Source organism: Momordica charantia (assembly GCF_013281855.1).
Source record: "Momordica charantia cultivar OHB3-1 chromosome 11 unlocalized genomic scaffold, Mcharantia_2.0 BLBB01000011.1, whole genome shotgun sequence".
Classification (NCBI taxonomy): Eukaryota; Viridiplantae; Streptophyta; class Magnoliopsida; order Cucurbitales; family Cucurbitaceae; genus Momordica; species Momordica charantia.
In genome coordinates, this window is record NW_028275159.1 from 22,749,842 (window position 1) to 22,883,234 (window position 133,393).

A 133,393-nucleotide genomic window follows, 5' to 3' on the forward strand; every position below is an offset into this window, starting at 1 on the left:
TCAGAAGTCCAGCCACTGCAACTGCATCACATATCTGGATTGAAAAGTTGGAGTTATAAAATCAATTATCAATTATTTAGACCAAAAATAAATGAATAAATTGATAAGTGTTAAATCACCATTGAACCCAAAAGCTTAAAGCGGTAAATTTAACCTTTTATAATACTTTAACAATAAGATATTCAGATCGTGGCACTAGCAACCTACATCCCCTAATCTCTTTCTCTGCCCACCTCTCTATGAACATAAAGGAAATCGTCTTATCCATAGGAGCCAACATTGAGAGTGAACCAATAACATGATATCACTGAGAATTACAGTATAAGTGATGCTATTAAATGAAAACAAGACCAGATTTCTTCCTATTCTTGAATCCACAATTCAATAATAGCACTTCAGACTTCATTTACATTGGAAAAAACTACATCGCTCATCTTAAAAACAGTTCATAAATTTTCCACAAATTAATTAAAAGTTTAGTACCATTTCCTGATAACCGGACATTTCAACCATTACATTAAGACAAATCAGATGTTATCAAAAAAATCAGAATTAGTTTGTACGATCAGGGGTGTGAGGCAAGAAACCTTGGGATTAGGAACTTGGATAGCAGCAACATTTCCTTTTTGTCCAAAGTTTTGAATCGTTCTCCGTATAATTGAACATTTGGAGCATTACATTAGGATAAATTAGATACTATCACAAAAATCAGAATTAGCTAGTATGGTCAGAGTGTGTGAGGCGAGAGACCTTGGAATTAGGAACTTGACTAGCAACAAAATTGCTTTTTTGTCCATTGTGATCATGCCTCATGGCATTTTTTTTAGAGCCTAATTCTTTGTCGCACTCAATCATTTTAAGTATAGGCGTCATTCCAATAGTTCGGATTTGAGGATAGCAATTGGTGATACTTGTCTCGTTTCCTCAATTTCATTCGTCCCAAGATTGGGGATGGTAGTCTTTTGTTTTGGGAGGACCATTGGTTAGGGGATGGTCCTTTTTGTTCCTGCTTTCTGCATCACCATGCTCTTATCCTTTGTTGAGAATATCCCAATTGCATCTTTGTTGTCCCCTTTCATTTCTATCTTTTATCTTCTTTTCTTCTTTCTTTTTTCTCGAGGGGAAGGGGGCATTTGTAAGAGTTCTTAGATAGCTAAGCCTATTAACTAGGTTTCTCAATAATTAGAGATGATCGAGTTTAGTCTCTTGAATTTTCTGGGTTTGCCATTGCAAGTCCTTTTTCTCTTGGTATTTTTCACAAATTAGCCCCCCACCCTTTACAACAAAGTTGTGGAAGGTTAGAATGCTGGAGAAAATGTAAGGTTTTTGCTTTGGTGATTGTTTTAAGGATGGATTAAAAAGAGTGGACTTCATTAAGGGGTCTCTTCTATATTGGCCTCTTTTCCATAAGTGCTTTTTTTGCACAGAGGGTTTGAAGGATTAGAACCACATCTTTGGATCTTTGTGGTCGTTTACAGTTGCTTTAGCCCCTAGCTGTGATCTATGCTTGACTTTTGAGGAAGGGGAAGAGGGTGCATCATCCAATCCAAAACCAATCCAGTGAAAAATGAAGAATATGCATCATCCTTTGTTAGTCCAAACCACAACAAAATCAGCTATCTTCCTATTGACAACTGTTGACAATTTGGCATAAACAGAACTACGGGTAAATTGAGACAGTTAAAGAACATTTCAATTTTCAACGCATCAAGAAATCATGAAAGATGTTTGTTAACTAAATGAAGTATGAACTTCAAAAAAAAAAAATTAAATTTGTCCTAGTTAAAGTAATGAATAAAGGGATTAATAAACTGGTCAAATAGAGAGCACCACATGCCATCCAGTCTTGGCACATATCATGGTACCATCATTTTTTTCCCTTCATAGTCTGTGCCACGTTGACATTACATAAAACCTTAATTTTTTAATCATGAACTTAAACTCACCGACAACCTTTGCTGATTTAACCCACCATTGGCTTCAATGATAAGAAAACCATTCGACTTTGGCAACTCTGCAAATTAAAAGGAAAAAAATGTTGACATTTTTGTAATGCCTTCACAGAGAAAAGAAGCTAATTAATGAAGAGGTAATTACAAGGAGTGAATAATAAAGGGGTTGTTTGGAAGTTGGGTTCAAAAAAAATTTAACTAAAAAAGAAAAACTAATGTAAACGTATTTGGGAACTGTTTTTCACAAGTTGTCTTGTGGCCTACTTTTAAGAACAGCTGAAGTTGACATTCCTTACAAAATCACATGTTTGAGATAAATGAATTTCATCGACCTTTACAAGTCACCATCCAATCCAAAACAAACTGTCACACAGCCCTCCTTACAAGTCTGGAGGAATTGGAGGAAGAAATCCAAAAGCATGAATATGGGGAGTGATGATAAAAATGCTTTGAATCTAATTGCTGAAACAATGCAAAAGCTAAGCTATTTGATGTAGTCTATAAACAATTAAAGCTGACATAGTTGTTCTTAGTTCAGCATGTCATATCAAGTTTTTTGAAGCGTGAGGTACACTAAAACAAAATAGCTCTCTGGGACTTGAAGTGTCTTTTCTTGTCAAGCATAGAATAGAAAATTAAATAATTTTTTTTATATATGAAATAGTAGTATTATGATAAGATAATGAAATGTTTTTAAGAGATTAGAAATTTTATAAGAGATCTATAAGAAAAATGAGAGTTCTTGTAACATGTATTGTAATTTTTTAATCAAAAAATTATTTTAAAAAGAACAGTAAGACAGCAGCGCATGACTCAGTAGAAGCAAGGCATCCTAGAAAGCTTTTCTCTTCAGCACACCTAGACATGATTTTAAAATACTAACGTCTTGCAATACCGCATATCATCAAGTATCACAGTTCACATACAGCAAGAGACCACATGCATCATATAATATATTGATATTGGATGTCAATATCTTAGGTATAATAAGAGTTCATTAGTCATTGTCCTTTATTGTAAATTTGTGATTTTATATTTCATTCATGTCCTCCACACACCCGCACATACCTTTGTCTGTCTATATATATATATTGTTAAATTATATTTATTATCTTTTAATTTCCTATTGTATTTAGGTTTTAATAGGTTAGGCTTTTCTTAGGTAAGTATTTCTTTATCATAATAGGCAACGGTTTCGTTTTCTTTTCTTCTTTGTAGCTACTATTTATAGCCTTGCATTAAATCTTTGAAAGTAGGATTTGGAGTTTGAATCACTAATTTGGAAGTGCCAACCGATTGAAACCGCAAGTACCAAGAGCAACGCCACACTAAGATAACCAATGTGCACTATCTGGCCACCAGAAGACTGGTGCATGAAGCTCACGTACTGCCATAAGCTACTGACTGCCATCTATTGCGGTTTGGATTGTTTGCTTGTCCTCTCAGATCTGTGTGCTTTCTTCGGCCAAAATTCTACTGGGTGTAGAACTGTCTCAAAGAGGATTAGTATTTTTTAATCCCGTTCAGACCTGAACTTAGCAGTTCTACAGCTCCATTCTAGTTCCATTTTGTGCATTCAAAACAGATTTAAAGTTCCATGAACCATTTTTTATATTATGATTGAGAAGAAGCCAGTTGCGATAGCCTGGCCTTCAAGCCAAAACTACAATGAATAAAAAGATAGAAGGTAGATTCATTCTTTCTCCCTGCACATGACACAAATTTGGGAGGAGAGTTGAATATTTGAATTCCTCTTTTGAACCTTATCTAAGATGTTAATGCTGTTGGGGTAACAAATAACAATTGAGCTTTTTCAGACAATTGCCATGCCATATAGCTGACTCAAGGATTCTATTCTCTTCATGAAGAGCTAGAGTGGCAGAATCCTTGAGTCAGATTATCATATTCACGAAAAACAATACATGAGACGTGGAGAAGTGAATTTCAGGAACAGAACTAATTTAAACTATGTAACTTTAGAACTTATTACTAAGTAATAAGAAGTTTCATACCTTCCATAGTGCTTCTACTGATACATGGCTTCCAAACATGGTGCACTCTCGAAGTCCATGCAGTTGACAACTGCACAACCATTAATGAATTTTCATTCGCTCAACCTCTATAAGAATTCTAAACAGAAAATATCAACAAAGCAGAGCAGATGCACAGATGATGGATTCAAAAAAATTTCCATATTGCTAAAATGAAAATCAGAAAATACTTAATTTATATCTAGATAAAAGGATAATGCAAAATTTAACTTATTTTATTAATTGGTGATAAAATTTTTACATATATGTCATAAAGAGGAGTGAGTTGATACGAGTAGGAGGGGGGGACTAGGTGGTATTTAAAGTTTTGGGTTGGATAATTTCCTTTTCTTCTTGTCTTGATACTAGTAAAGTTGGCTGAAGAATTCTGATTTTGATTGTGGCTGTGGGTTCATCAGGGTTCTCTCCTTATTTCGGTTTCTGGTTTGAGGAATCTGGTTGTGGGCAGTTTGCCTTTGGTTTCACGGATAATTGCTCCTTGGTTTCTGGTAGGCCCCCGATTATAAAGAAATATGTTAGGAAGAAGGGTAAGAAGGGGGAATAGGGGAAGAGAGCATATTATCTTGTGGGCCCAAGTTAGTTAGAGGGCATTTTGGGAGTGAAATGAGTTTGTTATATATCCTGCTGCTAGATGGAGGATGGAGGGTGGAGTATATTTTTGGTAGGTTATTTCCTTGTTAAGGATTTGTAGGAGAGGTTAGGAAGCTCTCGAATTTCCCTCTACCTGTAAATTTCCCTCTATTCCATAAATAATAGAAGCAGATCCTATCAAGGCAGCTGGAAGGTGTTATCAAAAGTTATCTTGGACCCTCTATTCCATAAATAATAGAATCAGATCCTATCAAGGCAGCTGGAAGGTGTTATCAAAAGTTATCTTGGACCTTTCAATGGACATTTTTTTATCAGTTCTTGCCAGTTGCCAGTCAATCGGACTCTCTAGCCTCTTTCAACAATTTGTTACCATTAGTTTATATTGGAAAAATCAAGCACTTCTTCTAATGATGGGATCTTGAATAGGTTCAGGTCTGTCATTGTTGCAGACGTTCTTTAGATTGTTCAACTTGTTAGAAGGTTGTCAAGTTTTGCTTTCTTTGGGTCCTGTGGTAGAGATCATTGGCAGTTTTTAAGTTGGCTTCTTCCTTAACAAGATGGGTAACTTTGTTTTATTTATATGTTGCATTGTGGGTTGTCGTAATTTTTGTATTTTGGGAGTAGCTTTGTTTAGGTTGGTTCTCTTTTATATTAAGTGTTTTTTCTCAACCATCGTGCTTGTACTTTTCCTTTTTATCAATAAAAGTATTGCTTCCTTGTCCAAAAAAAAAGGACCTAAATTAGAAAGGCGAGGAAGCATTGCCAGTCCAATGATGCACCCAAAATCAGCTGCTGAGATTAATTGTTAAGGTGGAAGAAAGAAGAAAAGGGGCACACTTCTGCATTTACATTGGTAGGGAACAGATTTTCTGGTCAGAAAGGACTTTAGTGGATCTTCTCCAAAGGAAAACGATCCACCCAATATCAAATGAGTCTCACCTTACAACTTTACATGATGAAGAAGTGTAGTAGACAGACGCCTAGGGATAGCTTCACACAGGTTCTTGAGAGTGCCATTAACAACTAACCAAAGCATGCCAACCATTAGGGTGATAGTTCTTCTATCAAAATTATGGTTTGAAAGAAACCAAAGGATTTTTTATGAAAAAATAAGATTTACCATGGACTGTTTCAATATGACCAAGTCCAAATCTTAACAATGGTGTGCTTTTTCCAACTCTTTTTATGCTTACCATGATCTGTTATAATTGGGAAGCTTTCATTTGAAAGTTGCAATTGTTCTTTTGTTCTTTTATTTTTGCTGTCTTTTTACTTCTTTCTTTATTTACTTCTTTTTTCTTTTCCTTTCTATCTCCCTCCCTTGGGAGTTTGTATCTTTGAACAATTTTTGTTCCTTTTCATATTTTCAATGAAAAGTTCATATCTTGTTCGAAAAAACCATTAGGGTGATGCTTGTAATTCAATCAATAACCTTATGCCACGACATATAGGTTACAACAAGAAACATCACACCTACTTAGTCAAGAGAGCTTCATTTTTCAAGTCAAATTCCTAATTACAATCCTCCAACTTCAATTTAAGGGAGATTATTCCCTCTCTTTAACTTCTAGCTAAACAGTAACCTACATATTCTAGATCATCTCGTCTCCTAATAGTGCACCAAGCTTGATTTCCCTTAAAAAAAATGTCTCTAAATATCTACTTGATCCAAACATGGAGCTTCCTTTTTTCAATTGTCAGCTTTACCATAAATTAAAAACTTGGCCAACCTTCCAACATGACATGAGCCTCTTCCTACCACTCTTTGATGTTATGAGAAAAGGAAGGATGTCAAGTCCACATAATTTCAAGAAACACCATTCGTTTTACACAAAAATAAAAAATAAAAAGTTGTTGTTTTCTTTCCTAATTTAATATAGCACATAAAAGAATATCATAGTTGACATTCCACCCAAGATCAAATAAGGTATATCAGCATTCAGTATGCTCGTGAAGCCCTTCATCATCTCTTTATGTATTGTCCTCTTTTCAGTTGTGGAATTAACTTCTGAATTGTTGTAGGCTATCCTTTTCCTGTGACTTATTGTTGGATGGGACTTCTGGGGACCATGTTATTTAGGGAGAAAGGAAAACCTTGTGGAACTTTTTCTACAAATGGCATCAATTTGGGACATCCACCACACATTTTTTTCTGTACACAGTTTTTCAGTTTTGCACTCCAAAGCATTTAATCTTTTGCCTTCCCATCTATATCCTTCATGCAGACACCCTTTTAGAGATCATGAGCGTCTTACTATTTCTAAATTGTGTACTTGAGAAGCTTTCAGAAAAGATGAACTTTATATAGCTAAAAATTGACGCAAGCATATTCCATGACAGATTAAACCATCAACTAAAGTTTGTAGATGATGGAAACCAAAAGGCTCAAAACTGAGTTTTGGATTTCACACCAGAAGATAAAGTTTTTTTAAGTTTACAGATGTTTTTCACAGCCTCCAATACTAAATCATAATAGCAAGTTCTTAAGTTTATGGATGTGTTCCACAGCCTGTAATACTAAAGCATAAGAGCCAGATACCAGAAAACAAAAGAACAAGGAAATCAAGACCCAACAACTGGGAAAAAGAAATGAATAAAGTAGATCTAAGGAACAGTGATTTTGTTACCAATGAACACAAACAAAGGATTCGAACTTAATAAATCACAATGCAGAGGACTCCCAGGGTTGCTATTTGATAATAATTGGCAACAGAATCATTATAGTTAGTTAGATAGTCAACAAACAGCATCCAAACTACTGCTTATTAAGGTCAAGAGAGGTGAATAAGTGAAAACGATTGTTTGTCATGATTACATGGCAAGAATAAACAAAGATTGAAACATGAAGACATTGTTAAGGTCAAGTGGTATGATATGTTGATCCCAGGGAATCTTAAATCGTGGTTAAGTTGCCACTAGAAGATAGAACGTACTTGATACACATGATATAAAAGACCAAACTCCCCACTTTGAATCTATGGATTCTCTTATCATTACTATTCATAGAAACAAGATAATCACATCAAATACTGGAGGAAAGGAAAAAGGGAAAGAAGAAATTCACCACAAAGTAATTTTCAGTCAATTTTCTAACAAAAAAGTAGCAACAGAAGATGAGGAGAAAAATACCGCATGAGTGGTACCGTTTCGGCTCTCAGCTTTCATGTAAGGCCAGAGCTTCTCAAAAACCTGAGGACTCCTATACACAGAACCCGGCGGAGCGCGTTTGTTAACTGAAACTACCCTGCTTTTCAGACTGGAAATATCGAAATTTAACGAGCCCATATACAACAACATCCCCGATATGTACAACAAAGGGGCGAACAGAAGTAGCCCTTTTCTTCTAAACACCGCCGACAAAATCAGGTAAACCAATTTCTCCATAATGGTGCTCTGCTTCACGTCGCGAACACTAAAACCGCCGGCACCACCGCCACTCCTACTCCTTAGTTGGCGGTGCCGAGGCGAGGAGGGCGGCGACTGCGAGCCACTGGAACGCGAAGTGTAGGAGCGGTTGTAGCCATGCATTGTGGCAATGGACAAGGCTAGGGCTTAAACGTGGGACTCAATTCTCAAACATACAGAAGATCTGGCGTGAAGTCTGCTTCGCAGAGATCGGAGATTCAGCTCATGGAATCGAATCTTCATTCTTTTCCTCAAAATAGCTGGGAGTTCCTCAATTTTCACCCTCATATAATGCAATTTCCATATGACGCATCGTTGAATTGGGACTTGTGAGAAATTGAAGGGTCAGAGGTGAAGATCCAGAGAGTTGGTTCCCTGCATGGCGTAACTGGTTTCTATAATGGGAGAAAAATTTTCTCGAGAAACAAACAGGGGGACAGGAATCATAAATTGGAGTGGGAAGAGCAGGTCTAGAGCTGGGATTGTTGGGACTGTTGACAGTTAAATGCGAAGCCGAAGCCTTTTCCATTTTCTGTAATAAAAGATTTTAAAATTTTTGTTTTTATTTCAAACCTTTTCACTGTCAACTTTTTTTTTTCCTTTTTTTAAATGATGTCAACTTTTGAAAATTGCTTAAACATGCAAATAAAATAAAATAAAATAAAGAATTGGCTACTTAATAAGTGATGCCATCTCGTTGTCCTCACATTGATAATTAAACACGAAAAAATTTTAAATGTAGAATTTAAAAATTATTACTAATGAGCTGTTAATTTTTTAATGGTGGTTAAGATAAATATAAGTTTGAAAATAGAAATTTTAAAAAATGATGAGGAGTCAATTTTTCATTTGGGGTTAGAATATATATAGGTTCTGACAGATAAGGAACGAATTATTTTTCAAGGAAAAGGAAAATATTTAGCTTCTTACGAGTTTAGACCTATCTCATTGTGACCACTATTTGGAGTAATCCAACTTTTGTTGACCACCATTAAATTTTTTCAATTATAAATTTTGATATATTTTTATAACTTTTTAACTAAAAAACTATCAAATTTTTATTTTATGGTTAGTACGAAGATGAGTGTTATTCGATGAACACCTAAATATTGTTCATTAAAATATATAAAGTTGGTGTCTTTGTATTTTCACTTGTAATCACTTAGATGGGCCTAAAGTAATATCATTATGTTCGAGTGTAAGTAGTACTTATAACTTCAACTTCCTCGATTGACAGTTCGATTGTGTGTGTGTCAGTACTTATTATTGTAATAATCTTCCACACTGTATGGAGGAGCTCTTCTCGTTGAATTTAAAAGAAGGCTCAATACATATATATACAGTTTAGTCACATGACTTAATGAAAATAACAGAACTAAACAAACTCAATTAATACAACAATAAACAAATAAATGTATGACTAGTATTATCTAACATTCCCCCACAAACGAAGAGCTATTGAAGGCATGAGTTTGGTCTTCATAAACAAAAAACGATTACTAGTCAAGGGCTTAGTAAGCAGATCAGCCAGTTGCAGATGAGAAGAGACAAATAGTAAACTGATATCCTTTCAAACCACCCGTTCCCAAACATAATGAAAATCAATCTCAATATGTTTTGTTCGACCATGAAACACGATATTTTTTGCTAACTGAATAGCAAAAGCATTATCACAGTATAAAAGGGGTGGCCGAGAACTAATAATGCATAAGTCTTTGAGAAGTTGTCAAAGCCAAAAGAGTTCTGCAGTAGTAGTAGTCAATGTCTGATATTCAGCTTCAGTTGAGCTTCGAAAAACTGTTGATTGCTTCTTAGCAGCCCAAGAAATGGGATTACAACCCAGAAAAACCACAAAACCAGTGGTAGATCGACGATCAAGGCTATCACTTGCCCAATCCGGATCAGAATATGTTGTCAAACTGAGAAAGTGATGCACAGAAACGTTCTTGCAAAACAAAATACCAGAATCCAAGGTACCATTGATGTATCGCAACACCCTTTTTGCAGCAACAAGATGACAATACTTGGGAGCATGCATAAACTGAGATAGTTTCCCAACAAAAAAAAAAGCAATATCTAGGCGGGTAAAAGTAAGGTAATGCAACGCTCCAATAATCGCTCGATAGGCTTGAGAATCAACATCAGAACAAAAGACATCATCACCACCAGAAGAAGTAAAGGCCATAGGAGTTAAACATGCTTTAGATCCCAACATTCCATATCATGACAAAACATCACGTGCATATTTAGACTGAAGAACTGAGATACCAGTAGAAGAATAGCTAATTTCCAGACCAATAAAGTATTTTAAAACTCCCATGTCAGTCATTTCAAAACGAAGTCGAAGCTGAGAGACTAAATCCTCAATATAACTAGGATTACTTCCAGTAACTATTATATCATCAACATATAACAGTAAATGAGTAATATAATCATCAATATGCCGAACAAATAAAAAAGAATCAGCATGAGAAGCCTCAAAACCAAGAGTCAACAAATGAGATGTAAAGCACTCATTACAAGCACGGGGTGCTTGCTTTAAACCATAAAGAGACTTAAGGAGTTTCCAAACATAATTTGGGATGAGTGTTACTCACAAAACCTTGAGGCTGCTGCATGTAAACCTCTTCATGTAACTCACCATGAAGGAACACATTATTGACATCGAGCTGGCGAAGACACCAATTGAATTGGGCAGCAAGAGAGAAAATGATGCAAACAGTAGGCTTTTTCACCACAGGACTGAAGGTCTCTTCATAATCTATACCTGGTTCTTGATGAAATCCTTTAACAACCAATCTAGCCTTATACCGAGCCACACTACTATCAGGATTATGTTTAATTCAATATATCCACTTACACCCAATTGCTCTCTTTCCACTAGGTAAGATGTAAGGACTCAAGTGTTTTGTTTGATTAAGACAGCATACTCTTTAGACATAGCAGTTTGCCAACAAGTTAGCTTTCAGGCAGCAGTATAAGAGGTAGGCTCAATTGAGGTACTCAAATTTGAAGTGGCAACAAAAACCCTACGTTTTGAAATTCTTGACTTGCTACGGGTCTGCATAGAGTGATTATTTCGAGTACCAGCTTCAGGCATTGAAACACTAAGCATAGGCACTTGTGGAGGAATCAGATAGGATGCAGAAATAGGAGAAACATCCAAAGCATCAGTTGTATCCGAAATTTCAGATTCAGCAGTAGATACCTCATGAGAGACAGATGTACCATGAGAAGCACTAGAGGAATACACAGAATCACTAGCAGAAGTGGTAATCACAAGAGAACCAAAAGGTGAAGATGTTGAAGGAGCACCAGAGTGGTAGTTTGGAAAGAACAAGATATAGAGAAGTGAAAGAAAAGAATCAGTAGAGGGAGAGACAAGGGGTGAGGTAGTAGAAGTGTGGGGCAAGCTGTTAGCAAAAGGAAAGATAGATTCATCAAAATAACATGCCAAGATGTGTAGAGGCGGCCATTGTTGATGTTGTAGCACAAATACCCCTTGTAGTCTAGTGGATAGCCAAGGAAGACACATTAGGAAGTTTTTAGTTGAAGCTTATGGGAGGTATAAGGCTTTAACAAAGGATAGCAGGCACATCCGAAGATTTTAAGGATGGAATAGTAGGGGAGTGTCGAAACAGAATTTCAAAAGGAGACTTATAGTTTAAAGATGGAGAAGGAAGACGGTTGATACGGAAAATAGCAGTAAAGAACGCAAACGACCAGAATTTAAGAAGGAGGGAAGACTTAGAAATAATGGTGAGGGCGACCTCAACCACATGATGATGTTTATGTTCAGCCATGCATTTTGTTAGGGAGTATATGCACATGATTTTTTATGTAATATGCCATGAGTATGAAGAAACATGACAAGATTATGATTAACGAACTCACCGCCTCCATCACTTCTGAAGATTTTAATTTGGGAGGATAGAAGATTTTCAACAAGAGGTTTGAAGTGTTGAAAAATAGTACAGACATCAGACCTTTTAGCAATTGGAAATAACCAAGTGTATTTAGACATATCATCAACAAAAGAGACATAGTAATTGAAGTCATTTATTGAAGTTTAAGAAGTAGGGCCCCAAACATGGATACAGTAGTAGGCTTAGAAAAGGACAACTTATGCATTTTACCATGAAGACAACACACACAAACACATTTAGAGGCAGTATAGGGAGGTAAATGCATAGTATGAAGAACAGAGGAAAAAACAGAGTCACTTGGATGGCCTAACCTATCATGCTAGATAGAAGAGGAAGTTCGAGCACCAACATAAGCAACATTAGGTCGAGAGGATGAAGGAACATGAGCTGTAGAAACAACAGAGCGAATGGGATAAAGCCCATTAACACTGGGACCTTGAAAAGAATCCGACCCGAAGATTTGTCCTGAATGAGAAATTGATCAGCATAAAAAATTATGATACAATTGTTGTCAAGACATAATCGGTGAATCGAAAGTAAATTGGAAGAGATATCAGGGACATATGAAAGATGTTTTAACGAAAAAGAAGTCAGAGAAGAATTTAAAGAGCCAAAGCTTGAATGTGTAATAGGTAACGATTGACCACTTCCCACAGTGACTTGCTCATCCCCAATATATTCAGAGGCACTATTTAGCTGTCCAGAGGTGATATGAGTGTTGCAACCTAAATCAGTAAGCCAAGTGCCAGAGGATGTAGGATAGGATGCAGTCATGGCAGCATAATTTTGAGCAGCTACCATTGTAGCCAGCTGCGTAGGAGGATGTCTACCCTAAAAATTGTGGTTCATCTTATTGTAACAAACAAGTGCGGAATGACCAGTACGCCCACAAATTTGACAAACTATCTTGTGAAGTTGAACATCAGAGGTAGATCTATTTGGTTGAATACTAAGAGGTAATGGAAAGACATGCCCTCAGCCATTACTAGAATTGACCTAAGGCACATATTTGTTTCGATTGTTAGGGGGAAATTGACCTATTCCACCACCATTGAAATCACGACCACGGGAAACATTAGGGTTCAAATTTTGCCCTTTAGTAGCAGTATTTGCAAGAAGAGTGGCTGACTGAACAAAAACTTCATCCCATTTGAGTTGCTTTTCAAGAGCGGCTTCTTCAGATACTAGAAGAACATTGAGTTCTTCAAAAGAAATCGATTGGAGTGGTTACACATGGAAGTACGAAAGGTATTATACTCAGGTGGTAAACCATTTAGTGTATATATAATCATATCTTCAACATCAACAATTATAGATACGTTCGCAAGCTTATCCTTTAACTCTTTGATGCGCTGATTGTACAAATCAATAGACTCATCATTCTTATTGGAAATAGATTGGAGATTAGACTTTGAGACTAACCACATTTGTGCGTGATGTGGAAGAGTAATGCTTCATCAAGGTCTCCCAAACTTCTTTAGATGAAGTGCATCCGACTACATATGCAAGGGCAGTTGGTGATAAGGTAGCATTGAGAAGAGTCATTAGGGCATGATTTTGGCAATCCAATCGCTATAGGCAGGATTGATTTACAGCGAAGTAGTGGTCGAACTTGATTGAGAATAATCAAGAAATTCATTAGGTTTCGGTAAGGATCCATCAACAAAGTCATACAGTTTATGAGCTATAAGAATCGACGTCAATTGGAACTTCCAGAGGACAAAATTCGTGGAATCGAGACGTAATGAAACCAAATTATAGATATTCGATAGTAGGAATATCGCAGAAGACAAATCTTTGGGCGTAGTCGTCGAAGATTCTGCCATTGACGAAGAGAAGAAGCAAGACGCGTATTAGAGAGAAACTGCAAGAAGCAGACGCATGGAATGGATTAAGACGCTAAGTCAGAGGCAATCTGATACCATGTAATAATCTCCCACATGGTATGAAAGAGCTCTTCACATTTAATTTAAAAGAATGCTTAATACATATATATACAGTTTAGTCACATGACTTAATGAAAATAACAAAACTAAACCAACTCAGTTAATACAACAATATACAAATAACCGTATGACTAGTATTAACTAACAATTATTTATACTTCCTCGATTGACGGTTCACCTACTTCCTCGATTGACGGTTCGATTGTGTTTGTGTGTCAGTAATTATTACTTCTACTTCCTCGATTGACGATTCGATTGTGTGTTTGTGTCAATACTTATTATCGATTATGTGTGTACTTATTACTTCTACTTCCTCGATTGACGGATCGATTGTGTGTCTGTGTCAGTACTTATTATCGATTGTGTGTATGAGTGTGTTTTCCAAGGGGTTCGAGATTGTCGAGCCAAGACCACAACTGACCAATCCAACAATGGATCTCAAACATTCATCCCGTCTAGGGAACGACCAACTACACTTAGCTAAAATCTAGGTACGGAGGTATCGACTCAGCACAAGCATCTCCGATAGGAATAACTGAAATTCGACATGCTCAGCCGCTGGTCGGAAGTTCTGTCAGATACCCAAACCTATAAATAGGGAGCCCCACCCTACAATCAGGTACCTCATTTTATCTCAATCTTAATATCAAGGTTGATCTCCTTACTAACTTTGAGTGTTGGAGTGTTTGATTCTTGTACAGGTCTCCTCCTCGTCGAGAGATCTCTCTACTCGCTTTAGTCTACCTTAGCTCACTCAAGTAGTTCTTCTCGACCTGATTGGTTGAGACCGTACACTTTGTTGCACAAACAAAATATGTATATATGAAACTTTAGATGAAAAAAAGATTGTATTAAATCTTTTAACTTTGTACCATACTTAAAATAAATGGTTTAGGTGAGTTTTTTTTTTTTAATTTGGGTTGAAGTTTTATGGTGGAGACCTATTCATTATTTTGATTTTACTAGTTTGTTGCATCGTAAGTTTATACTTTTCAATTATTTTATTTTATAATAAAATAATCTTGATTGTTGTATATATTGCAAATGACATATTTATTTTAGTATGCAATATTTTCTTTTACAATAATATAAATGATATCACGGGCAAAAGTACGAATCACATCAATATTAATTATTAATTAATATGATATCATTTATATTTTATTAAAAAGTTATATTACTTTATGTATTTTTAATTTGAAAAAGTGTCAAGATTAAATCTTTTATGTATTTTAAAATATGTTACTTATTTTTAAAATTTTTTAAATATAGTACAAATTTTCACTTATATTAGATAGTCATATCATTAGTATATCAGTTATCAGACGCTCATATGAGTTGTATATTAGTTATATATTACATACATGGTGCACGAACACTCATATCAGTAGTATATCAGATGTATATTACATACATATTGCAAGTATATCAGACACTCAAGATGTATATCACATACATATATCAGTAGTTATAGATATTACAGATATATTGCAGATGTACTATAGATGTATATCATTTGTATAAAGTTGTTATTTCAAAATTGGACCTCCCTTGAAAAAAAAAGTGCTATATTTGAAAAAAAAAATAAATATGGTTTCTATTGTACTAATTTTAATATTTTTATACTCCATATTTTAATTTATCAATCCTTTTAAGTATAATAGAAATAAAAAAGAAAATCATAAATTTAACTAAACGTAAAATATACATTTTTTAACCATGCATAAATATTCAAATAATTACAAAAAATAATTATCTTAGGATAACTACAAAGTAATACAAAAATAAAAATAGTGAAAGAGGAGGTTAATGTGTGTGTATTACACAACTTTATTAAACAGGATTTATAGTAATGTTTGAATGGTTAACAACATCTTACGTAACTTAAAAAAGAAAAAGAAAAAGAAACAGTAACTTCTAATGTTTTATAAATTTAGAAACCTTATAACTGATTAAAAAAAAAGAAGACCAAACGAAATAGCTAAGAAATTGAACTTAGTATAACCTTTTTCGAGATCCAAGTCGGCACCAGCAAAGATCTCTTTCTTCCTCATGGCTTCTTCAAGACCTTTTTCTGATCTTCTACGAGGCGTTTACTCTACCTCAAAAAGAAAGGTAGAACTACAAGAAGCAAGAGTGTATTTCGAGACTGAAACCTGTGCAGGGGTAGGGGCGGGCGGATGTAGCCAAGTGGATCAAGGTAGTTGATTGTCCTAAGTTTTGCATCGGTTTACCCGCTTGCTGAAACCTCTCTCCATAGCCGATTGAATGGAATTTGTCTCTACTAGCGTCATTCGAAGAACGAAAAAAAAGGGTGACGCTTTTTTCGTTCGCTATGTACTGACTGGATGTGTACTCGCGTGATCAATGTATCAAGTCAAGATGTTCTAGTTCAAGGATTAAAATATCTTATTCTTTTGCTTAAAGTCAAAGGATTGATATTCTTCTTTTCTTTGTAAGTACAACACTTGATATTCTATTATATAATCAAAAGTAATAATAGTTCTATTATCTATACTATGTTAAAAAGCGAGCATCTTTGAAAAATATTTTTAGTCCTTTTTGTTTTCATTAAATTACAAACATACTATTTACTTCAATAAAATAATACAATAATTACAAACCTTTTTTTCATAACAACTTGAAACTCGGAAATATTGCATTTAATATGTCTTAAAAAAAAAGGAAATACTGCATTTAATGCTTGACATTAGAATTTGAAATAATTTTTCTTCAAAGCAATGTTAAAATTATAAAAAATGATATTCTATCAAATTATTCAAACAAATAAAAGAAAATTCAATTAATTTGCAACCCACTACCGATTGAATTTCTTTGTGCATGGTTTCAAAATTGCTAATTAGTAGCAAACAGTTACAAATTTAGTTTTTATAATCATCATCAATAAAATAAAACACTTATCTATTCAAATTCCATCCGATTAAAAATATATATAAATATTACAATACAAATTTTTTTTTAACACGGATTTTTGATGAGCTACACTTCTCTTACGTTTTTCGGCTAATGGAACTCTAAGTGGGGACCAGAGAAATGAGGATTGCTAATTCTCCACCATGGGTACTTGCACGAAAGAGAATAATATGGTGAGTAAAAAAGTTATTCTTTTATTTAGTTTTCCTAAATTTATTTAGTGAAAAAGGAGAAGGAGATTAATTAAATGAGATCTTGAATATAATTGATGGAAAATGCCCACCATGGGAAGACAAGTATGAAGTTTTTTTTCCTTTCAATTTTCTTAATTGGTTTTGATTTTCTTTTGTACGAGACATACGCAACGAGAATATCTTTTGTTGAGTCCCATTGAAGTTGTAAAAAAACAATGTAAAAAAAGTTGTAAAATAAATCACCGACGAAAGATAATTTGATTAGTTAGTTTTCATTTGTGCTTTTATCTAGATTGAATACCTGTAGCGAAATGTAATATTAAAAAGATTTTATTTTCATGTTTTTGGGTTAAAAATAAAAACATTATTATTATCTTTTTTTATATCGATACCATAAATATATTTTTTAAAAATAAAAATAATAATACTTGAATATCCACGACTTTAAAAGTATTTTGTGAAAATTGTTGTTAGTATATAGGATACAATAATTATAGGGGAAGTTAGTAAATTACATAGACACAATAAGAGAAAAAACAATGGAAAATGAAAATCGAGGACAAATGCAAGAGTGACTTTTTTTCATTTGTTATGTTTATAAAAATTTTACCCAAATAGAAATTTGCACCAAATTTACTAAGCTTCCATTTAAGTTTTTTGAAAAATATTTTAATACCATATTTATTCTTTTTATTTTCGCATAATTATAAATATATTATTTTCATGCAGACCATCTTATATCTATAATTATGTTCAATAATTACAGTTACAAATTTACTCTTATAAATCATCATTATTATGAAAATAAAACATATAACTCTTCTAAGATTTTTATAAATACCACATCTTTGAGAAGCAAATCAAATTTAAACCTCCAATATCTCCAATATCCAATATGATTGGTAAGCGGTTTGCACTTTTTATTTTATGTGTGAGTGCCTTGCTCATGATATTTTTTTTAAAATTACAAATCATTAAGAATTTATTTTTAAATTCCTTAAATTAAATTAAGAATTAGAAAAAAAAAACTTAGTAAGTTTGTAACTGACTAATTAATTAGCTTGACATTAAAATCATTATATTAAATAATTATAGTTACAAATTTAACCCTATAATTGTCATTATTATTAAATATATACATATTACTCTTATGATTTTACATCATTATATATATCCCACACGCTTGCAAATCAAATATAAATCCTCTGTATTCAATATGATTTATAATCCTCTCTCTCTTTTTTGTCTTTTGCTTTTTAATTTTATTTATGAATGCTCATATCATAGTTTTTCTTTTCCTCTTTTGTGAATACACGATTCACATTTCTTAACAAAAAAAAAAACAATTTGATTTGGTGGCGAGGGAGACCAAACGAAGAGGTTTTGAACGATATACATGAACCCGCAACAATTGATATGATGAATGAAAAGAGAAACAAATTAAGGGGAGGAAGGTTAGAAGACAAAAGAAGTTCAGCATACGGTTTAAATGATGCAGATAGAGAGCATGTAGCAGATGGAGATTTTGGCAAATGAACAAGATGATGGAGACTCATAGAAGGAGTGGACATTTCTCCACTGTGGCAGCAAAGAGGGGTAAAAGTAAAAATGAACTTTGATAAGAAAAGAATATGAACAATTGGAGTTTTGAAAATTTGTGCAACAACATTTACAAAAATGCTATGGAAAGTAACTTGACTTTATATATATTTTTTTTCATTTCTTTTAAAAAAATAATATATACTTTTTTATATATGTATGTATTCAATAATTAAAGTAATAATAAATATTATATATGTTATCCACTTGAATTTGTATTTTAGTACTCTTAATAAAAATATATTAGGGTGTTTGCTTAGACCATATTGAAAAATATATATTATTTTTTTAAAAGAAATGAAAAAAAATTAAAATCTCATTTACAAAAGCCTCAAAATCCAAAGAATATTGTTATAAAAAAAATCCAAGAATGTATTAATCAAAATATATTTAGCTTATTTATAAAATAATTTAACATTTAAAAACCTATGATTTTAGTTCTAGATTTTTAAACTTCATGATTATTTCGATTAAATTAATTTACCTAACAAACTAATTTAAATTTGTTTAACAAAAACTACAAATTATTTTAAATTGTTAACCATATATATATAGAATATTTATATATAGAATAAATGATTAGGAGATAGTAAAATAAATTACCGCTATAAAGAAGGTTATTAATGTTTTAACCAAATAAACCGTATAATGATCTCATATTTACTTTAACTCATAAATTTAGTCATTTTGACAAAGTTAAAATTCAAAATGATCACATTTAAAATGTAAGATATTTTATAATTAAGAAATATTGATGCATCGCACCTGGTAAAATATTAGTATAATCAAAAGTAATAATGGTTGAATTTGTTTTTAGGTGAATAATTGTTGAATTAATTTATGTAAATAAAGGTAATAGTTTTTAGAGTAAAATACAGTTTTTATCTCTAAGTTTAGATCTGGTGTTTATTTAGTCTCTAGGTTCTAAATGATCTCTAAAATTAAGTGAACTGTTAGTTGACTAGTAGCAGTTGAATAACATGACATTTGCATAAATTTTAAATGAAGTGAATTATTTTAGATTATTTTAAGAAATATTTTTATGGACAGCAAAAATATTTATCATATTTGTAAATATAGCAACAACTTTTTAGTTTCACAAATATGTAAAAAAATTTATTTGTTATTTGTTTTCTTATTGTTATTCCAATTTTGTACTCGTTATTTCCATAAATTCATATACCTAATATAAAGTATATCAATTACACTAATATATGAATGATATACTTCACATTAGGTGCACTAACAAATACTTTTCAAGTTTTTTTTATTTAAGTAAGATTTTAGGTTTCTAAATAATATATCAAATATATCAATGATATTGCATTAAAAAAAAGGTTTATCAATCATATATTTACTTGTTTTAGTTCATCAACTTCTTATGAGGAGCCCATTTATTTTGGAACTCGATTTCTATTTTTATCTTTCGAACTTTTATCTTTTAAAGCCCCTGCTTGTACAATTTTTCTTCTTCTTCGTGCCCTATTCAAATAATCCAAATCTTGCATTCAACTCAAAATTGAATGTAACGTTCTTTATGCAATGTAAGGTCGATATGTTTCATAACAGCTAAGGATTAGTACGAGTGAAGCAAGTCAATACTAGGTCAAGTTTTAATATAGTTGGTAAGTCAATACGATATCGTCCTCTAGATCTGGGTTAAGTTTCTAGCTCACTCAAGTACCATAGATACAATCGCTCAATTATATTTAAAGAATCGAATTGACTGAGAGAGTATATATGAAGGTAAACAAACATGCAATAGAAAAGAGAAAATAAATACGGAGAAAAGTCCTAGGAAATTGATTTCACCTATTCAATCTATGAACTAATTACTTAATTACCCAAGAATGAATGATGGACTATTAATTCTATAGGCCAAGAACAAATCTCAACTACCTCTCCTGAGTGTTGGGTTTGTAAGAGAAATGCAAACAAAGTTTCACATTGGCTAGGGAAGAGATTGATCCGACAGTTATCTCTATTGGTGTGAAGCCTTTTGGGTGAAACTGTAAGCAAAGGTTATGCCCAAAGCCAATATCATAACATTGTGGAGATACTTGGAGTACACCGAGAGCAGTCTAATTTAGACTTTAATGGATAAGTTTTTTAACGGTTCGACGTGTCCATTGTTTGTCCCTAAAGCTACCTCCATAATCCCGAGTCTTGATAACTCTCTTCTAAGTTAAGACAAACTATCAACAAATCTCTCTAAATCTCATCTCTTAAGTGGCTTAAAAATCCTATTCTTATAATTAAAAAAAAACGTCGCAGCAGCATTTAGACACTAGGACGGATTTTTCAAGAACGCTTTAAGTTCGTAGCATTGAGACTGTTGGGTGTGTTGCCCTAAACTCGTAGTTTGTATTTTGTAAAAACAAATGTCTATTTAATAAAGTTTTATTCAATAAATTTGTTGTTGAATCATAGCTTTGCATTATCCAAAATCCAATAAACTAAACATCCAAGGTTATTTGTGATGTAATCGGGACAGTATATATACTGGGTATATAGTTGATATACGGGGTATATATTTGATATACCCCTGATATATGAATGGATAATGTCCCGTCAATAAACTAAAGGGTCTATAGTATATGGATAAGGCTGAATACCTTATCCTGGCAACACTATGGATACGGCCCGCTCTGTAAAGGTTACAGACGACTCGATCCAGGTCGTTCGTGTGAAGACATGCGAGTGGGGGTATCCTATACAATGAGTTTGTATAAGACCGGACCGCGAAATAGGCAATCTTTAGTTGTAACACCGTTAACTAATAGATTGTCATTTCTTAGGATGACCAGACAACTCATTCTCAATCCTGAGTGAGTTATGGACTCCTGCCCATGAGGGCTCGTTCTTTGATCTGTATGGGTGAGAGTGGCCTGAGTCGCCGATTCAACATTCCTACCATTTTGGGGACGAGACCGAGTGGGGAGCTGGGAACATAACTTCACAAGATGAAATTCACTCCTCCCCGACTTTAGGGGAGTAGATGAGTGTTCCCTTAAATGCTGACTCCGGGACTTGAACAAGGGGCCCCACCCTCTCATTGGCCGAGAGGGACTTCCAGTTATTGGTTGGACCATAACCAGGTTGTTCATTAGAGGAGCAGTGGTGTTTAAGGAGTAAGATGTAACTCAGGGGTAAAACGGTAATTTGACCCAACTTGAGTTATAACACTCGTGAAGGATTGACTCGTCATTAATGGTTGTATATCCATGGACACGAAAACATTCTGCAGTGAGAAGAGTACAACTGCGGGTCTTTAGTGGAATGACCCGTAGTTAACGAATCTAGATTAACTCGGTCAATGAGTTTAACCGATTAATCTTGCATCGTTGGAGCTTCGGATCTGTAGGTCCATTAGGTCCCCTTGCTAGCTCATAACGGGTAAAACGAGGATCAAGTTTTTGGAAGAATTTGAATTGTTCAAATTACTTAAGGGATTATATGTATATTGATACATTATAATATATAGTTAATTATAAATTAAAACTATATATTATGAGAGAAATTATTTGAATGAGATTCAAATAAAATTAATATGAATAAGATTCATATTAAAACTATAGGTTAAAAATAATGTGCATAAGATGTACATTAGAACTATAGGTTATACGAGAGAAATGTTTTAGAATATGATTCTAATTTTATAAATAATTAAGTGTTAATTATTTATATATATTTATATTTATTAATTATTAATTGGATTAATAATTAATTATATTAATTAATTTGATTAATCGTCACTCTTATTCTTCCTCTCCAAGTGTTGGAGAAGCAGAAGAAGAAGTAAGATACAGAACAAGAAAAAGAACTCCCATCCAATTTCTCTAAAAAAAAACTCTCTCAATCTCTCCCTCTCTTCGATCAAGGTGCTACCACAAGCACGATCCCGAGACCCAAGAGGATAGCGAGGAAGACATAGTGGTGGTGTTCGAGGGAAACTCGTTGAAGAAACGTTCTTGTTTCCTCTGTATTTTCCTACGTTGTAATTCGATTTTTTATCCCGAAAATCAGCAACGAAAATCCGTTTCCGCTCTGGGATTCACATCCCTTCAGAGACGCTATAGACAGTGTCTCAATGCTATCTCATCAGGTTTTAGGCTTCAATCTTTGTTGCGTACTCTTTCTTAGTCACTTTGACTCTGATTTTTCTCTCAATTTGATCAAATTATGTTTCGTTTCCTCGCGATACTTCATTCCTGCAACATATATCTTATGTGCTTAAATATGTTATGAAGAAACAAAAACTAACAAATAATTCTAATATAAATCTCATGAAACATAGTTCACACAGCGAGAACACTTGTATGGACATATACATCTCATATCTTTGTATTGTGTTAGAGACTTAATTTTTACACCAATTATGCTTAGTGGTTGGTTTTCGACTTATATATTTCATAAATGTCTATTTTTGTACAAACTTTTAGATTTAAATTTCCAAGTTTAATATTTTGATATTTCAATTCCTAAATTGCCCTCCGTTATTTTTTAACCATCTATATTCATTATTCCAATTTTCTATTTATCATTTAAGGTCGTTTGAATACATTTACGAAAGATCGAATTTCCCACGCCTTAAATGAACATTTAAGGTGGTTAATGAAGACATTAACGTCTACAAAGTCGACTCCGACCCAACGGTTTATCAAATTGAGTGGGTCGGTCGGATCTCGAAAACTTTTCTCACCCCTATATACTACATATTTTACATACTAATATATAACATAATATAACTATGGCTCATATATTCAATATAACACACATATCTTTACATCGTTCCTATCACTTAGAGGTGAGTTGTGCCTAAAAGTGAATCGGGTGAGTCACGTGGAAAGTCAATAAAATCGTAGGAGGAAATAAAAGAAATGGAAATATATGGATTTAGATTATCTATTTTAGATGTTGATAGAAATAAAGATGGAAAAAGAGGGAAAGTCAATGAAAGAGGGAAAATCAATGGATATAGATTTTGAAATAAAGATGTTACATGTGTGTCAAAGCTTAACGTGATTTTCTCCTTGCTGAAGACTACTCTCATTTTTTTTCTTAGGATTGGGCATGAATCATTTGGATTGATCTAACCAAGTATAATGAATATCCTCATGGGTGAGTAATTGAGCATAAGCTTGGATTACCCATGCAGCACCATGTGGAAGCAAGGACCAATCGGAGGTAGGTAGGCACACCGGAAAAGAAGTATGTGCTTGTCTGGTAGAGAGCCCTCAACACTCCTAACGATGATAGGACAATGGGAAAAATATTTTTCCGAAAGAAGATGATTCTTCAAATTTTTATACTTCAATTTTGTTATTAGCCCAATGAATCGACCTATGGCTAGTTTATGGGCTAGCTTAACCTAAAAAATGGATTGGGGTTACTAATAGTATAACTTTACTTCGCCTTTGGACTTATACACTTTGATGAAGCTGATCTAAATCAATAAAATCAATCAATGCACGTTGAATAATTTTTACCTCAAATTTCATGATCCCTTTACTAAAATGTAGGAATGAAATTAATTCGTAAAATTTACCACAAATTTGAAAATCAATCCAAAAAAAAAAAAAATTTATTCATCATGAACTATCAAAACAAATGAAAAAAAGCCAATAGCTCTAGTAGGCATGAGACCCATAGATTCAAGGTCTCCTTCTCCAATGCTAATCGTGCGAGCTCACGTGCAGCTCCGTTGCCATATCTTCCAACGTCTTAATCATGGACACTCCAGCTTCAATCGCAAGCTACTTGGCTTCCTCAATACCTCAACAGACTTCAATGAAATCTTCGTTTTCTCGGTTCAGACGTCGAAATAATCTTATTCATATAAAAAATCTAATCAATCTCATTTCATTAAGTCAAATTGTCTTTAGCTACTTCTTGCAATGATATTCATTGAGATGGTAATTGAGTTAGTTACTTCTTGCAATGGTATTCATTGAGATGGTAATTGAGTTATGTTTGGATTGACATAAAATAATAATAACAAGGTTAATGATTTTTTTTCGATAAATTGATTAAAAAAATGGTCGAAGTTGGAAGGTGAAAATTTTTCGTTTTTTAGCTCTTTCACGGGAGATATACATTAATTATCGCCAAGTGTGAAAATTTTCGTTAAAAAAATATTTTGAAGATTTAATTATGATTTTTTTAGATGATTAATTAATTAGAGTTTTAGAAATAGGAAAAAAAAGGGAAGAAAAGTGGAAAGGAAAGTACGAAACCTACCTCCACCCATTAGCCACCTTACGTTACTCTCGCTCCGACGGACTCACGAGCCAGACCGTCGATCCGCCGGCAGCAGCTTACCGGCGGCGAACCCACACCACGACCTCAGATCTGCAAAAGAAGACCAATTAGGGAGCTTTGAGGAGGGAGGGGAAGAGTATTTAGGGTTTCGTTGCCATTTCCATTTGTATTATTATGAATAAAGGCGTTGGCGGTGGGAATGGGCCCACGGCGGCTGCTGCGGCGGCGGCAGCTCAGAAGCAGAAAGTGCTTCTCCAGAGAGTTGAAACCGATATAGCCAACATTGTCGACAATTTTACTCACCTTGTCAACGTCTCTAGGGTACTCCTCTTTTCTTTTCTTTCTCTTCTCTTTGCTCTTAATTTAATTACTTGCTTTGCTTATGTTCATTATTTTCTCAATTACATCTAAATCTCATTCTACCAGTTGGAATATAAATTTTGATTCATGGAAATAACCAAGTTTGCCTTCTAATTCTTGATTGAACCGTCACATGCTTGGAATTCCAAATTAAACTTACCCATTCTTGTTTCCTCAGGTGAACGATCCACCTGTTAGAAATTCACAGGAATCCTTCATGATGGAAATGCGTGCCGCCAGAATGGTAAGAAGTTTTCCCTTATTTACTTCCGGCTTTTGTGAAGGTCCCTTTGACCTCTAGATACATCTCTTATTTGTTCTATAATTGAGTGATTATCATCTGAGGAGCATAAACACTTCATTTTGAGTAATCCAACACTTACTAGGTGTACAAAGTGAATATAGATTCGATATCAAACACTTGTTAAGCCTAAGAAATAGACATTTTCTTATGCATAAGAAATAGACATTTTCTTAATCCAACACTTTTTAGCTGTGTCGTACTAGTTGTACAAAGTGAATATAGATTCGATATCAACACTTGTTAAGCCTAAGAAATAGACATTTTCTTAAGCTTAAGAAATATACATTTTCTTCTGCATAAGAAATAGACATTTTTCTTATGTATAAGAAATATACATAAATAGTTATACTAAGACAAAATAATAAATTTTGAGAATAAAATACATCAAATTCATTTTTTTATATGCATTTTTTTAAACATAAAAATGCATAAGTTTATTGACTTTGGATTTCCTTCTAGTATGGAAATGATATATACCTAAAAAATTGTATATTTTAATAAACGTGTCTTTTCCGTGTCTTATCCGTGCTTCTTAGATTATCATCTTATCGAGGAATTTAGTGACCTTGCAACCTCTGCTTAGATAGATGAGGGCTTTGTCGTAATTTTAATTTCTAGTTTCAAATTTTCAAGGCTTCTGATATTCACACATAAGATCATACCCAATAAAAAATCGGGATTTTAAACTTTCTGTCCTTATCAGCTTCACATAGACGATAGCTCTCTGAATGGCAAGCAAGTTGTTTCCATTATGGCTACTATTTCAGTGTTTTTCTACTTGTCTCTAAATAGGTTCAGGCAGCTGATTCTCTGCTTAAGTTGGTGTCAGAACTTAAGCAGACAGCAATCTTTTCAGGATTTGCTTCACTAAACGATCATGTGGAGCAAAGAATTGTGGAATTCAACCAGCAGGCAGAGCAGACCGATCGTCTCTTATCTAGAATTGGTGAAGAAGCTGCTACCAGCCTGAAGGAGCTTGAATCCCATTATTATTCTTCAACACAGAGGACGAGTCAAAACATTCTGACATGATTAAAACCTAAGGTGTGAATTAAGTAGATTAGAGATATGATGTTGTTGGCTTCTAGACTCCCTTTGTAAATTATATGATAAGAATTATTTTGGGATAATTAAGGATATTAATAGAATAGTAAAGGATATATTAGTAATTAGTTAAAAGGTATTGGTCAGTATGGAATCGTTATAAATAAGAGTGAGGAGGAAGAAATGAAGGTAGGGGCCGGGCAATTGTTCAAGAGAGGGAACGCCCAAGTACCTTAAATTACTTAGAGTTATTGTTGTTCTTCTATCTTTCAATCTATTTAAGTATTTGGTTCCTAAATTCCTATCATTTTGCTAAATTGATATTTAAGTATTTGGTTCCTAAATTCCTATCATTATGCTAAATTACTTAGAGTTATTGTTGTTCTTCTGTCTTTTAAGTTTCAATATATTTAAGTATTTGGTTCCTAAACTCCTATCATTATGCTAACCTGGATGACGAAACATAATTGAACTCTTCTAATCTATTTGTAGCATTTTCCTTTGATTTTAGGTTAAATTACAGTTTTAGTGTTACTCATGGTTTGAGAGTAGTTTTGATTGGGTCTCTGTAGTTCTAAAAGTTCGAATTTAATCCCTAGATTTAGTTTCAATTTGGATATTTTATGGTCAATGAGATATTTTCTATTTAGCTAATTGTATTAGTTCACTATATTAGGAGTTTAAGGTTGAGTTAAAATAGAAGGAAACTAAGTTGGTTTTGGGGTGGGTAAAAGATAGTTTAGGGATGATTTGGCCAGTTGAATCAAATCGGAACTTTTAAAATTTTAGAGACTTAAAATTGTAGGGACTAAATTGAAACTTTTAGAATTATAGGTACTAAATTGACGCTATGCCCAACCCTTAAAAACCATATTTGTAATTTAACCTTGCTTTTATTGTTATGACAAGCTAGATATGCAGGAACTGGCAGAGAAGGCTTGTAGTCTTCTCCCAAGTCCCATTCAATGGAGGGACTTTTTTTGCAAGACATTATTAGAAAAAAATGAACAATCAGACTCTCTCGTCATGGTTGTGAATGGTTATTTTAATACCTAAACGCTTCTTAATCAATAAGGTTTGTTCCCTGCCTGTATTGTATTGAAGTTGAATATGCTTTCTTCATGAGTATATTAAACTAAATTAATAACGTAGAGGTGGAAATTTAGTGAAGTCGCTATTTTTTTTTTTAAGTTCTAACGCCATGGGGTGGGGATTTGAATCTTCAACCATTTGATATCTTTAAGTTGGGATATCGTGGGCACCTTATTTGCTCCGGCCTTTTGTTTTGTTTTGTTTTTTCTCATTTTTCTTTCGTATCTCTCCTAGTTGGAAATTTGAAATAATAAATTCAAATTCAAAATTCAACAATAGTTCGCCTAAATCTTTCGACATCTATTTTTTTCTTTCCTTCTCTCCCCCACTCAATCATTCTACCTCACCTTTTTCCTCTCTCCTAACGATTTCTCATTTTCTTGCTCTGAGTTCTCCCTTCTTACCGTCGATTTCTTTTCATGTCTCTCATCCTCTCATTCTTCCCCTGGAGTTTCCTCTCGTCAAGTTTCCTTTTCTCTGTATAAAGGAATTGATTTTTAGAATTGATTTTTCTTGAAAAGGGGAGGAGGGAACAGACAAAGACACATAAGAAAAGGTAGACTCACCCATCCTTTACAGCACTCTAAATTTCTGTTTAATGTAAATGCTTTTTTTTTTTTCTCATTTCCGAGTGAATCATATCATTAATTTTGCTGTACTCTATCGAGCTCAACATCCATAAGAAAGTTTGAAGTTGTATTTACTAATTTTCTCTCTCCTTTCAACATGGATTGCAATTTTCTTTACCAATTTTCTCTCGTTTCAACTGTGCTGAAATGCATAAGGTGGAATAATTAGGAATGATCAATTTTTTTTCTTTTTTTCTTTTTCGGAATCTATGTCATATGGCTTATATGAGTGAATTCCTATAAATGAGGCTTGGTGTAAGACCTTAATGTAGATAATACCCCAAAGTCCTAAGCGCTTGCCACTGTGCCATTTCCGACGACATGGAAGATTAATTTTCATATGAATTATGCTGTCACATTGCACACTAATTCATCTATCTGTGGATCTGTTTTGTTCTCTCTCTTTTTTAAATTATTCACCCTCATGTGATCTCATTTTGTTATTTTTCATATTTAAATTGCATGTTTAATTAATTTCACATATTAGTTTTGTTTGAAATTGGAATGTATTGATAAGATTTTTGTAGATAGATTTCAACTTGAATGAGATCAAATTAATTATTATTAAATTGATATTTTTGCCAAATTAGCTAAGTATTGATATGTGTAGATACATTTCAACTTGAAGGAGAGAAGAAATCCAGCCATAAAAAAATATTATTAAATTAATATTGTTGTCCAATCAACAAAGTATAGTCATCAATTTAATCACTACTAATTTTTCATTAGTCAATTATAGGCTTAGAGGAGATTATTTAGGCCATGTTTATTTCAAGGGAACGAGAATGAATGAAGGGATGAGTATCAATTTTTTCATTTTCTTTCATGGTTTTTACCAACGGGAGAATCCACTCAATTTTTCATTCTCATTTCTCAGATAGGAGCAATTTGATTTATCTTCTACACCCTAATCAATCTCATTATCATCCTTATTTCATGGGTCTCATACATTTATTGCAATTATTTTCTACTTTTACACTCTCTCAGTCTCATTATATTAATGAGACCTATAACTTTCTTAATTAATTATTATATACTTTTAATATTTCTTTTTTTATTTATACAACTAATCATTTTTATTTTAATAAAAATTTATACTTTCCCAAACCCCACATGTTGTACTAAAAAGAAAAAAATTTATATATATATATATATATGCCATTTTTATTAGTTGATGTGATTTTATTACAAAATATTATAAATTTATATTTAATTTTTAAAATTATGGTTGGATACATGTGCTTTAACCTGATGAGCTATGCTTTGATTGATATCTATCAGACACGCTTTGTTATGCCATCGATTGTTTTAGTTATAGTGCTCGATGTCCAAGCACAAATATATTTCTTGTGAGAGTGTTGCCCTGAACATGATTATATTATCATGAAACATACTTCATTTGTTTCATCTCTACTCTATTTGATTGAGTACCGCTACCATCTTAGTTGATGTTGGTTCTAGTTCTGGCACAAAACCAATCTAGCATAACATTAGTGATAGTCAAATTTCGAGATAGATTAACTGTTCTACTTGAACTGTGCAATTTCAATTCCATTAAAAAGTTTTAAAGATTTTAACGTTTTGTGATATCATAATCATGTTTTGTATGTTTATGCATTATTTATTTTTTAGTACAACATGTGGGATGAGGATTCAAACTCACAACTTTTAGTCAAGAGATAAGTGACATAACCAGGTGAACTCTGCTCAGGTTAGCATATGTTCCTACATTTTAATTTTGTTAAAGGTTACTAAAATGTTTTTAATACTCAACCCGACGTGAGTGGTGAGGTGATGATGCTTGACGTACAAGCATCATGTTATAAATATCTTGAGGGGGTGTGCTTGTGGTCGCACCCCTCCTTCCTTGAAGGGCCATGTTTGCATGTGAGCCAGGTAGCAGGTGCACCCCATTCTTTGACGGGTCGTGTTCGTGTGCAACCCACATGGTAGGCATGGCTGCAGCGATCGCACCCGTTGTCCACACCTTTCACTCTCTCTCCGTGAGGGTCCGCGCGAGTGCGGCCAACTTAAGCAATTGGGTGTGGTCACGCTTCAAACATGAGACTTTCATTGGATCGTATCTTAAATAATTGGAGGCAGTTTCTAGATATAAGATCTTTATCATATCTTTTATTAAAAGTTGTGCCATTATCCACTAATTTATTTTGTATTAAAAGTTGGCCCACTCTCTATTAAACACGTGCTCTAAAGTAGTTCACCCTTCATTTGTGCTTTGGCTTGGAATGCAACGTCCAAGCAACTGTTAAAAATCTTCCGTTAAATTACAAGTTTTTGTTTTTGAACTCTGAGGATTATGTTCAGTAGGTCACTGAAATTTTACTTTTGTATTAAAAAAGTTGCTGAGCTTTGTGTTAATTATCCAGACTTTTGACTTTTAATTTGGTGTTTAATAAATAGGTATATGAATTTAAAAAAATATTAATAGACTACGAGACCTATTAGACAAAAAATTAAAAGTTCAGAAATTTATTAAACGCTCTTGCGTTTAAGCACAACACTACATTCAATAGTTTTTTAAAATATAGTGGTAATGTTGTATCAAAGAATTTTCATTGTATATACTGGAGATAAAAATAAAACATAAGTAAAAGTATAGAAACTAAAATAGTATTTAAACCTATGAGAGAAAGAATGGTGGGACTATGAAATTATAATTAAGAGTGTGTTTGAGAGTGATGATAGAACTAGTGATTTTGAAAAAAGAAATTATCACCGTCCAAACGATCATTTAAAAATCAATTCAAAATTTCCTAAAATTAACTTTCTTTTTAATTTATCAAACATGATCGAATCGAAAGCGAAGTGATTTTGACAACGACAAAAGATATTTTGATGAGGACAAAATCACTTCCAAACACACCCTACAACGAACAATCATCGACGATTCAATCAACACGATCATCTTCTATAAATAGAGTCGTCCTAGCACCAAAGCTAAAAGCAAAAGCAAGCAATTTGAGGAGAAGGGTAAGAAATATAAGAAAGAGAGAGAGAATATGGAGGGGAAAAATGTGGTTTTGGTGGTGGCAATAGCGGTGATGCTCATGAGTTGTTCAGTCCAATCAGCCACTTCCGCCATTGAAACTGTGGCAATTCAAGAACTCATCTCCGATGGCAGAAATCAAGTTATAGAGTACTTCAATGGCGGGTCAAGAAAATTTTTAAAAGGCAAAGCAGCCAACAGTTACAGTGGACCATGCGACATCCCTTATTGTGGGCCTGAGTGCGTTTGCGTGCTCTTTCCTGGTCCTCCTCCTCGGGTAGAATGAATTTGTCACTAATACGAAAAATACTTGCCTGCACACTGGTCGGTGAGCAGAAATCTTACTAACTTTCTTATACGACGTATTTTTATTGGATTTACATTTATCCGTTAGATGCAATAGAAAAATAGACTTATAAAAATACGTCACATTAGAAAATCAGCAGTGGTTCGTACTGATTGGTGTGCAGGCAATCTCTCTCCCTGGCCTCCACAAGATTTGCAGTGAACTGTTTCCTTAAAGATGTGTTTTCTGCAAAATGATTGCTTTTTGAGTTGTGTGGTCTATTAAATAATGTGAAGGTCAATTTGGTGTGAATTGATCTTTTCTCTCACGTCTGTGTAATGTATTTAAAGTGTTTTTATTCATGAATAAAGTGGAGGTGAATTCAGTGTCCAATTTTCCAAGTGTGTATATAGATAGATTTTAGTTCTCTTTCTATCAATTTGATCAATTTACGAAATATGAAAAATACAAGTACCATGTCATCAGTACACTACAAGGATAATTGGCTTTGTCGAGGTTTTTTCTGCCTGATGAACAAAAAGGCGTTAGCCAAAGATACCTCTTCCAACGGAAACAAAATCATTGGGAGAAGTCGAGAGAGAACTACTTCTCCCGGTGAAAAAACAAGTGTCGGGAGAAGTAGGTATCTCCCGACACTTTTTTTGAGTAAGGCCGGCTTTCGAGCCCAAGCCCCTTGTATAGGTTGGGTGCTTGAGCGCATCTTTCTCATATCGAGAAAGGCTTTCCTTGAGTTTTCAATAAGGGGCGCGTTAGCGAGGCCGTTTTCTTGTAGGAGTGCTAACGCGCACCCTTACGTTTTCTTCGCTTGCTCTGCAGTACGAGCCTCATACAGAGCCGCGCCCCTTTAATATGATGAGAAGAAGAGGGGCCGCCCTCTTTTCTTTTCTGCATCAATCCTCATCCACCACCTATTTTACTTTTTTTGGGGTGTATAGCTCAGTTGGTAGAGCATTGAGCTTTTAACCTAATGGTTGTAGGTTCAAGTCTTGCTATACCCAAACCTACCTTACACGAGACTATTTTGAAGGATGCGTAGTAGCGTTCAAAGATCACTCTTTGGCCTTTAGATTCACTTCTCTATTTGGGCGATGGATAGAAAAAAGAAAATGTTCATCCTATCTCTTTTCTTCGTCCTCGAGCTCGAACGCGAGAGAATTTGGGTAGGGTACCTACTTCTCCTGACGCTTTTGTTTTTTTGTCGGGAGAAGTAGCTCTCTTCCGACAATTTTGTTTCTCTTCCAATTTTCTCTCGACTCATATAAAAGAAGCATGGAGAGAAGTAGGTATCTTCTGACGCTTCTTCTATGCGTCCAGAGAAAATTTTATATGGTCTAGGACGCCAAAATGCAAATCTCTCCTAACACTTCTTTTATTCAAGCATACCATCTTATAGGTAGTTTAGTTATCATTTAAATTTAGTTATCATTTAAATTTCTATTAATAACTACCATGTCAAGTATATCATAGACCAATTTTAACATTCACAATATTATTAATAAGTATATTGTCTCCACCCAAAGTTGCATAGACAGAAGCAGAGATGGAGGAAAAATTCCTACCGGAGCGCGAATGTGGATTGTCTCCCAGCTTCATTGTCCATCTCTAAGTATAATGTCGCGTCGAAATTGTGATTTAAAAAATGAGATTAAAAAAAATGAAAGCAATCCGATTGTTCGAGTAAGTCCTATCGACTTGACCTCTTTTCGTTGCCTTCCTGCGCGTGAAGCGAATTGACAAAAAATATAGATGAAAAATAGATATTTTAAAAATATAAAAACTAAAATAAATCAAAATTAAAAGTATAAATTAAAATATTGAAACCAAATCAATGAACGTAGTGTTTAATATATTTTTTTAGTACAATACATCAGGTTGAGAACAAAATCATCGGAAAAAAAGTATAATGTATGCTCGGTTTGGCATTTAATAATTTTATTTATTAATATAAACAAAAGAATTATTGATTTAATATTTCCACACTCTCTCTCACTCCTCCCTCCCCGTCGATTCCCGTCGATTCTCGTCACTTGAGAAAATTCCCATAACTCCAATAGCTCTCTCCGGCGAGGGGTTGCTGACCGGAGTTCCGGCGAACATGTCGGAGCCCGCCGGACATCCTCCACTGCCTCCGCCGTATCGGAAGTACCAACCCACACTATCGCGGTCTTCCCCATAGTATGCGGTGGCTCCGTTTGTGTCAAAGAAACAAAGAAAAAACCTCCCTCTTATCGCTGTACAGAATTCCACAAGTTTTTTCCAAATTCTGGTATTTTTACTCTACTCAAGAAATGCAATAACATTTCAAGTATGTTGGTTTTCTTGTTTGTATTTCCGTTTTGTTTAATACTTGAATTTTGAGTTTGAAAACTATGATTGTACTCATCTATTTCTCACATTTTGTTGCGTCAGGGTCTATAATTCCCAACATCATGAAACGTTTGTATTGCCTCCTGCTTCAATTTTCTTTAAGTGAACCGCTGGATTTTTCTACAACTGAAGCTTCGTTCATTGAGTTAAACAAAGAAATTAATCGGTTGGGATTCGAGGGAAGTTTTGGGGACTTTTGTGGTCTGGCAGATTTTTTGTTCAAAGAACTTGATTTGAGCTTCAAGCGAGTTTTCCATGATTTGAGAAGTATTTCGTTCAGCCGTTCTCCTGAACTTGCTCGTAGAGATAATGATTTGTGGGACACCATTAAAGAGTTTATCTTGCTCTTAAGAAGTTGTTTGGTTATCTTGACTCTGGTTGCTTTCGAACAAAATGTTCTACTGGAAAAGGGCGGTGTTCTTCTTTCAGTAGTCAGGAAATTGCTAGATTTGATTACAAGTGGAAAGGATGAGAAAGAGTCCATCAGTTTGGAGAAATCTTTTTTACACGAATGCAGAATCACTAAATCTGATTGTACTACCTTTGTCTCTGAGGATGTTGTTGCTTCCTTGTGTATTTTAGAACCCTCCGATCCATGCCATCCATTCATATGTGCAGTCCTTGAGGTTCTTACAGGATTTCCCTGCTCTTTTTGAACTTATTATTCTTTCCCTCCTTTTTACTGCATTTTCACCTTTTCTCCCTTGCATGAATTTGTTTTTGGATAAGTTGTCTATCGATTACCATGATCTGAAAAGATTTGATATTTTGTTATCTTTACCAATTGGATCTCAATGTTGTAGGCATTTTTTAAGTAACTCGTATGCACGTACTCACGTAAAGAAATGTTGTGTTTTGCCAAATTTTATCATTTAGTTCACAATTATTATTTATCAAGAATTTCTTTGGCTGGATAATCAACTTGTTGGCGTGCTTTAGAATTTTTATGTGAATGGAAAATTTCCTTGATCAAAAGATTGGGCTGCTATGACCAGTTAAGGGAATCATCACTTATGCTCTCTGAGCTCTGATGTTGTCTGTCTTCGCCCACCATTCATCTTGAAAATCTCTGTATGTTCACATCATATCATTTTGATTCTTAGTGGGTTTCAGCAGCTCATGATTGTCTGGCATACAATGTTCACCTTGTTGTGGTAAACTTCATGTGTTAATTTGTAGACTCAATTTTTTTTTTCATTTAGGGGTTGGTAATAAATAATAAAACTTAATTTGGACTAATAATTCTTAGGTATTTGTGGATGAGCTTCTAATGCATAGATCACTGAGAGAATACTTTATGCTGGTAGATTCTGCATCTTCTACTACTAAAATGGTATTTATGCACAACTTAGTTCATGGTGGAATCGGGACGGTGCTGGAGGTGATTTCTGCTCATTTCATCCTGTCAGTTTCTGATGAGCAGGCATTTCATAATTTCCTCAATAGACTATGTTGGGCACACTATGAGGATTTGAGAGTTCCTGAATTAAGCCTGACAACTGCTTTATCATTGCATATGAATCCTGTCATGCTATCTGCACCAAAATTGTTCCAAGCTCATTTTATTTCACTCGTTTCTGAAGTCATTGGCATCGGTGTATTCTTGAAATCCCCAAACCCAGATCATAGGCTTATGGACTGGTACCTTGTAGCATTTGAGACGGCAATCACGTTGTATAATAGACATATGTCTAATTCACATGCGGAAGATGCTCCATTTAATTCCAATGGCTGTTTTTCCAGTTCAGGTGTGCCTCGGAATAGTGGTCAGCAACCTTTTGAATCTTACATTCAAAAGGTTAGGAGAGAACAAATTGACAATCTTACTTCCAAGTATGAGAACACTTGTTTGCTTTTGAGGGAAAAATCAGAACTTCTAGCCTTATCGATTTCGTATGTAGTGGAGAACCAACATATTCTTGATGAATCACATAAAGATGATCTTTTGTCAATCTTACATTGTATAATTCTTGGAGCTTCTCAGGATGATGTTCATGACATCGAAATTTACAAGACTGGGTATACAAGTCACCATGACATATATCTTCTTGCTTCTATATTGAAGTTGATGAGTTCATCAATGTTGCCTGTTATTTGGTGTCTAAGGCACTGTAGAAACTCTGGTGGCCTTAAAATCTTACGAGATGTTTCATCTTGTAAGGAGTATGGTTTTATTTTGAGCATCATCAACTGTTTTCAAGAATTTGATATTTCCCTACCAAATCAGAATCTCATATCTAAAGTGATGAAATCTCACCCAAAGAGGCATAAGAATTCCAAGTGGATGTTCCTGCATTTTACAGGACTACTGGCGTTAAGCTTTACGAGAGGGTTTGACTTCTTAGTGAAAGACTGTGTACTTGCAATTATGACAACATTGAATTTGTTTGTTTTTGAAGAGGGAGATTTAGATGCATTATCATCATTAATTGGCTCTGAGACAGCTGAAGAGGTACGTTTTATTTTATTTTTAATGACTTTGTTTGCTGTGCTATTTAATTTTTCTTCTATTTTATTATTACTTTGAATTACTGCTTTTAATTATTGACATATCCTACAGGGCTTGCTACACCTAAAATATGGTGAAACAGTTGCAATGAAGTTTCAAAAGGTTCAGACAATTCACATGAGGTAGGAGGCACTTTTTAAAATATCTTTGCAAATTTTCACATATCAACAAAATGAAACTTTCTCATCTTTTGGGTTCATTTTACTTTGTTTTTCATATAATTCTGTCAATGGGTATCTGAATTCAGTCCCATCTCTTTATGAAAATGGGTTAAACTGTTTTGACCTTTAATTGCAAAGTCTATGAAGCTCTCTTTTACATACTTGTTTTTGCTTCCTTATCTCTCTTTCATTGTTGGTTTTCTTCAATAGAGAGTTTCCATGGCCTAAAGAATATTTCAAACTTTTATCTTCTTGACATTGCACAAGCATGAAATGAGAAAAACGTTAAATTGAAAACCTGAAGTCTGCAGCTGACTGGATTAAATTGTTCTCCTCTGTACCATTAGCTTTGTTGTAAGATGTTTAAGTTGTATTTCTTATTAGACAGCACTGGTTGCTGCTTGTATTTTTTCAGTTGGGAAATCCTTCATTTTTGTGACGTTACCATGTCAGGAAGATCTGGCTGGAATGGAATGTTTTGACCATATTTTACCATGATAAATTTTTTCAACCTTTATCTTGCAGCACGGATTCTCTCACAAGCTGCCATCAAAGAATACGCGATGATTTGGGGCAATCCGTGGAAACCCCTCCCATCCATAATAGTCTAAGGGAATGTACTGTTGGTGTAGAGGAGGCAGAAGAAACTTGCAGCGGGGAGATATTTCTAAAATGTTTGCTAGAAGACTCCAAGGACTCTTCATCTTATGACGATATAGCAGACTTTGTAGAGTGCAAGCGTGGGAAGGATTATTTGCAGTGGATGAAGAATAAACAAAGATATCGAAAATGGAAATCACAGAAATTGGCAGTATTGAGATGGAAGAAAAAGAAAAAGATTTGGAAATGTATCAAAACAAAAAATGACAACTGATTTGCTGTACATAACTTTTTTCAGTATAGTTTTCTTGACGAAACTCAATCTGCCAAATTCAATTGTTACTAGTCTAGAGAGTTGTCCAAACTGCGCGGTATTACCGAGTTAGTAGCACCGGGATAGCTCCTTGTTATGCAGGTTTTTTCGTCTGTTTTGCAGAGCATTTGGCTTGGGGAATTCATGGAATAGAAGAATTTCTATAGGTGCTGAGTGATCTTGGGGAGATTTGATCTTTAGTTAGGTTTAACTTTTGTTAATATCCTTTTATTCAGATATAAATTTGGGCAAAGTTTACTTGTAGTCCCTGAAATTTTGGATTATGATTCTATTTGGTTTTTAGGTTTCAAAGATAAATTACCGTTATGATGTTGGAGTTTTATGTAGATATGTGACAGTTTTTTAATTTGGAATTATATTTTCCATTGACATGGAAAAATTGGATTAAAATTCTCTCTTCTCACCTCCTCTCCATCCTTAGTCTCTCTATCTCTCACTTGCAATTATAGGTTTATCAGAGTCTACTTGAAATTCTGTATTGAATGATTATTGGACAATGTGAAGGTTCATATTCAGAACTTCAAACATATTTCAATCCAAACAAATGGCTACGGTTAAACTTAAGAAAACTTGGTCATTTGCTTCACGACATGACTTTAAAACTTGAACACAAGTAACAAGTTGAGACCAAATTATGAGAGCATTTTACACTTTCCTGCACCCATCACAAAAGCACCAGTACCATATGGCTTCAACTCCATCACCTTTTTCGCTGCTATTTTCCCAATTTCAATATCTCCATGTACTCTACAAGCTGCAAGAAAGAAGCCTTCAATTGCCATACTGTTAATAAGTTCTTCTCCCTCTTTCAGTTTCCCGCACCAGCAGATCGCGGAATAGCGAAAAAAGAGGTCTTTCTTCCCACCCTAATTAACTCCATACTCCATATTCAAATTACTTTTTTGTAATGTTTCACTCGAACATGTTCAATTAGTTAAAGCATATATTTTTGGGTTATGAATGGAAATAGCGAAAGGCAACTTGAATGCACTTGTGTTGAGCATATCCCAAAACCAATGAAGAGCAAGCAATTTGATCCTTCGGGGGAATGTTTCAAACACCCTCCGAACCGCCAATAGCTTCATCTTTGCCGAGTCCTGCACGAACTGAGTAGCCATGGATTTCTCTACCTATTTGAATAGAATGATGAACAGAACTACAGTTAGTACTGCACTTAAACTCATATGATTAGGTACATATTCTTCAAACAACATTTCTATAAATAATTGAATGACCTCTCTTGAATAGCCATGTTGAGAAACAAGAAAAATAAATGTTTGACAATTAAGAAAGAAAAATGCAAAACAGAAGTTTTTTTTTTTTTTTTTTTTAAATAATACTGAATTGTCAAATATTTAACGGTGAGAGGACCCCTCTCGTGTTTACCTTTCAAAAGCCTGAAAGAGCTTCCTCGAGGTGACCACATTTGGGATATATTGTGGAAAGAGAACTGTCATCAGAGACATCAAATATTAGTCCAGTTTTAATACTGATTCCTTTGATTGTCCATCTCTCAAAAAAACCATCGAAGAAATATGAACAGTTCCTATTTTTTTTTTTTAAACAGGTTAATTAAAGCAGCTATATAACCAAATACATTGTGTTGAAAAGAAAAGCTACCGAATTCTCCCAATTTCTTACAGCTTCAGAGACAATAGCATTCCAATCAAACCACATTCTCGCAATAGACGTCATGAAACACCCTTAGGCGCCAGTTTCAACAAAACTAGGGTTTGTATTGAGCGAGAAAGTTTAAATAAAATTTATAAATTTAAAGAATAATTTACATTTCACCGAGTCAAGATGGCCGAGTTGGTCTAAGGCGCCAGTTTCAGTTTCAGGTACTAGTCCGAAAGGGTATGGGTTCGAATCCCATTCTTGATATTTCATTTTACCTTTTTTTTTCTCCGTTTCTATAATTGTGGAGTTGTCACTTTTGGGTTGTTTTCCCTTATAAATTTTCATTCAGTTTTGGCTCGTTTGTAGTTGACTTTCCTTTCTTTTTCTAGGTTGATTCCTTTTCTTCATGAAACCTTGGTTTTTAATTAAAAGAACAAAAACTATTTTTGTTGAAGTACTTCAAATGGCTAACACTTCTCCGACAACTAGAAGCTCATCTCGTCCTGATTCCTGACGTAACAAGGGTCCACTATTTAGGCAGAAACTCAAAGTTTGTAGAGAAACAGGGAGATATAATCATAAAATTATTATTGATATGGTCTGTTAATCTGAACTTTAACTTAATTGGTCACGACATTATCTTCTACTAAAAGGTTGTGAGTTTAATCTCCACCCATTGTTGTATTACAAGAAAAAATGTTGATATGGTCTCAAATGAGACGACGAACAGTAACATTTTTACTTTCGTTTTTGTTTCCTCTTCTTTTAATAAATAAAAATAGAACATTTGATAACTATTTTTTATTCTTTTTTGTTCCTTGTTGAAGTAAGAAATAGAAACACGTTCAGTAAGTATTTCATATATGTTTCAGAGAACTGTTGTTCATTGGAGTGCGGAGGTTGTTCCCATCATTGAAGTCAAAGTGTGGGACTGAACCTTTCGAATGATAAAGACAAAATAGTGTTTCGTTTTGTTGGAAAAACCCAGAGATAGATAGAGAGTTAGGAATTCATATACGTCAAGAGTCCATTGATGAGAAGGAGCTGGGTAAAGCTTGAACCCATTCCTACCGTGATGAATATAATGTACCTATTTCTTATTTTTCATTTTCAAAAATTTTAAATTCAAACAAAGTTAAATATCCATATAAAAATTAAATTTTAAATTAAATATTAAGAATTTTATGTTATTTTATTTTTTTAATACTTATTATATAAGTCAAGAGGGATATAACAATACTTTAATTATGATTTGAAAAAAACTAATTAAGGGAAATAAAAATAAGAAGCTTAATTTAGTGGTTCTCAAAATTTCTACACAATTTTAGTTTCTAAAGAAACAACAAAGATTGTTATCAAACACTTGTATTTCTAAAAAATTGAAAACGAGAAACAAAAAAACAAAAAATAATAACGAGAGTATTACCTAATAAGTCTATAGATGCTGATTGATCAAGACTCATCTCTTACCGACCACCACTAAATTTTTGATAAAGAGAGTGTAGAGACTAAGGTTGGAGAGAATCCAATGTCCTGTATTCTCATTATTAAAGTCTATATATATATAGACAAATATACAAGGTTGACCTAATTCTATAAAAAGGTAAAAGACAAATTAATATTAATATAAGAATATAAAATATACTAATATATACTCTAACACTCCCCCTCAAGTTTTTTGAACTTTCATGTAAAAAGTTTATAGACGGAGTTAACCATTTGTCTAATATATCCAAATCAATTGCTTCTTGATTGAATTGAGTGAACGAAATTCCTATGACTCCAACAAACAAAGTAAATAGGGATAACACAAACATAGGAAATAACATAGTATTATCTGATTCATAGGGATACGCAAAAGTATTCTTAGTACCAAAATGGGGAATAGTAACAAAAGGGCGCATCATTTTTGTTACATTACTAAAAATTTGATATGTTGTTTTTTTCCAAAAAAAAGAGGACCTTTCATTATTATTCATTGTTAATAATGAGAAGAAACCAAAGTTTTTTTAATGATTTTTGATCCTTCTTTACCCCATAATGATATTGAATAGAGGGAGTTATTTGTTTTTCCGCTGTAATTTGGAAAATCAAGCAAGGTTTAAATGTCCCTCAAAAGTAAGTAAGTAGATGCGAAACATATAAAATACTGTTAGGTGCATATATGTTAATCATGCCCAACTTGTTAGACAAATAATCTATTCAACTTGTGTTCTGTGATTTTTGGATTGATCTCTTCTCAGCCATAATAAAGAAGCGAACTTATTTGAACAAAACGACAGAACCAGACCAAACCACCCGAACCAAACAAAACAGATGAATCAAACGATTGGAACCAAACCGAAGTAGGTGTTTTCTGAAACCAGAAACCCCAAGTGCTACCCCACGACAACCAGATGCGATTGGCGGTGACGGAAGCGCACGACGACGAAGATGCGAAGGACGGTGAGACGAAACCCACGAATAGCAGTTTTCCACGAATAGCAATTGGAAAACAGCTGGTAAATCAGCAAACGACTGCAGTGGTGGTTGGCGGCGGCGGCTGTTGTCGATGGCAGCGGCAGTTGTCGACGACAGCAGCGATGGTCGGCGGCGGTGATTTGTGTTGGATAGCAATGAAAAAATCCCTAAGGGACAAAACCCTAACGAGCACAAAACCCTAACGGGCATCAAAACCCGAATGGGCACAAAACCCTAATGGGCAAGAAACCTAAAGCTCTGATACCATGTAGAGACTAAGGTTGGAGAGAATCAAATGTCCTGTATTCTAACTATTAAAGTCTATATATATAGACAAATATACAAGGTTGACCTAATTCTATAAAAAGGTAAAAGACAAATTAATATTAATATAAGAATATAAAATATACTAATATATACTCTAACAGAGAGAAAAAATAATGAACTATCAAATTTGTAATAGCACGAAGATTGCTAACCACTCAGCACCTAAATATAGTTCATATATTATCCTCAAACAATCAAGTCTATTATGGCTTCCCTACAAAGTGATAATTAAGTAATTATCACAGAGAATTGGTGAAAAAAGCACCAGGATAACTATACTCCAAATACAGCTCAGCTCTTGAAAGCTTTTCATAATCTTTGTCCTGAAATCTAGGGAGGTACCACTTCATCTTCTATTCATAACACATGTACCTTTCAATGCATTTACTTGGGGATCTAAGGATGATCTTGATTTCTTCATTTTCTGCTGCCCAGAATTCCAACCAACCCACTAGTTGGCAGATTTTGAGTCATTATTTGTATCTATGAATACTTGGATTTTGACAGTCATCCTTGTACCATTTCTCAACAAAGGTACGATTGTTTCTCGAGTAGTCTTGGTTTGAAGAAAGCCTTGATTTGCCTGTTCTAGTGATTATCGACCTTTTAAGCTGATTTCGGGATGGGGGTGATTTTGCAGACTTCTGTTTTGAAGCCACATTCCATTAGAAGCAATAGCCATGCTCGCTGCTGTTCAGAGAGTCTGTCTCTGGGACCTTTTACTTCAACAAGCTTAGCTTCACCACTGTATTCACCATGAAAGCGCCACAGCAACAAATCTGGCATTCCACTTGACCAGCTTCGATAATCTTGTGCGAGATGCCGACAGAGTGAAGCCATACATGGGCCACCAATGCATGTTACAGCTGCCCGAAGCTCGGCTAGTGAGTGTTGGTCCCAGTTAACTCCAGTACATGCTGTTCCCTTGTGTGATTCCCAAGACGTAATAAGGATCTCTTCACCCATGCCATCTTGAATTTGCTGTAGTTGAGATTCTATACTATTCTGTCTCAATAAATAGAAGCTATCTGTCCTAAAATCCAGGGGAGCAATCTGCAAAAGAAAAGCTTTCCAATGTTAAAGATCCTCCAACTAAGAAGACGAATCTTGAACTTATAAAACCTTTTAAGTTACAACTGTAACAGTTAAATGGTCTTCCTCGGACTAACGTAAGAGTGGGGGGCTTTTCCATATTAAATGTTTAGTAAGTTGAATACATCATGTTCTTCATGCATATGTATCCAATCCATTATAGAATCAGAACCATTTGTCCTATGGTTTTGGAAATGGCACGTAAAGTGAGAATTTGAAGTACATGAGACTCGAGCTTTGTCGTCTTCCGTTGGAGCACATGGATACCAAGGCCCAAGGAAATCTTTGGTCTTATAGACTGCTACAAATATATCTGACCAACTCAGATGCATCTCTAAGAGAAATTGAACATCAGAGAAATGTTTGTTAACTTGAGAGACTAGTGCTAATGGCTTTACTAAAACATACCTGAAATTTTGTGCGAAAGACATTGGGGACATCGGAAAATATGACATCCCACATGAGAAGTCCAAAAATGGTTAACCAAATGCCACTTTCTGAATGAACACCTTGCCATCCACCTCCTTCCCCACTATAATACTCGAGTGCAAGCTGCTCCACTGAACATTGATCACCACTTTCTCCATAAAACCTGCTCTTCATACCCGTTTCACGGTTCAACGGTCGCCCTTGAATGTGTACCTACTTGTTTGCAATATAAGGCACAACGATTACTCACTAACATATACCAGAACCAACAACTTCTACATTAGCATCCAACAAGATATCAGAATCTCAGAGTAACAGAAGCCATTTATGATAAAATACCTCTGTGATTTTCCTCTTTATAGACTCAGCAAAACTAGGGATTTTCCACCGCCTCGGTGGTTTTCCTAAGCGAAGGACACGCCTTTGCAATGCCATTCTCGAACCAGCTCGAACCCATGGATCCAACAACCCATTCTCAGCTACTGAGAGACTCTCACTGGGATAGCCCATATGCTCCAAATCAATTGACAACCTTAACGTCCAGAATCCTCTTCTTCCATCACAAGTGTAACAATTTAGCAATCGCTTAAGTAGTAGCACTGCATCATTGTACCTACTCAGCAATACAAGTTCCTTTTTAGTCTCAATGATGATGTTACATGCAAGTATTAACAGAAATAATTATTTACCACGAACATATTTTTCTCAAAGTTATATAAGAAAAGCATGCTTTGACTATTTTTTCAACAATCAATCAATAAAGCTTTGTCTGCATCCTTTATCAAATTGAAAGTATAAAAAAGGTTATAAATTTACTCCAAGAATACAACATTAAATTGATTAAATAGAATAGCCTCATGACAATCAAACAAAAAGAAGCAAAGCTAAGTCTTATTGCTCGTATTACTGATCAGTGAGGAGCAAAATGAGTAGAGTCCAGGGATAAAAGAAGCTTGGATCACACGGATGGTTAAAAGAGTCAAAAGAAGGCAGAGTCCAGTGCTAATAATGCTCTTGTCAAAATTTTGGTGCTTAGGGTTGATGAAAAAGGGCAGAATCCTACTTTCCACTAATAAGAGTAATAAGTAGTAATACAATATAAAAGACCATACATGAATGTTGATTTTATGAGTACAAATATACCAGTAGAATAAAGAAGAAAAGGTTAGAGATATAATCAGATTATATGTAAATCTTAAAAGCCCACCACATTGTTGGATGCAAGGGGCATCTCAAATTCTCGCAAAACAAAGGAGGGACAGATAAGGGTCTTGTCAAGTGCAGATTTGTTCATATTCTAATTACATTAAGGAGTCTTGTCAAAATGAAAAGTTGTGTTTTTGAGGCAAGGATGTATGTCATTTTTTCTATTTCCTCTTTTCTCCTCTTAGGTGCATTAAGGATCATAGTCCATAAGCACTTATACTATCCATTCTCACAGCTTCTCAGAAACCAAATCACTTCAGGTCATGAATGGTGATATTACGTCCAGCCCTTTCTGATAATCTTTATGTAGTAATCAACCGATGTTCATTGTCAAAGTAAGTACACTGTACAACAAAGGGCAAGATGGTAGGCTGGAGCATGAATATATGTTTGTATATGTCTGCGTGCATGCATGTAGGTGTCTGTGTATGCATATATTCTTTTATATATGTGTATGCATATATAAAATGGGGTTGGAGCAGTAATGTATATTTACCTATTCTCACGCTCAAGAAAGGAAACTCCAAGAGAGACCACTTTTGAAAAAATCCATGATGCTGAAAAGCATGAACAAAGTGGAACTGATTCACGGGTAGTAAATTGATTTGGCTTCACATGAGAGTCAGCAATCGATACACATCTTATAACCATTTTGTTGTCCTTCTCATCAAGAGCTTGATCAATTAGTTGTGCAACTTCAATCGCCTATAACATATAAGCATTACACAGCAAAATATCACAAAGATAAAAGAAAATCAGCATAAGAACAAATTAGACCTCTTCATAAGCAAGCAAATCACTTCGATTCACGAAAATCTGATCTGAAATTATGCAGCTGTAAGTTGGATACTTGACTATTCCCATATCAACAAGCAGAAAGGCTGACAAATCCTGCTCTCCGTTGAGGAAGAAAAGCCTCTGCACAAGCAACAAAATTGACATTCTGCGTCAAAAAATAGATCAGCCTCAAACATTCTGATGAGAGTTATGCCAAAGATGAAAAATTGAAAAACATAAAGGTACCTCAGCACGCCAGATAAGCAACTCAGCTTTTGATGATATCCTAATGCAGATACCTGTTACTCCCAAAATTAGATCTGGAAGTAGTGGACTGCAGAAAGAATGTGAAAGAAAAATTTCAGATTTCTAATTACAACATGTAAATGATTTTGGTAAAATAAAAGCATATATACCATAGTCCATCTTTGTAAGAGCACAAAAGAGAGGCAACAATATCATCTTTTCTCACGCCAATACTGCAATTCTGAGGCCTCAACAGAAGTGGAAAAAGACGTAGGAGAAACATCAGAAAAACATGCAAAAATCCAAGTCCAGAGAGCAATAGAAGGATGGAAAATAGACAAGAAAGCATAATATACAGAAAACATAAGATGCTGATAGATACCAGAGAAATATATTGGTAATATAGAAAATTTAGAAATATCATTATCAAGTAATTTGAGATAATTGAACCCTCCCTCTCACTCAAGCCTAAACTAACTAAACTATTGCGTAGCTTCCTCCCCTCCACCCACTATATTTATAATCAACTCTTACCAACAAACTCCTTGAATAATTACTAATATGTCCTTAATACCTAAATAATATTTTTAGCTATCCTATTAGCAGTTTGCTCAAACAAGTGACGACTTTACTTGAACAAGATCTATTCTATAGCTTGTACAACTGTGTCCTTGAGTTTTAATTAGATGCTCAAACAAGCAAATGTCAATTTTATCAAACTTTTATGAGATACCGAGAATAGTTTTGGTTACGGCATGCTTGGTGACATTCAATCAGCTAAAAGCATGGTAAAAATCTAAGTCCTGTAAAAATTCTATGCATAGTTTTTCCAACTAATGGTTATTTAGAAAGAATCTAATAGCTTTCTGTCTAGCCAAAGAAACTTCTGGTAGGAAAGGGAGAGAGCTGGGCGGAAACTGTATGTTTAGCACTTGGCTGAAATAGCAGATAAAACATTGTTTAGGTTTACTGCCTTGACAAGATCAGATTTGAGAGCTTGGCAATAACTCTGTGGGAACACGAACATCCACGTGATAGTAGTTCTGAGCAAACCCAAACTTTACATTTACCACTTTAAAACTGAAGCGATCCAACTTCTTCCAATTAGTTCAATCACCTTTTCAAGTGTTTGATCTTAAACTTCTTATTGGTGGAAATAAGAATTGGCATTTATTATCTTCTTGGTGTACTGGGGATCTTGAAGTTGGCTCTTTCTTTGGTTTTGGAGTTTTTTGGCTTCGGAAAAATGTGTTAGGATCCCAAATATAAGAACCTAACTAGAACACTATATTGAAATCTCAAACAGAAACTACAATACCGATAGCCTTTCGAGAGGGCTATCTCTCTCCAAAGAACTCTCTCAAGTTCCTTACGAAAATACTATTCTCCAAGATATCCTTCTCCTCTCCCTACTACCCTTATTTATAACAACTCACCCTAACTAATTACCATACTAATTACCATACTACCCCTTCATACTAACAAACTAATATTCCCCTATACCCTTGACAGGACTCTCACAAAATGAAGGTTTAAGATTCTTCTTGGAGTATTATTAGCATGGTTTAGTTTTATATTCTAAAGTTCGGCTTCTTCTTGTTCTTGTAAATTCCAAAGATCACTCTTCTCTTTTTCTCTTTTCTCTTTTCTTCTTTGAGGTTTGGTGGACTGAGTTTCTCATGAGAAACATTTTTCTATTCTTTTTGAAGTTTTCTTGGTGTCAGCTGGGAGGAACCTGTAGTCTGGAGTGATTGGGGGTCCCTTTGTCCAAAAGGGGCATGTTTTTGTAATATTCTTTGAGGCTTTTCCTTTTTACTGGGGTGCTTTAATGTAATATGCTTAAATGGAGATTTTTATCTTCTTTTTTTTTTTGTAACTTTTCAACGATCAAACAAAGTTTTTGTTTCCTTTTTCAGAAAAAATATGGTTCCAATAACTCAACATTTGTAGATGATCACTTTGTGTGGCGGAGTTTGGATTACTCGAAAGATAACATTAACATAAATTCATAAAATGGAACAAGCAATAGATAACACACAAAACATCAATATTGTTGCTCTAATTAAGTCTAAAGATCTTAAACCCTCGAGTCCAGTTTCCCCTTGGCCTATGTAGACAACAAAATAACGTTTTGAATTTATGGTGCCACACATTCAACCATTTCTATGACTAGGATGCACCAATCAACGAGTTAGAGAGCAAAGGAACACTAATAATAACAAACCTTCTTCAGCATGCACATAACTTCACGTAGCTCAGGGACAGTGAGAAGATTCAAAGTCTGGATCATGTCACTGTTATCTGCTTCACTTATATCAAAGCAACATAGATAACCTGCATCTGGAGGGAGTGGCGGGCCCATGAGGGGGGAGGGGGGGATTCCAAAATCAATTTCAAAACTTACAAGGATAATTATGTATGTGGTGAAAAGATACCTGAGAGCTCTTTGACTGCCTGTTTAGGATCCGATATTTCTTTGTAAGAAGTACAAGACATCCGAAACCATGGTCCTAAGGACAAAACAGCAAAACACGAGAAATAAATATTTTGGACACAAAGGAAAGTAAAGGAAACAAAATAGTATTATAAGGGAAAGTTAAGATAGAAAAAATGTAAGATGATGTCATTGGAGGCAATTACACAGAGAAAAATGTGCCAATAGAACAAGGAAACAACAGCTTATCTACCTCTTTTTTGTGAATTAACATGCAAGAACCAGAAGAAAAATGTGAGCAGCTATCCTGTTTTATAATTGTACCTGTACCATTATACTACTGATATAATGCTGTTCCCGAATATGACAGCAGGTGAAATAGAACTATGAAAAAAGTATACTAATTTGCTTAAAGGTCCTTTACTCCATTTATCTTCATTGATCTTAGCAGAAAATCATTAATGAATGATTAAATTATCCACAAGCAAAATACTATAAGAGGCCGGAAATTCTTGTGTAACTTTTTTTACCAACACTAGCACTAGCACGGTACTATTGCAAAATAGAAGTCAGCCAATTGAAAAATGTACTTTTATTATTGGCAGAATAAGGGCCATCTTATTAGTACAAAAACCCAACTTGAGATTGTTAACCTTCTGTTTCATATGGATAAATGTGCAAGTTATTCAACCTGTTTTGGGTTTTTCGCCTTGATGTCCAGAGGAATATGAATTCACTGCTGTTTGGGGCATTCTTTGCCTCCAAAGCAAGTCTTCTTTGGCACAATGGGGTTAAAGTCGTTTTGTTCAAGCTTTTTGAAAGAAATCAAAGGATTTTTGAAGGAAAAAACAAATCTTCGTTTGAATGCCTCAGTATAGCTAAATTCAAAGTCTCTCAATGATGTGCTCTCTCCAACTTATTTGAGAATTATTCCCCTAATTTGATTTCTTCAAATTGGGAGGCTTTTGTACCTCCCCTTTTAGTCTTATGTCCTTGTATTTGTTATTGTTTTGTTTATTTTTCTCTTTCACAACCTTGGGAGTTTATATTTTTAAACATTTGTGTTTCTTTACATTGAAAAGTTTGTATCTTGTTCAAAAAGTCCAAGCTGCTCCCTGACATGTTATTTCTTATCACGTCTGAATCAGAAGGTTAACAGAGAGGATTAGAACATTCCATGCCAGACCTTCTAAGTCTATTTACTAGTAACAGTTCTTGTTATTCATAACCTTCTAAAAATTTAGCCATACTATCCTTGTGTACTACATTCAATCAAATGTAAATTGCAAACGATGGTAGAATATAAAGAAAACTAGAAAGAATTATAAACCAAACCTTTCCGCATATAAAGCCGAATAAAAAGCCTCTGACTATCATCTGATAGTGAACTGAATAAATCTGTCCAAAAAGGAATTCATAAAAGACAGGAAAACCCTTGAAAAAAACTGGATAACTAAAAATAAATGAATTTGATCAAATACCTAAAAAATGTTTTTCATCATCTGACAATAAATGGGTATAACACTGTAAAACTTCTTGTACTAACAGACAAAAGTTCTTCTGATATTTCAGTGCATTAGGTGTGAAATTCTTCATAGAATCAATTACTTGCTGAACACTTCTCCACAAAATTTTGAACTCCTCAACATCACAACTATTTTCATGAAATGATTTGATGTTGTCACACATGATCTCTATGGGCACAACGTCAACAGAACTTCTGGGAGTAGTAGTCACAAATCCCTGAAAGAAATCGAAGTCTGAAAAATTCATTTTCCCCTCCTTTTCCGGGCGGCAACTTATGATGTAAATTAAACTAGATAAGTTAAAGAATATAATTTCCAAAATTATAATAGCCAACAAATTACACTAGCTAAATGAAACATTTAATCCAAATTAACAGAGTCCGTTTAATATGTTCCACTCTACTCTTAAATTTCTGCCGGAAAAAGAAAAAAAAATGAAAACTCCACTCATAAATCTTATGGAAACATTACGATAGAATCCTATTTGGGCCCAAGCACATCATTGAAGTTTTTTAGGCTGGTACTACTTGTTAAAATACAACACTACCTATCTAGAAGTTCTTGGAGTCTCCACATATCTCTACATATCTCTACATATCTCTCTTTAATGTATTAGTCTTTCTATACTATTCTTGAAGGTTGTAAATACATATATAAAAGATGCTCCATAAGTATCTTAGCTTAGGCTCCAAGGAATTCCAGAGAGTTCCTTTGGATAAGAATAGATTAAGAAACATCTAGAATATGTAAGATTTGTAAGATTTAAGAAGAGCTTAGAAAGATCCTTTTGCTTGGGCTCCAAGGACCCTTCTCCTATAAATAGGAGAGATGTCCCCCAGGTGAGTGAATCAAGTGAAGTTAGTGAAGAAAGTGGAAAAGTGAGGAAAGTGAGTTAGAGAGTGACAGAGTCTTCTCTCAAGGAGTGTCCACTTGGACACTTTCCTCGAGAGATTGCCTCTTTTATTTTATGCTAATTTCTTCTACAATTGGTAAATGAGATGCACTAATTTATTGAACAAGTGGTATCAGAGTTGTGCTAATTTATTCTACAAGTGGCATCAGAGTTGTGCTAATTTATTTTTGGTGAGGTAGTGGTTTCAGTTTGAGCAGGTAAACTCTTTCATCTTCCCCAAGGTAGGTACCCTTCGTTGGGAATAAATAAAGGTGAATTTTATCAATCCACCCAACTGCAAAGGAACATGGAAGAAAAACCTCAATTCAATTTTCAAAATCATCCAACAAAGGTTCGTATTTAGAGCATTCTCCCTCATTACCATGTCATGAAGAAAAATGTGTTAGAATTAGGAAAGAATAATGAAGTAATTAATATTAAAATTCAAACTTGTATCTCAACTAAGAAATATTTGTTGTATTTCTTCGTCACCCTTGTCTCTCCCTTATTTGAATATTTTTTCCTTTGCACATTAGAGTATTATACCAGAAAATTATTTGGAAACATATCATAATACTGAATGCATGAAAATTATCATGTAGGCCAAAGAAATGAGGTACCTTGAAGCTTAGGCAACATTTCTCAATCAAAGGAGACAAAAACTTAGCTAATTCACGTGGGAGAAACCCAAGCATCTTACAACATCCAGAATCTGCAGAAATAACCTAAATCAAAAGGACAGCAATTACTATAATGAACAAATAAAATGCAGCAGGTATGTTGTTAGAAGTTAGAGTTCTTGTAGCTGTTAGGGTTTAGATTTTCTCTGTTTCCTAGTGCTTTAGGCTTCTGTGCTAGATTCTTTATTCAGAAAAAGATTTACAGATGACTTTCTCTTGGTACTAGGAGTTGCATGGTTATTGTCTCTTCCCTTATCTGCATGTTTTTACTTTTTAGTATTCTAAGTGATTAGGTTTCATGAGGAGTGTTCAGGCAGGTTCAGCAGTTCTCCTAGACCTGTTAGCAGTCAGTTTTCATTTGCTTTAATTATTATCAATAAATCTTTATTCAAGTAGCCAATCTCCTACCAAGAAAGTAATATGGAGGTCATATTTTCAGCAGGATATCATTGCAGTTGTAATTGTAATTGTAATAAACAGAGTTTGCTAGTGTTGCAGGTAGCCTTCCGTTCAAAGAATGACTCTAAGATAAATGACGAGACCTTCCTTTAGTGGGCCTAATCAGTAAGTTTTCATGAAGGGACATAGAAGATGGGCTTCTAGTACAAGGAACCTGCTCGAATTTGCATGCTTTTTGGGACACTCGGTAATAGATCATGGTGTGGCCAGTAAAGTATATGATAGACCCCCAATTACTAAAAGGTACAGTAGGAAAAAGGTTAGGAGTGATGAGTAGGGTAAAGAGGGAATTTTGTTTTGTGGGCCCCAGTTTGTTACGGGGTGTTTGGGCAGTGAAGAGAGTTAGTTATATATGTTCTGCTGTGGTAGAGGGAGGAGTATCTTTTTGGTAGTTTTTGCCTCATTGAAGGTTTGGATAGGAGAGATCAGGGAGCTCTCAAATCTCCCTCAACCCTGTAATTGCTCTAATACATAAATAATAGAAGCAGAGTTCTATCATTTTGGTATCAGAGCGATGAATTCTGGGATGGTTACTAGGATGGAAAGTAGGGTAGAAGCTGTGGAGCAGCAAATTTCAGGGATAGTTTCAACGGTGGAGGAAAATAAAGACTCGTGGAAAAAGGAAATGACCTCGTTCAAGGAGGAAATGAGGCTATGGATGACAGCTGTCGCTCAGAGAATGGGAATCGATGAAAAAGGGAAAGGGCCGGAGAAAGGTGTGGAGGCAGGGGAGAAAACACCAATGAGTGCAGTGGGGTCAAGTGAGGAGACGACTCAACTCTCCAATGCGTTGGCACTGGTATTCGATCTTCGTCTTCGTAAGTTGGATGTGCCGATTTTTGAAGGGGAAAATCCAGACGGATGGCTACACCGGGTCGCACGGTATTTTAAGATCAATCGGTTAGCGGACGATGAAAAATTGAAGGCGGCGATCCTTTGCCTTGAGGGTGAGGCTTTAGCTTGGCATTTGTGGGAAGAGAAACAAAGACCCATCCAAACCTGGGAAGAATTTAAGGCGTTGTTGCTTCAGCGTTTTCGACCCACCTTGGAAGGTACCCTCTCTGATCGATTTGTAGCGGTACGACAAGAAACCACCGTCCGGGATTATCGTCGGCGGTTTGAGGAGGCGGGTGGTGTGGTTGATGGAGTCCCTGCGTTTCTTCTTGAAAGCCTATTCATCAATGGGTTGAAGGAGGACTTGAGAAAGGAAGTAAGGGTGATGAAGCCCAATGGGCTCAAAGAGATGATGGTAATGGCCCAATTACTTGAAGATAAAAATTGTAAGGCATCAGAACCATTGACATTAGGGGGATTGAACAGCACAGTGAAGTCATCTGGGCCAACCCAAGGGTCAAGCCGAACGGTGTCCTTCAATTCGACCCGTTCTAATCCTCTGCGAACCCTAGAATCGGCGACCAAAAGTGGCGATCGCACAAACGCCGGGCAATTTCGGCGACTTTCTGATGCGGAACTCAAATCCAAACGGGAGAAGGGGCTATGCTATCGTTGTGATGAAAAATTCGCGCCGGGTCATCGTTGCAAGAAAAAAGAATTATAGATCCTCGTGGTACAAGAAATTGAAGCGGTGGGCCATGAATTTTAGGATGCTGTGGATACCATCGGGCCGGAAACCGAGTCGGACGGGGTGGGTTTGGTGATGCTATCCTTGAATTCGTTCGTGGGTTTAACTTCCCCAAATACAAAGACCCTCAAGGTACGTGGGCGATTGGGCGAGCGAGAGATTGTGGCTTTGGTGGATAGCGGGGCGACGCACAACTTCATTGCCCTAGACTTGGTTCGTGCTTGTCAACTCCCAATCTCGGACACGAAGGGGTATGGAATTGTCTTGGGTAATGGTGATGAAGTAACTAGTTACGGGGTGTGCAAGGCAGTTGAGCTTGTGTTTCCAGATTTTACTGTCATTCAGGATTTCTTACCTATTCCTTTGGGTAGTGCTGACATAATTTTGGGGGTCCAGTGGCTTTCTACGTTGAGGGACATCACTCTGAATTGGGCCAAATTATCAATGGCATTCACTTTAGGGAATCGCCGGGTCCAACTGTGTGGAGATACTCGGCTCCAACGAACCCAGGTAACTCTTAAGGCAATGCTACGAATTATAAGGGGGGAGAAGCATGGAGTTATTCTTGAACTAAACTCCCTCGCGAAGGGGACTACTAAGGACACTACGGGGGCCGGAGAGGTTCCACCTGAAGTGAGGAAGGTGTTGCTTGAATTTGAGAAGGTTTTTCAACCTCTTGAGGGACTTCCTCCTTCACGGCAACAAGACCATGCTATTGAGTTGCAACCGTCAGCTGGTCCCGTGAAATGTGCGCCCCTATCGTTATCCGCAGTATCAGAAGGATGAAATCGAAAAATTGGTCCAGGAAATGCTTGTGGCAGGTATCATCCAACCCAGTTCTAGTGCCTTCTCCAGCCCGGTTCTTCTCGTTAAAAAGAAAGACGGAAGTTGGCGTTTTTGCGTGGATTATCGAGCGCTCAACCGGGTTACGGTCCCCGATCAGTTTCCAATTCCAGTAGTGGAGGAACTCTTGGATGAATTGTTTGGCGCCACAATTTTTTCCAAGATTGACTTAAAGTCCGGGTACCATCAAATTCGGGTTCGATCCAACGATGTGCACAAAATCGCTTTTCGAACTCATGATGGGCACTACGAGTTCTTGGTGATGCCTTTCGGTTTACGCAACGCCCCTTCCACGTTCCAATCAGTGATGAACGATATCTTGCGGCCTTACCTACGTAAGTTTGTCCTAGTATTTTTTGACGACATTTTGGTTTACAGTTCTTCAGTGCAAGATCATGTGCACCATCTCAAATTGGTTTTCCACGCCCTCACGGCTCACAAATTGGTGGCTAATGAAAAGAAATGCTCTTTTGGGGTGCCACAAATTGAGTATTTGGGCCATATTGTCTCCGGGAAGGGGGTGGCAGCCGACCCTGCGAAGATAGCCGCCATGGTTCAATGGCCTCAACCGACAAACATTAAAGAACTCCGTGGATTTCTCGGCCTCACCAGGTATTACAGAAAGTTTGTCAAGCACTATGGCATCGTTGCTTTCCCGCTGACTCAATTACTCAAGAAAGACAATTTCTTCTGGACCGAGGAAGCCACAGTAGCCTTCAACACATTGAAGAAGCTTTTGAGTGAGGTCCCTGTTCTTGGCCTTCCTGACTTCTCCAAGTCTTTTGTGGTGGAAACCGACGCATCCGGTACGGGATTGGGGGCCGTATTGATGCAAGACCGAAAGCCACTCGCCTACTATAGCCATGCCCTGCCCATAACTCATCAACACAAGGCTGTCTACGAACGGGAACTGATGGCGATTGTGATGGCTGTTCAAAAATGGAGGCCTTATTTGCTGGGAAATCGATTCATCGTCCGAACAGATCAAAAGGCGTTGCGTTTCCTCCTTGACCAGCGCGTAATCCCAAATGAATATCAGAAATGGATCACCAAATTGATGGGCTATGATTTCGAGATAGAATATAAACCGGGATTGGAAAACAAAGCCGCTGATGCTTTGTCTCGTCGGCCGGAACCCATTCAACTCAACGCATTATCATTGCTTGGAGGACTCAACACTTCCATTTTTGCCCAAGAAATTCGGGACGATGCTGAATTATCCAAGGTCGTCACAGCTCTGCAGGCTGATCAACCAACAATGGCAGGATATTCCTTAAGGAATGGCAACCTGCTCTTCCATGGCCGGTTAGTAATTTCCTCATCTTCCCCGTCTATTCCACTTTTATTAAGGGAATTTCATAACTCTCCAGTGGGGGTCACATGGGTTTCCTCAAGACTATGGCCCGCATCAGTAGGGAGGTTTATTGGCCGGGTATGCGTCAAGCTGTTCAGCGTTTTTGTGCAGAATGTACAATCTGTCAGCAAGCCAAATACCTTTCCTTAGCCCCTGCTGGGTTACTGCAACCTCTACCCGTTCCGGACCGAATTTGGGAAGACATCTCGATGGATTTCGTGGAAGGCCTACCCAAATCCGATGGTTTTAATTCTATCCTGGTGGTTGTAGATTGGTTGACGAGATATGGCCATTTTATACCCTTGAAACACCCCTTCACAGCAGTTTCGGTGGCCCACCTTTTTGTGAAGGAGATTGTGCGTCTCCATGGGATACCTCGGAGCATCATTTCTGATCGAGATAAAATTTTTACGAGTCTTTTTTGGGAAGAGTTATTTTGTTGTGTAGGGACACAACTTCGTCGGAGCACGGCCTATCACCCACAAACCGACGGCCAAACGGAGGTGGTCAATCGATGCTTCGAGACATATCTACGTTGTTTCACCATGACCACACCCACCAAATGGGCACAGTGGCTTGCGTGGGCAGAATTTAGCTATAATATTGCTTTTCACACGGCTACAAAGACCACCCCTTTTGAGGCTGTCTATGGTCGCCCACCACCGCCAGTTTTGTCGTATGAGCCTAGTTCTTCCCCAGTTTCGGCGGTTGACCAGCAGTTACAGGATCGGGATACTATGTTACGTCAATTGAAAGTTCACTTGTTGGTGGCCCAACAACGCATGAGTGCTCAGTCGAATACAAAGCGTCGTGATGTCGTGCTCGCAGTGGGGGATTGGACTTATTTGAAACTAAGGCCTTATAGACAGCATAGCCTCCATTCCAATTCCAATGTCCAGCTAGCTCCAAGATTTGTGGGGCCTTTCCGCATACTGGAACGCATCGGTCCCGTTGCTTATAAGTTGGCATTACCAGTTTGGGCGACTATTCATCCGGTGTTCCATGTGTCCCAACTCCGAAAGGCGGTTGGTACTACTTTTCCGGTCATTCCATTGCCACGTAACACCCAGGAGGATGGCGTAGCGCCACCTCAACCGGTAGAAGTGCTGGGGATCCGTACTCGTTTGGAGCCACCTACGGGACACGACGTGCTGATTCGTTGGGAAGGCGGTACCGTTGAAGATGCTACATGGGAGTCCTCAGAGACTATTAAAAGGCAGTTTCCAACCTTTCACCTTGAGGACAAGGTGACTTTTTGGGCGGCGGGTAGTGATAGACCCCCGATTACTAAAAGGTACAGTAGGAAAAAGGTTAGGAGTGATGAGTAGGGTAAAGAGGGAATTTTGTTTTGTGGGCCCCAGTTTGTTATGGGGTGTTTGGGCAGTGAAGAGAGTTAGTTATATATGTTCTGCTGTGGTAGAGGGAGGGGTATCTTTTTGGTAGTTTTTGCCTCATTGAAGGTTTGGATAGGAGAGATCAGGGAGCTCTCAAATCTCCCTCAACCCTGTAATTGCTCTAATACATAAATAATAGAAGCAGAGTTCTATCAGTATATGGAGCCAGAAATCAGCCAAGGGTATATTTCTATATGACCCCTAAGGAAATTCTCTCGATCAAGAAAAACAGCTATACCAAGAATTGAGTTGGACTTCCCCAGCCTAATAGGGTTTAAAAAGACATTATCTTTGGTTTTTATCAAAGGATTATGGCCAGGGAATAAGTAAGAAGTATAATAATGAGAATGCATTATCTTAAACAACCCAGGGCATTATCCATAGACTATACAAACCCTAAGGTGCAACACTGACACACTTATAACACTGCAAAATAATTCCAACTACCATCAGAAAAGAACCTTATTCGTTCCATATCTCTTGCTCACATCATGGCATGTTACATGCTACCAGGAACTCATGTCATATTACATGCTAACAGGGAGGCTAATGCCATCCCCCTTACTACATTTTCAGACACTAGCACATCAAAAGAAATGAAGAGTCATTCCCCTTGTGGGGTGTAAACTTTCTTGGTCAAATGACTGAATTTGGCTCGTCATTGGCCCGTCATGTGTCATCTTTACACGTTCTCATACTCATGGCCTGCTCACAATATAATGTCACGATATATGTTTGAGGCTGAGGTTGTAATACCTTATGTTCAAACAGGGAACAACTAGCTGATATAATGACCAAAAGTTTTAACATGCATCGAGTCAGAAGTGGATGATATCTACATACCAAATGGACCCGAGTATTAATTCAGAAATTTTCCAGCAAGGAGTTTGAATCTCTCTTTTTTTTGGTTCCCCTGCTGGGTTTACTTTCCATTTGCAGATTTCAAAATTTCTTGCTAGGAGTTTTCATGGTTCATTCATTCATTATTTTCTAGTACAAGTGTGTTATAGTACGAAAATACTTGAAGTTTTAATAGGATGCACTTACAAGTTACAACAGTTTATACCCATTATATTGTATCTTGTTCAAAAAAATAGTTGATACTAGTAAAGGGTTACACTGTTAGTAAATAGAAATGCTTCTGTGTCTAAGTAGCCAATCTCCTGAAACCTTCTATTTAGCAAGTAAATTAGAGTTCAAACATTTCCATCATTAATGTAAGAGGAAAAAAAATCAGAAGAAATGAACCTTGATGGCATTGGGATCCTTTACATTGGTAGGATCTCTTTCAAGAGAGATGTTTGCCCCAAGATTTAACTCCTTTTCATCACTAAACTTACGACCAACAATATAAGTTTCAAGAATCACCCCAGATAAATCATCCTTGTCAGTAACGATCTCAGATGTAATTCCTTTATTCTTGGGAGAACAAATTTCTGTAGCACCATTAGTTCTTTCACTATTATCTGGGGTATCCAATAGACAGTCCCTCTGTCGCTGCTCTACACATTCTACTAATGATTCACACAGAATTTTGTCACTACTTTCATTATGAGAGGCATTTGTAGGCAGTCTGTGGACAACACTTTCCATTAGATCGTCATCAGGATCTGCAGAAGACTCATTTTTCTCTAATTTCAGAACACAAGATTGATGCTTAACTTTTGATCGAGGAGAGAAGTTTAATTGAAGAAGAGTGCTCTGTGTCAACTTCCGCTTCGTTCCCCTAGATAAGCATGCATCTGGAAACCACAAAGTCCAGACATTATAAAAATCAAAAGATAAATAATTAAATTAATATAGCAGTTAGAAAAGTTGATTCCATAGACGACTTGATGCACATTGAAATCCCTTAAAGCTTCCAATTCCTCTCTAATGGATCGCCAGGGATGAGATTGTATAATTGAATAATAGACAAAAGTTACTAGAATAGGGTTAATAGAATAATACCCAGATGGGAGTTGATAATGGAATCTTCCCCATTTACTCTGCTGCTGCAAACTGGGCAAGTAACATATTTCCCAGAATCACTGGTTCCAATGTCCCCATCTTTATGAGCGTCCAGAATCGTCTCAACCGGAAGGGGCTTGGAATCTTCATCAGCGCAGAGATTTAAAGAGCTCTATAAAATCCAAACAAAGAGACGTATAAGCCAACAGTGGAGAAAGAATTTAAAAGGCAATCAGAAGAAAAAGGGAGATGAGCGGTTGCCTCGACGGGAGAGGAGAGAAGAGCTAGGCGATTAGGAAGGAAGCGCCGCCGTTTTCCAATCAAGCGGACCAAACTTTCTCGTCCTCTCAACATAATTGATGAAGATGAAGATGAGGATCGGCTTAGGCAGGCATGAGAAATGAGTTATTTGTTGGTTCCAAATCGCAGATCTTCAAAGAGCTGCCACCTCCGGCGTTGATCGTATTCAAATTGCAGTCGAGGATTGATTCATACGAAGTAGAAGGGAGCGGGAAATGTGGTCAAATTCGCGCCAACTTGGTGATGATGAACACCCTATTTCTGCTACTTATTTGTTATATATATATTACAAATAATATATATATACTTCGGAGTACGACATTGTTTCATACTGAGATTTGAACTTAAGACCTCTGAAAAAAGAATGAGATATTAAAATTATTATGCTCATGTTGACATCGACTATGCTTCCGCTTCACTTTCATTTGGGGTCGGGGTGTTATTTTATTATTATTATTTAGTTAAGTTACAAACCTGGTCCCTCCTCTAAATAGTAAATGAGTCACTTTAAGTCTAAAAGTGACTTTCTTAATGTAGATCACAGTTAACAAAATACTTAGGTTTGGTAGAGCTATCTTCACAATTACTTACTGCTCCTTACTAATTTATTTAAATTATAGCCATGGTTTTGATTGACAAAATACTTTTAATTTGGTGGCATACTTATAATTTGGTCTCTATAATGCCAAAATGGATGGCAATGACAATTAATTTATAAGGTAGGTGGTCATCGTGGGGTTTAAACCAATTCCCTCCCAATTTAGCTTAAGTCCTTTTGAATGAATGAGCTATCCATGACGGTTGAAAACGCAGATTCATTCACTGAACATAAATTATGTAAATCCTAATTAAGTCTCGAAAATCCTTTTTATTGATGATATAGAAATATGAGACAATTACAACACCATATTTGGTTAATGACATGGTTCACGAGTAGGATTTTGCAATGCGGCCATGAGCTCCCTTTGGATAGAAACCCCCAGGAAAATGCTCATCACCCGTACCATACACAATTCTCAGAATCTCTTCAGGAGTTCTTCCATATGAGAGTGAGTACTGATCTCCAGCAAGCACATTGCCTGAAATCTTACCCTCAGCACCCTCTTCTTTTGGTACCACAATGCCTTCGTCTTTTACGCCTCCACAGCCTAGCTTATCCCGCAAATTTGAAATCAGCTGCGTGAACTCGCCCACTGTCACTCCATATGGTTCGACTTTCTTCGCTGCATGTTCGTAAAGTAGTGCTCGAATCATTGCGTCTTGACCCGACTCAACTCCCAGAAGACCTGCAACGAGCTAATACATTGGTTTGTAGAATTGTAGTTAGTTTAGGGACCTAATCTCCACTCTGACCACTCTGACCACCGTTGAAAAATTGATAGTTATATTTCTCTTTCTTAATTGTCAAATATTCAGTGGTGGTAGGACAAGATAGGTCTTGATGGGTAAGACCGTTCAGTTTTTTATATCATGTGATGATGTCTAAACTTAGATTTAAATTTAAGAGAATACCTCCTTGGGACGAGGAGATTCAAGATTTGGATTTGCTCCAACATAGCCCGTGAGTCCAACATAAGGAATCAAGTATGATGCGAGAAGGTAATTCAAGGTATTAGCGTAAGGGTCAAAAGGTGGGTCCAAGGGACGCCCAAAAGCAAGATCCATCACTTTGGCAAACGACTTTGAACTCAAGTCCATCAACGGTCTTGGAAACCCCTTCACCGTAGCTTTAATTGCCCTGCGTGAGTAACATATGACGAGAAATAAGTCGAAAAAGTACATGTCGTTGCATCTTAAAACCAAAACGTACCTCACGTGACCAACTTCCTGGTAGGCAAATTGGAGTATGATATCCCTGACGAAAGGGCTCAATTTGGCCCTTCTAGCACCAATAGGGGGAGGGCCTCCCATGGTTAGATTTGGATCTACTTTATCCAGGCCATATCCGAGAGAGGCATACAAGAAGAATTCAGCTTCCAAATACTCTAAGTTGAGTGGGAATTCTATGAGATCAACATCTGATTTCGGGATTGGAGGGTCTCCATTACCATTGCAATGAGTTGGCCGAAGGAGGAGGATGAGCAGGAAGCTGAGAGCCACGCCAGTAATGGCCGCCATGCCATGTTCTGCCATTGTTTGGTATTTTCACTTTGCTACAAAGTTTTGAACTGCACCTACGTCCATATATAGACGGATTAGGTGGTTGGTGTTGGAGTTTGGAGTTTTGAGTTGGTCAATATATGAGAAGTAAATATTGAATGTTTGACTACCCGGACAGAGAAATGTAGAAACGAAGACTTCTTTTTAAAAAATAACGAGTTGTCGTCGAACATTTAATGGTGGTTTGTAGCATAGAAAATACTTCGCTCCTGAACGGTGATGATCAAGTGCTCTCATCACCATTAAAAAATTGACAATCCGTTAATTTTTATAAAATGTCTCTGTTTTTTCATCCCTCCTTCAATTGTCGAAGACAATATTGCTTTTACTATTAAGGAGCTAAATATTTTCCAAAAGATATTTCGGTACTTACCTACAAGGATCTATCTTATACTAATCGCTGTTGAATGTTTGACAACTAAAACAGAAAATTGTAAAAACAAAATTTTTAAGAAAATAGCAAGTCGTCAAACATTTAATGATTCATAGATCAGATAGATTTTCCACAGATGGCGTGTAGAGGATGCGAGTTGAGTTTTGATTGCCACGTGGATCTGATGGGGACACGACAGCAGCTGATGCAAGGGAAAACAAGGGGAGTAGGTACATCTACGTCATAAATTAATTAACTTCCCCATGAATATGGATGTTGTCTTTGCATGCCTGTTCATATTTCTTTACACGTAAAAAGATCGAATAAAACGCATAATATCCAAAGATTACGCAACACACCAAGTTTGGAAAAAAGTTACCTATTATATAAATATATTTTTATCCAAACTCGTAACTCAGAAACAGCAGCACAAAACTCTGAGCTTGAACAAGAAATATATATGGGATTTGATTGGAGCTTACGGCGATAAATTTTGTTGTTTTTTCTAAGGAAACAAATTCTTCCATACGCCGTTCGGTGGTGTTGAAAAATAAAGTGAGACAGACTAAGAAGAAGAAAAAAGTAGCAGCCAGCAGGATCTAAAACATTTGAAATCATTTACCATGTTTTGATACTACTTTGCTTGGAATACACGTCATTTTTTAATGGTACTTACCGACGAAGAATCAAGTATTCTCCTTTTTTTTTTTTACGCCTTTCAAAATGTTCATTTTATTGTTGGAATACTTTTACAAGTGATATTTTAGTGTTTGTTTGTAGAATTTTAACAAAAAATGTATACACAATAGAAATTCAAACTATGACTATATTTCAAGAAATATAAATTCATTAAATGCAACATCTTGATGAAATCGCGATTGAAAAATAAGATCAAAATACAACGAATTGACGAAACTGTCACTTTTCAAAAGTAAAGAGACTAAAATTGACATTTCAAAATATAGAAATTAAAATCGACAAAAATTGAAAGTACAAGAACTAAAATTGACATTTTGAGAGCATACAGACCAAATAAAAAAAAAACTAAAAAACTGAAAACGAAATAGCATTTAAACCTTTTTTAAAATGAAAAAGGAAGCAAATAACATAAAATAAATATATGAACATTTAAAATTTTACAAAAATAGTATAATTCAAACTCAATATAATGCTAATTTCTTGAAAAGTGAAAAATTTAAACCCATTTCATTTTTCATTTTTGTTGTTTTCGAGAGGTGAAAATCGAACCAATTAAATTGTACAAAAATAAGCTTAATTTTCAAAATCAGCCTTTTTAACTTTTGAATTTTAGCAGCTCAGTGGTCATATTATCACTGTTTAGACAGCAAGCAAAGCAGTAAACCATCATTGTTTTATTTCTCTCACTAATCCCTTTACCCAATTGATTTGTTAACAAAACATGCTGCAATAGATGTGCATTTATAAGAATTTCATTGAACCTCTCATCCAAGTTTATAGTTCATATAAATTTCATACAAAGTATAGTACTGACTTTACAGGATTACAGGCCATACACAGAGAGAACCCAATTTCCTAAAGAAATGAAACACTAATGGGACCCCTATTAGACACAGTATTTTCAGGCACAGAACATAAAGGTCGTGACCAGGCAACTAGCACTTGGCCTTTTTACTGCTGTTAAGCACTCTGTGCAGTTGGAATGCCTCACCTTGATCCCCATTCAAAGACCTTCTTACCAAGCAGCAAGCAGTCAGCTGCCGGAGTAACCGTTCGAGATACGGATGCAAGCAACCTTGCAAATCTTTCACATTCGGATTAGTTGATAAGACCATGGCATTCACCGTGTCAGCTACAATTTCGCGCTGCGTATCCTCAAGAAGATAACCAACGGGGGACTCTTGAGGTCGTTCATAGGCCAGCAAAGCAACAGAGTCCTGGGAAAAGTGGTTCAATTGATTAGTTACAGGATCTTATAATCCATATGGACAGAATCACCAGAAGTACATACACATGTAACCTATCGCAATCGAAGAATATGAATCCTGAACAGATAGGTTATACTCTAGTGTATTATATTACAAGTGACTTCAAGGATTTAACATTATGGCATAATACTTCTTAATGAATTTGAATGAAAATAACATACGAAGTTATTTTACAAAACTCAGGTAGATCATTCTTCCGAAACATAAATTAAATACAAGGACATCGGAATCACTCCTAATACTTTTATCAACTAGAGTTGGTTCTACAATCTACCTTGTTTCTCCATTATGTTTGGACCCAACCCACCCACTCATTCCCTTATACATATATCTTGATGGGATACAACTATTTGTTAAAAACAGATAAAAATTTTAAGTCAATTTAAAGAGGGGAATCATTTCTGATCAGAACTTCTACTTAGAACTTCTGCAGTTTTTCCTTAATGAAAACTCTGGCACTTTTGTTTAAACCTCAATCCAAACAATATCATTATGATTCTGAATGTATTATCTAAATTCTAAATCACATCTTCCTAACCAGGAAAAAGCAATCTTGTTTACTTACTGACAGCACCTTTGCAATCAACATACAAACATTTTTATCCTAAAAAATCTTGGCATAAAAAAAGTAAGCATGTAAATGGCACTTGAACATGAATGATGCAAGAGGAATTGTGACATGTACTAAATGCTTCCATACTTCCTAAAATTAAGGAAGAGAAATCTAAATACCTGAACTAGGTCCTGAAACCCGGGCAGACCATAAAATTTTGCCAATTGATTTCTTCCATATTTAACAGCCTCCTCTAGGGCTCCAACCTACAATAATAACAGCACGAGACTCAAAAACAATCCAAATATTACACTACAATTTAAAAACACGTGACATTTATATACTTCTAGAACGAGAAAAGTACCCTGACTAATTCGATGAATTTTTGACAATGAAGGAGAAAGCAAGTAGCTGATTTTTCATCCTGCAAAAAGCAAACTTGTTACAAGGACTTCATAAATGATAGATTTATGCAAGATTATTATAGTCAACTTGATCAAACTAGGATACAAGGAAATGAAAAACCAAACTCATTCGATCCAAAATGCAAATTCTTGGATATATATTTGGCAATATGGAAGAGAAAAGAAACAGAAACCCCATAATCAAGTAAATAGAAATGACAGATCATATGATGCAACATTATAACACTAGAAAGAATATGAATTAACCTGCGGAATAACCACCAACACTGACAACCAAAATGATATGTCGACAAGGATCTATTCAAAGATGGTGTTGAATCACCAGGGGGGGTGTGGCCCAGGTTGTGACCATATGGGCTATGAGATTTCCATTGAATCAGTGGTTAAAGGTAGTCCTGGGAAGTTTTTTCATGAACCTTCATCTCTTTGGCAGCAGGTAGCTGCTAGTATTCATGGTCTTGAGGCATTTTAATGGCACAATATTGGTTAAAATCAGCTAGTTATCGTGGTCCTTGAAGGGATCAGTTGTTTTTTCAAAGGAGGGTTGTAGGGGCAGTTGCTGTAGTGCTACTGGAATCCATTTGTAAATCTTATCAGTTATGTATCTTTAGTTGCTCCAAATGCCACTATTCATCAACTTGTGGCTAGAGCTATAAAATTCTTCTTGAGTTTGGTCTTCGGCGAGCTCAGGGACCTGATGGTGGAATTAGCACATTATAGTTCAGCTATATTGAAGGGTTTGTTGCAACAAGCAATGTTGCAGCTGGGAGGTTATTTGGCATACCATTTCGTGGAACAGGTTCCCATGTATTTGTTAGCTCACTAATGCAGCTTTGCAGGGAGTTGTAGCAGCCACTCTTGCTGGAATTCTCATGTGGTTTCACTTTTGGGATAATTTTTCTATTTGTTTCTCCCTTGGATGCCTTGTTCATCAATGTTGTATTTTGCTTTTTTTTTTTTTTGGAACTTTTTCTGCATTGGTTTGGTTTCTTGTTCTTTTACTGGATGGTTTGTTTCTTGTTATAAAAAAAATCACTTTTACTAAAATCACTCCTAAACATGCCGTAAGCTTTTGGGGTAGATGGGACCTTAACAAGCCACTCAAGTGGCATTTCCTAGGTTTAATCATCAACCAATCCTCAATTAATTTGGCTCACAGCAAGCAAATTCGATCAAGCATTACCAACCTAATCAGACGAGAAACAATAGGGCAAACTACAGACTATCTCTGTTGTAGAGAAGGAGGAAGAGGTCACGGCTCAAGCCCAATCTGTCAGGCATGTAAAAGAATTGGCAGTTGATATTTATTATTATAGGTATGAAGATAATATGAAGGAAGCTATTCCTATCAGTCTTTTACTTCCGAGCAAAGAGACAACACTTCTACTGCTCTTCGTATCACTTGAGGCTCACAGGAATCCATTATGGTATTGACGGTGAGACTAATAACAGCATCATGGTTGATCTTTTTTTTTTCTCAACAAGAAATGAACTTTTCATGGATGAATAAAAAGGAACAAATTTTTTTTTTCTTTTTTCTTTTTTTGCGAAAGAAAACAATTTCATTGATGACATGAATTTACAAAAGCGCTGTTCAGGGGACTACATGAAGTACTTACAATTGGCTAAAAGGGGAGTGTAGCTATAGTGATGAAACAATGAAGAGCATTTACACCAAGTAATAACTACGACAATAGCATCTAAAAGTCTGTCATATGGGAGAGTTTCTTTCTCTCCATGTGATCCAAAAGAAAGCTTGAATGAAGTTCAGCCAGAGATGCTTCTTTTCCTTGTTAAATGGGTGGCTTGCAAAGGTAGCTTCTAGGAAAAGTGGTGGATCGATTGGCAAGACAGTGGACCATCCAAAGGTGCTTCGGATGAAATTCCAAAATTCGGCTGCATATTGACAATTGACAAAAAGGTGTTGTTGTGTCTCCAGGTTGGACTGCCAGATCACGCACCACTGGGGAGAGAGAGCCAGGTAGGGCAGCCTTCTTTGGAGTTTTTCACAAGTGTTGATAGCTTGGTGGTTGAGTTCCCAAAGAAAAATTTACACCTTTTCCGGATAGGAGTCTTTCCAAATAACTTCAAAGAGTCATGGGTGTGGGATCCAGACTATGTTGTGTGAGGTCTTTGATGAGAGAGCTGGTAGAAAAGATGCCATTTGTTTCTAATTTCCAGAAAGTAAATCAACCTCCTTTTTAAGGGAAAAAGGTGTATCTTTAGCTTCATTTTAAAGGGAAATCTATATCTAACCAAAACTCAAGAAAGAATTTTATATTTCGAGGAAGAGTAACCTTCTATGAGCACTAACTTGAATCTGAATTTCTGTACCTTCTGAGCATACTAGAAAACAACTGCTTCGAGTACAACTCTAGAATTTCTAAACTGGTGTTGGCTTTATAAGGTTACCCAACGTCCCCACAACACCAAAATAAAAGAAAAGACCCAATGGACGAGAAAACTGGAAAGGGTGAATAAATAGAAAGAGGAAGAAAAAATACAACCACTACGGCATAATGAACATAATAATTGATTCATCCATGACTGATCAGTGTTGATTAGGGTTTACAATACAAGACAAGATTACAAGCAAAAGAACCCTAAACTTGTAGCCAGAAAACTCATAATAATGATGCTAGAACACTAAAGCTTTTAAGAATCAGACATGGGCTATCCCCTTGACGAACAAGTTATGGATTTTAAATCTTAACCTACAGTTTTTGGAATCATACATAGTTGGTATTATGAGTTTAGCAGATGATAAAATAAATGTGAAAAAATGAATTAAACAATGGTTCACCTGAACAATCTGCGGATACCATTCACTGAGATTTCCAAGTGCAGCATCAATCTCCCCCTTCCTGATGAGCTTCATTGACAGAAAGAAACTGATCAAAAACAAAGTTTTATACCAGCTGATAGATTTACGTTATGAGCAGGCACACATTGTAGGCAAAGGAAAACAGATTTTTTTTTTTTTTTTTTACTAACAAGAATTTATTTGTTTCCAGTTTTAAGCGATACTTTGTCTTTTCTTTTTGCACCTTTTACAGTGGGCATCCAGGTCCGATAACAATGCTCAACTCCTTTATTTAATCATATGATCCTCAACTCTACCATCAACTCCTGTATTCACAATCCTTCTATGGTTTTTGAAGTAATTCTTGGAAAACGTGTTCACATCCTCATACATGTTGCTAATACTGTCTCAAACTCTCAGTTAAGTTAATTCTGGAGGTGAAGAAAAATTACAGAACTAATGGAAATCGCTCCACATCTTCATAAATATCGGTTTTGAACTTTTGACAATGAACTACCTTTAAATCTTATTTAATTCGATTGAATTCAGAAGGTGATGAGACAAACACACGGATAAAATATTCAACCAACGATGTTTCGAAAAGCAGAGCAAGAAAACATTAGAACACAAGGATATAGACACATTCTGACAATCTTACACAAATTTATGGAGAAAAAAAGGTAAATAAATGGAAAGCTCCACAAATGAAGAACAAATTCTAATTCACAAATCCTGAATCACAGCAATCTATGGTGAAATAAATCATACCTGTCTTAGAGTCTTTCTATGGTTCAGAGCATACATGATATCTTGCTCATCAAAGCCACTTTCCTGAGCTATATAGATAGGAGGAACGGTGCTTTTGCAAGCCATATCAAACGCATTGAGCGTGTCCTCATAACCATAATGTTGTAAGTATGAGCGCACTATTCTGGTAAAAAGAAAACAAAAGGTGTCTGCAATCAGATCATGTACACTCTTTTCTGACATGAAACAAAGTAATAACACAAGTGATTTATGAATATGTATGAGTAAAAGCCCATCCCTGATTCAAGATATATCCAGCTGCCTTTTCTGTACTATTGTCATTCACAATGAAATGTCTCTTCCTTACATTCATGCTTACATAAATCATATATATATGTATGTACGTATATCAACAGTACATGCTAGTTAGGTGGCTTCTGGATAATGGAAGCCGGAAGGTTATCATATATTGAATCAATCTCATAGCTTTTCACATGGAAACAACAATTATATACCGTCAATTATTTTATCAATAACAACATCAACTCAAAAATTTATAAAACAATTAGGAGTTGGTGAATTGGTGAGGCTCATGAAAAGCCTATAGGTGCCCTGATACTAGCAACAATTAACTGATATAACCTTCAATCAACTACTCATGAATCTCCCAAATATTAAACATATTCCACCAAATGTTGTATAGTCAAATGGTTACTCTACAATGTCAAACTTGGTAAATTATAGAAGGGTCAGGATTTTGGGATATTTGAAAGAATTTTATTTACCTATAACTAACATTTGATGGCAAAGATAACTTCTCAATTGTGGCTTGTTGCTTCATCCTCTCTTGTGCTTCAAATACCTAAGAACAACAAACCAACACAGGAAAAACATCACTTTGCATTTCGGTTGCCCATCACCACGTTTAGATACTACTGCCACATGCCCTTACAACACAACACAACAACAATTTGAACTCATAAAAATTTGTTGGGAGCATAATTCTTGTTTCTGTAACTTCTACAATTCAGCACATCCCAGAATTATAACTACAGGAGGAACTTCCACAAAGTGTTTATTAAAATGATATCTTGCCTAACAATATAATGTATATTTTTATGTTCATAAAGGTTGCCAAACTATAGTCCGGCTTCACTATGAGTGACATACAACCATTGAAGAAATGAAAAACTTCAAACCATTCTAGGGAAAAAAAAATTTTGAACACGATACAAACTTTTCAAGTAATGAATGAAAAGGAAAAAACTATTAAAGATACAAACTCCCGTAAGAGCGAAAATGCAAAAAAGAAATGAGAAAACTGATCAGCAATAAAGCTAGAGGGAAGTTATAAATGCCTCCTAATTGGAACAAATCATGCTAGGAGAGTAATTAACAAATAAATTTGAGAGTGAACACCAATGAGAAACTTCAAACTTAACAAGGCTAAGACACTCCTTCGGAACTCTTCGAGAATTCCTCCGAAAATCCTCTTGTTTCTTCCGAACCAAAACACATAAAGTAAGGCTTTAATGGAATTAATCCACAAAAGCCAAACTTCTGCGGAAAAAGATGGACCACCCAATTTCAGAGGAAAAAATTAAAATACATAAACATTTTAAATCTTAAGAAATTTGAATTTTTATAAACAGCAAGGTTTGTAACTCTAAGCAGATTGGATTTTCTTTTGTAAAAAAAGGTTAAGTATTTGCTATAATAGCAGGATGAGACAAGTCATAAAGAGGAAATATGAATTTTGGCAACTAAAGTAAAACCAGCAGTATAATGGACTATTAGGGTTAGCTTAATATCAAATATCTTTGATGTCTCCCGAGTTCGGGCCTTAGGGCGGGCGCAGTGCCCCCAGCTATAAGGAAGTATGGACTATTAGGATTAGTCCCTTACAAAGATCCACCCAAATACCCATGATTGGGAGAAAATAAAACTGAGACTATATGGATATTGTATTAATGGTTATAACGTACGTGGGTTCAGTGCTGGAAATGGAATTGTTTTAAGCAAGACATGGGAGAACTACTTGAGACATATTGTCTTCCTCTCAAGAATGGTCATGGATATAAGATCCACGGACTATCACTGAGGGAAACTGATAGTTGATAGGATGGAAGTCCAGAAACTGACCTTGAGATCAAAAGCAAATGGCTTCTGTCCAAAGTTGACTTGCACCCTGCCAGATTGTAATAAAATGTCTCTCTTAAAAATCAAGATATCCATTAAAATAATATAACAAAAACTTTCATAAAAATCAATTAACAAGTTAAATTCAATAGCACAAGGATCTCAAAGATATTAGTAACGCTACAATCACCTAGTTGTATTTTTAAGGCTGTGCAAAGTCATAAAGAAGCCAATATAGGAAGACATGCTTCAAAATTCCATCATCATTTACAAGCTAAAACTTGAAAAACTTTCATAGGCCTACAAAAGAGAAAAGGAGGGGGCCATTGAAGTTTGCCACCATTACAATAATCATTGAAGTTTTATGGACCTTGATCATCAGTGGAGTCAACATTTTTTTTTCTTTTTGATAAAACACTAAGCGAAATGTATTGATGAAGCAAATGAGTACAAGCAAAAGGAGCTTATAAGTACCCTCGCTAATTCATTAGAAGCATGATAAAAGGAAAAAGTGTTTTAGGAGCCCACAAAGCCGTTAAATAAGAGATGTTTTCCATAAGCTTGTCACTAGGGCACTCTATGTCACAGAAGATGTGCCTATTCCATTCGATCCATATTACCCAGCAAATAGCAGCACTGGAAAGAAGCCACAAAGTATGTTTCTGCTCCGAAAGAGGTGGATTGAGGAGATGTTTGAGAAGTGGTTTCCTAAAATGATGGTTAAAGCAGGCTGTGTTCTTTCTTTGTTATGCAAATGGGAAGACCCAACTTTACGTGTTTGTCCATTGCTGCCTCAATTTGTTTGGTTGGTTAGCTCTATTATGAGAAATTGGTAGGTAGCTAAGTTTTTTTCCAATCAGAATAGGTATCTAAGTTTATGGCATCCTCATGGAGTACTTTGCCCAAGCTCGTTTTATAGACTATACATCTTTTCAAATTAATTCCTCATAGAGCAGGTTTTTGAGAGTTCCTAAATTTCGGAGAGTGTTTTTTTGCTTCCCCCACCTTGTACTTTTCATACATTCTTTTTTTTAACAAGAAACAAAATTTTCATGTTTCTCATCAAAAATAAATAATAATTTCTTTGACTGACAAAAAACTTCTTAAATTTAGAAACAACACAACAACCCGAAGAGAATACTAGAAGCAGGGGAGAGCATATACAGAATTCCACCAAACCCAATAATAAATGTGCATAAAAATGCTTTCCAGTGTTGCAAGAACAAAGAATGACAATTTGCATGGAAAATCTCCACTTGCCATCCTTTCTTCACAGAGCTATGGAAATTTTGCATTTCAAAGAAGGTGAAGTTCTTTGCTTGGCTTGTTTCTAACAAGAGGATCGAGACCTACAGAGTCATCTAGACACTGTGTGTGTGCGTGTATGTTTTCCCCTTGAAATTTAATCAGCAATATTTTCTATATGAGACCTTCAAGATTTGGAAGCAAGTTAGCTGCGTCACACCAAATATTCTGAAGTTAAAAAGAAGGAACTTAATCAATGAAGTTTTAGATGAATCAAGCTTATTCTTGGATCTCTCTCTTATTAACGATCTCTCACGGCCTTGCACGAATACCCCACAGCGATTGTACGAGGGCATTTGGAGAGACACTTATCCTAAAAAAGTGAAAATTTTCCTTTGGGAGCTTAGCCATCGTGCTATCAACACCGGTGAAAAGCTTCAAAGGAGAATGCCCTACATGGCTCTCTCTCCCCACTGGTGTGTGATGTGTAAATCAAACAACGAGACCCAACAACACCTCTTTACAAATTGTCACTTTACAACAAACTTTTGGAACTGCATCCTAAGCACTTTTGGGTGGACCACTGCACTACCGAATGATTTTCCCCTCCTTCTCGAAGTTACCATTATAGGACACCCCTTCAAAAAGGAAAAGGCAATTCTTTGGCAAAACTTCATGAGAGCTTTTCTTTGGAACCTTTGGAGAGAACGGAATCAACGTATCTTCATAGACAAAACTCTCCCCTTTGATATCTTTTTTGAAGCTATAGTATTCACAGTCATTACTTGGTGTAAATCCTCCCCTATGTTTCACTACTATAGCTACACTTGTTTCACTACTATAGCTACACTTCCCTCTTAGCAAATTGGAAGTGCTTTATGTAATCCCTCAATTTGAGGCTTTTGTAATTTCATACATCAATGAAATTGTTTCTTACAAAAAAAAAAAAAAAAAAAAAACTTATTCTTGGAAAAATCACTATTCTTCCAATTGGTGAAACAAGAACATGGTTAGTAAAACTGCCAATGGGAATACCGAATACAGAAAGGAAAAAGGTTCATGTGAACTTTGCGTCACACAGAGCGGTACTCCTAAAAGAACTCAAAGGAGATGCCCAAATATGAAACTACAAACAAACTGGTTCTCTCTGTTAAAGGGCAGAAGAAAACATGGGACACATTTTTTTCATTATCTTTTACTTGGAGGCGTTGGACATCATTGCTACAACAATTTGATAACAGGCCTTCAATAATAAAATGAATTTTTCCCATGTTATGTGGTTAAAGGTTTAGAGGGAGGGAATCAGGGTTTCAAGAGAATGCTAAATTCTATTGTTCTTCCTGGTGTTCACTATCTAATTTGTCTTGTAATTATACTCTTTTCCTAAAGAAATTTAATTACTCCTTCTGTATGAAAAAGTGTGCATCCTTCTATAAAAAATGAGCAGGGAATTTTCTCCTCATTAGTTGAACAAAGAAGTTATTGTTATTTACAAACTAGAGGTGCAAAATTGAATAAGGTCTTGACTATTTCCAATCCCTCCTCCAAATTAAGCTCCATCCATCCTTCCATACAGCTACTTAAAACATTGACCACACGAACAAAGACAAACAGTATAGGATTCACTTGTCCAATAACCCTAGAGGTCCAGAATTTACTCCAAGGCCTACCATTCATCGTTATGGAGACCTCATAATTTAGACAATTATGAACGCCACCTAAACATTCGGCTTCCAATACTCAGTCAAGAAAATTATAATATACTCATTTCTCTATCTTGAATTTTTTGGGAAATCTAGTGATTCTTTAGCTATAATGATGCTATCCGTGATACCTTTGCCAAAGGTAGCTTAAGGCAAGAAATACTTTCATGCAAGACCTCCCTGAATTTTCTTTGGGACTTCCCTCTACAGATTTTAAAAAACGTTCCATTTCTTACTAGTGTTAACTGGGGGTGCCTTGTAAAGTCCCTGGAAACTGCGTATAGGCTGCAGCTTTTATTATCCAATTTTATTACCATCTGGAAACTAAAGAAATTTGCTATAGAAATGTCAAATACTTCATGGGTGACATTAGTAAAAGATTGCTTTGAAGGAAGGCTTACAAAAAGCAACAAAAGACTTTTGTTACGCTAAGGAAACACCAGATACTTCACAAGCCAGTTTTAACTGTATCTATCTAGTTTAAGACAGGACATACTGCATCACAAACAGAATTCCGTTGGAACCCTAATACATATACAATCTCAACTAAATTATTAGAATAGAGAACGTATACATTGACAAAGTATCAAAGGGATAAAGGTTCGACGACGAGCATACTCTTCATTTTGGCTGTGAACAGCAATTGTAGGGAACAAGGGACCCTTCATATCCTTCTCCACTGCTCCAACTATTATCCCATTTTTTCTGGAACATCAACAGAAAGAACCATAACGTATCATGATGATAACCTCTAAAAATAACCATACAACTAAACCAATTACAGTGAATGAATGCCTTACGTGAAAAAGAATTCTTGTGAGGTGTAATTAATTCCAGCACCAACCGTATCCCCAGACGTATATGTTGGACCAAAAGGTTCCTTCTTACCCAATCCACGATAAAGCAGTCCGTCATCTCCATGATATCCGCAGCTGTTAGGTTCCCACCTACTCGTCCAAATTAACAAGACATGGCATTTGAGTGCTTTTGAAACTTACAATCAGAAGGAGGAGGGGGGCCAATCGACAACAAGAAATCAAAGCAATACCAATTCCAAGAAACGATACAATGCTAGTGTCGACTATAAAGATAAGCACTAACTCCATGGTTGCAGATACTGTATTCAATTCCATTTACCAATTCCGAGATAAGATACATTCGTAACCTTTCCTTGTTACAGAGAAACAATATTCATAATCAAGGCAATCAAACAGAATTCCAAAAACGAATTAAGAAAGAAACAGAAATAGGAAGTATGTCCAACCCGGGCTGCCTTCGCATCTTGAAGCTGTCGGTAGTGAAGCCAATGGCAATCTGACCTTTGGCACCAGCGTCCTTTACGTGAATCTCGAAGTAGTAGACAAGTCGCTTAACTGGAGCTGGCTTATTGGCCTGGACGACCCCGACATCGTGGCCGTGAAGATTCACATTCGTGTACTTGACAGAAAGCTTATCGGTTGCAACCAACAAGAAACCTCCGGAACTGTTGATGGTGTTGAGCTCAGTGGGAGATTCCTCGTCCTCGTCCATGTCGCATATACCCCGAGGAAGCCCCAATCGAGCCATTTCCAAGAACTTCAATCCGAGATCTTGAGGAGTAGTGCCACTATTGACGTTGTTGCTGATGTTGGTGTGATTGTTCATCTTGAAGGAAATCCGTTCCCCTAGAATTCAAGAACCATTTCAGAATTCAAATGAATTCGAGGCGAACTCGGATACTTCGAATTTGAACTTACGGGCTGCACAACAATGGAAGTTTTTGGGGAATTGAGGACGAACGAAGAAAGAAGAGGAAGCGCAATGGAGCAAGAAAGAAAGAATCTGTAGTATTCTTCAGTTTCGTTTTTTCTTTTTCTTTTATTTTTTTTATTTTTTTTTATTTTTTTTTTTGAAGAAGTATTTTTATTTTTTCTTCTTACGTACGTGAGAGTTTTATTTCGTACAACGATCAAAGAGTTAGACAGCGAAGTAATTTTGGTGAGACTGAGGGTTTTTTGAGTAATTGACCATGAGAAAAATGAAATCTAACCTAAACTTTTTTAAAATAATTTCTCTTGCCTGATGTCATGTGCCTATAAAATTTCTATTTTTCCATCCTAAATAAAAAAAAAAAACGTAAATAAAAGCATCCAAAAGGCGTAATTATGCAAATTCAAAAGCTAGGAAGACATTGTAAAAAGTAACCCAAATGTTTTTGGGTTGGATAAAATTGACCCATTTTTAAAACCAATGAGCAAGACGTGAGATTTTCATTTTACTGCGATTCTCAATCTTTACAAATTTCTCCCTCTCGATTCTCGCCCTCTACTTTTATCTGATTTTATCTCTTTCTAAATACTACCTCTCCATCTTTACGATCTTTACAAATTATTTTAGAAAAGTGGAGTTTCTAAAAGTAGGATTTTTTTTTTAATACTGCTATTTTTTAAAGTAATTACGAAAATATGTCGCTTCCCAAACTATTTCCAAAAATAATGTTCAAGAGACAGACCCGTGAAGTGGCAAACGTTGGTCGTCTCTTGAAAGAGACCAGCTTAAGCGCCACGTTAATTTTTTTAAAAAAATAAGGCTTCGTTGACATGTTTGGCGGGATTATTTTTATTATTATTATAAAGGTTAGATTATTTTTATTTTTATTTTTTTATTTTAATCATTTAATAATAATAACAATTACCAAAACAAAAAAAAAATACACCTATATAACCATTCAAACCCATGCCCTTTGACTCAACCGACAGTCTCTTATCCACTGCGTCATAGTATTCATTTTGTTTTAAAGTGCTGTGTTATATATATATAATAGTTGCTTTTGTTTTGCTTAGAATAATATTGTAGTCTCTCGAAGAGAAAATCAAGCGAGATTTTTCGAAATCCCGCCAAACATGTCGTCTCTTGAAGAGACGATCAAGCCTTATTTTTTTAAAAAAATTAATGTGGCGCTTACAAGCTGGTCATCTCTTCAAGAGACGATCTGCTATTTCCAAAATATTATTTTTAGAAATAGTTTGGAAAGTTTCGAAAATAGCATTATTAAAAAAAAAATCCTCTAAAAGTAGGGAGGAAATAATTAAAAATTAAGGAGGGTGTCGTCGAGAAAGAAGGGGAGAGAATCGATAGAATCTGAGGAGATTTGAAAAGAGAGTGAGAAAGATGAATGATAAAAGTATCTTCAAGACAACGGATAAAATGATTAAAATTAAAAGACAAAATGAGGAGATGAAGTTTTATCTTACCAGTGACAAAGTTTATTTTTAACCTTTTTCATTTTTTGTGGTTGTGAAATTACCATAACACACCTATATCTAAAAAATGAGATTGGGATATTGACAAAAATGACCCCAAACTTTTTGGGTGAATTTTTCCCACCTTTTTAAATTAGTTTTATTCATCTTTTTGACTTTTGGGGGAGGTGTGCTTAGGAAAATAACATTATACCCTTTCAAATAGTTCAGGGGTCAAATCGGATTGTTTTTCATGGTTCTACTCGAAAAATTATAACAAATAAAAATAAATAAATAGAAGTACAAATTTTTTTAATGAGATTTGCATAAATCTTGACCTTGTTTTCCGAGTCTTTCTTTTGATTCCTCAAATTGTTTGTTTCTAAGGGTGTTTCTAAGCGAAACTTCGTCTTCATCCATTCAATCTTAACTTACTAAAAAAGTTGAATTGAGATTTCGACACACCACAGATATTGCTATCGCTAGTATCTTTTTTATCACTATCGTTAGTATTACTCCGCTCGTAAACTACTACAAATTTGACATTTGTTGACATGTACCTATTTTTAAAGTTGACGCTTGTAAGAAAAAATATCAACTTATCTCATTTCATAACTGATGTAGTAGTTTGTTAGGTATTTAGATGTTAGGGCTCTCTTTGTAATTAGATTAAGTATTTTGTTTTTTATTGTTATTTAGAATTAGTTAGGTTATTAGTTAGTTACTGTGGTTAACTTTAGTTAATTTTAAAGTTCATTGGCCCATAAGCTACGCCTATATATAAAGGGCTAGGCTTCCCCTATTTGTACACTTTTTTGATCATTAATAAAACAACCAACCTAAGGCTTTTTCGGCTCCACCAAGAATTGGTTTCAGAGCTTGGTAAAATTCTGTCCAAGAAGGATGACCAACACCAAGAATTCGGAAGCGGGTTTGGTAGAAACCTATTATGGCGAGCTTCATGCGGTTGTGCTCGATATTCAACACCGCATCCTTCCCTTGGAATGCTTAACCAATCGAATGGCAAAGATTGAAGAAGCTGTTGAAGAGATACAAAAATGGTTGAGAGGATTATTGAGGGAGAATACAAAGATTAGTGCAAAATTAGATAAGGGAAAGGAGAAAGTTGAAGAAAAACAGCAACCCAATGAAAGCAAGATTAAAGAATTTACATATCTGTTTGCAAAGAAATATGAGAGGAAGAAGAATAATGGGTCAAACCCCAAAGAGGAAGATACTGAGCATTTATCCAACCAAGGATCAACAAGTTCTAGTGCAGAAAACTCCAAAAAAAGGTCCAAGAATCACAAAAAGTCCAAGAAATACAAGAAAAGGGTCCAAGAATCAGATTCAACCTCCACAAATGATACTTCTGATTCCTCAAGTGATAATGACAACTATGAAAGAACGAGGAGAAGATGGAAATATAAAGAAAAGCACACGGGGTACAAGCTTAAAATTGACTTACCATACTTTGACGGGAGGCTAGACATGGAAAACTTCTTAGATTGGATCAAACAAGTAAAGGATTTTTTCGAATGCATGGATATTCCGGAAAAACGACAAGTAAAGTCGATAAAATACAAATTGAAAGGAGGTGCAGCAGCATGGTGGGATCAACTAACCTCGAATGGAAGAAAAATGGGCAAGAAAGCAGTGAAAGAATGGGAAAAAATGAAGAAGATGTTATGGGCAAGATTCCTACCTGACAATTATGAACAAATCTTGTATCAATCATATCAAGAATGCAAGCAATATAAGCGGATAGTAGAAGAATATACCAGCGAGTGGTATCGATTAAATGCAAGGAATGATTTGTCGGAATCCGAATATCAACAAGTTGCACGGTACATCAATGGACTTCGATAAGAGATTCAAGATTGAATTGATTTATTTCCCAGGAATTCATGAAGCAGTAGCAATGACCATCAAGATTGAGAAGATAATCAAGAAAGAAAGAAATTGGGGCTATGGACAAGCAAGCTGGAACGAAAATCAAAGAACTCCTAATTAGGGTAGAGGAGGAAGAAGACCATCCGGTCGATTTGGATCTACTAATACAAAGGGAGAATTTAAACAAGATAATCGGAATTGGGAAGAAAAGAATGAACCCTTCGAAGGAGGAGATGAGAAACCAAAAGCACCATCTAAGTGGACAGCCCACAATCGGCAAGAACTCAATCTCAAAGCAAGAAAATCCATATGCAAGACCTTCAAATTTAAAGAAATGTTATAGATGTGGTCAAACTGGCCATTTCTCCAATGAATGCTCCGAAAGAAAGAAGCTTGCATTGATGGAAGAAGGCTCCGAACAAGAAGACAGCGGTGAAAAAGAGGAGAAATTTTCTAGAAATGAACAGGAAATCTTTGAAGAAGGAGATGATGGTGAGTGGGTAATTTGTGTCCTCCAAAGACTTTTGTTAAATTCAAGAATGGAAGTGAATACTATTCAATGACATGCCCTATTTAAGACTAGATGTACTGTGAATAATAAGGTGTGTGATGTGATAATTGATAGTGGGAGTTGCGAAAATGTTGTGTCCAATGCTTTAGTTGAAGCTCTTAGATTGGAAATCGAACCTCATCCTAATCCTTATAAAATAGGATGGATCAAGAAAAGAAATGAAGTGGCTATCACAAAAATTTGCACAATTCCACTGTCCATTGGAAAACATTACAAAGATCAAATTATTTGCGAAGTTATAGACATGGATGCATGCCACATCTTGCTCAGAGACCTTGACAATTTGATCTTTCGACAATTCACAAAGGAAGGGAGAACACTTACGAATTTAATTGTCTTGGTAAGAAAATCACCCTACTACCCAATAAGCAAAAAGAGGTAAGTTCGACAAGTACATCTTCTAAACTCTTCTCTATTATACCTGCAAATGAGTTTTTAAGTGAGCATAACAAAAACCTAGTTGCACTTATCATCAAGGGTCATAATGAAGATTGCTTAGACACTGACATTCCACATGCTATTTCCAATTTACTGCACACTTTTAAAGACTTATATGTAAAGAATTACCTAGTGAGCTTCCACCATTGAGAGATATCAAACACCATATAGACTTAATTCCGGGTGCACCTTTGCCAAACTTACCACACTATAGAATGAGTCCAACTTAGTATAAAATTTTGCATGAACAAGTTGAAGAACGCTTGAATAAAGGCTTGATTCAACATAGTATGAGTCCTTGTGCAGTTCCCGCCCTACTTACCCCAAAGAAAGATGGAACTTGGAGAATGTGTATTGATAGTCGTGCAATAAATAAAATCACAATTAGATATAGATTCCCAATTCCTAGATTACCCGACCTTTTAGCTCAATTATATGAATAAAAATTTTTTCTCCAAAATTGATTTTAGAAGCAGATATCACCAAATTCGTATAAGACCGGGAGATGAGTGGAAAATTGCCTTTAAAACCAATAAGGGATTATTTGAGTGGCTTGTAATGTCATTTGGACTTTCTAATACACCAAGTACATTCATGCGCCTTATGAATAAAGTCTTACAAGTATTTTTTGGAAAATTTGTGGTGGTTTATTTTGATGACATCTTGATCTATAACACAAATTTAAATGAGCATCTTTTTCACTTAAAGCATGTTTTGTCTGCTCTTAAAGATAATTCCTTATATATAAATTTGAAAAAATGTATTTTTGGAGTGCCTAAACTTATATTTTTAGTATTTATAATAAGTGAGCAAGGCATAGAAGTCGATCCCATAAAGACTAAGGCCATAAGTGGGTGGCCAACACCTTCAAATGTTAAAAAAGTTCAAAGTTTTCATGGGCTTGCATCTTTTTATTGAAAATTCGTTAGAAACTTTAGTACCATAGCAACTCCTTTGATCGAATGCCTTAAGAAAACAGGGTTTCAATGGGGTAAATATCAACAATATAGCTTTGAGACCTTAAAACAAAGGTTGATTACAGCACCTATCCTAGCACTACCAAGTTTTGATAAATTGTTTGTTGTTGAAGTAGATGCTTCGGACAAGGGAATATGTGGTGTGCTAAGTCAAGAGAATAAACCTATTGAGTACTTTAGTGAGAAACTTAGTGAAGCTAGACAAAAGTGGAGTACTTATGAGCAAGAAATTTATGTCTTGGTTAGAGCATTAAAATAATGGGAACATTACCTAATAGGAAAGGAATTCATATTATATTCCGACCACCAATCCCTATGGTACATCAAATCCCAAAAGTACTTATCTAGGATGCATGCTAGATGGATTACTTTTATTCAACGTTTTGATTTCTCCATCAAACATAAATCTGGACAAACTAACAAGGTGGCTGATGCAGTAAGTAGAAAATCTCACTTATTGAACATATTGAAAGGTGAAATAATTTCCTTTGATAACCTTGCTGGTTTATATGAGCATGATGAAGATTTTTCTGATATTTGGCAAAAAAGCAAAGATGGACATGCTTATAAAGACTTTAGCATAACTAATGATTTTATCTTTAAAGACAATGCACTTTGTATTCCACGCACATCATTACGGCTGTAAATTATTAGGGATACTCATTCTGGTGGACTAGGAGGCCATTTTGGTCGAGATAATACAATTGAACAAGTGCTTAGCAGATTTTTTTGGCCACATCTTCGAAAGGATGTTAAAAATTATGTGAGAAGATGTCGTATATGCCAAGTTGCTAAAGGCCAAGGACAAAATACAAGTTTGTACACTCCTCTCCCTATTACAAAAACAATTTGGGAAGATCTCACTATGGATTTTGTATTGGGTTTGCCACGAACCCAACGAGGTAATGATTCTACTTTTGTAGTGGTTGACCGTTTTAGCAAAATGACTTATTTCATTCCGTGTAGGAAGACTAATGATGCTATTCATATTGCTAATCTATTTTTCAAAGAAGTGGTTAGACTATATGAAATACCCAAATCCATCACAAGTGATAGGGATACAAAGTTCTTAAGCCATTTTTGGAAATGCCTTTGGCGGAAGTTCGATACTCAATTAAAGTATAGTACAACTTGCCACCCACAAACGGATGGCCAAACCGAGGTTACAAATAGAACCTTGGGTAACTTGATTAGATGTTTAAGTGGGGATAAGCCAAAACAATGGGATCTTTGTTTACCACAAGCAGAATTTGCTTTTAACAACATGAAGAATCGGTCCACGGGCAAAACTCCTTTTGAGGTAGTATATACTAACCCTCCTCGCTTAACTCTTGATCTAAGTTTGCCAAGTGCTGCAGATTTGAGTTCGGAAGCCGAGTTAATGGCTTATTGGGTTCAAATAATTCATAAAAAGTCAAGAAACATCTCGAGTCCAATGCTAAGTACGCCCAACTTGCTAACAAGAAATGAAGGTACAACGAGTTTGCTGAAGGAAATTTGGTTCTTGTACATCTTCGAAAGGAGAGATTTCCAAGAGGAACCTACTGAAAGGGGGAATTGATGTAGTAGTTTGTTAGGTGTTTTGTAACGCCCCAAGCCCAGGATTCGGTACCTCTTTGCCCCAGCATTCTCCTGCGACCTAGCTGCACCACCATCAAACTCTGAGCCACTTAGAAGAGTGTAGACTGTCCCTACAGACTAACACGAGTCATTTCAGCATGCTTTGTCCTCACTCACATGCTTCCTAGTAAATCAACTAGGAGGTCACCCAACCCAAGATTGCTCCAAGCCAATGACCACTCTTCCATGATCTCAGGATCCCTCTCATTCGGATGTGGTATCGGTTCATTCATGTACCCCTCCTCCCTAGTCAGGCGTCACATGTTTAGATGTTACGACTTTCTTTGTAATTAGATTAAGTATTTTGTTTTTTATTGTTGTTTAGAATTAGTTAGGTTATTAGTTAGTTACTGTGCTTAACTTTAGTTAATCATTATTGTATATAAAGCCATTTGGCCCATAAGCTAAGCCTATATATAAAGGCTAGGCTTCCCCTATTTGCACACTTTTTTTTATCATTAATAAAACAAACAGCCTAAGGTTTTTTCTGCTCCAACAATAACCACTTGTCGGGACACTATGAGTAGAAAGATGCAACCTTATTAATAAAGCTGCTTGTTCAGTAAGACCAGCTTTCGAGTTCGATGAAGAGTGAGCCTCTCTCTTATATCTAGGAGTAGGGAAGATAGCACTATTTTCACCTTTAAAATAAATTATTTAAAAAGAATACATATATTGACGGCTACAAAATGTAATCAACAAACATTTATATTATTAAAGTTGACGCAATAAGCCGTCAACTTTTATACTTTTGTTGACCGTATTTTTATTATTTTTTGTAAAATTTTGTTGGCCCTATGTTTTTACACTGTTGATGGCTAATAAACGTCAATACTTTTACTTTTATTGACGGCTACAAACCGTCAATAAAACAGGAAATATTGACGGCTTTTAGCTAACACCTTGTACTTGGCAGCCAATGTTGGAAAAATTACTTACTAAGAAAATTTTCCCCTTCCACAGTTATTCAATGAAAACTAAACAAACCACAATAATAAAAGAATATAGGAAAAGTGCAGTAAACGACACAAGCAATTTATACTGATTCACCCAAACGAAGGCTACATCTAATCTTTAGCTACACGCGGGTTCTACTATAATGTTGGGATAATACAATATCTCTCACTCAAGAGATCTCAACAAAAGTCGTCTAGCTTCTAATAACTACAACAATAGAATTCTAGGAATACATGAATGAAAAACCTCACCAAATACCCACGAGAACAGGTTGCTGACGGCGCACTACAACCCCGAGATCTCATCTCTATCTCTCTGCCAACACACTTTGATTTTGGCTTTCCACGACTCAAAGTCACTCTTTCCATCAAATTTTTCAATTTAGAATCTTGCAACTGCCATGCTTTGTTTCTTAAATCTTACAGACGTCTTTCTTCTCTTTGCTGGGCTCTGATACCACTTTTGTTAGGACCAAACGAGAAGCGTTTTAGGGCAAGACAAAAACTTATCAAATTGCTTGTAGAAATCGATGAAGAGGAAGATAGGGAATAAGAGAAATGCGCAGAGAATAAGTGGTTCAGCCAAACAAGGACCTACGTCCACTGTAAAGGGCAACAAATCTTTCACCATTCAGGTAATGGTTTTCAAGTGCAGTTTACGTAGTGGTGAGATACTCATAAATTAATTAAATTTACCCAACCCATCAACTTAAACTTTTGGGTTGAGTGGTGGTTTGTTGATCCTTAACACATAGTTATTCCTTTGGGCAATTTATACAATGTTACAATGAAATATTCGGTAGGTAAATTTTATACCCAACTTACACACGATTTCAACCGTGTAAAAAACCAGAGAGATAGTCATCTAGTACCATATTAACATGGGAGAGTAAATAACTTGCACCCTTTATTCAATGATAAAGGTCAATATAAATATACCTTAGCTTATAGAAGAATCTTTTGACATGAAAGTAACAAGTGAATTAAGATAACTAACTAAACTGATTAAGTCACTCTAATAATTGCCTCATTGAACCAAGCACGACAACCAAAGTTGAATCGTATGCATTTTATCCATAACGCATATTTAGACGTACTAACCCTATTTTTACGGATTATAATGCACCTGTCTGAAGAGCGTCTATTCAAATCAAAGCAAGTTTTCCCAATAGTGTGAATCATGCCATTGGCACCATCTTTTACTTTTGGTAAGTCCTCAATAATCCATTTCGTTCTGGGGTTGTCTCCATATACTTCCATAATGTTAAATGGAACGTTGAAAATGTATCCTTCGAAATCAAAGTCAGCGATTTGAGATGCTTTATGATACAGCGACCAACTGCTCTCCCAAATATCATCCTCATTTACAAAAGTGTGTAGCTTTATTCCTTGATTTATTTCTCCAAGTATTCTCTGTTGTCCATTATCAAAGCAAGCGTGAGGATATCAATATGATAAATCTAGGACAAACTTTTAAATAACAGTCAAAGAATGAATGAAAACCACAATTAGGATGGGCTTCATTCATACATACATTGTTAAGGAAATGATTGAAAAGGAAAGAGACTTTACAATGGTTTATAATAGACATGGATTACTCCTCTCAATGCCAATTTGTTTTGAGATGGAACCCATGAATATTAATAAACATTAAAAGTGAAAGTAACAAGTTTAAAGATTGACTGGTGCATGATGTTTTAACGACATTAAAATAAGATGTAGATCTTATCTTATAGGGAGAGTTTAGAACCTCCAAGATGTATTGATGCAACTTTGCATGACAACTGTTCATTTCAATAGTGGGAATATTTGGCAACCGCACAAACTCTCGAACAAGTGAAATCTCAACTAGCTTGGGGCAACTACGAACGTGTAGGTAGAACATGTATGATGAGTATGATATGCTTTCCAATGCCTTGCAGAAACGTGCGTAAATCCTTTTTAAATTTGGTGGTAGATTTGATATTCTTTCAAGATTTGAGCAACGTTCCAACCAAAGTTCTGTAAGTTTTGGAAGGCAGCTGATGCTAGATGGTAGGGCATGAAAGTCATTGCCTCCTAAATCCAATTTCTCTAGAGACACTAAGCTTCCAATATCATTAGGAATGGCATCATCTGACAAGTTGCAATTTTTAAGACATAGTATCTTTAGGGACTCCAAGCCTTGTAAAGATGTTGGGAGTACCACACTAGAGCTCAACAAATAGCTTGAGAAGATCCAAGACCATCTTGGCTTTGACAGAGGACCTTTACATCCATTTAGGGATAAACGTTTGAGTTTCTTCACCTTCACAATTGAGGAGAGCAATTCTATACGAGTTTCATTTGCTTCTAGAGTTGTCAATGATTCCATCTCACCTAAATCCTTAGGCAGACTTTCTAAATTTGAGCAGCCAGAAATAACAAGTGTCTCAACAGATTTTAATTTAGATAAAGTCTCTGGAAGCTTATTCAAGCTTATGCAGCCTTAACCAACCTCTTACAGTCTTTAAGTTCTAATTTCTCAAGATGTGGGAGTTTCAAAAAATTCGGAGTAGATTTTAAGTGATGAGAGTGGCTAAGATTGAGAATTGCCAACTTCTGCAATGATAACTATTTACAAGAAAAAATAAATAAAAGTTAGTGGATGATGAGGTGTCAAATTAGTTCAAAATAACTGATTTCACAATTACTAAAAGCATGTACCTTTGGTTCCTTTTGGAAGAATCTGATCAGATGGCTATACTTCAAGTCAATAGCAACGGCTTCCTCCAAATGGAAGTTCTTTGGCAAGGACTCCAAAGGAAATCCACGCCAACAAAGCCATCTTAACTCTCGGGAAAGATGTTTAAAATCTCCTCTTATGCGTGCGTAATTAAGTTGAAGCAACTTCAATTTTTGCATTTTAGTAAATGCTTTTGTATGGATTTTTTTCTCGTTAAATATTGACAACTTTAAAGAGAGGCCTTCAGTTATATCAGTTCCCTACGAAACAAAAATCCACTTAGTAGAGTCATTCTCTAATAAATATTAGTTGCAGAATTAAAGAAAAAACTTGCATTTGATTCACAAGAAAAACACGAGAGATCTCTTACTTTTTGTTTCTCAAGTACAACAAGCACATCGTTGTTAACAAAGATTCTGCTTCGCTTTTCAGGCTCTTTTGGAGATTCATTACGAACAATCTCTCTTCCCATATCTCTAAGTAAATTGTGCATCATAAACTTGTTTTTGTTGTCAACTTTTAGAAGGCATCTTTCAAGGAGGATACTAATGCCAATTCTTGGAAAAACCCCACATCCATCCAATATTTGTGTAACCTTATCCTTGTCCATTCCGATAAAAAAACACGATATGTCAGGAAATATATCCTTGATTTTTTGATCGTCGAGGCCATCAAAACTTATCTTAAGCTTTTCCTGAATTTTATTATGAGGAATTTTCTTTAGTTTCTTCAATGCATCTTCCCATTCGAGTACCATTCGACCATACAAGAAAGAACCTACCACTTCAAGAGCTAACGGTAAACCTCCACAATAACTAACCACACGTTTTGAAAGTTGACAATAATCTACGGAAGGGTACTTATTATGAAAGGCATGCCAACTAAAGAGTTCAAGAGCTTCGTTCTCATTCATTTCATCTATTGTGCGTATTGCATCCACCTGAAAATTCTTGAGCAAATGCTCATTTCTAGTTGTTATAATGATTCTGGTTCCTGCACCAAACCAGCAACGACTTCTTGCTAATGCATTTAATAGTGTCCCATAATGTCCATGCGCAAGAAATCGCGACGTCGCTGCCCTCTTTCAATCCTGCCTCGTCCCGACTCATTCCAACGTCGATTTGGTTCCATAATTCCAACAATCTCCCACTTTGAGACAAACCGACAATCTTGCCTCCCAATGCAATAATAGTGTCCCTCATTACTTAGTTCTGACTGTACCAACAGCTTCTAACTGATCAACATCTTTTTGGCACCAACCAAGGTTCCATCTGTGATTATCTTGAGACTGAACAATCCTACATGGTTTTGTCTCCCAAACGTAAATGACATAGCCATGTGGTCCCACTCGAACTAAGCGGTTCCCAATGCTTCCTTCTTCGATCATGCCCAATGACTCTTGAAGGAAAGCTTCTTCACTTATGGCTTGGCCAAAACCCAACCAAATCTGTTGCCAAGCTAGAGACTTCACTGTTGACCTCAGCGCCAACCATAGTCATTTTCATTGATACACTCTTTCGCCTATGTGATTTCATCAGCTCGTCAAACCGTCTGAAAACTGGTGCTAAAATTTGACAATCTACTGAACAACTCATCGGGATATTCTTCTTTTTCTTTTCACTACTTCCCAGTTGTTGAACTTGAACTGATGGCAGATTCTCCTCATCTATCCAAACTATCTTTACTGCTGATTCTGTTATGTCTCCCCCTAAACCATTTGCAGCCCTGTGCGTAACCCGTCTCTCTTATTCTTTAGCAACGCCAAATCTCAACATGTATGCTGAAGCTTTTCTGTGGCTCACAACCACTACCTCACATCCCCTCATGAGTTTCCACCAATTCTCTGCAAACTCACTTCTGTAGCCTTCGTCATCCAGTTTCTCTGTTGATATTAGATTCACCTTGAAACTGGGCATATACCTCACATCATGCAGTACTAACTCGGTCCCGTTGTCAGTCCTCAGACGAACATCCCAAATTCTTCTGATATTGGAGAGTATACCATTTCTCATTCTCACAATGTCATGATTCCCTACAATGAAAGCATGAACCAATTCCAGTCTGAAGATACATGCACGGAGACTGCATTGTCCACTACCCACTCTGATGACTTGTCTACAAGTATTACGTGTCACTCTCAACGCGTGTAAGCAACATATCAAACTTCAAGCTTCATAATAATAATTCATAATATTAACAACAATGCTCAATCATCTTTAGTTCTCTTGTAAAGACTCAAACCATATCAAACTCATACTAAATGGGGAGAAGATGTGACACTCTCTAGAGTTTGAGATCATTCCTTAGTATAACATGTCAATCACATCCTCGGGGAGTTCATAGCTTAAAGCTTGATAAACTTAGATCACTGTCTTGTCCAACCATTACAAGAGAATATATTTTTAAAGCCAAAAGTTTCTTAAATCATCTCTAAAAGGTTGACTAAAAAAATAATAATAATAAAAACCCAAAGATCTTTGTCCTCAAATTCAGTTCAAAAAAGTTTCTATCTCTTCAGTCTATTTGGGTGAAAGTTTCTACTTCTAACCCAAAACCTCAAAGATATTCCACGAGACTTCAAGCCACCCATGCTATCCCTTAGAGACATTTTGCTTGCTTAATTAAAACTTGTACTATTTGAATTTTTGAACTTCGCTGAAACCTTATTCTTTATTTTCTCATTTCTTTGCCTAAATAAATGGGAAATTGGGGTTTCTGACGACCCCAAATCTTTTTCACTTTGTATTTATGACCTAGTCTAAAAAAACTTGTACTATTTATGACCCTGATCACATGAAATTTTGGAGAAATTATATTTCGTGGACTAAGTACAATTTGTATTGATATTTGGGGTTCGTAAAATCTAATATTTATCCTTTGATTCTTTTCCTTGAATTCGATCTTGATCGGCCTCTTGGCGACTTGTTGATCTTGATCGGCCTTATGGACTCGTTGATCTTGATCGGCATTTTGGACTTGTTGATCTTGATTGACCTCTTGGTGGCTTGTTTATCTTGATCGACCTCTTGGTAGCTTAATGATCTTGATTGACCTCTTGGAGGCTTGTTGATCTTGATCGACATTCTTACGGTTTGTTGACCTTGATCATTGATGATGATCTTGATCTTTAAAGGGTAGAAGGATTTTGATCCTATGTGTGGAGAGAATTTTGATCCCATGTAAGATAAAGGATCTTGGTCCGACGAATTAGATGGTGAATGATCCCCTCTATTTTATAATGTATTTCATGGGCATCACATAAACTTGGCTCACTAGATGGGTCCTGCTAACTTGAGCCTTATTGAATTTTTAATATCTTTTAATTTAATTTAAAAACACTTGTCTGCTTAAAAAAAAAAATTTAAAGACACTTGTCAAATTCTAATTAGTCTTAGTTTAATTACATATAATTTTATTATGTGACAATTTGTGATTTGTCGAAATTTATTAGTCAATAAATGCTCTTTTCGAGATTAAAACGTATGATATTTATTTACGGTTTTGATCCCTATTAATGTGCCAAATTAATCAAAATAGAACTCTTGTTCAAAATTTTGATTAACTATTTTTGACACATTTTTATGTCAATTAATCAAAATATGAATTTTGGTCAAAATTTTGATATTCTTATGCGACAATAAAATTAATTTGAATTTTAGCAGATTCTATGTTCTACCTTAATTCTAATTGAAATTTTTATTTTTGGATAAAATTTAACCCCCAAATATTGATACAAATTGTATTTAGTCTGCAAAATATAATTTCTCCAAAAATTTTGTGTGAATAATTATGTTGCAATTTGTTATTTGCCGAAATTTATCAGACCCCTCTACACCTTTTTTTCAACCCATTTTTTTATTTTTTTCAAATGTGAAAGTACATATTTTCCATTGTGGCATAAATTATCATCAATAAAAAAATATCCTTAATTTTCTAACTCTTAATTAAAAAAAAAAATCTCAAATTTGAAAATCCAAACCCGTAATCTAGAGATTTATCTTTTCTAAAGAGAAAATCTCACATTTTCCCTCCTCCAGACTTAAGGTGAAAATTATGTAATTTTGAAAAAAAAAAAAAACCGAATTCTTCTAGCCGTTTAAAGAAAATTGAAATTCATGCAATCTAATTGCATGAATCTTGCCTTTATCTCGGGATTCATGATGAAAGCTGGGTGTTCACGGATTGGGTTGGATCAAGTTCAAAGAGATTTTTAGTCAGGTTGGTTGTATATGAGAACCGCTCTTCAAAAGTTTTTTCTTCAAACGTATGTTTTTGAATTCTTATTAAAAAACGAAAACTTATATATATTATTTTTTTTTCAAAATTTAATCTACATTTTGAAAATGTTTATAAAAACTATATATCAAAGCAAATGAACACCTATGTGACCCTAAAATTTCAAGGCTTAATTATAAAAAATAAAGGATAAAAAATGAAATGCTTATCAAATGTGACCTAGTCTCTGTTACAATTGATATTTTTATATTGACAATGGGTAGCCATCATTTAAGAAGCTACAACAATCTCAAATTATGTCAAGCCTACAATTGTTGCATCAAGAAAACTTTGTCAACTTATTTCCATTCCTATACATAGCCAACGTGTCAATTTAAATTTTAAATTTTAAATTTCATTAAATTAAACTCCAAACTTGAATCGGTCAAAACTAGAAAGTAATTGTCTATGAAACAAGACATGAAGCACACTAAATCCCACCAATAAAATACTAAAAATGAAGCGAAGGACATATGGATCAAACTCAGTCAAAAATGTTGGACTTCACCTCGTTCTTACCCATCGTTACAAATTCGGTGTAGTATATCAAGGTTACCTTTACAACGTCCTCGTCCTTGGCAAAGACAGTCAACTTGTATCGAGTTTCAAAATTGTCAAGCGAAAAATCAACCAAATCCTTGGAGTATTGTCTTCGGAGCCTTTTCTTTGAAACATTCTTCTTAACGATCCTACGAGATGGCCATCACAACCAAATTATAAATAAGAACTCGGCCTTCGAGAAGGTCACGGTGGTGCCCCCAATATTGAAGCTCATTCAATCTGTCGTGCTGTCAGTAACCTCCCTAAGCAGGCACCAAGGAACTGCAGAACATCAGATTGAGGCCCACAAAGCGCCCGAATATTGTTCGTTTTATGAACATATACAACTGTGTTGGAGTAAGCTTCTCTTTGATAAGCTTGTTAACATTGCTAATGCGAGATAAGCTAGTAATTTGAGCTGGAAATCTATCTTCCTCACTAATCTTAATGGTGTGATCCATTTTAGTCCTGCAACCAAAACAAATATGGAACTAGCATTTTAGTCTAAAAAACAAATAACATAAAACATTGGAGTAGAGTGAGGAAGGAAATATAAAAGGGAAAAAGTCACTACGGTCAATGTGAAATATTGCATTCTGTAAATTTTCTCGCTCTCGCTCTCTCATAACCTTTCATTTTCTCTCGCTCTCTTCTATGGAACACGAATAAGCAGACGGATGCTTGTACAACAGTGAAATCTAAATACAATTCGAACTAAAACATGCATATTCATCCGAAAAGCATGAGAACAATTCAGTAGGAACTAGACGTAATCAAATTTCAAACCTAACTAGTTTAAATTTAAGGTAAAACTAAGATGACACCCATACTGCATCCATATTTTGGGCGAATACAACATAAGCAAACAACGAATGGCCAAACTCAGAAACCAAATTAGAAAGAAAATAGACAATTGTACGATAAAATGTGCGGAATCAGAATGGTTACTGGAGAAGAATGCCTACAGCAGCTAAAAAACGCGAAAGGAAATCGGAATCACCGGAGAGATAGGAAATTGACAGATTGGTGCCGAATACAAATTTTCCCGACAACGATTGAATGGGACAATCGAAGGAGAAGAGGGAGAGAGCTTCAGCGTAGAGGAAAGGAAAAAAAAAGAGGGAAACTAGATTTGAGACTATTGGTATTACCCAAGTTACTGGAAGGGCGGAGAGAGTAATTTTGCAAGGAGGGTGATATCAGCAAACATACGTTTTTTAAATAGAGAGGGCCCTGGGTAAAGGGTTAATCAGCCCAAAATATTTATATTTTGAGGACAAAATCAAGTAGGTAGAGAATGTTGAAACTGAATCAATGTCCACAAAACATAATTAATATTATGAATCTTCAAGCAAATAAAAACTTAACAAATGAGAGGATTGATTTTACATCTTATTCAAGTTTAGGTCGAAGATAACTTTGTAATTGACTCAAGGAGCCAAGTACGAGATAAAAAATCAAATTTTATGCAACTCATCTCTACCTCATGTCGAGGAACATCATAGTAACGTTTACGAATCAGAATGCACCTATTCGAAGATCCTCCACTGAATTCAAAGCAAGTTTTCCCAATAATGTGAGTGCCATTCCCACCATCTCCTACTTTTGGTAATTCATCATTTCTGAACCACCAATCATTTGTTCTCAAGCCTACAGGACAATGATACATAATAGACTCAATGTCTGCTCCTTCGAAATCAAAGTCAGCAATTTGAGATGCTTCAACATGTAGCGACCAACTGCTTTCCTCAGAAACAGCCCCATCTGGAAAACTGCATACCTTTATTCCTCCATTTATTTCTTCAAACATTCTCTGTCGTCCAATATCAAAGTAAGCACCATGAAATTATTATGAAAAAATCTAGGACCAATTAAATTACAAACCCTTTTAAAATAACAATCCATGATTTTAAAAATCAAAGCATATAATATAATATGTCATTGTAAGGAGAAGGGAGAACCTGGAAGATCTGTTTAAATGACTGATTCAACTTTGAATGACCCCCCGACATCTTAATACTGGGAATATATGGCACCACCCCGTCAAAGCTTGAAATCTCAACTACCTTGGGGCATTCTGCAACATTTATCCACTCTATAAGCTCGACGTTCTTTGGTAGTTCTGATATGTTTTCCAATGCCTTGCATTTTACTTCATCAATCCATCGTGAGTAAGGTGGTAGATTTAATATTTGTTCAAGCTTTGAGCAACCACTCGAATTAAGATCGTAAAGGTTTGAAAGGCAGCTGATGCTTGATGGTAGGGCATCAAAGTCATTGCCTCCTAAATCCAATGTCATTAGAGACACCAAGCTCCCTATGTCTTTAGGAATTGCATCATCTGACACGTTGCAATTTCGAAGACGTAGTATCGTTAGGGACTTGAAACCTTGTAAACACATTGGGAGCACAATAGAATTTGAAAATTTACTTGGGAAAATCCTAGACCACAAGATCTCAGCCAGTGACTTTGATAGAAGCCGGTTAGATCTAGTTATGGACAAACATTTGAGTTTCTTCAACCCCACAATTGTAGATGGCAATTCTTGTATACAAGTACCATCGGCTGCAAGGGTTGTCAATGATTCCATCTTCCCCAATTCATTAGGCAGCTTCTCTAACTTTGAGCAGCCAGAAAGAATAAGCCTTTCAAGGGATTTTAGTTCACAAAAAGCCTCTGGAAGCTTATTCAAGCATATGCAGTCTTTCAAATTTATGAATCCAAGTTTCTGAAGACATCCTATAGAATCATCAACCTTAACCAAACTCTTACAATCTTCGAGTTCTAATTTCTGAAGATGTGGGAGTTTCGAGAAATTCGGAGTACATGTCAAGTAACGAGAGTGGCTAAGATTAAGAATTGTCAACTTCTCCAGTGAAAACTATATATACAAGAAAATAAGAAAAATAAAAGTTAGTAGATGAAGAAGTATCAAATTAGTTCAAAAAATGATTTCACACAATTATCATAAGCACGTACCTTAGGTTCCTTCTGGAAGAATTTGATCAGATGACTATATCTCAAATCAATAGCTACCGCTTTCTCCAAATGAAAGCTTTTTGGTAAGGACTCTAAAGGGAATCCATGCCAACAAATCCACCTCAACTCTTGCGAGATATGTTTAAAATCTCCTCTTATGCGTGCATAATTAAGTTGAAGCAATCTCAATTTTTGCATTTCACTGAATGCTTTTGTATGAAAATTTTTCTTGCTAGATATTGACAACTTTAAAGATAGGCCTTCAGTTACATCGGCTCCCTATGAAACAAAATTCCACTTATTAGAACCCTTCTTTGATAAATATTAGTTAGAAAATTAAAGGAGCTTGCAAAATTTGATTCACAAGAAAAACATAAGAGATCTCTTACCTTTTGTTTCTCAAGTACATCGAGCACATCATCATTAACAAAAATTCTGCTTCGTTTAGCAGGCTCTTTTCGAGATTCATTATGCACGATCTCTCTTCCCATATCTCTAAGTAAGTCGTGCATCCTAAACTTGTTTTCGTGGTCAACTCTTAGAAGGCGTCTTTGAAGGAGGACACTAATGCCAATTATTGGAAAAAACCCACATCCATCCAATATTCGTGTAACCTCACTCTTGTCCATTCCAATAAAAAAGCACGAAATATCAAGAAATATATCCTTGTATGCTTGATCACCAAGACCATCAAAACTTGTCTTCAGCTTTCTTGAAATTTCATCCAGAGGAATTTTCTTTAGCTTATTCAACGCATCTTCCCATTCGAGCACCGTTCGACCATACAAGAAAGAACCTAACACTTCAAGAGCTAACGGTAATCCTCCACAATAACTAACCACACGTTTTGAAAGTTGACAATAATCTACAGAAGGGTACTTATTGTGAAAGGCATGCCAACTAAAGAGTTCAAGAGCTTCGTTCTCATTCATTTCATCTATTGTGCATATTGCATCCACCTGAAAATTCTTGAGAAAATGCTCATTTCTAGTTGTTATAATGATTCTGGTTCCTGCACCAAACCAGCAACGACTTCTTGCTAATGCATTTAACTGCCCCATATCATCTATATCATCTAATATTAGAAGTACCTTCTTGTGAGGAAGTCTTTGTTGCAGTTGTGTGATTCCTTCATGAACATATTGTAATTCAATTTTGCTTGATTTGAAGATAGACTTGAGGAGTTTTTCTTGCAAGTGAACTAGCCCATTCAACTGCTCTGAAGTATCCTTAATGTTGTCGAGAAAACAAGCTCCATCAAAATCATCATAAAGTAGATTATAAACTGCTTTTGCAATGGTTGTTTTACCCACACCTCCCATACCCCAAATCCCTACCATGCGCACACCACCTAATCCAACACCTAGCTTTGAAGTAATTGCATTAACATGAAAATCAATGCCTACAAGATGGTGAGCTACATCAATGATTCTCTTCAGATCCCTCGATACCTTTTGAATAATTTTCTTGATAAATTTACCTTCATGCCTGCAATGCAGCATTCATATTCTGTTTCACAAACTTCTCATTGAAAGAGGAAGCCAAAGAAAATTGATATATTCTAATCTATAGTTGAGATCCTCCGGAAAAGAAAAATGCAATCAATTTAATTGACCACTTATCTTCAAATTGACAGACCAAAAAAAATAATAATAATAAAGAAAGAAAGAATAAAGAAAGGTATATAAGAAAGAAAACAAAAAAGAGCTAAGAGAATTACCCATCAGCAATATTTTCCAAATTGAAGCCAGCTAAATTTGCAGCTTCGGTCAAAGCCATTCTCCAGCTAAGAATTTTGTTATAATTTTCCGAACCAAAATGTAGTTGATATCGAGAAAATGCCTCTCCAAAACTTCCCTTCTGATTCCTCACATCAGATGGATCAACATCATAAAACACAGGCAAGACCAATTGGTTCAGAGTTCTCCTACATTCCATAATTTTCACGAGCTCCTCCAAACACCATCTCGAATCCGCATAACCCTTTGAGAAAACAATAATTGCAATCTTAGACCTTTGGATTGCTTGTTCGAGCTCGGTGGTTATATGTTCCCCACGTGGGATTTCATTTTCATCTCTAAACACATTAATTCCAGCATCTCTCAGTGCATGGTAGAGGTGATCCGTGAAGTTCTTGCGAGTATTCTCACTTCTAAAACTCAGAAAAACATCATACATCCATCTACCACCATCAGCTTTTCGATCAGCCATGTCCAAAAAGAACTCTCACAATACCAACGCAAAATAGTTTTTCCAAATAGGGAGAGAGAATAATTTTAGAGAAGTGACTGAAACTAAAATGAAGAAGAGAAAAAGACTTGGCATTGACCGCTACTGCGTGCTTGATTGGAATGGTGAGGGCCCACAGTTGTGAAGGAAAATTCAAAGAAATGATGGAGATTATAGAAAGTTGAGTAGGCCCGTACAATTTAAGCCACGCGCAATGATGTACTTGGGTTGATAATTGCGTAAGGAAAGTTCAAGGAAACAGCAGCAAGATTCAACTATTATGAATACTAATGCCGAGCCTAATTTTCTTTTTTAATAATTATCATGTAAAATAAATATTTAAATAATTTTTTAAAAAATTAATATGAATTTATAGGAGGTGTTCCTTTGAAAACCATTGCCATTGAAGTTAATCGTTGGTCTTCCAAAAGCATATATGAGTGGATACAACGTGATGACCTCTGATCAAGGCTTGCTTGCAGCAGTTCCGTGAAGCCATAAACCAGTCTAGTTTGTGCTTATTTGCGTGTTTTACAATATACGAGCTCGCCATTTATCATGGCTGTAGGACGTAAGTGTGGGTTGTTAGCTACGGCTTTTCAAATTTTGGATGAACTATAAATTTTAAGCAATGGAAGTCTAAATATGGCCTGATAAACAAATTGGTTATGGTTTTACATTACGTATGCCCGATATATTAATTGGATGCATTGTAGTTGGAGTATAAAATTTCTAGCACAGAAGCTCAAGAGAATTATAATGCTGATTGTTATAGGGAGAAAGAGAAGATCCAGCGAAGCGAGAGAAGATCCAGCAAAGTGAGAGAAGAGCCAAGAGAAGGCACGAGCCAGAAAGGGGCCAGGAACTTCGGAAGACCTGACTCAACGATGATGCATGTCAGCCCGAAACTCTTGATCCTACGACAGGCTCATAACAAGATACACTAGCTCAGATAACCAGATTTCATAGATGTATCAGGATTCGAATTCCACAATCCTAGAGAGATCAGGATTCAACTTCTATAAATAGAAAAGTAAGTCAAACCCTAAAAGTATGCCTAAATACCCTACTTTCTATACTCGACTATTCCGATACTGATTTAAGCATCGGAGCCCATGTGACAAAAGTCACATCGGTTTTAGTGCTATTTTGTTTTGCTGGTGACGTCGATCTCTTTAATTCTAGAAGATTGGTGCGAATTTGGCGGAATCCTAAGGGGCCAAATTTCTGCATCAACAATTGGCGCCGTCTGTGGGGATGACTAAGATCTAAACGAGAGATGAACGGTGTTCTGGCTACAATTGTCATCCGAGAAGAAGGATGAACCAAGGACGGGTCTTATGCGATGAAAAGGTCGACATGAGCTCTGGTCATCACATGGAATCACCCACCCCAGATAGAGGAAAACCTACTGAAGATTTAAATCAATCCTTTGACAATTTAAAACAGACTTTTCAAGTACTTAAATATTATTTAATGGATGAAAACGGGGGAATTTTTAATTACGATCCATGCAGTAACATCGTTTTCAATCCATTTAATTTGAATTGGCATTTTCTGCATCATAATTATCATCATAGTTATTGTGAAGAAACACCTACAAGAATTAGCCTTGGACAGTTTTTTTTTGAAAATGTATGTATAGCCAAAAATAGACCACACCTAAAATCGGGTCAAATTATAATTATTCTCCTCCGGATAATTCAAATCGAAGCAATTGGATGTCCGACTCGGACCTATATGACATGACCGAGCAATAGAAATACTCTAACACTCCACCTTTGTCATATATTCCATACATCACACTAGATAGATGTCATATTCATGGAATATGATTCACTTTCAAGATGCCTTGGTGGTGAAATGGTAGACACGCGAGACTCAAAATCTCGTGCTAAAGAGCGTGGAGGTTCGAGTCCTCTTCAAGGCATAATGTTGAGAATGCCCGTTGAATTGGAAGGAATAAGTTCGGCAACGGATCACGAAATCTTGGCGATCTTCTCTATCTAAACTTATAAGATTTCATTCTTGAACAAAAATCCATTTATTTATTTATTTCATCTATTCCATGATCGGAACAGGAGGGGATACACGTTACACCACGATTTTGAATTTTGAATCAGAAGAGAGATTTCAAGAAATGGCAGATCTATTCACTCTATCAATAACCGAGCTGGATCTGGTGTATCATAAGGGATTTGCCTTTTCTATTGATTCCTACGGATTGGATCAAAAACAATTCTTGAATGAGGTATTCAACTCCAGGGATGAATCGAAAAAGAAATATTTATTGGTTCTACCTCCTATTTTTTATGAAGAGAATGAATCTTTTTATCGAAGGATCAGAAAAAAATGGGTCCGGACCTCCCCCGGGAATGATTTGGAAGATCCAAAACAAAAAATAGTGGTATTTGCTAGCAACAACATAATGGAGGCAGTCAATCAATATAGATTGATCCGAAATCTGATTCAAATCCAATATAACACCTATGGGTACATAAGAAAAGAAGAGCAACGAATTAACCGAGAACCGCTCGGATTCGAGGAGATCTAGTAATAAACAAATCGACATGGATTCGTAAGGCTGCCCTTTTATGAGATAGCTGAGGGAAAATCAAATCAACAAGTTCTGGGGCAGGACCCAGAACGAACTCAGAACGAACGAATCAAAAAATTCCAAAACAGATCCTAGGTAAGATAAGTCAACCCATCAGAAGAAGAAGAGAAGAACTTCTTAGAGCCAATGAGGTCTAGGGCAAAGCAAGTCTACAAGTTCTGAGGTAGAACCTAGAGCAAGCAAATCGACAAGTTTCTGGACAGATCCTAGATGAGATAAATCGGCGGATTCAAAAATAGGTTCCGGGAGAAACGATCAACAAATCCTAGAATGAGGAAAGCAACTTGATGAAGTTCTAAGGCATCCAAAAGACAAAATGGCTGTTGTGAAAAGTCAAGGGAATGTATCAAGAACACAACCCCCTTTTTGAAAAACTTGAACAACAAAAAGAAAAGGCAACATACCCCCATTCGAGGTCCACGAAATGACAAAGCTACTGCAAAGACCTGACAAGCGAACTACATAATTGGTCATGACCCGATCCAGGGCATGTCCAGACTCTAGGGCATGACGGATTCAAGACATGGCCAGGTCCGGGGCATGACCAAGTCTCGGTCGATCAAGCAAGCATAGGGTATAAAACCATTTGGCAAAAGCCAAAATAGGTTAAAAACTCAAGGGTTCCGACTAAACTCAAGGTATAAAACCATTGGCGAAAGCCAAATAGGTTAGAAACCCAAAAGTAAACCATGGGTATAAAACCATGGGCAAAAGCCAAATATGTTAGAAACTCAAGGGTGTTACCGCAGGCCCAACTAAACGTTAGATCCCAATGCTAAAATCTAACGGTTAAAATTAACTGTATAGCAGAGCCCAAGAGGCTTGATTGCAGCCAACTACGTCAAAATAGTACGGAGTTAGGAAGACCAGCACATGAAACAACAATCAACAACGACAAACGGGTATCGACTGGACTCAGGGTATAAAACCATTGGCAAAAGCCAAATAGGTTGGAAACCGAAGAGTAAACTCTGGGGTCTAAAACCATGGGCAAAATCCAAACATGTTAAAAACTTAAGGATAGTACAGCTAGCCCAACTAAAACTTAGATCCCAAGGCAAAAACCTAAACAGTTAAAACTAACTATACGGTAGAACCTAAGACACTTGACTACAGTCAACTACGACAGAAGTATGGGTGCTAAGAAGGCCAGTCCGAGAAATGACAACCAACAGTGACAAAAAAGGTATGAGCTTATTCCATAAAAACAGTCATCCATGAAATGACCAAGTGCCAAGTACTCTCAATATAGAAGCCCTAACATTTTGCTCATACTTCTTGCCTTCTACATTGAGAGTGAGGACTATTGTTATAGGGAAAAAGATAAGATCCAGCGAAGCGAGAGAAGACTGAGAAGAGCCCAGAGAAGGCACGAACTAGAAAGGGGGCTGATGCTCGGTGTCACAGTCGTACATTTTTCAATCGTGCGGTGCCATGATCTAAGCTCGACCATGACCAGCCTTATGGGGAACTCTAGCCCCAATACATTTTTCGCGCCCTTTATGGCTTCGTTGGACCTTAGGCGAGGTTCTTTCTTCCTCGACCGAGCTTCACTTGCTGTAGAATTCTGACTTATTTCAGCAATGCATGTCGCCTGTACGTACGTTTCAACTCTATCACGACTCTAGTCGGCCTGCCTCTACACTAAGCCAAGCCCCACGGCTCTACCTTGCATTTACTCTAGGCCAAGGTCTTCTAAACGCGATGTTGCAACTCATTTCAAACCATCTTGGTTCTCGGCCACTCGGCCGTCCGGCTCCTACGATGAGCCAATATCTTACCAGGATGAGTTCGGACCTATAGCGGGGTTAGAACGAGCTTAAAACGCCAATTGGGTACTACCTGGAGATTCTTGTCACTTAACTATGTCAAAACTAGCTTATCGAGCCCGTCAGACGCCTCTAAGACCATTCTTGCAGAGAAGCTAGTTAATGAGGGGCTAAACGGCCTTACTGAGTACTTCCGGGATGATTCCTGCCGGGATCCAGACAAGGAATGACTAAACTTGGCAATTGGGATGAGTCTTGTCGCTAATTGGCAAAGACTAGCTTTTTCTCACTTACTAGGTGGCCACTAGTACTGTAGGATGCCACCTCGAGCATCGGGATGTCATCGGGCTTCGCTGCTTACTTGGGTATGCATATTAAGAACTGACCCATGGATTTGTATTTATGATCGGGACCTTTCGGACATCCAGCCATCCGGACACTATCAAGGCACGACGACTCTTGCGTCCATGCCATGTCGTTGGAGCATACAGTACTGCATAAGGACCCTGTGGTGCAACCTCCGACACATGGATCGAGGCGCAATGTTGGCACACCCGTGTCGTCCGACACTGTCCTCAAGTTTTTTATCCTCAAAGGAAGAAGCCCAAGACACTCGTCTTGTAGATGCTCGCCCATGCCATAACACACACATGTGCCATGGGATAGTTGTTGTCCAACTAATTGTGTTACCAAGTCTTCTATGTGCAAGTGTACACAATCGTCGCAACAAGTAATAAAAGTTTGAATCCACAGAGACTAAATGTTTAAACATTCAATATTCACTCAAGAAAGTACTACAACAAGCAATAGAATTTTCTTCCAAACAATAACTAAACATCGCTGAGAATAGACTTTGAAAGAAATATCTAAATGCAAACACCAAGGGTAAATTCGTTAGAAGTACCAAACATCCACAATCACTCAGACAGACACCCCAACAATGCTGTAACATTAAAGGAGTAAGTGAAGTGGTCAAACAGACAAGATGCTCTTCCAAACACCCCAGATTTTCTACTACTAACATTCATAGACAAACATCAATAGTATATACACACAGTTTTTATGACCAAGCTAGGTGATGTTTATTCCTAAGTCACCACATGCTAAACTTAAGTAGACTCTAGCTCAAGATGAAGAGGTTCGCTCCTCAACACATTTTTCCAAACATTGTTAAAGAGATATTTCAAAATGATGATCAAGCACAACGAAATTAGAGTGATACACTACTTCAACTCAAAACACACTTCCATTAAAACAAACATCACGTTTACAGCCCAGAAAATGAGTCTAAAACATCTCCCCCCCTTACACAAGTGATTAGCTATGCAAAGCCATAAGGAGAGTTAAGCCAAATGAAAGAATGAAATTAATACAAAGATGAGAAAAATGAGAAAAAGGAGCTGAAGATCAACTCCCAACTGCTACTGAAGAGTCTGCTTCTTCTCTTTTGCTTTCTCTGCAGTTCTTTAAGTTTCTTGGAGTAAGAGTGGACTCCTTTCGATGATGAGTAAGGGGAATGTTTCTTGATGTGTATGTCCGTGGAGGCTTCTCCTCTTGTTTGTATTTATACCCCCCTTCAGATACTAGAGAACAACAAGGACCTTGAGGGACTCAGCTCTCACTTTTGGGTAAAACCTCCAATTACTGTGGTAAATCCCGTTGGGCAGTCCTTTCAATGTCAGCTTGTCGTTTTCTGCTACTTCCTGAATCTGAGTTTGATGTTGTACCATCGTCAAAGCTGTAGCAAAATGCACCAAAATTAGTTCCGTTGCAATTGACAATACTAAAATGTAGAAAGCTAGTGTTTATAGTCTTTTTAGCAAAACATCAATGAATAGGGGTCCAAGTGATGCTAATATTTAGCTAATTAATACCAAAATTATACCCAAATAACTCTCTATTTAGAGAGTTATCAGTAGCTCACTTAGGCCCTGACATGGCTCAGGGGTGGTGGAGAGCTGACACATGCCTCCCCCTAAAGTACATTTTAAGGCAATCTTGGTCTGGGAGACGTGTACGTGTAAAGTAGCAAGAAGTCACTCGCCAACATTGAGCGCACGTCTAAACTCCGACACGAAACTTGGCGTGCTTGCATATCTCACTTATATGCATCTAACTCTAAATCTGCTCATCCAAACTCTGGATGGAACCCTAACTTCCAGGGTCGTGCCTAAGGCCCCAACTGACCCCTATTGAGCTTGTCATCGACACCACTGACATCGCCTTTGCCTTGCATCCTGCATACGCCTTCTCTAGGCATTCTTGTACACATCCATAAAGTGTGATAGGTGATGCACCATCCCCCTTGGTCGCAGCACGACACTTCACTCTCGGCCCTCAACATGGCCCAACGGGCAATATATGCATGTTGCCACCACTTTTCCACTATGTGGGTGATTACGCTTGTTTACATGCGTAAAAAGAAGGTTTTAGATGCTGTTTTTACTATGTTTCAGCTTTGTTTCGGACTTTTTCTCGATCGTTTGAGTTCCAATTCATGCAAAATTCATATACTATGGTTTGTGGATGGCTTATGTTGTATTTATGACATTTTAGGACCATTTGGGAGTGCAAATTAATCAAAAGAAGCGAAAAGACGGAAAAACCTACCTGGGAGGCGCCAGGCGCCTGGGATGCCTGCAGAAAAACAGGTTTTCTTCCAACTTTGCCCTTAATGAAACGCGTCTTCCAATGCGTTTTGGTGGTTCCAACTGATGCATACGTGTAGAAGAAGTGTTCCACTATCAGTTTGAGCACGATTTGGTCAGTCAAAGGAGTTGGAAATGGGTGATTCACCATCGTTTTAGGACCTACCTAACCAATTCTGCACAGCTATAAATTCCAGCAACTTCTCCACCAAATTCATCAAGCCTTGCTTCCTTCTCTTGATCATTTTTAGTGTTTCTTTGTTGCTTTCTAAGTACTTTTGAGTTGCTTTCATTAGTTACTTTTGGTTTTTAAATCTCGAGCACTTTACATTGCTTTATTGAGCTTTGTTTTGTTTCCATTTGTACTTAGTCATTTTCTACTTATTCAAATCTATAAAAATCCAGCACTTTGCTTATCTTCCCTTTGCCTTTACTTTATTTTTAGTTAAGAGAGTTGTGTTTTTGGAGAAAAGAGCACGTGACACTCTCCCTTGCTTGAAAGAGAAGGGCGAAGCTCTCAATCCCGATAAAAACTCTCCGTTAGTTAACTTTCGTTTTTCACACATGCATTCCACATTCAACCATTTTACTTGCTGTATTTTCTTCAATATGTCTTTCTAAATTCCCGTCTCTAGCCCGGTTATGGATAGTTAGCCTTTTATGTCTAAAAAGGGTTTGCTAAGAAGTAGTGTTTTTACTTTCCATTCATTGCTCAACATGTTTTCCCAAAAAGTTAGGATTTAGAGAAGGCCACTGTAAGTCTTAACAAGTCAATACTGAAAAGGTTGCTTATTTGCATTGTTGAGTGGTTAAACCGAGGAGAGGAGCGCCTTAGACATAAGGGTTCCGCTTAAGTAGCCTAGACATAGGACCTTAACCCGAGGTTGCGACTATTTCCATCCTAAAACTAAGATATCTCTCGTAATAGACATATTAGGGAATGTCTTAGGACTTTGAACTTGCTTAGACATAAGTCAAGTGAAAAGCGTAGTCGTTGGTTCCTAAAGTGAAATGTATATCGTCCTTAGCATATCCTTGATTCTTTGTTGGCTAACTTGAAGTAATTCGGGCTAGGTTTTATCATTCTAAGTCCAAATCCCAAATCCAAACCATTATTTGTGACCACTTCCCATTTTACAAGAATCACTCATTCCAACATTCACTATTCTTTAAAACTTTAGAGTTTGGAAATTGTTTAGAAGTCCTTGAGGATCGATACTTGGATACTCCATCCATTTTATATTACTCTGACAGGTGTGCGCTTGCATCTATATAATTGTTACCACGCTTAGCGCGTGCGTTCAGCATAAACATCCCAGTCAGTGGGCTTCACAACCTACTCTCTACTAGTATGGTTGTGACATTCGGCGACCCAAGCCGGCCTCCCAGCCGATTAGTGGTCGGTGTCGAGCTTCGGTTGAGAACTCCAAAAGACCCAATTCGACCGTGATACATCCCGGCCCAAACCCATTGCGTCCCAACACTTGATCCTACGACAGACTCATAACAAGATACGCTGGCTCAAATAACTAGATTTCCTAGATGTATCAGGATTCTAATTCCACAATCCCTACAGGGATCAGGATTCAAGTTTCTTCTACAAATAGGGAAGTAAGTCAAACCCTAAAGGTATGCTTAAATACCCTACTATCGATACTCAACTACTCTGATACTAATTTAAGCATCAGAGTCCGTGTGGCAAAAAGCCACACCGGTCTTAGTGCTATTCTATTTTGCTAGTCACGTCGATCCCTTTAATTCTAGAAGATTAGTACGAATTTGACGGAATCCCAAGAGGCTAAATTTTTACATCAACACTGATCTGTGTTATTGTTGAATACTATGAGGCAGTTGTTTTATATTCCAGTTTGAGCTTGGAGGGAGGAAAGATTGATTTTTTTTTTTTACAAGAAAAGATTGATTTTTTTTGACAAGAAAAGATTGATTATTTTAATGCAACAAAGGAACAAAGGAACCATGGGTGCCATCATTTATATCTCAGTCTAAAAGAGATATGGTCACACAATATTTTAAGGACGATAGTAGAGTAGAGCAGAGCATCCACAAACATTTTTATTTCGTTATAGCCTGAAAATTTGTAATTTATAAGATCTATTTTCATCCAGCGAAAATATAGAAAAAATTGAAAATCTGTGTAGTAATCTTTGTCACATCAAACTTAACTGTCTTGTAGAATTTCCCCTTCCACAGAAAATATTCACTCACAACCAGAATATGCAAATAGGAAGAAAAACTGTAAAGCACAAGATAAAATGACACAGCAGATTTATACTGGTTCACCCCAACTATGGGCTACGTCAAGTCTTCCGCGACAACGGGTTCTACTATGATATTGGGATAGATACAATGAATCTCACAGACGCTCTACAAAGCTCTCCCTAGATGCCACAACAATGGTCACCTAGCTTCTAAGCACTACGACAATAGCTACTTAGGAATACATAATGAAAAACCTCACTAACCTCAAGAGAACGGGCTGCCGACGATGCTCTACAGACCAACGTTGTTCTTTTGCCAAATGACCTCACTGTTGCCACTGTGATATGTGTGCATCCACCCAAAAAACCACTTCACAGCTAGGTTAAAAAAAAACTTGTGTTTTATATGTTAGCTGCAGACTTTGTGAAGAATAACAACAAAAAAGGTTTTGTGCATTTTTAAGTAACTTGGCCCAACAAGCTACCTCATTCCCATTTCTTTTAGTTTTTGGCACGTGTAGATCGCACGCAAGGCACGTGGCGGGGAGATCTTCTTGAATTAGGATGTGGGGTCCACAACGATCTGAAGCGTGACGGCCAAACGTCCGCTCTTACTGTCGTATTTATAAGGGGACACATGTCCGTCGCTGTTCCACTAGTCATCGTTTTCCTCATGCGTTGAACGAAGCAGCGGAGTCGGCGTTGTGACTTCAAGTGCTGTTGAGATTTGAAATGGTACTTGAGGAGGCTTTAAATTTTCCTAAGGGGGTGGTGATGACTCACTTTGATTCTCGCCTCGCGATTGCTTTGAGTTTTCATCCCAACCATGGCAGCTCGTAGGAATGCTCCTTTCATCGGCAACCGTCCTTCTGTGGCTCACGTTCCTTTTGATTCTCGCCTCGCGATTGCTCTGAGTTTTCATCATAACTATGGCAGCTCGTAAGAACCCTCATTTCATTGGCAATCGTCCTTCTGTGGCTCACGTTCCGTCACTTGCGATGGAGCAAGAATTGTAAGGCATCTGCTTATCCTACCGCATTCCTCACTACGTCCTCATGCGTCTACCAGTGGAGGACGAAAGGATTTACTCCCTTCTCCCTAGTTGGGTGAGCTTTTATCCCTAAATGTTCGCCAATGGAGTAAAGCTACCGCTTTCGCTTTTCTCCCAGTCCTTCTTGTCCTTCGCCCGGGTTGCGCCAGTGCTGCTTGCCCCCAATGCATGAGGAATGATGATGGCACTGACCATCCTGTGGCTGGAAGTTAGTGATGGGGAATAGATGACGTTGAGCTTATTGACCACCCTAACAATGATACAGACAATCTTCGACTTTCCGGGGTTTTACAGCCTAAACTCCCGACATGGGATGATCTTTAAACCCCCTTCTTCGAATAAGCACTGGCAGGATCATATATTTTTCATCGGCAAGCAGTGGCTATTGGGTGGTGAATCGATTTGCGATCGTGGAGAACATTGAGTACTCGACTTCTTCCCTTTCCTTTTTCTTATTGTGGTTCTTGCTCTGAAGCTTGGTTTCTCCTTTGAAGCCCTACCGAGTGGGGTTACATTCACCTTCCCCAAGTCAATGTCGGTGCTTCAGAGGATTCAAGCACTTTCCCTTTTTGAGAGAATATCCACGTCGATTGTCTCAAACAAGAAGCTAGTGCTCCATCGCCTCGCAGAGACCCCACCGGGCCAATCTGGGGTTGCGACAATTTCTTTGACCAGGCGAGTCCGTCAATTGGTAAGCCTATCGAATTTGTTTCCATGCAGACGTAAAGAGGTCGATCATTTTCTCATGATGTGGTACCCGTGCAAGTCTGGTCAGACCACAATTAACCTATCCACTAGATTCAGTCGCTCGACTCGCACTACGAGTGATTAGGCTTCTCCTGGTGGGGCCACATGGTGGGAGCGTGGCGTCCACCAGTGTGGCTGCGATAATGCCTCCTCCCACTATCATGGTTGAGGCCGATATGGGGAGTTTGTCCGTTGAGCTACTGGTCGACCCAAATGAGGTGGTGCCTTCGCTTAAACGCTGCTACTTTTCGAGGTCGAATAAAGCTGGTCCTTCAACGGCGGTACTTACTGAGGAGCCTACCTCCCAGATAAAGGACGACGCCAAGCCATATTTAAGTAACACACTTTCTTCTGATCCCCTTCCTGTAATCGAACTTGATGGTGCAGAGGACTGGAGACCAATCCTGGATCTCGATGCATGGGGGGTTCGGATGGAGAAGAAGGGAGGCTGAGGCGGGATGCCATAGTCAGAGGCGGTCATTCCACTGGGATTGAAGTTCCCAGCGATCCCCCCACCGGCCCTACCACCGTTCACGCTGTGGAGGCTTCATAGTCTAACGCGTCGTTTCCGTGATTGGAGGGGCCATGTGTGGATGCCTTCCACTCCTGCTTCAACCTTCCCACCGAACCTTCTCCCGTCAATCCCTAATGTTTAATGGGGGATGTACAAGAGTTTATTGAGGTCATGGCTAGGTGACTCTTCATCCATAGACAAGTCCTAAGTACCTTTAGTATGTGAAACGAGTGTCTAGACGAGGCTTTCAAGGTGTTCATGGTGAGTTTCATTCCTCTTTGTCTTCCTCGACTCTTTTTTGGTTTGGACCTGTTGCCTTCTCGGGTTGTCTTTTCTACTAGTTGAGAGTTTCCATGCCCTATCGTTGGCCTTTCAGGATGAGCTGGAAGCTTGAAGGCTGCAGAAGTAGGACCGACAGGCCGAACTATAACGCCTTCGCGACCAAATGAGGAAGCCTAGCCACTCTACTGTAATGCATGCTGAAGTTGAGCGGCTGTTGCATTCTCACACTGTGATGAATGCAAGTGCAAGTGTACACTATACTCGTCGATTGTAGTACGAACAAGGTCGAATCCACAGGGACTAAGGATGTTACTTTAAGCATGCATTCAAGGATACCAAAAATGCAAACCAAAGATAATAAGTGGTTGTAAAACTAAACTAAGTAAAATGCTATAAAAATGCATAAATGAAATCCAAGAGAAAAATATTGTAATAAAATATGTTGTGGCAAAGAAATGTTTTAGCACAGAACGAATGAAGGATTAACATATGCGGCGAAACGAGGGAGACTTATTATGCTTTCAGTAAATCCTGACCTCTACTCTAGCATGTAATCGCCTGTTATTGCTCAACTCGACATGGTTCCCTTCCGAGACACCCAAACATAGATACCCACAACTCCCGTTGCTAAATACCCAAGCAATGAAAACGAGTTCTAAGCATGATTAAGTGATCCCATTCCTGAGTATCCACGAACCTACTAGAAAAAGTAGCTAAACACAAATAAAGCAAGTCAACTAACCATAAGTCCTTCCGGGTCATACAGAAGCTAGCATACTAAACAAGGTGGCCAACAATGTTTAGTAAGATGAAGGAAAATACACACAGCTCCATTAAATAGTAAGAAGAAAACAGCTAGTGTGTTCGTTGTTCAATAGTTACAACATATAAATCTCCCCCAAAATGGGTTTTAGTTCATGGGGGAAGGGAAAAAAATGGGTAAAGAAAAAATACAACTCAATCTAGAGAAAGAGAGAAAAACGTAGATGGAGACCACTAGCAAGCAAGGTCCAGAAGCAGCTCCTCCCCGTCGTCTGCTCTTCCTCGAAATGGGTCTGCTCTCCTCAACTTCAGCACCATATTTGAAGTATTTTCTCTCTTAGGACAGATTCCCCCTTGAGGAATGATGGTGAGACAACCCTTATCTTGGCTTTTATAGCCTCTTCGAAAATTAGGGCAAAACTTAGTAAAACATGTCGTTGTACAGACATAAGTGAAAATCCTGCGTGTTACGGTGCTGCCTAGGAATTTCTGCAACAAGCGATGCTCCCGCAATTCTGTTGCTCCTCAGCAACCTTTCTAGATTCTGCATAATTAAATCCAGAATAGGGGAAATAAGCAGGAACTTGCATAAATTCAGCACCATGAGGATTTAACATATGATAATAAAATTTTCCGCTCAATTCCTCACTTTAGCATGCTTCATAGATAAAGATCCTCACATTAAAGCATGAATTAACCCAATTATTTATCAAAATATCTCTTTTTTGGAGAGTTATCAGCGGCTCCGGGTAGAAAGGGTAAGTGCTAGAGAGGATTCTTTAAAGTCAGAGAAGAGAGCAACCCTAATTCACATCGAGTTGGATCGTGTTTAATGTGAAGTTGCCATAGCAGAGTCCCGCACCAACAGACTCTAAAAGGACTTGGATACGGCCGAGCTGAAGTATTATCTCGTGAAGCTAGGATTGCTGAGGTAGGATCCCACGTTCGTGGACTCGAAGGAGACTTGGAGGTGGCCCAAGCCGAAGCACTATCTCGCGATGCCAGGATTGCGGAACTGGAGTAGCGTCTCTCGGAGGCTGATGATAAACTTCTTAAGGCAGAGGAAGGGAACGCTCTACCGGAGCCTGACCTCGTGAAGTCCAAAGAAGCCGAGGGCACGACCTTAGACTCCTTGGGCCAATAATCTGCTCGGGCTGCTAGACTTGAGACTGCGTTGGAGGAGCTGCAATCTGAGCACGCCACTGCTCTCGTAACCGTCGAGAGCTCCTTTGGTCAGGTCTAGGAAGACTGCGGTCGTCTTGGGCAGTGCTTGAGGATTCAGAGCTTCTGGAATCCCACTTTTCTGGCTCTTCTACTTTTCGCTGGCTGAAAAGGGAAATTTAGCAGGTGGGGGTTGATTTCGTGCTGGTTCGGCTGTAGGGTAGGTACTCGGATGAGGATCTTCAGCGTGCCCTCGACGCCTTCGAGCATCTTTGTACTACTTCGAGTAGTCGTTCCTTCGACGAGCACCTTCAGTGCTTCATCTCTGAGGGTTTTCCCATCATGAAGCAGTAACTTTTGTTTTATATTTCTGCTCCTCCATCATGAAGCAGTACACCAAACCTCTGCCTTCCCCCACTTTTCGTAATTCTGTAATGAGAATTTTCTTTCAATGTAAGACTCTGTTGTGTTTCTCTTTCGACTGTCGTTTTACTTCCCTTCTATTCCCCCTAGTAGCTTCTCCATTTGTCTTGCGACGGAGAAGTCACTCTAATGCTTGCTGATGATCTACATTGTCCTGAAATCTTTTTTTCTTTTTTTTTTTTGGAGTTAAGGGTGACTGACTGTTAGAGATCGCTGAGCTTACTTGGAATGTCTCATTTAGGGTCCGAAGCATTTAAAGAAAGGCCTTATGATATCAGGTCTCCATAGGCTTGCTCGCCACCAAGTGAAAGTCGCGCAGGCATATTTGACTCGTGGGGAGACCTTGGAATTTTGAGTATTTCCTAAGGCAAGGAAAATGTTCGACTGTGAGACCTTGCCAGGTTTGCTACCCCGGAAAGGCTTTAGAATATCAGGTCTCCAAAGGATTGCTCACATCCGAATGGGAGTCACACAAGCGTCCTCAACTCGTGGGAGGCCTTGGAATTTTGAGTATTTCCTAAGGCAAGGAAAACGTCCTAGTGGCAGCCCTTTGTCGAGTCCGCTGCTCGAGAAGGGCTTTAAATATTACATCTCTAGAGGTTTTCTCCCTGCCAAGTGGGAGCCGAGCAGGCGTCCTCAACTCATTGGGAGGCCTTGGAATTTTGAGTATTTCCTAAGACAAGGAAAATACCCGAGTGAAAGTCCAGGTCGGGTCCGCTGCTCGGGAAGGGCCTTGGAATATTAGGTCTCTAGAGACTCACTCGCCGTTGAGTGGGAGCCGTGCAGGCGTCATCGACTTGTGGGGAAGTCTTGGAATTTTGAGTATTTCATAAGGCAAGGAAAACGTTCGAGCGGGAGCCCTGACCAGGTCTGCTACTTGGGTAGGGCCTTGGAATATCAGGTTTCTAAAGGCTTACTCGCCGCCGAGTCAGAGTTGCGCAGGCATCCTCAACTCGTGGGGAGGCCTTAGAATTTTGAGTATTTCCTGAGGCAAGGAAAATGTCCGAGTGGGAGCCCTAGTCGGGTCTGTTACTCGTGTAGGGCCTTGGAATATCAGGTCTCTAGAGGCTTGCTTGCCAACTAGTGGGAGCCGTGCAGGTGTCCTCAACTCGTGGCGAGGCCTTGGAATTTTGAGTATTTCCTAAGGCAAGGAAAATGTCCGAGTAAGAGCTGTGACCAGGTCTACTGCTCAGGAAGGGCCTCGGAATATTTGGTCTCCAAAGGCTTGCTTACCATCGAGTGGAAACTGTGTAGGCATCCTCGACTCGTGTCGAGGCCTTGGACTTTGAGTATTTCATAAGGAAAGGAAAACGTTTGAGTCGAAGCCCTAGCCGGGTCCGTTGCTCGAGAAGGGCCTTAGAATATTAGGTCTTTAAAGGCTTGCTCGCTGCCGAGTGAGAATTGTACAAGTGTCCTGATTCGTGGGAAAAGCCTTAGAACTTTGAGTTTTTCTGAAGGCGAGAGAGGCGTAGGGGCCAATTGACTCTTCTGTATGACGCGAGGGATTGATTACCGTTTTAAGAGGCACTAGGATTGGACTTTGGCCTGCTAGCGTAGTAATCGCCACCTTGGTATCCGTTTCGTCATTATGCCGCATGCATTTCAAGGTTAATCCCATTTGTTGTACAATGCGCCGTTTCATCTTTTTGTTGGAGGGGGCGCCCTTCCTTCAAGGGCCACCTGGACGGTTGATTCGACGGTTGGAGTTTGCCCCTTCTCCCTTTAAATTGAGGATGTCTGTGTACTTTGATCCCACCCACACCCTACTCTACACATTTAGGAACTTGTTGGGAGCTTCTGGAGATGTGTACTTTGATCCCACCCACACCCTACTCTACACATTTAGGAACTTGTTGGGAGCTTCTGGAGATGATCCTGTTCACGATGACACTCCCTCAGATGAGGACCCTTTCTCAATGGAGGAAGACCCACCTGAGGAAGAGGAAGAGGAGGAACCAATGGAAGAGGACCCCACGGAGGAGGACACAAAGGAAGAAGATTCGGAACCCTTTAAGGCAGAGCCCTCTGAAGTTGAACTGTCGAAGCCAGAGTCTTCAGACGACGAGGATTACAAGGATCCTCGGTATACCAGGCCTTACAATCCTCCTAATGTCAACGTCATGTGCAAGAAGGAATTCGTTACTACTATTATTCTGCTCAAGGACGAGGTCCACGAACTAGCGAAAGAGTAGGCCGAGGTGGAGATGGCCTAGCGAAAGGCGGTGGTAATAGCCCGCGAGTGCCTCGATGGGATGAAGGAAATGGAGAAGGCTTCCAATGACCTTCGACATTTGGTCAGGCACCTCGAGAAGAAGCATGGTCGTCCCGGACCAAGCGTCTTGGTCTATATCTTTTTCTGTGCTTCTCACCCATTTGTAATCAATGGCGGTCGTGTCCGCCCCTTTTGTAATCGGTGGAGATTGTGGTTCATCCGTCAGATATTAATAAAATTTTCCTTTCCGTTACTTCATTACACTATTTTCTTGCATGGCATTCCTCCTCGCGCCTTCTTTTATTTTATTGTCATTTTTGTATTTGCATAATTTCCAGTGTGATTACAACGGAGGGGCTCCCCTTTTGGTTTAATCTATCGCACTTCTTCCTATGCTTTCACTTGCAGCTGTAACACGCTTGATTTGCTTCGCATCATGGGTGTTTTCCCTTATTAACATCGCATCAAAGATCGGGTGTGGCCCCTTCTTCATTGGTCATTCTAGCTTGACCATCGCTTAGAGAATCCACAATGCAGTCGTGCGATGGTAAGGAGAAGGACTCGTCCCATACGCAGGCTTTTTAGGAGGATGAGTTGCTCCCTAAGGAGGGTAGGGCTGCACGTATCACGGTTGGAGAATTAGTTTGGCCTTTAGGGGGTACGGAGCCCTTCCATCCACCCTTGTTTGTTTTCCTCTTTTTTTTTTGTAATCGGCGTGCATCGCCGTCTATCGTGCCACCACACACCATGCTTCTAACCGCTTTTCTTAACGAATAAAGAGAAGTTTTGTTTTCCGTATACTCAATGTTTTATCTCTTGGGTTTCGTCCTAATCCTGGCGGTTTTTGTGTTATACTCGCTATTCACATGTCGTGATGAGCGGGGCGAGTTCACACATGCACGTGCGAGACATGCCTTCGAAGCGTCACTGGGTTGCGTCTCTTCAGGTTTGCCCCTACGATCGAACGCTCCAAACAACATGGAAAATGTGTCCAAGTTGTCTTTTTCGCTTGTCTTCCTCTGTTGTTGCTTCGTTTCTAGCGACTACAGTTAATGCTAATAGTAAATATCATAATTGCAATCATCCTCCTCTTTGTTGGTAGGTGGAGGTTCGATCTATAAAAGGATCCATTCCCCTCTTGATACTTCTCGCCTTTAAGGATGGGAAGGAAGAGGAAGTGTCCCCTTGTTGACGATGTCCCACGTGACGCCAATGCTTTTCCTCTCGGAGAAGATGAGCTCACTATGGAAGTGATGCGGTTGCGACGCGCTTTGACTGACATGAAGAGTTATGCACGCAATCAGACTGATCAAGCTTAGTACTTCTACAAGGCCAATGTCATCCTTGACATGTAAAAGGCGGAGTTGGAGGATGGAGGTTGAGGTTCTCCGCTCCCAGAATGAGGCACTTCGGGAGCGCGTTTTGACTTTGGAGCACACATTCCTTATCAGCACTAGAGTCGTGACGACGCGGCGGCCAACTAGTGGAGAAGGAGCAGGCATCACCGATCCAAGAATGCGTCCGGCTTGGTTGGGGGGACGGTCCCCTTGTCCGAGGCCGTTGTTTTTTTCGAAAGGCGGTTCCCATTCATTCGACTGTCCATGGTGCTCAGCAGTCTTTAGGGAGGAATAATGCTAGAGTTTTTGTTTTCTTCTTGTTTTTTTTTTGTAACCCTTCTTTCTGTTAATGAAAAGGTGGCTTTATTTCTTTTGCTCTTTGATGTACACATATATATTTTCATTTTTTTTCTTTTGTTTGTATGTTCAATGAAATGGTTCTAGTTTTGATTTGCTCTGCTCGACCAAAGTTCTAGGGAGTTGTGGGGATATGGATTGTCACCCTCAGCCTACGCCGTGACCTACTACGGGAATGGTCATGGTGTTGGGTCTTACAAAACCACAAAAATTCAAAACGTAGCAAAACAAGGTTTTCCATTTCATATAACCATAAAAGGAGGGCTACATAACAAACAGCTCACATTTCATCAAGGGCCATACATTCGGAGATGCTCGGCATTCCACGGGCGTCGTAGGGCTTTGTCGTGCATGTCTTCTAGGGTGTAGGCTCCTAATCGGATAATGCCAGTTATGCGGTAGAGATTCTCCTAGTTAGGGCTGAATGCCCCATTTGCTCAATCCTTCATGTTTAATATCATCTTCCTGAGCACTACCATTTTGGGGACGAGACCGAGTGGAGAGCTGGAAACATAACTACGCAAGATCGAATTCACTCCTTTCTGACTTTAGGGTAAGTAGATGAGTGCTCCCTTAAATGCTGACTCCAGGACTTGAACAAGGGATCCCACCTTCTCACTAGCCCGAGATGGAATTCTGTTTAATGGTCGAACCATAAATAGGTTCTTCATTAGAGGATCAGTGGTAACTCAGGGGTAAAACAATAATTTGACCCAGCTGTAATTACGAACACTTGTGAATGATTGACTTACTGTTAATGGTCAAAGACATAAAAATTTATACAGTAAGAAGAGTGCAACTGCGGGTATTTAGTAGAGTGACCGACAGTGATCTGTAGGTCCATTAGGTCCCCTGCTAACACACAACAGATAAAAAGAGAATGAAGAATTTTGAAAGAATTTGAAATGTTCAAATTTTATATAAAGGAATATATATAATGTATATAATGATACATTATATACATAGTTTATTTTGAATAAAGATTCAAAAATTAAATTATATACTATGCGAGAAATATTTGAATAAAATTAAAATAATAATTAATTTGAAATGATTCAAATAAATCCACTCGGTTTTAGATTTGGTGCAACCCAAGGGCATCATTCTATTTGGTTTGCACACTGCAAAAAATATTATGAAGGTTTACAAGAAGATCAAAAAATACGAGATTGTATGATCTTATCCAAGTGATAATCTTAATGGGATTCCTAAATTTATTAATATAATGCGGGGCTCTAAAAACCGAAGAATTACAGATGAATATACAAAAAGAATTAAATTGTGTGAATCGAAAGACTTATGGACACTCTAATATTCTTGCAGAATTTATGGCCGAACAGTTAAATAATAGAGTTTCATTTTGCAAAGCAAGGAAAAAAGCTAGTGAATTAACTGAACAGGTGAGTACAAGTACAAATTACAGAGCATGTAGATGGAAAAGAAATTACACATATCGAATGGATCAGAGAATGGAGGGTTCCTCTACAAAACATTCGAGCTAAAATTGATTATTGTTGCTATCCAGTTCGAGCGATCTATGGGGTATTAGGCATAAAAATTTGGACATTGTAGACAGAGCAATAATAAGCCCTTACTCAACTTGTGTTTACGTTTTATTCAATGATAGACCATTAAATGACAAATCGGTCTTTTTCGTTTAAATAAAAAATGAGCAATTCTATAAGGTTAAATAAAAATTAAATTAATCATTTGATATAATTGATATGCTTAGTGTGTGACTCGTCAGTTTTTTTAAGGTTAGGATTAGAAATAAAAAGGATAAGCCGATACATAATCTTAACTAATAATTATAAAACTAATAACCAACTCATCACTTCGCATTATCTGGATCTAAAAAATCAACGAGGCAAGATATGTTATATTGGTCATATCATTGCAGCAACTGAAATCTTTTTTCCATTAAAAAAAAATCCAATTATGAGTTGTGAAGAAATAAAAGTATGCGGATAAATAGAAGGGTGAAAGAAAGAGAGAAAAATATTATGAATGATATATGATTCCAATATGTAATATGTAAGGTCTCTGGGTCATCTCATAAAAGGTAGTGTAATAAAGCATCATGATTGATGGATTCATAATTAGATGAATTTGTTAATAGAACAAAAAAATTCAAGAGCCCTGAGACAATAAAGACTGAGAAGAATGACTGAGAACAAATTTTATTAAGGGCTCCATTGCAGAATTAAGACCTAACCATTAATCGAGAGGCGATGGGAACAAGGGAACCCGTGAATAAAACGAATCCTAATAATTCATTAGGTAGGATGACGGAAGGAACCGAAGACCAATCCATTTATTATGAGAGTCGGTTCATGGGCTAACTAACTCGAGAACCGAAACACATATAAAAAGAGTAAATATTCGCCGTGAATCGTTTCATTTTATTAGATTTCTAAATTTTGGTGGATCAAATATAATAATAGATTAAAAAAAGCAAAACAAAATAAAGATTTATTATAATCTTATAATAAAAGAAAAAATAACAAAACGAGAATGTATTATCTATAACATTTATTAGAAAACTATAATAAAAAAAATATATTCTATTATTCTAGAATCTATATATAGTTTAGCTTTCTATCAAAATCAAACGAGGATATACAAATTTATAATAGATTAAATAAAATCTCAAAGAATCCCATGATTCAATCTATTATTCAGTAAATACATGTTAATTTTTTTTGAATTGTTTCATTCGTGAGGATCTCGATGAAAAGAAACTCTCATGTTCGATTGTGTAGGAAATATGGAATTCAGAAACAACCATCAACTATAACCCCAAAAGAACCAAATTTCGTAAACACCATAGAGGAAGAATGAAAGGAATATCTTATCGAGGCAATCGTATTTGCTTCGATAGATACGCTATTCAGGCACTTGAACCCGCTTGGATCACATATAGACAAATCGAAGCAGGACGAAGGGTAATGACACGAAATGCGCGACGCGGAGGAAAAATATGGGAACCTATATTTCCAGACAAGCCTGTTACACTAAGACCTACACAAACACGGATGGGTTCAGGGAAAGGATCCCCCGAATATTGGGTAGTTGTTGTTAAACCAAATTAATACTTTATGAAATGGGTGGAGTAGTAGAAAATATAGCCAGAAAAGTTATTTCAATAGCGGCGTCTAAAATGCCTATACGAACCCAATTTATTACTTCGGGATAGAAATGTAGAATAAAAGGAAAGTGGTCTCTATTTGAGATGAAAAGAAAACAATTGCAATTGCATATTTCTTTTTTTTTCGGACAAACAATATTTCTTTTTTTTTTACTTCGCTCTTTGCATTGACGGAAGAGATTAAAAAAAATGTAGCAGGTAATAGCAGAGCCCGAGAATTGATGTGTATTCGAATCATAGGGGCTAGTAATCGACGATATGCTCATATTGGTGATGTTATTGTTGCTGTAATTAAAAGTTAAATAATTAATTGTTAATTATTTATTTATTTAATTAATATTTATAATTAATTAATTAATTATTAATTAGATGATTAATTAATTAAATTAAATTAATTAATAATTAATTTAATTAATTATCAACTCTCTTGCAATTTTGCAGGGGAGTGGGGAGTTGTGACGTGGGAAAACTCCCATGTCACTTGTCCATAAAATAACAGAAGCGTGTTCTGTAGTTTTGATTCTTCTTCCTCCCGTACTGTGAAAAATAGAGAACACTCTCTCAAATTCTCTCAATCCCTATATTCCTTTTGGTTCCCACAAATCGGTTCCTCGTCGGAGATATAGCAACGAAGATCGTGTGGAGGGGTTTTTTGGTTTATCGTGAAGAAAGCGTTCTTCAAAGGTAATATGACTTTCTCCTGTATTTTTTCTTTATTTTGTGTTTTTCAATTTCAAAGGAGAAATTGAACACAAGCGATAACTCGCTTTCGTCCGGGATTCAATCTCTTTATAAGGAACCTCAGATTCCTTGCTCGTTCTGCTATTCCTTGAAGGCCTCTATCCTCAGAATGGGCGGCTTCATCTTTACAGGTACCACCGTTTCCATCTCGAAGGAGAGCAAGTACAGGATCTCGCTTGTCGAGGACCGCACCGTGGTTTTGTATGCCTAGAGACGCTGGGGAGCTCTTAAGCCTAGAGGCCTTAGAGTCCTTCCAGCCTCGCTTTAAGGATTCTTTTGATAATCTTGTTTACGTCTTGACCTGCTCGTTGGTTTGTAAATGAGCCGGGGAAGAGCTGAGGTGTTTGATTCCTAGGTTCAAGCATAATCTCTTGAAATTAGCGTTATCGAATTGGTTGTCGTTGTCAGAGACGATTGTTTAAGGTATGTTGAATTAGCATACAATGGACCTCCAAACGAAGGTAGTTACCTTATGCTCGGTGATTGTCGTGAGCAGTTTGGTTTCTACCCACTTGGTGAAATAATCGACAGCGAACTTGGTCTGACCTTTTCCCATGGGGAGTGGACCAATTATATCGATCCCCCAATTGTTGGGTGTGTTGCCATAAACTCGTAGTTTGTATTTATGTAAAAACAAATTTATATTAAATAAAGTTATATTCAATAAATTTGTTGTTGAATTCATTGCAATTGTCTAAATCCAATAAACTAAACATCCAAGGTTATTATCATGGAACCGGGATAATATATATACAGGGTATATATTTGATATACTCTTGATATACAAGTGGATAATGTCCTGGGAATAACCTAAAGGGTCTATAGTATATGGATAAGGCTGGATATCTTATCCTGGTAACACTATGGATACGGTCCACTTTGTAAATGTTACAGACGACCCGATCTAGGCTGTTCGTGTGGAGACATGCGAGTGGGGGTATCCTATACAATGAGTTTGTATAAGACCGGACCATGAAATAGCCGATCTTTAGATGTAACACCGTTGATTAACAAATTGCTATTTCATAGGATAACCAGGCAACTCATTCTCAATCCTGAGTGAGTTATGTACTTCTGCCCGTGAGGGCTCGTCCTTTGATCTGTATGGGTGAGAGTGGCCCGAGTTGCCGACTCAATATTCCTACCATTTTAGGAACGAGAGACCCAGTGGGGAACTAGGAACATAACTTCACGAGATGAAATTCACTACTCCCCAACTCTCGGGGAGTAGATGAGTGTTCTCTTAAATGCTGACTCCGAGACTTGAACAAGGGGCCTCATCCTCTCATTGGCCCGAGAGGGACTTTCGGTTATTGGTTGGACTATAACCGAGTTGTTCATTAGAGGAGCAGTGGTATTTAAGGAGTAAGATGTAACTTAGGGGTAAAACGGTAATTTGACCTAACTTGAGTTACGAGCACTCGTGAATGATTGACTTGCCATTAATGGTCGTATATCCATGGACACGAAAACATTTTGCAGTGAGAAGAGTGCAACTACATGTCTTTAGTGGAGTAACCCGTAACTAATGAATGTTGATTAACTCGGTTAATGAGTTTAACCGATTAATCTCGTATTGTTAGAGCTTATGATCTATAGGTCCATTAGGTCCCCTTGCTAGCTCACAACGGGTAAAACGATGATCAAGTTTTTGGAAAATTTTGAAATGTTCAAATTTCTCAAGGGATTATATATATTTATATTGATACATTATATTATATAGTTAATTCTAAATTAAAACTATATATTATGAGAGAAATTTTTTTGAATGAGATTCAAATAAAATTAATATGAATAAGATTAATATTAAAACTATAGGTTAAAAATAATGTGCATAAGATGTACATTATGACTATAGATTATACGAGAGAAATGCTTTAGAATATAATTTTAATTTTGTAATAAAGAGTTAAGTGTTAATTATTTATTTATTTGATTAAGTAATTAATTAATTGTTAATTAGATTAACAATTAATAAATACTAATTAATTATATATATTAATTATTATATATATAAATTATCAATTATTAATATTAATTATTATTAATATTAACACTCCCTACTTAATTATAGGGGAGTGATAGGTTGGTTATGAGGTGGGGAGTTACCCCACGTCATCCCTCGTTTTATCTGCAGAATGGTTCTGCAAAAACGAGGCACATGAACTTCCCCTGTTTTTTATTCTCTCAAGCTCTCTCTCTCTCAATTCTCTTGGCTTCCAAGATCATTGCTCCCATAAGCACATTCTCGTGCCTAGAGAATAGCAAAGAAGATCGTTTGGTGGTGTCAATTGGGTTTGTTGAAGAATTGTTCATCAAAGGTAATTCCCAATCCCCCTGTATTTTTCTTTTTCATTTGTGGGTTTTGTTCCTCAAAATTCAATAACAAATATCTCTGTTTCCGCTGCGGGATTAACGTTCTTTCACCAATATGCGAACGGCCATGGAGCGATAAGGCTGATCAAGCACTTGCATCTTCATGCGAACTTCTTACAATCTTTGCCTAGGGTGGGTCAATAGTACCCTTGTGCAGGATTTTGCTGGCTAGTGCCCGACTGGCTTGGTCTCCGCAGTCGCCTTCGTAGACTTCACTGAGCATGTACTCGGCCTTGTTGGGGCCCACACATCGGAGAAGCAGGACTGGGTACCCTCTCTCATACAGGACTCAGTCCTTTAATATATAGTAGGCGGCTCGCCGCTTGAGTCAGCAGACGTCCTCTCAGTTTTTTAGTACCTATCCACTCTCCAAGTGCCTGATAATGGGGATCATCCAATCTTCGGCCTCTAGTCAGTCTATGTCCATCATTTCAGCTTCGACAAGGCTCGACTTGTCCATGATCTCGACCATTAGCGTCTGCAGAAGATCTATCTCACAGGCGAATGCGAGACGAGCCAAGGCGTCGTCATTTCCTTTTTGGATCGAGGAACTTGCTTGATGATATTGGCTTTGAAGGAGCCCAGAAGCGACTGCATCTTTTGGAGATAGAGTCATTCTTCATCTTCGGCCTAGTACTCTTCGTTAACCTGGTTGACTACCAGCTATGAGTTGCTAAGGACGCGGATGTTCTGTGGGCCTATTGATTTCGCCAATTGAAGGCTGACAATCAATGTTCCGTATTCGGCTTCGTTGTTTGAGGTGCGAAACTTGAAGCATAAAGCGTACTCGTGTCAGCTTCTATCTAGAGTAGTAAAAAAGATCCTTGCTCATTTGTCGTCCCCTTAGTGTGGAAGATTCATCACTCCGAGACTGCTTCTGGTATGGTCGGGACTAGGGCCGGAGTTAGCTCAGTCACGAAATCTGCAACAACCTGCCCTTTGATGGCCACCCTCGATAAGTAGTGGATGTCGTATTCGCTTAGCTCGACTGCCTACTTCATTATTCTTCCCAAAGTCTCTGGTTTCTTGAGCACTTGTCGGAGAGGGTAGTTGGTTAAGATTGTCATCCAGTGCGCTTGGAAGTAGGGATGCAGCCTCGGGCTGATACGACTAGCGCGAGGGCCATCTTGTCGACTTGCGAGTAGCGGGTCTCAGCGCCCACCATTGCCTTGCTGGTATAATAGACTAGGGACTATTTACCTCCTCCTTTTTGATCAAGGTTGAGCTGATTGCGCTTTTTACTGCTGCTAAGTAGAGGTATAGTTCCCCTAGGTTAAGCTTCGCGAGGAGGGGTGCCGATGCCAGGTAGCCTTTGGGTGAAAGCCTGCTCGCATTCACTCCTCCACTCGAACTTGCCTTCCTTTCTAAGGACCTTGAAGAATGGCAAGCATTTGGCGGTGGACTTAGAGACGAACATGTTCAGTGCGACGACCTTCCCGTTAAGACTTTAAAGCTGCTTTAGGTTTGTTAGAGACTTCATATCCAAGATGGCTCGAATCTTCTTGGGGTTTGCTTCAATCCCCCTTGGTGGACTATAAAGCCAAGGAACTTACCTGAGGTGACCCGAAAGGCGCACTTTGCTGGGTTGAGCATCATGTCGTGGTCCCTTATGACTTGAAAGGCCTCCACTAGGTCCTTCTCGTGCCGCTCAACAATGCGGCTCTTAACGAGCATGTCGTCAACGTAGACCTCCATGTTCCTCCCTATTTGAGAGCCGAACATTTTGGTTACCATCCTCTGGTAGGTGGCTCCTGCGTTCTTCAACCCGAACAACATAACTTTGTAGTAGAAGAGGCTCTGTGCAGTGATTAACGAGGTATGCTCCTGGTCCGCGGGATGCATCTTGATTTGGTTGAACCTTAAGTAGGTGTCCATGAACGTTAGCAATTCATGTTCGGCAGTCACATCTACCAACTGATCGATCCTTGGTAAGGGGAAGTTGTCCTTCGTGCCGACTTTGTTCAGGTTGGTGAAGTTGACGCACATTTGCCATTTTCTGTTAGCCTTTTTTGACTAATACTACATTCGACAGCCAATCTGGGTCTTGGACCTCTAGGATAAAGTCGGCCTTGAGTAGCTTGCTGACTTCTTCGGTTGCGTAGTGTTTCGCGCAACGTCCATGGCCCTTTTCTTTTTTCGAACCGGTTTGGCCTCGGGGTCGACATTTAGTCGATGGACAACGACGATGGGTCTATCCCGGGCATGTCATCGTGGGACAAGGGGAAAATGTCGGCGTTACTCTAGATGAACCTAGTCAGACATTCTTTCCTATCATTGGGCAGTTTGGTCCGCATATTAGTTCTTTTATCTGGCCCTAAAATGAGGATTGATTCGAGCACCTCGGTGGCCACGAGGGTCAGTCGACGGTTTTCCCCGAACTAGTTTTATAGTGAGTGCGTCACGGAGGCCAGTCGACGATTTGGCGAGCAGATCCGTGTTGCCAGCTTCTAAGAGGTCTCAGGTGGGACTGATTGAGACTCGTCGAACTCGGCTCGATTGGACAATATTGACTCGTGTCGCGTAACATTTCTGGGAGGCTCGTTGTTGCCTGACAAGAGACCCCATCCCGTAAGGGGTAGGGAACTTTATCGCTTGATGAAAGGTGGAAGGGACGGCTCGGAAGTTGTGTATGGCTGGCCTCCCCAGGATGGCATTGTACGCCGAGGGACCATCCACTACCACGAACTCCTCAACCATGGTCACAGCCTCCTTACCTTCTCCCAAGATTAGAGGCAACTCAATGCTACCCTCAAGATAGAGATTTTTTCCCGAGAAACTGACCAGCAAGGAGGGGCATCTCTTAAGCTTGGTTGAGTCCCACCCAAGGGTTCGTAACACCCCAGAGTAAGGATGTTTATTAAGCTCCCCACATCCACCAACACTCGGTGAGTGAAAACATGGTCGTGTCCATAACTATCACAAGTGCATCGTTATGAAGCTGGAATTAGGCGATGGCTTCTTCATTTGTGAAGGTTATGAGGAGCTCGGGCTAGGTAGTCCTTACTGCAGGACTTCTCGAGCCACCGAGCCGTTCCTGACCTGTCTAGCCAGAGCTTTCCGCTTATTTCCATAATAGCCTTTCGCTAGTCTCGACAGATGGTCAGAGTAGATTGCATCTGCTCGTCCTTCTTAGGGGAATTGGGCTTCTGGTTGAGACTCTCCCCCATGTATTATTTCAAATATCCTTACTGGACCAGCGACTCAACCTGATACTTGAGGTCGTGGCAGTCTGTCGTATCATGTCCATGGTCTTGATGGAATTTGCAATACTTGCTTCAATCTTTCTTAGCTAAGTCGTTTTTCAATCGCTACGACCTCTAGAGTAGGTCGTCGACCTGTGTTCCGTAAATCGACGCCAGTATCTGATACATTGGGATACGCATCGGGGTGTACTTCTCGAATCTAGGTGGTTAGTCTGCTTTGGTCTCGGATCAAAACGAGTTGGACTCCTTCCGTGTGGGCGTGGCTCGATCAATCAACTACCCTTTGTCCTTTCGGGAGGACTCCGAGCGCCTCTTACTCAGAGATTGCACCTCAAGTAACTCTTCTCCAGCTATGTGCCGCTAGATCCGGGTCATGAGGTCGGCCATGTTTTTTGCATGAAACTCTTCTAGGGAGCAGACGAGTCTATTGTCTTTTATTCCGTTGGAGAAAGCCCACAAGGTCATACTCTCCTTACAGTTGGGTACCCGTAGTCGTTCTATGGTGAAGCAGGCCACATAAGATTTTAGGTCCTTTTCCGGCTTTTGCTTTACGGACATGAGGTTGGTCTTCGTCAGTCGATTGACGCAAGAATAGTGGAATTGGTCAATGAACTTGTGAGCGAGGTTCTGATAATTTGCTATAGAATACTGTGGCAAGTTCTGGAACCACTGCCTAGCGAGGCCTATGTGATATGGACCAAGATGCTTTAGCCTTGCCGTCAGGACCAATCACTCGTTCAAGGGACAAACAGTTACAACTAGTATTTGATTCTCACATCCAAATAGTAGTGAGCTCCACTAATGGATATGAAGAGGATAAAGATGAGAAAAAACTTTATTCATGGTACCAAATGATTATACGAGAAGAAAATGAAGTCAAATGAAGACACGAGAAGAAGATGAAGAAACTTCGTATTAACAAAGTTAATTATTTTAAAATGTTATTTATCTTATTTTAGGCCTTTATATTTTTAGCCAATAATGTGGCATTGAATTTATTAATTTTATATATATATTTTTTACCGTAGCCCAGAATTGCATTTCTTTTTTTTTTTAATCAACGCGCACAATTGTGTTTTTTTTTCCTTTTCGACTCAAACCAATGTCATCATACTCGATATTTTTTCCTTCTTTTATATCTACGTTGCAAATCACAATATCTTCCCCCTTTTTTCCCTCCAAATTAAATAATCAGATGTGAATAAAAATTTACAGAACCAATCAATATGTCAATAATTAAATCCTGACTGTGCTAGACTCAACAACAAAAAAGGCAATAATAATATAGAAATCTCAGACACTGATATACCGAATCTAGAGCCTAGACTCTGATACCAAATGATATGAAACCCTAGAAAACTGTAGATAAAAACCCTTCCACTTAAGGAGGACCCCTAACTGTCAATTTCTAAAACCACAGATCAAATATCACAATCCCAAGGAAAGATTAGATGAAGGATTAACTTAATGATCCAAGACCAAGAGGTAAGGAGAAGTTCTATTCAAGGTTGAACACTCCACGAGAAGGTTGATCAAGCCTTGCTTGAATGTTCCGAGTTTGCAATCTAGATCAGAAATTGCAAAGTTGATGAACCCTTAGTCATCACGCTAAAACACTCCAAATTCATTCTGTATCCATTAATCGTTTTGTTCACAACATTAAATCTCTAATCTCAAAGGAAGCTAAAAGACTATACTACCCCAATTAAAGTCACATAGTTAATTTAAAAAAAATCTAAAATTAATAAATTCAATGCCACATCATTCGCTAAAAATATAAAGGCTAAAATAAGATAAATAATAATTTTAAAATAATTAACTTTGTTAATACAAAGTTTCTTCATCTTCTTCTGGTGTCTTCATTTGGCTTCATCTTCTTCTCGTATAATCATTTTGCACCATGAATAAAGTTTTTTCTCATCTTTATCCTCTTGATATCCATTAGTGGAGCTCACTACTATTTGGATGTGAGAATCAAATGCTAGCTGTAACTGTTTGGCCCTTGGATGAGTGATTGGTCCTGCCTGCAAGGGTAAAGCATATTGGTTCATATCATTATGAATGTTCCGAAGAAGTGTTGCGTTCTTACAACTGTGATAGCAAGTGTACACTATATCCATCGATTATAGTACGAAACAAGGTCGAATCCATAGGGACTTGGGAAAATATTCTAAACTGTGCTTGAAGATACCAAAACTTACAAAAACAATAAAATATAGATGTTGGTGTTGACAATAAAAGAAAATATCATAAACAAAACGATAAACCAATCCAGCAGTAAACACGCTTTAAAATGTTGACAATGAGGAGAAGCTTCAGAACATAACAGCGAAGTGGGGGGTAAACAAATATGAAAAAGTAGGGGAAACATACATGCTTTCATTGAATCCCAACGTATACTCTAGCCCGAAATCATTCATTAATGCTCAACTCGACATGGTTTCTTTCCAAGACACCCAAACATAGATACCCACAACTCCCGTTGCTAAATACCCAAGCAATAAACATAAGTTCTAAGCATGATTAGGGGACTCGATTCCTGAGTATCCACGACCCTACTAGAAAAAAGTAGCTAATCACAAATAGAGCAAGTCAGCTACCCGTAAGTCCTCCCGGGTCATATAGACGCTAGCATACAAAACAAGGTGGCCAATAATGTTAAGTAAGATTCAAGAAATAAACACAGCTCTATTTAATAACAAATGAAAATCAGCTAGAGTTTCGGTTTTTCATCAGTTACAGCACGCAAATCTCCCTCAAAATTGGGTTTAGCTCATGAGGGAGGGAGAAAATGAAATGGGCAAGGAAATGTTACAACCCATTTTAGAGAAAAGAGAAGAAAACTGAAGATAGAGACGACAGCTTACAACAGCAGCCAAATATCCTTCTCTGTCGTCAGCTCTCCTCCGAAAATGGTGACAGGCCTCCCCAAAAATGGTGAGATTCTTCTCCCCTGTCTTTTCCAATACCCAAGAATGTTCTCTATTGGGATCTCTGTGTGTTGGCTAGGGTATATTGTCTCTTTTATATTGGATCCCAATTTTAAAGCACCTAGCTGGTGATTGTATGAGCATGGTAATTTATCCCGTGTCTGGGACAGTTACTGCATTGTAAATCCATGCTCCAGCGATTGTTTATTCCAGCTCTTTTCTGCTCTGTCTTGATCATGCTTCATCTACTCTTTTCTGGGCTCAGCGCTTTCTTCATGCTTTATCTTCCTTTTCCAAACCTACGCATACAAGCCAATAATAAGAGAATTCAGCACAATTTTAAGTTAAAACATTCAAGACATGAGACTTTAGCTCAGAATTCCATTTCTAAGATTATTCATGATGTTTAGAGCTAAAAGAGATACACTTTGATATTTCTTTGTACAAGATTACCCAAATAATTACTAGAATAACTCTCTTTTGGAAAGTTATCAATAAGTCATGGAACTGTTCAGTGTCGTTTTACCCAACCTACCTTATGGTGTCATGGTAGGAGGTGACATAGTCCACAGAGTCCGTTGATCACCTAGTTGCTTTACTAGGAAGCATGTGAGTGAGGACAAAGCATACTGAAAGGACTCGTGTTGGTCTGTAGGGATAGTCTACGCTCTTCTAAGTAGCTAAGAACTAGACGGTGGCGTGGCCAGGTCGCAGGGAATGCAGGGGTATACTGGGGCAATTAGGGCCAAATCCATATTTCGAATCTTAGACCTGTGGCATTATACTTAGTGCGGAGAACTAGTTTTCTTTTGGCTTGAAAACGTCGTCCCCACAAGCGGTGCATCTGGATTCCGAATCTTGGGCCTGGGGAGTTACACTTAGAGCAGAGAACTAGTTTTCTTTTGGCTTGAAAACGTCGTCCCTACAAACGGTGCCAACTGTTGACGGCGAATTTTGGAAAGGTCCATGTGTCCCTCAAACGAGTGCTTTCGTCAAGGAGAAAATGAGCTTGCAACCAGAAAACTCAACACCGGTGGCGGTGTCCCACCTAATATACTCTGACACTCAAGTCAGTAATTAGAGTAGAGAAAATGGGAGTAGAAACCTTACAAGTCTCCGACTTACTTGACAAAGGTGAAGTCCTTCCCTTTTATAGGCGAGATGGCCGACTAGGAAGGACAACCATTGAGGTGGCAGAGGTGCACCGAGTTGTACGAGGCCCTGACGATGGACTGTACGCCCCCGACAATCAGTGAGTGGCGCCTCCACCTGCAGGCCTATAGTCTGCATGTGTCAGGTTGCAGTACTCGACGCTCTTGCCGTAGAGCAGATGTGGCGACGCACTCGCCTGCCTTCACAACATACAATGTATAACCATCTGTGGTCAGCGTCGTGCTGTCATCCCCGCAACCCAACACGTGTCGTACTCGGATTTACCCTTAACAAAATTTATTAGAAAATTCTTCCATAACAATTTATCTAACTATAATAACTACTCTTTGCAACATGAAGTTTATGGGGATTGTAGGTAGGTTTGGAGCAAGGTTCGAAATGTCGATGTCGATGGAAATGTCGAGGCTTCGATTTTACGAACATGTCGATGGATATTTCGGAAAAAGTCATGGAAATTGTAGATATTGATGTAAATTTTTTTAATTAGTAAATAAGACTTTAATTGTAATTTAATTAGCCCATAATTTGATCACTTTTAACCATTATATATAAGTAATATACTTATGGAAATGTCGTTCTGATGAAAACATTGCAACAAAATCATGTATACATACATAAAAAATTATATTAATTAGTCAATTAAAGTTAATTGTTCATTGTTCATTGATTATGTTTTGTTGATACTTTCTAATCCAATCTAGTCTTAGTTACATAATTCAACAATATATGTGTAATATCGATATATATAAAGGATGAATTATCGTAAAAAGTTTTATAAATGAAATTTATTATATGATACATGAAGTAGAACAATAACTTATTTAATTGAATGAAAAATGAATAGTAACGAAAGCAACAGAGAGATGTAAAATTGACACCTGGCATCACTATTTATGGCCATGGTCACAGATTCACAATATAATCTCTAAAAATAATAATAATAGTAATAATAATAATAATAACCAAAATTTCCCACTAAGTCTAGGACCAGTTTTCGCTCAAATTCCTTCTTTTTTTTACTGAGGACAGAGATGAATTTTCCTGCTTTTTTGATCCTTGGTTCTCGTCGAACTGGGCCTCCATTTCTACTCCCTCGAAATAGAGGATTTTTATTCTAATACGACCACGATCTGCCTGATCAGACCATGGATAACTACAGGATAGCCATCTCTCTCTCTCATTACTATGTTTTTTCTTCTTCACCCAACAGATCACAACTAAGATGGTACCAGATTTTAACCTTCTAGTTCTGTTAAAAATTAGTGCAAATTTATGTTTAATTTTCATGTTAGTGCTTGAGAGTTTAAAGGTGTTAATGCATTAGTGGATAGTTAATTTCATAAGAAGTAATGGTGAGTGGATATGTAACTTAGAGGAGTAATTTTTGGGTTAGTGACTTAGTGGCATAATGGTGTTAGTGGAAGAGAAGTTTAAGACTTAGTGGTATTATGGGATGATTGAAGAGAAATTCACGAATAGTGACTTAGTGGTCGGTTTCTTAGTTCCCTATAAATACGTGTAACAATTTCTCATTTCAATGAATAAAATACTTCCTTCGTAAATATTTATCTTGCTTCTTTTCTATTGTTCGTCTTTGTTTTTCGTTACATGGTATTAGAGTGAGGTTCTTTATCTCGTGTTTGTGTTTGAGTTTCGTGCTCATTGTTTGAGTTTCGTGCTCGTTGCTTGAGTTTAATACTCGTTGAAGATGAACAGTGGAAGCAATATTTGTGTAGACAAGCTTACCAGTGACAACTATAGCTATTGGAGGCTATGTATGGAAGCTTTTCTACAGGGTTAAGATCTGTAGGATCTTGTTTCTGGTGATGATGCGGCAATTCCAGAAGATACTCAGGAGAATGCTGAGGTGTGAAGGAGGTGGAAAAACAAGTGTGGCAAAGCGTTATTTGCTTTGCAAATTTCTATTGGTAAGGAGTATATCGAGCATGTTCGTGACGAGAAGTCTCCAAAACAAGTGTGGGATACACTTGAAAGGTTGTTCACTCAAAAGAAGATGACGAGGTTGCAGTATTTGGAGAACGAACTTGCTGGAACAACTCAAGGAATTTGTCGGTTTCAGAGTACTTTCTGAAATTTCAGAGCTGGATGAGGAGGAGCCCATTAGTGATCCTCGTTTGCATCGTTATCTCATTCGTAGGTTGCGAAAGGAATTTATGCCATTTATTTCTTCTATAGAAGGTTGGGTAAATCAACCTTCTATCTTTGAGTTGGAAAATTTGCTTTCCAATCAAGAAGCCTTGGTGAAGCAAATGCTTGGCAACAACAAGCAAACTGCACTGGTGGAAGATGTTCTTTATGCAAAAGACAAAGGAAAAGACAATTCTTATTTCCGGAGTTCTTCAGATGACAGCAAGCACTCCAAGACTGAAGGGCAGTCCAAAGGTAATATAAAAAGATGTTTTAGGTGTGGTAAGTAGGGACACATCAAACGTGATTGTCGGGCGAAAGTGGTGTGTCATCGTTGTGGGAGGTCAGGTCATATTAGACCAAATTGTTGGGTGAATCTCAAAGAAGTGGAAGCAAATGTTGTACGAGAGAGTAACAAACCTGAACAACCTACTTGGGATCAATGTTTGTCAATTGAAGCTGTCGACCAACCTATTAATATACATGTCAATGCTTCTATAGATTATAATGAGGATTGGATTATTGACTTTGGTTGTTCTCATCATGCTATTGGAAATGTTTCTCTTCTCTCTGAGGTACGTACACATCATGGAAGAAGAGCCATTGCGACGGCCGATAATTCCTTACATCATGTTGTTGAAGAAGGGCATATTAATGTTGAGAATGATGCTTCAAATGTTGGTGGTGTTTTTCTTGAAGATGTTTATCGTGTTCCAGGCTTGAAGAAGAATCTTGTTTCAGTCTCTCAGATTACCGACTCTGGGAGGTATGTTCTCTTTGGTCCAGATAATGTGAAAATTGTTTCTAATATTAAGCAATTTTTAGCTGATATGTTGTTAACTGGAAAGAGGAAGGATTCCCTCTATGTTTTATCTACAAGTGATGCATATGTTGAAAAGACAAGTCAGAATGATAGTGCACCACTTTGGCATGCTCGATTGGATCATGTTGGTTATCAACAATTACGGCGAATTTCAACAAAGAAGCGTTTGGACGGTATTCCTCTGCTTAAAGAAATTCACCTTGATGTGGTTTGTCCTGGTTGTCAATTTGGAAAATCACATTATCTCCCTTTCCCAAATTCAGACAATAGAGCAACTGTTGCATTGCAGTTAGTTCATTCATACTTGATGGCGCCAACTAGAACACCAAGTTATTCTGGTTGTTGTTATGTAATGGTTATTGTGGATGATTTTTCTTGATTCACTTGGATGTATTTCTTGGAGGCTAAAAGTGAGACATTCTCCAAATTTATTCAATTTAAGGAGCAGGTGGAGAAGGAATTTATGCTGCCAATAAAGTGTTTGTGCATTGATAATGGGGGAGAATATATGTCCGATTAATTTCAAAAGTATTGCAAGGAGCATGACATTCAGCGCCAAATGACGTGTCCTGACACTCCACAGCAGAATAGGGTTGCTGATCATAAATTGGCTCATCTCACATCTATGTGCTTGTCTTGGCTGCATCCAAAGAACCTTCCAAGAGAGCTTTGGGCAACAGCTATTTGGACAGGTTGTCATGTCATAAATCGCCTACCTACATGGTCAGGGTTGAATCAATCTCCATTTGAGGTACTATATCATCGCAAACCCAATGTGAGTTATCTTCGAGTTTTTGGGTCAATTTGTTATGTTCATGTTCAAAGAGTAAACGTACTAAACTTGACCCAAAGGCAAGACATTGTATTATGATACTCGCAAGAAATGATGGATATGTATGGATCCAAATACAAGAGAAATTGTTGTTTCTCGAGATGTGGTGTTTGACGAGGTTTCGTCACATCAAATGGACGCGAGTACAAAGAAAAGTGGTCTTGCTCTATCACCTTTATTTAGTGATGATGCATCAAATGAGAAGGATTTTAATGGTAGTTCTGGAGAGAATGTCGAACAGATGAAGCTACAGAAAGTGCAGTTCGAAGATCTTCTAGAGAAAGAACTCGACTCAATTATTTATCTGATTATGAGGTACAGTTAAGTAACTGTTCGTTTGTCTCTTGTTTTTTAATGGGTGATGTTTATGAAGAAGAACCTCAATCTTACAATGAAGTCAAAGGTGTTCTTGAATGGGAAGAGGCAATTCATGATGAAATTTCGACTCTAAACAAGAACGACACATGGGAACTTGTTCCAAGGCCAAAGAATGTAGAGTTAGTTACTTGTAAATGGGTTTACAAGTTGAAGAAAAGGCATGATGGTACTATTGACCGATATAAAGCTTGTTTGGTTGCTCGTGGTTTTTCACAACAATATGGTCTAAACTACAAGAAGACATTCAGTCATGTTGCTAAAATGGTAACCATCTGAACTATTATTTCATTAGCTGCTTGCCAAGATTGGAAATTATGGCAATTGGATGTGAAGAATGCTTTCCTTTATGGAGAGTTGGATCGAGATATTTTTATGGAGCAACCTCATGGTTTTGTTTCTGAAGAGTTTCCAAATTATGTGTGTCGGCTCAAGAAGGCTTTGTATGGCCTTAAGCAAGCTCCACGTGCTTGATATGGTAAGATTGCTCAATATCTTGAGTTTTGTGGGTTCAGATCTTCAAATGCAGATTCAAGTCTATTTGTTAAGAAGACAACCTCGGTATGTACAATGCTTCTACTCTATGTTGATGATATGATCATACCTGGTGATGATGATGTTGAAATTAATAATCTTCGAGATGCTTTGTCTATTCGTTTTGAAATGAAGAGTTTAGGCGAAGCTAGGTGTTTCCTTGGTTTGGAAATTGAAAGGTCGGGTGGATATTTCATCTCACAAAAAGCATATGCAGCAAGTTTATTGAATCGTTTTGGTATGAAAGAGTCAAAGTCAATGACTACTCTTATAGAGTCATCCTTGAAGTTGATTAAGGAAGAAGGAAAACTATTGGCAGATGCAACAACTTTTTGGCAACTTGTTGGTAGTTTAATTTATTTGACTATCACAAGGCCTGACATCTTTTACTCTGTAGGTGTTGTTGCTCAGTTTATGGAGAAACCATGTGAAGCCATTTAATTGCAGCAAAGAGGATTCTTCGATATGTGAAGAGCACTTTGAGTTTTGGCTTGTTGTATAAACAAGCTACATCCTTTGTGCTGAGTGGTTTTGTTGATGCAGATTGGGCCGATAATGTCAATGACAGACGTTCCACAACTTGGTACAATTTTAATACAGGTTCAGGGGCTATATCATGGTGCAGTAAAAAGCAAACATCTGTTGCTCTTTCAAGTTGTGATGCAGAATATGTAGTCGCTACTATGGCTACTCAAGAGTTTATTTGGCTGAAAAGACTTATGGGAGAAATATTCTCTATTGTGGACTATCCAGTGTCCATTTTTTGTGACAATGAATGTGTAATCAAACTTGCAGGGAATCCAGTGTTTCATGCTCGTACAAAGCATATTGAAACACATTTTCACTTTGTTCGAGAGAAAGTTCTAACACAAGACATTCAGTTGCAGAAGATACATTTCAAGGAGCAAGTTGTAGATATTTACTAAGGCGCTTGGCAAACATAAGTTTGAAAAACTCAGAAGTTCACTTGGTGTTGTTGACCGTACATTTGTACCAAGGGAGGTGTTAAAAATTAGTGCAAATTTATGTTTAATTTTTATGCTAGTACTTGAGAGTTTTTAGGTGTTAATGCATTAGTGGGTAGTTAATTTCGTAGGAAGTAATGGTGTGCTTGAGAGTTTTTAGGTGTTAATGCATTAGTGGGTAGTTAATTTCATAGGAAGTAATGGTGAGTGGATATATAACTGGAGGAGTAATTTTTGGGTTAGTGACTTAGCAACATAATGTTGTCAGTGGAACAGAAGTTTAAGGCTTAGTGGCATTATGGGTTGATTGAAGAGAAATTCAAGGGTAGTGACTTAGTGGTCGGTTTCTTAGTTCCGTAACAATTTCTCATTTCAATGAATAA

General features: G+C 37.2%; 9 protein-coding genes, 1 long non-coding RNA gene and 2 other non-coding genes across 14 annotated transcripts in view; 5 read left to right on the forward strand and 7 right to left on the reverse strand.

The window, feature by feature from the left end:
* The window catches only part of LOC111022380 (O-fucosyltransferase family protein), a 13,502-nt gene extending 4,993 nt beyond the window's left edge, over positions 1–8,509 (reverse strand). The window contains exons 1-4 of the mRNA XM_022299547.2: positions 7,724–8,509; positions 3,965–4,034; positions 1,947–2,014; positions 1–34 (exon numbers count right to left, since the gene is read on the reverse strand). The exon at positions 1–34 is cut by the window's left edge and continues 55 nt beyond it. Coding sequence (XP_022155239.1) covers positions 1–34; positions 1,947–2,014; positions 3,965–4,034; positions 7,724–8,122 — 571 coding nt within the window. The 5' untranslated portion in view covers positions 8,123–8,509. The remainder of the gene's footprint in view (positions 35–1,946; positions 2,015–3,964; positions 4,035–7,723) is intronic.
* Positions 8,510–24,797: 16,288 nt separating this feature from the next.
* On the forward strand, positions 24,798–26,943 carry LOC111022360 (mediator of RNA polymerase II transcription subunit 22b). The gene is made up of 3 exons (XM_022299524.2): positions 24,798–25,180; positions 25,398–25,463; positions 26,316–26,943. The coding sequence occupies exons 1-3, from the start codon at positions 25,034–25,036 to the stop codon at positions 26,553–26,555; spliced, it is 453 nt and encodes a 150-aa protein (XP_022155216.1). The 5' UTR covers positions 24,798–25,033; the 3' UTR covers positions 26,556–26,943.
* Positions 26,944–32,527: 5,584 nt separating this feature from the next.
* Positions 32,528–32,600, forward strand: TRNAK-UUU (transfer RNA lysine (anticodon UUU)). The gene has a single exon. It is a non-coding gene; the product is annotated as a tRNA-Lys (tRNA).
* Positions 32,601–33,564: 964 nt separating this feature from the next.
* LOC111022382 (2-isopropylmalate synthase) lies at positions 33,565–37,816 on the forward strand. 2 transcript variants are annotated; one of them, XM_088120282.1, is made up of 5 exons: positions 33,565–33,907; positions 34,012–34,595; positions 35,219–36,421; positions 36,530–36,600; positions 37,165–37,816. In XM_088120282.1, exons 2-5 carry the CDS (start codon positions 34,032–34,034, stop codon positions 37,511–37,513), a joined length of 2,187 nt encoding a protein of 728 aa, XP_087976408.1. In that variant the 5' UTR covers positions 33,565–33,907; positions 34,012–34,031; the 3' UTR covers positions 37,514–37,816. The 2 variants fall into 2 exon arrangements, with proteins under 2 accessions (XP_087976408.1, XP_022155241.1); XM_022299549.2 differs by having other exon boundaries at positions 33,565–33,868.
* A 219-nt stretch (positions 37,817–38,035) lies between these two features.
* Positions 38,036–39,303, reverse strand: LOC111022385 (uncharacterized). The gene is made up of 3 exons (XR_002602968.2): positions 39,194–39,303; positions 38,960–39,023; positions 38,036–38,703 (listed from the first exon to the last, which is right to left on the reverse strand). It is a non-coding gene; the product is annotated as an uncharacterized LOC111022385 (long non-coding RNA).
* Positions 39,304–42,084: 2,781 nt separating this feature from the next.
* On the reverse strand, positions 42,085–59,410 carry LOC111022365 (zinc ion binding/nucleic acid binding/hydrolase). The gene is made up of 15 exons (XM_022299530.2): positions 59,106–59,410; positions 58,845–59,016; positions 58,143–58,636; positions 51,203–51,307; positions 49,646–49,907; positions 49,500–49,562; positions 48,166–48,240; positions 47,955–48,070; positions 45,901–45,971; positions 45,731–45,818; positions 45,485–45,625; positions 45,204–45,412; positions 43,841–44,114; positions 43,481–43,714; positions 42,085–43,033 (listed from the first exon to the last, which is right to left on the reverse strand). The coding sequence occupies exons 1-15, from the start codon at positions 59,196–59,198 to the stop codon at positions 42,587–42,589; spliced, it is 2,844 nt and encodes a 947-aa protein (XP_022155222.1). The 5' UTR covers positions 59,199–59,410; the 3' UTR covers positions 42,085–42,586.
* On the forward strand, positions 51,344–58,142 carry LOC148208335 (uncharacterized). Its single transcript, XM_088119746.1, has one exon. It carries the CDS (start codon positions 52,236–52,238, stop codon positions 53,277–53,279), a length of 1,044 nt encoding a protein of 347 aa, XP_087975872.1. The 5' UTR covers positions 51,344–52,235; the 3' UTR covers positions 53,280–58,142.
* Positions 59,411–59,992: 582 nt separating the features above from the next.
* On the reverse strand, positions 59,993–61,315 carry LOC111022379 (desiccation-like protein). Its single transcript, XM_022299546.2, has 3 exons — positions 60,955–61,315; positions 60,657–60,882; positions 59,993–60,440 (listed from the first exon to the last, which is right to left on the reverse strand). Exons 1-3 carry the CDS (start codon positions 61,275–61,277, stop codon positions 60,072–60,074), a joined length of 918 nt encoding a protein of 305 aa, XP_022155238.1. The 5' UTR covers positions 61,278–61,315; the 3' UTR covers positions 59,993–60,071.
* A 1,783-nt stretch (positions 61,316–63,098) lies between these two features.
* RANBPM (SPla/RYanodine receptor (SPRY) domain-containing protein) lies at positions 63,099–75,113 on the reverse strand. The gene is made up of 10 exons (XM_022299543.2): positions 74,524–75,113; positions 74,060–74,206; positions 73,878–73,964; positions 70,315–70,360; positions 68,958–69,034; positions 68,194–68,356; positions 67,426–67,494; positions 64,562–64,621; positions 64,377–64,463; positions 63,099–63,593 (listed from the first exon to the last, which is right to left on the reverse strand). The coding sequence occupies exons 1-10, from the start codon at positions 74,901–74,903 to the stop codon at positions 63,312–63,314; spliced, it is 1,398 nt and encodes a 465-aa protein (XP_022155235.1). The 5' UTR covers positions 74,904–75,113; the 3' UTR covers positions 63,099–63,311.
* An 8,758-nt stretch (positions 75,114–83,871) lies between these two features.
* LOC111022368 (TMV resistance protein N-like) lies at positions 83,872–87,026 on the reverse strand. The gene is given in 6 exon segments (XM_088120189.1): positions 83,872–84,348; positions 84,686–85,404; positions 85,407–85,527; positions 85,621–85,899; positions 86,010–86,713; positions 86,861–87,026. Coding segments are annotated over 6 exon segments (2,397 nt in total). The 3' UTR covers positions 83,872–83,940.
* A 3,217-nt stretch (positions 87,027–90,243) lies between these two features.
* Positions 90,244–95,732, reverse strand: LOC111022364 (TMV resistance protein N). 2 transcript variants are annotated; one of them, XM_022299528.2, is made up of 6 exons: positions 95,155–95,732; positions 93,824–94,922; positions 93,435–93,713; positions 92,416–93,336; positions 91,984–92,267; positions 90,244–90,922 (listed from the first exon to the last, which is right to left on the reverse strand). In XM_022299528.2, the coding sequence occupies exons 1-6, from the start codon at positions 95,643–95,645 to the stop codon at positions 90,718–90,720; spliced, it is 3,279 nt and encodes a 1,092-aa protein (XP_022155220.1). In that variant the 5' UTR covers positions 95,646–95,732; the 3' UTR covers positions 90,244–90,717. The 2 variants fall into 2 exon arrangements, with proteins under 2 accessions (XP_022155220.1, XP_022155221.1); XM_022299529.2 differs by having other exon boundaries at positions 90,782–90,922; positions 91,938–92,267.
* A 1,780-nt stretch (positions 95,733–97,512) lies between these two features.
* Positions 97,513–97,593, forward strand: TRNAL-CAA (transfer RNA leucine (anticodon CAA)). The gene has a single exon. It is a non-coding gene; the product is annotated as a tRNA-Leu (tRNA).
* The last annotated feature ends 35,800 nt before the right edge of the window (positions 97,594–133,393 follow it).

What these genes read in the sequence shown, in the direction of transcription:
- LOC111022360 (XM_022299524.2), top strand. Translation starts at nt 25,034, where the DNA reads ATGAATAAAGGCGTTGGCGGTGGGAATGGGCCCACGGCGGCTGCTGCG. An exon ending in ACCTTGTCAACGTCTCTAGG is followed by an intron (nt 25,181 to 25,397) that starts GTACTCCTCTTT and finishes TTGTTTCCTCAG; the next exon opens with GTGAACGATCCACCTGTTAG. An exon ending in AAATGCGTGCCGCCAGAATG is followed by an intron (nt 25,464 to 26,315) that starts GTAAGAAGTTTT and finishes GTCTCTAAATAG; the next exon opens with GTTCAGGCAGCTGATTCTCT.
- LOC111022365 (XM_022299530.2), bottom strand. Translation starts at nt 59,198, where the DNA reads ATGTTGAGAGGACGAGAAAGTTTGGTCCGCTTGATTGGAAAACGGCGG. An exon ending in GGCAGTCAAAGAGCTCTCAG is followed by an intron (nt 48,071 to 48,165) that starts GTATCTTTTCAC and finishes CACTCCCTCCAG; the next exon opens with ATGCAGGTTATCTATGTTGC. An exon ending in TTATGTGCATGCTGAAGAAG is followed by an intron (nt 45,972 to 47,954) that starts GTTTGTTATTAT and finishes TTGAGGCCTCAG; the next exon opens with AATTGCAGTATTGGCGTGAG.
- LOC111022379 (XM_022299546.2), bottom strand. Translation starts at nt 61,277, where the DNA reads ATGGCAGAACATGGCATGGCGGCCATTACTGGCGTGGCTCTCAGCTTC. An exon ending in CAGGAAGTTGGTCACGTGAG is followed by an intron (nt 60,883 to 60,954) that starts GTACGTTTTGGT and finishes TTACTCACGCAG; the next exon opens with GGCAATTAAAGCTACGGTGA. An exon ending in AATCTCCTCGTCCCAAGGAG is followed by an intron (nt 60,441 to 60,656) that starts GTATTCTCTTAA and finishes CCAATGTATTAG; the next exon opens with CTCGTTGCAGGTCTTCTGGG.
- RANBPM (XM_022299543.2), bottom strand. Translation starts at nt 74,903, where the DNA reads ATGAACAATCACACCAACATCAGCAACAACGTCAATAGTGGCACTACT. An exon ending in TCACAAGAATTCTTTTTCAC is followed by an intron (nt 73,965 to 74,059) that starts GTAAGGCATTCA and finishes TTGATGTTCCAG; the next exon opens with AAAAAATGGGATAATAGTTG. An exon ending in CATTTGCTTTTGATCTCAAG is followed by an intron (nt 69,035 to 70,314) that starts GTCAGTTTCTGG and finishes TGTTGTTCTTAG; the next exon opens with GTATTTGAAGCACAAGAGAG.
- LOC111022382 (XM_088120282.1), top strand. Translation starts at nt 34,032, where the DNA reads ATGAAACGTTTGTATTGCCTCCTGCTTCAATTTTCTTTAAGTGAACCG. An exon ending in TCATATGTGCAGTCCTTGAG is followed by an intron (nt 34,596 to 35,218) that starts GTTCTTACAGGA and finishes AATAATTCTTAG; the next exon opens with GTATTTGTGGATGAGCTTCT. An exon ending in GTTCAGACAATTCACATGAG is followed by an intron (nt 36,601 to 37,164) that starts GTAGGAGGCACT and finishes TTTATCTTGCAG; the next exon opens with CACGGATTCTCTCACAAGCT.
- LOC111022364 (XM_022299528.2), bottom strand. Translation starts at nt 95,645, where the DNA reads ATGGCTGATCGAAAAGCTGATGGTGGTAGATGGATGTATGATGTTTTT. An exon ending in TTGGAAAATATTGCTGATGG is followed by an intron (nt 94,923 to 95,154) that starts GTAATTCTCTTA and finishes GCTGCATTGCAG; the next exon opens with GCATGAAGGTAAATTTATCA. An exon ending in CATTTAAACAGATCTTCCAG is followed by an intron (nt 92,268 to 92,415) that starts GTTCTCCCTTCT and finishes ATTGGACGACAG; the next exon opens with AGAATGTTTGAAGAAATAAA.
- LOC148208335 (XM_088119746.1), top strand. Translation starts at nt 52,236, where the DNA reads ATGAATTCTGGGATGGTTACTAGGATGGAAAGTAGGGTAGAAGCTGTG.